This window comes from Xenopus tropicalis, chromosome 8 (assembly GCF_000004195.4).
Source record: "Xenopus tropicalis strain Nigerian chromosome 8, UCB_Xtro_10.0, whole genome shotgun sequence".
In the NCBI taxonomy this organism is placed as follows: Eukaryota; Metazoa; Chordata; class Amphibia; order Anura; family Pipidae; genus Xenopus; species Xenopus tropicalis.
The window spans coordinates 66608496-66752674 of record NC_030684.2 but is presented as its reverse complement, the minus strand read 5'-3'; the positions used below and the strand labels follow the sequence as shown (position 1 = coordinate 66752674).

The 144179-nt window shown below is 38.6% G+C and overlaps 5 protein-coding genes and 1 long non-coding RNA gene across 6 annotated transcripts; 3 read left to right on the top strand and 3 right to left on the bottom strand.

Annotated features, from left to right (window-relative positions):
• Nucleotides 1–9624: 9624 nt before the first annotated feature.
• Nucleotides 9625–15852, bottom strand: LOC101732341 (protein FAM162A). Its single transcript, XM_004916928.3, has 4 exons — nt 15554–15852; nt 12750–12855; nt 11620–11728; nt 9625–10171 (listed from the first exon to the last, which is right to left on the bottom strand). Exons 1-4 carry the CDS (start codon nt 15702–15704, stop codon nt 10076–10078), a joined length of 462 nt encoding a protein of 153 aa, XP_004916985.1. The 5' UTR covers nt 15705–15852; the 3' UTR covers nt 9625–10075.
• Nucleotides 15853–32994: 17142 nt separating this feature from the next.
• Nucleotides 32995–38169, top strand: LOC105948148. The gene is made up of 3 exons (XR_001171535.3): nt 32995–33135; nt 33210–33315; nt 37090–38169. It is a non-coding gene; the product is annotated as an uncharacterized LOC105948148 (long non-coding RNA).
• Nucleotides 38170–51902: 13733 nt separating this feature from the next.
• Nucleotides 51903–76680, top strand: slc6a14.2 (solute carrier family 6 member 14, gene 2). Its single transcript, XM_002939665.5, has 14 exons — nt 51903–52124; nt 54448–54592; nt 56558–56689; nt 56965–57126; nt 57240–57375; nt 58866–58998; nt 65987–66127; nt 66439–66667; nt 66970–67095; nt 67889–68007; nt 68627–68726; nt 71290–71399; nt 75018–75185; nt 75860–76680. The coding sequence occupies exons 1-14, from the start codon at nt 52065–52067 to the stop codon at nt 76025–76027; spliced, it is 1929 nt and encodes a 642-aa protein (XP_002939711.4). The 5' UTR covers nt 51903–52064; the 3' UTR covers nt 76028–76680.
• A 5106-nt stretch (nt 76681–81786) lies between these two features.
• Nucleotides 81787–115024, top strand: slc6a14.1 (solute carrier family 6 member 14, gene 1). Its single transcript, XM_002939666.5, has 14 exons — nt 81787–81925; nt 86912–87056; nt 94143–94274; nt 96606–96767; nt 98572–98704; nt 99841–99973; nt 100211–100351; nt 101870–102098; nt 108975–109100; nt 109706–109824; nt 110482–110581; nt 111093–111202; nt 113167–113334; nt 113684–115024. The coding sequence occupies exons 1-14, from the start codon at nt 81869–81871 to the stop codon at nt 113831–113833; spliced, it is 1905 nt and encodes a 634-aa protein (XP_002939712.3). The 5' UTR covers nt 81787–81868; the 3' UTR covers nt 113834–115024.
• A 4267-nt stretch (nt 115025–119291) lies between these two features.
• agtr2 (angiotensin II receptor type 2) lies at nt 119292–122943 on the bottom strand. Its single transcript, NM_001078984.1, has 2 exons — nt 122926–122943; nt 119292–120722 (listed from the first exon to the last, which is right to left on the bottom strand). Exon 2 carries the CDS (start codon nt 120607–120609, stop codon nt 119551–119553), a length of 1059 nt encoding a protein of 352 aa, NP_001072452.1. The 5' UTR covers nt 120610–120722; nt 122926–122943; the 3' UTR covers nt 119292–119550.
• On the bottom strand, nt 120854–131106 carry LOC101730277 (nyctalopin). The gene is made up of 2 exons (XM_004917393.2): nt 129991–131106; nt 120854–121048 (listed from the first exon to the last, which is right to left on the bottom strand). The coding sequence occupies exons 1-2, from the start codon at nt 131104–131106 to the stop codon at nt 120854–120856; spliced, it is 1311 nt and encodes a 436-aa protein (XP_004917450.2).
• Nucleotides 131107–144179: the final 13073 nt, after the last annotated feature.

Here is a 144179-nt window from a genome sequence, read left to right as displayed (position 1 = left end):
TTGTAATAACTCACTCTAGGATTGAGAGTTAGGAAAAGGATAGCTAGTGAGAAGCTGGATGCTCCGATGAGGAAAGGATTACTGGGTGCCACCTGGCAGAGTAGGGACTCCAGTGTACAGACCTAAATATAGACTTATTCCCACTTAGGTTCACCTTGGAGGGCATGTTCTCAGGGCTGGACACTTTCAAGTAAACAAGCACTGCAAGGACCTATATTCAGGAGTACCTGCTGAATAATTGTACTCTATCATAAAGAGTTATCATTCCGTTTAAGAACCACTGGTGCCCAATTGATTCAATCAATTTGAGAGTTATAGTTCCCACACACTGCCCAGCCCAACAAGCCATTTATCTTTATATTTCCAAGCCCGCCCCTGGCAGAAGATTTTGAACTGGACAGCCCCTTAAAAAAACCTGACGAAACAAAACAAAAAGGGGGACAGTAGTAGCTTTACATCTAAATGCTCTAATAGGCAATCTGCTAAAACAAGAGAGTGAGGATATTTTGATTAAGTAAAGACAACCTAGAGGCATGAATTTTCAGTGTCTAATAAGGGTTATATTCTCTCTCTGTATACATATATAGTCCTAGCTACACTTTTTTCTTCCCAGATAGACTTCACACCTATTAGAAATTCAATCATTAAAGGGATTGTTTACCTTTGAGTTTACTTTTAGTATGATTAAGAGAGTAATATTCTGAGACAATTTGCAGTTGGTCTTTATTTTTTTTTATTATTTGTAGTCTTTTAGTTATTTCATTTTAAGTTCAGGAGCTCTCCAGTTTCGAGTTTCAGCAGTTATTTGGTTGCTAGGGTTAAAGTTACCTCAGCAACCAGGGAGTGGTTTGGATGAGATATGAGGTATATGAATAGGAGAGGCCCTGAATAGAAAATAAAATTACTAAAAGTAACAATAAAACTGTAGCCTCGCAGAGCAATTGTTTTTGGCTGCTGGGGTCAGTGACCCCCATTGGAAAACTTATGTAACTCATCACAGCGGTAGGTCTGGGGCATGTGCACCTGAACCCCACATCCAACTTGGTTTGTTTGATTCTCCCCACACTGGGGACAATTCCAAAATATCTCCAGTGATTATCAGTGTTTTGTAACATTTCATGCATTTACCCATATCATAACTGTTCCATAAATATGTATTTCTGCATAGCCAGTGCTCATCATTAATGTTTTTTTTTTAATTTTGTTTCCTGCATTGTTTGTCTTGTGCGTTTGTGGTGTCCTAGTGTCTATTAACAACTTTTTCTTTCTCTCTGGGATTCTATCAGCTCGAGAGTCATTCATATAAGTTACTTTTGAGGACTGGATGAAGTGGTCCATACCTGAATACTGCTAAGATAATCATTATATTGACCTATACAGACCAGACTTGCTTCTATTTGGCTTATTTAGATTTATGGTAGAAAGATAAAAAAAACAGCAGATACAATGTTAAAATAAAAAATAGGCATTTCTTAAAGAAGCAGCAAGAGTGTATATACACATAACAAAAAATCCCTAATTGCTTACCTTAAGGGTTATAGATAATACTGGATCAGCAACACCATTAATAGGAGATAAAATGTCATTGGATGACATTACAATATCAGTTTTGCTATGGGAAACAGAACTGCTTTAGAGAATTACAGAACACCAGAGTTATGTAAGTGACGCTAAACAAATGCTCTTTGTTCCAAAAGGAAGACAGAAATCATTTTGATGAAGGGGAACACAAAGAATAGCTAAATGTTAGAGCAATGGTACCCCCTAGTGGAGATTTCGAAGAATTTTTTAAAATTGTTTTGGATATTTTTTTTATCAAAGACAAGGCAAGTTCCATAATAATTAGCAATCTAGTCGCATATTTATAGCACCTCTTCTACTATTTGTTTACCGTTCCTCTTCTTGCATGCTGTCAGTTAGGAACTTGGCGAATATTTATTTTGGCAATTCTCTTTACATCACATGTTTTATAGATTTTTGCCTCCACTTAGCTCTAATAAAGAATTCATTTACCCCCTATGTTTATTCAGTGTAATATAATAGCCCTCCTCAATGCAGTCCACTACTGTTGTAAAATAAACAGAAGAGAGACAATATGAATCAATTTAATTGCCTTAGAATGGGTCTGAAAGGTAATTGCACTACACTACACTCTCCTGCAGTGAGACATGCAGTTGGAAAGGGCAAAAAATATCTTATAACATTGTTTAAAGCTTGACATCTCTTGCTGTTGTATGTGTGTGTATTAACAGTGTACAAGAACTTGTTTGAAGGTTATACTGTAGATCCCTACTCTAACTCTCTAACAATTAGATTTGTGGATTTGTGTCAGTTTTATAGCCTGTTATAAGAACTGATCTGGTGTTTGCAGGTCTCCATGGAACAGGTTACTGTACTCTAATCAAATAGCAGTGCCAGCTAAATTGGTTTCTATGTGATCTATCATTGTGAGTAAAATAAGGTCATTAAATGGTCACCTGGAAAGCACCGAAGAGTAAGTAAAGGTATCCTAAGTAAATAAAGAAATGCTCAATCTAGAGTAGCTGCTTCTAGGAGAATGGACTATGAGCTACGGCTACAGCTGATGCAAAAAAGTGACAAAAGGTTTTACAAAAAGCCTACCATTAAAAGATGTATCTTATTCTAGTTTAAACTCATTCTAGTTATAAAACTGGTTTGTGATATGATTTTGCAGGCATTATTAGGGCTGTTCCTACCATCAGGCAAGGTGAGATTTTTGCCTTAGGGCACAGCATGAGGCAGGTTACCAAGGGGCTGCAAAAAGTCAGACTCTTCTAGAGTAATTGCTCTCTCTGCACTAGTGAGGCAACTCCCCCCTGAACCGGCTCCAATATAAAAGAGGTAAGCGTGGGGGGTGGCAGGTGTCAGAAGGCGGCAGCAGCCCCTGGAAATTATCCAATTCATTGCAGTGTTTATGCCTAAAATAATAATACATCTATTTATAAAGCCATTATACTGTGCATATGTACTGTATGTCAGTCATGCCATCATCATTTTAATTTACCGGATACATTTTTATTATCCTGGATCCTGTCACAAGACAGCAAATTTGCTATTCTCAGGATACACAGAATTTCACTCTGGTGTAGGGGAGGAATACTGTATGAGTGAATCATCAGCCGCTATCAACTATACCTGTAGTGGAAGCAACTGCAAAGTCTGATGGAAGAGTGGTTCAAAATGAAATCCTGACCCCTTAAATAAAAAATTGGAAAGTGATTAGCTGTTAGAGTGTTAAAGAACCTGAAGCAGAGAATGAGAGATGGAGTTACCGGCAAGAAGGGGATGACATCCATATTTAGGGTGCATAGAAGAGTGAGATATGTATGAGTACCCAAAATGGAGAGAGAAGAGAGAGGTGCTTCATGAGGAAATAAGACTTATAATAGGGTGCACCAGAACTGTAAACAGAAGCTGTTAGGTGAAAATAATACTCATATATAAAATATAAGGTTCTCCTAGTGTACAGATATAATTCACACTGCACACATCATATAATATACACATTTCCATTCTCACTAGGGCAGAGGCAAAGTACATTGATTATAGAGTGTAGCAATGCTCTGCAGCCCAGCTGCTGTCCCTCCCTACAAGTCAGGGAGATTATTAGGAAAAAGGGGATGATACTTTATTATAGTTGCACAGTATTTAAGCTGTTTTTTGGAACAAATAATTAACAACTGTTCAGTGTCAAGTGAGTGTTCTGGGGCTTAACGAACAAAATGAAATACTGCATACTCATCATCTTCACATTTAACTTCCAATCCTAAAATAAACTGCATAGAAAAGAGAAAGTAGAATTTGGAGACAAAGAAATAGACATTCATTAGTAAGATGACACTCCCTAATGCCTATTACTCCCACTCATGCAAGCTAATTATACTGATGGCCAATTTTTAATAGATCTCAAAGTTTCGAAAAGTACAATAGGAAACAAGTATTAAGTGGGATAGAAATAGGACAATTAAAACGACACACATTATAGAGAGAGAGAGCAAGGATCATTTTGTCTGCAAAGCAATTGTAGAACATTAAATAGAATTGTTTGGCAATGTTAAAGGGTTACTGTAAGCAAAACAATTGATTAAAGAAAGTAATCTGCTGAAGCTTTGGTCAGAAAGCTTTGGTGCAATATAATATCTGTTGCTACCATTATATCTGTCTCTTGTAGCAAAGTGAAGAACTCCAGAAAGGCAACACATTCACACATAGGTGTTTACAGCACAGGTTTTTCTTTTACAGCACTGCTTTATTTTTTTTCCCTCTCTCTTAATATTTACCTGGCTCGCACCGCCATTATATGAACCATGAGACTAATACAGCATATACGGTCAATCAGCTGTTGCAATCTCCTAAATAGACAGTCTCTCTTGTACTGTGTAGTCCTCCTATAATTGGCATGAACAGTAGGTTGAACAGTAACCAGGATTCTACACCTAAATGTGGTTCCAGTTCCAAGATGGTTCAGGTCCCATAGCCCTCACAACAATATTTTTTCTCTAAAATATATACCCTAGCCTAGGTTACTCATTTTTCTTTTTAAGCCCCAGAGCAGTGGGGCCCTTATTTTGTATATTGTATTTTTTCTTTTTATTAGTCTGATACAGACTCAACCACAAGTTAAACTTATTCTGACCTCTCTCTACAACACCAAGGTGTGCAGGCTATGGTTTGCCCACCCCATTGACTAATTGCATCTCTGGTTTGTTAATAAATTGATATTTTCTTTTTTCTGTTAGGAGCTAAATTCTGCTTGGGTTGGGGTTGAGCAGAAAAGGTGGGTATGCCACTCTCAATCTTATTATGGAATGTTTGTGGACATAATGACTTACGCTCCAGAAAACCCACCTAGTGGTTAATAAAGTCCTGGCTCTAAAAAGGCCCTGGGTATGTTGGGCTTTTCTCACTACCCTAATTAAAAAATCAACAAACTTCAAATTACTTACCCTTTAATCAGACCCTCAAGGTCATTTCATTTTTATACACTGCTACCTCAATATGAAAGAAACAATATTGGCTAATATTTATATACAACCCTACACTGATAATCGTATAACACATCTGGCAACATATATATCAAGCTATCTCCACGCACTTGTATTAGTTGCCAGAGATTTCAACACTGTCCTAGATGAGCAGTTGGATAGGCTATGCAAACAGAATATAACCTACCAAGCTAAGCCTTACATATGGTCCTTTCTAGAATAGATATGGCCTTTGCATCAGAAAAATTACTTCTCAACATCCAGTCAGCCACATACCTTGCAAGAGGTATCTCAGATCACACTCCATTACAATTAATTTGGACCACCAGCTACCCCCCACAACGACACCATAAACCCTGGTATTTTAACCCAGTCTGGTTGAACATCGTTGATAATGATCAAGGTCTTGCATTAATTATTAAAGTATTAAAATCAATCTGTCTGTACCATTCACATTAGCAAGGGGCACTAGGCAAGGCTGTACCCTTTTGCCCTTGCTTCCCCTTGCCCTTTTGCCCTGGAGCCATTTGCCCAACATATACAATCCTACGTGCCTCCCCCAGCCTGCCCCTTATAAACACAGTGCAACTGGATGCAGGTAGTGCTGTATTTATGGGGAAAGTGCAAGTCCTTGTGCTCTGTTCTCTATGGCAAAACCAGTGCCCACAGGTGCTCGTCACATAGTTGTGCAAAGTGCAACAAAAATAGCAGCCTTTTTTTTTTGTTTGCTTCCCTTCCCACCAATGGTAATGATCTCTAATAATTATGTTGTTTCTGAGGATTTAGTAAAAATCATGCTTCCTATGGCAAAACCCCTGAAAATACCTTTCTATAGACTAACATTAGAATCATTGTATTCTAAACATTTTCTTCAGAATACCTTTAATCTTAATTTATACAATGGTATTTCCCACATGGGCCAAATGTTGCAAGTGCCATTTCCATAAACAGAAAATTAACTGAAATACAATATTTAGTCTGATAATAGAAAAGAACATCTTTGATAACAGGGTAATCCAAAAGTTAGCTAATATATATTTTAGACATTTCAATTAGCCATCAATAGATTAGTCACAATTGTAAATGCTATATGTATTCTGCAGAATGCATTACCATACCCAAGTAAACAGCCATTGAAGGTCCCTCAGTTTGTTTAAGATAGCAGCTGCCATTGTAGCTTGGTCTGACTTCACTTCCAGGCAGCAGCATACAGGCACAGAACAGTTTTCAGCTCAGATTATTCAGCAGAGATGAGAGACGGAAGAGCAGAAGGGAGATGCAGAGAGCAGAGAGGGGAGAGGGAAGGAAGAGAAGGGAGGGGGAGAGAGGAGCAAACTGAGCAGACTACTGCTGTGCCCTGAAGGATTTTGCTGAGAGAAGGAAGTCACAGTCACAGAAGATCATGTATACAGAATAAAAGGAAAGAAATGGGGTGTTTCTTTTCACAGAGGACTTTTATGGTTGTATTTACATAGACCTTTCTGGTAAAGCTTACTTAGTTTTTACCTTTCCTTCTCCTTTAAGACATATAAAAAAAATACTCAAAATGCATCTTGCTCTTTGATTTTATAGAAATGGCTGTAAAAAGCATTTGGCAACAAAATGTTGAATGATACAATTTATGTACATTGGCCCCCTTCCATGAGTTCAGATAAAGGGGAACCAGGGGTGAACTGGAGCTCTCTGTTATTGGTGGTGAAAGTGATCCTTAAAATGTGAAATGGTTTGGACAACAAATAACCTCTTGAAATGCACATTTCCTTAGCCGTTACACCTTACACTTATGGGGAGATTTACCATTAATGGTTATGGTGAGCTGTTGCAGGAGCAAGGCACATGGCACTGACCGGGGTGCAGGCACACAAAGCAGATTTCTGTGTTTATATTTTTACTTGTGAGAATCTATAGTAAATCAACACCAGCAGTTTGCCAAACTTTCAACTATTTTATACTTCACATTTTTTAATTGAAATAGATTTTGCTGCGTTGAGCACTGCTCTCTATAGCTGTGGGCAAACCTATTTATTGAACATGCTGTGAGCATGAAATGTATGTTCCCTGAAACAGGTTTAAAACAGCAGTTTACCTTTTAGTTAACTTTTAATATGTTACTGAATAGCCATTTCCTAGTAACTTTTCACCTTGTCTTTATTTTATACTGCATTTCAAAGTGCCGCCAGGAAAAACCACGGGGGTCAAAACATGATAAATCACCAGTCACTGCTTCCCATAGCAATGCTATGCCAATGCACCAAACAGCAATACTGAGTCAGAAACACATGCACAGCCATGGTTGTCACTGACAGTTCTGCAGTTGTTAAAGGAGACATATTATGTTAAAGAATGTACCAGTGTATAGAAATATAGAAGGATTGTGCTTAAAAAAAGTTGTCCCACCCATCTGTTCCACTTCCTGCTGCCTGAATTCTCTGGACTGGTAGGGGAGCCGGCCTATCCTACAGTGCAGTGTACTGGGTGCCGCACTTAGTGCTGCACTTTAGGATCAGCAGCCAGGCTGACCTGATAGGGAACTGAAGCCTGCCTTTGTGTGTGTCACTGCAGGGCTTTTATTGGCTACTCCCCTCCTATTGTGTTTTTGGCAGGAACCTTTATGACACGCCCACCCCTCATTTGAAACACGGACAAAAACCTGATAGGATCTATAGGGAGCTCAAATAAAGGGGCAATTTTTACAAATAGCATTAATTTTTAGAGCAAAGTAAAACCAGCACCGTATATTATTCATAATTGCCTACAGGATTAAGGTTTTTTTTTATTTATCCAATATGTCTCCTTTAAAGTATGTGTGCCATTAAGGTCATTGACATTCTTTGACTTTGTATGTGTAGGGTTGCTACCTTTTCTTAAGCCCCTTCCTGGCCAATGACCTACAGGCGGGAGGTTGGGACCAAAAGGGGAAGGTCTATGATGCAAAAAGCCCCCCCCCCCCCCCACATCATTGTGCCCTAGGCAGGTTCCTCTTCGGCCCACCCCTGGTTTTCCCTTTTATAATCTGTATAGCACCCCACTTGTATTGTTTTTTATAGGCTAACCTATGCCTTTTTTCAACCTGGGCCCAGACTGGTAGCTTATGGGATCACATAGAACATGCTCCAGTATTTTTGGACAGGGTTTTGAATTTGACAGAAATTTATTTCTGTTGCTTTGTGCATGGGATGGATTTACTTTCTTCAAAATCCTCCCAAACCATGGGGTATGCCCAGAAGTCATAATATCTTTAGAGTTACGACACACAGAGCTACTTAGTTACACCAACTTGTCACGATTTATAAATGCCAGAAAATATCCTGCCATAGACGATACAGAGAATTGCCTCTGCTAAAACACATGTAGAGGCAGTTATCAGTAAATGACCGGCATTGTCTATTTTAGTAGCCATGACAGGTAGCTCCTACTAGTAGCTCCGTATATCTTAACCCCTAAAGGACATGTAAACCCCACACACAAAAATTTAATGAGTGACCAGCCTCTTTGAAATCTTTCAATACTTACCACACTGGTTGTCCAGAGGTTAATAGTAAGGCTGCAACATCCCCTTTATCACTTAGATTTCCTTCTCCTCCTGTAACCCACTCGGCCCCCCCCTCAGGAATTTGCTTTGGCTGTTGGCTTGTGGGCATGCTCAGTTGTTCTAAGCTCAGATTAGTAAACACGCCCTCCAGTCTAGCAGCCAGTAAAGAGATGGCACTGCTGGTTCCCATAGAAACTCAGCTTTAGATGTCTGCTTCAGTTTTTTTTCTCCTAACCTCTCCTTAGCTCAGCTCAAACTTTTATTAAGAACTTTTATTAAAAACAGTTCTGCCTGTGTGAGCCTGTATTCTTGATGAAATGTATGCTGAATAAGGGTCTGTGTGTGTATGCTGCTTGCAGATTTAAATGTATCTGATTATGTATCAGAGGAAAAATGGCCACCGGCTGAAAGCTGCTATTTGCTTTAGGAACATGTGATGGTGCTGGCAAGCGGAGGGGATATATGCATTACAAATGATGCCATTTGGGTGGGGGAGACGTGCCCAACTGATATACATTGTAGGCAAATGTAGGCTTTACATGTCCTTTAAACAAGTTCTGTTTTTTTATTAGACAATATTTAAGATGCTTAATTGGTAAAATCCAATGCCATGAGTTCTCAATATAGGTAAAATTAAAGGATGAATGAGCAATTATTTATCTCTGGTTTTCCATAGATAGTTTTAAAAAAAACTAAGATGCCATTTTCTTGGCTGTTTTATTGTCTTGATTTGCTTAGATAGTTTTGTCAAGCACAGATTAAGGATCTGTTGTAAAGAATGCTTGGGACCTTGGGTTTTATAGTTAAGGGATTGATTCATATTTGGATCACCATTTAATTTGGATTACCAAGAAACAAATATTAATAACTTAAAGTGTGGAGTTTTAGTCTGTCCCTGAAATAACCAGCCATTTTACATATGTTGACTAACATATCAGCCTAAACTATTCAGCATCCCCATTACTTGTGTCTCTTGGGAAGCTGTAGCAGGGCATAAAAATTTTCTAGCTCTTAATTTCATCAAACATGCTACAAGTACATCTAAAATCTGACCCAGACAAAGTTAAGAATTCTACCACAAATGAATCTATTCATTAAAATAAACATATTTATTATTATTATAATAACAGAAATATTAAAATTAAAAAAAAAACTAAAAACATAAAGGTGCTACATTTAAAAACAGAAAACCTTCTGTAATATCCTTTAGTTAGAATAAGAAGTTTGGCCACCAAAATATTTATTTACCTAAAAAATACAAATAAGGAAGAATGTATGAACATGTATGTACTGTATGCATTCTTTCCTGTTTCCTCGTTTATACTCTGCTGCCCATACCTGGCATCCAAAATGAAAGCCAACATGTCACCCAAACATTCTGCGACTAATGACTGTGACAGCACAAAAAATGTGAATACATGCCAGAAATGCTGAAGGCACTTCATTATATCTCCTGAGATTCTAGTGCTTTATTAAAAAATAAACAAAAATTGTGCATATTTCAAACACAAACAATATATTACAATGCAACAGCCAATCAATTCATATGAGATTTTAAAGGTTCGGCGTCTTCTCTCAATTTTCTCTTTCTCTCAATATTCTTTTGGAGAAGTGTGTTTTCTTCTTTGAGAGCCTGGAAAGACAAATACATGAATAAAAAGGAGTCTGATGCCAAAATATTGTGCATATTTGTATGGAAGCCTTTACACTCACATGCGTTTGGCTTATTCCTTGGAGCCATTTCATATTGGTTAAATAAGTTTCAGTAAATTACTTTTCCTCTAGGGCAAGACCTACTTCTAGGTGGGATTTAATAAATGGCACATATGGCATTTGCTCTGGAACAACTATTATCACATTTTACTGGAAATTTGGCAAACATTATTATTTTGACTGGATTTAGAGATTTAGGGCACATTTACTAATCCACGAACGTCCGAAAAGCGTCCGAATGCGTTTTTTTCGTAATGATCGGTATTTCGCGATTTCGTAAATTGTTGCGACTTTTTCGTAGCGTAACGACTTGCGCGAATTGTTGCAACTTTTCCGTAGCCGTCGCGCCAAGTACGAAAGTTTCGGATTCATTCAAGCTTCAGTATCGTGACTTTCCTTGGGCCAGGTTGGAGCTGCAGAGTGCCATTGAGTCCTATGGGAGGCTTCCAAAATCAAAAGTCGGAAATGTTTGCCCGCCGTTTACGAGCACTCAATACGAAAAAGTCACGACAATATACAAGCAAATCATAACGGCTACGAAAAAGTCGCGACAATTCGCGCAAGTCGTAACGCTACGAAAAATTCGCGACAATTTACAAAAAAGTCGTAACGGCGACAAAAAAATTACAAAAAATACGAAAAAGTCGCAAAATGTTTGTTTCCAATCTGAATTTTTCCCATTCGGATTCGGATTCGTGGATTAATAAATGTGCCCCTTAGAGTTGTTTTTGAAAGGGTTACACAACACAGCGACACTGTGGTGCAGCCCATACTTGTGTGGGAATAGGCACGGCATGATACCGCTCAAAGAATCCAGCTGAAGTTTCTGGATACCCATGCAGTCTTAAAGGGGAAGGAAAGGCAAAGTCACTTGGGGGTGCCAAAATGTTAGGCACCCCCAAGTGACTTTAACCGCTTACCTTGTACCCCGGGCTGGTGCCCCTGTTAGGAGAAAATAGCACCAGCCCGGGGCACCTGGAGCGCAGCGCTTCCTCCTTCCGCCTTCCACTTCCTAAACTGCCGGTGGCCGGGCATGCACAGTAGAGCGAAAAAGCCGACTTAAATGTTTAAGTTCGGCTTTTCACTCTACTGCGCATGCGCGCGCAGCGAGGCCGGAAGGAGGAAGTGCCGGCAGCTACCCCGGGCTGGTGCAGTTTTCTCCTGACAGCGGCACCAGCCCGGGGTAAAAGGTAGGCGGTTAAAGTCACTTGGGGGTGCCTAACATTTTGGCACCCCCAAGTGACTTTACCTTTCTTTTTCCTTTAATATATGGAATACTTGCATAATCCCTAGGTTGGATGTAGCACTTTCACAAATTGGGCTTTTCCTATTTAAACTATAAAATGAAAGTAAAACTAAATCACTTACCTTTTTGCCAGATATCACCATTGCAATACATCCTAGGATTGTTCCAGCAATCATTGCATAGCAGATCTTAATTCTGACTTTATTTCTGGAAGCAGACAGGGTCTCATATCTGAAAAAGGAGAGATAAAGCAAATTTTACTGTAACAACTAACAACATTGCATCATGATTTTCCCATTGAGTTAAAACTGAAAAAAGTTCAAATTCCTTTAGTGCTTTAGCATAGCACCTTATTATCATTCTCACAAGTTCAAGCAATTTATTGCCCTGTTTGTCTAGACACAAAATTGTACGCCAAATGTTTTATCTTAACACAGACCTTCCGAAAGACTAATTTGCACTGGAATCTAAGCTACATAAGTATATACAGGTAAGGTGGTGCACATAATGTAAACAAATTACTAGTAATTTGTGGAGATGGGCATTAATTTATGGAACCTTATTAGTGACACTTTCACATATTACAACTAAAAAAAAATACATTTGTTGGTTCAAGGAAAAAAATTTAAATGGTAGAGTAAATTATTTGCTATGTAAACAGTGTAATTTAGAAATAAAAAGTACACCATAAAAATCATGACAGTATCGCTTTAATGCATTTGGAGCAAGAGAGAAATTTTGTGAGCATAAAAAAAAGTCTTGTACGTAAAAATAGATGCACTCATAAAAAAACCTTGAGAAAAAATGGCCATTGACTTTAATGCATTCGGAATGAAAAAAGCAAGTTGCCCGCATATAAAACGTTGCACAAATTTATGCCTATTGGCTAATGCTTTTTGCTAATTTTTTGTTATTTCACAAATTTTTCTGCAGTTCTGCTAATTTTACTGCGAAGTGAAAAGGAACAGATTCATCATCACTAAGCTCTGTGTCTCCTAGTCACTCCGCTACTTTTCATTGCCCTAAATATTATAAGTGTCTTTACTGAAGCGCAGACTCAAGTGGGATGTGTTTTCATTGACCCCCCTCAAGGGGCTCAACCCCTCGAAACAAAAATAAAAACGTGTAAACTCTCTTTAAACATGAATTGCAATCTAAATGGCACCAAATGGGAGTGTCACTTCATCCTTTCCACCACTGCTCACCTAGCAGTTGATACATTCTCTACATAATGGGAAACGTATTTACTTACGAGATAAATTCTGGGATATCCTCCGCCTTTTTATAACGCCCAGACCAGACAAGTATCTTTTTGTCAAAGTCTGTTGGTCTTCTTTCATGTTTGAATAGATGTTTACCTTTAACAGCAACAGAGAAACAGCTAATGTCAGCCTTTTGTAGGAAACTTCATATATTTGTACGCTCAGTCACCTCTTTCATTATTATATTTTACAATGCATATTAAACAGCTCCCTGTGTTAATAGCTGGGTGATCTATCAACAGAATAAAGAATTACAATGTTTAATCCTGTCTAAATGTATGTCAGTATGATGATGGTTATTTAAAATGTAAAATTATTTTTTATTTATACAGAGACAGCCTGTTATTAGAGCTGGTAGCAGTTGGGGGCACCATTTTGGAAGCACAGTGCACTCTAGGAAAGAAGACAGTAATAGTCACATACAAGAGCATTAGAAGCACATACTGTATCTAAGATCTACCCTCAACGATTATGTTCCTTTAAAAAGAATATATAGTGATAGGGTAGTACAGATAGGGTAGTATATATGCAAGGAATATCAATATCATTTATTATTAATTAACTATTGTGGCTTTAAAGATGCAAACATTTTTTCAATCATGCTCATGATCACATTTTTTTTTTTTTTTGCTTTTCTTTTTTTTCCATAAAATGAAAAGCTCCCACCTAAAACCCACCAACCTTTTTTTTTAGAAATAAAGATATGTGATTGGTAAAAAAAAGATGCACATGGGTTATTAAGAGAAATCTCCCTGTTTTGAATTCAAATTAGGCAACCCTACTGGTTAGTTAGTTATAAACCAGCCCTCCAGTAGTGTTTTTAGACTGCATGGGGCCCCCTGCTAAAAACTTTCAGAGGGCCTAGGGGAGCAATGCAAAATTTGCCTCTCCCATTCCGCACCTGCGTGCCCCCCATGTCCAAACTCCCCACCCACCCGTCACATCCCAACTCTCCGCTTCTTCCTCATATCCTCATCCACGTCCGCTAGCTTTTAGTTGGAGAGCAGTGGCAAATGGTGGGAAGGGGGGTTTGCTAAAGCTATAGAGGTAACAGACCCCACGGTCTGGGCCCCCCTGTCCCCCCCATGACTGCAGGGTCTGCCTCTTCTATAGCTACACCACTGCAGCCCCCACATTTTCTTATTAAACTGGCGGTCTCCACTTATTGCTATTTAGCAGCTCCATTCCTGCCCATTTAAAAGGGGACCCTGTTGCTGTACATGTCTGTAGATGATGTAAATTATAAATGCAATACATGCATAGAAGGTGTAATTCATTTATGCACACATAGGGACATATTTATACAGCTGTGTAATAAAAAGATATACGTGTAGATACAACATGCATTTTCCCATAGTTTCCATGCTTTCCTATGTAAAATCCCTTGCATTTATAAAGCTGTGTAATGAATTTTGACATACATGTAACCAGCTGTAAAAAAACATATTAATAAGAGTATGAAGAAGCACAAAATGTTTAAATCTAAACAAGGAAATTACATTGAGGACAAACCTTACTTACACAAAGGGTGTGTTTTAAATAAAACAAAATGTCGCTGTTTACAAAATAAGCATTCCCTTTACAACTACAAAAGACTGTATAATGTATGAGACTTCCCCCACATCTGCACTTTCTGACACAAGGGCACGTACTGTATTTCTGAATTTAGATCTGCAACTGTTTTACGGAAAACATTCTTATAAGTTGCTAATAAGTTGTTATATTTTTCTAATTTCTCAAGTGGCAATCTATTGTTTTCATCAATGTTACAATGAAATTTGATTCTAAAGGAGCTGATTTTCATACAGTGTATCGGTTAAATAATAGAAAGACAACAATATATTTCTTCAGGCAAGTTCACCTTTGAGGTATCTTTTAGTATTATATAGTTAGCATGTTGTAAAATGCCCTATTCCTAGCAACTTTTCAACTGGTCCTCTTTTCAAATGTGGCTTACTGACCCTGGCAGCCAAATATCTATTGCTCTGAAAGGCTACATATGGTTATTGTTACTTTTATTAAGTATTATTCTATTTAGGCCCTTTACTTTCCATCTTCCCATTTCTCATTTAAACTACTGGTTTCTAATGTAAACTAGAGGACCCTAGCAACCAGGTAGCTAAATAATTGAAAAAAAAATACAAAATAAACACCAACTGCAAATAGTTTTAGAATATTACTCTCTACTTCATCTAAAAGAAAATCTTTTGGCATGATGTGAAGAGGGTGATATTCTGAGGCAATATGTAATTGGTCTTCATTTTTTATTATTTGTAGTTTTTGAATTATTTAGCTTTTTGTTCAGCAGACGAATTTGAGCAGCTACCTGGTTGCTAGTGTCCAAAGTACCCTAGCAACCAGGCAGTGGTTTGAATAAGATACTAAATAGGAGAATTCCTGAATAGAAAGATAAGTATTAAAAATATGACAATACCAATAAAATTGTAGCCACACAGAGCAACAGTTTAGGGGCTGCTGGGGTCAGTGACCCCCATTTGGAAGCCTGAAAGATTGAAAAGAAGGCAAACTATACAAAAACTATAAAAAATAAATTATGAAGACCAATTGAAAAGTTCCTGAGTTCTGCCCATTTTATACTATACGCAAATTCAAGTTAACTCGAAGGTAAACTATTCATTTAACTTAAATGTAAATTATTCTTATAATAGCATTTAAGCAAAATTATCTTTATTAGATCTAACTACTTTAAGGAAATACTTTTTTTTTTATTGCATAAAAACTGTAGCTTGACTGAACTGCATAAAAATATGTTGTATTATTTGAATGTACTCACCGGAGTTTGTCTGTGGTTTAGTTTCTTTGGTTGCTATATCCTTGACAGCCTGGCAATATGACCTTCCCTGCAGTGCTGTCCTTGTGCTGCTGCCAGCACTGAGCAGGCCTCTTGCTAGAGATTTATATCTGATTAAACTAAAGGCAGACATTGTGTGCCCAACACACCTTCTCAGTCTGTGTGTGTTCAGCGATTGCTTGCTCTTCCCTATTGTCTCCTAAAGCTCTGCTTGCTGCAAGCACTCCTACTTAAAGCTTCTGATGGCTGTGACACAGGAGAGGGCTTTGCACGTCACACAGCAGGAAACAGACACACGCTAATGGCAGGGAACAGAGAATTTACTTAGTCATGGTGACTACTGGCAGGGAAAGGAGGGGCTGAATAAGAACACAGTTACACTTGCACACACTGTACTGGCTTAGACTGCACGTACACACACTGTGCCTTCTGCTAATAAAAATGGAAGAAAGTTTGGTGATTTTAACGGAACTACCACATACTGTTTATGCCCTATACCAAAACTGGACATCTTATTTACAAACACCATGTGGTGTGCAAAGTGCAAAATTCAGACACAAATCACAATGGTTTTTCCCTCTACTGTAAGTGCCATCTTAAGTACTGTCCACTAGTGATGGGTGAAATAATTTGTCAGGCTTGGATTTCCCGCAAGTTTCTGCGTTTCACCATTGGCAAATTGTTTTGCGAAACATTCAACAAAATTCACCACACAACCAAAAATTGTTGCCCACAAAAAATTGTCACGCGCGTAAAAAAAAAAACAACGGGCACGACAATTTTTTTAACTCGCAATATTTTCGCCATTCATTATTTGCTCATTACTACTGTCCACTGCACCTTGCATGCTATGTGCCAACACAGCTGCATATTAGCCCCATTTTGCAAAAATGTGTCATACGGGCATGCCTTTTTCATACTGGGGATAGTGTTATTTATGCTAATACCAATGATGGTATTTACACATGGAGCTTGCAGTTGTAAACTATGGATAATTTACTATTGCCCCTTAGTGGCTGTGTCACTTGCCTCTGGAGAAATGGCAGTGCATAGCTTCTTGGGTCAGATTATAAAACACAAACACAAAGTGCAGACAACAGTATTGCTGGGCACCAAGCAACCATTTACTTACTTCTGCAATTGACAGGCAGTAAGCACAGAGTTCTCCTTAGCTCGCTTGTTTTATAATGTAAAATGATGTGTGAGTTAGGTGGGCATCAAAGGGGATTCCGACAGCCCACATACCTCGTTAGAGGAACTTTATAGACTGATATAATATATGTATATACCTTTATATCTATACAGAATTCCAGTAAGTGTTTGTGATGCATTAAGTTATGCAACTCTATTGCAAAGATTGAGTGAAACACTTGTGAAATGCATTCAGTCAGAAGGCAGACTTGTTTTGCACACCTTTTGCCCAGTGACTTTTTTTATGCTGCAAATTTTTCAGGGCACAATATGTTGGATTGTATTGGAATTTTTCACCGAGAAACCTGGCAAAAATTTCAGTCATTACTGGCAAAGAGTTGCACATTTGGACACAGTGTGGAAATTGAATAAGGGCAAGGTGAAAAGAGCAAAACATGGCTATCTTTTTGTAATAACAAATGACCACGATTATTTCATATCTGTATATTTCTGCAGGGACCCATATGGTTAACAGCACCTATGACGTTAAGTTCATACACTTCCTTATTTAATTGTTGCTGGGTGGGTGCCCATGTTTCTATTTTGCTATTTAGCATATCCATATCATTGGCCCATAAGGCTTCAGGTAGTTTTTATTAAGAACATTTTAAAAAGTATTACAAAATAGTATGGTTCACTTGCTAAACCAGGTTAATGTTCCATTGAGCCTGGGATCAACAAGGCCCCAGTAAAGCTGTGCTGCCTTAGAGGGACACCCCCACATGTCTGCCGTATGGGATCCGGACCACATGAGCACAGAAACCCAAGGAGGTCAGCCTTAAACTTCCCTAGCTGTTTCTGCATGGAGACAAGGATGCTGATAATAATTTATAAAACAGATTTACTCTAAAACCTCCTTATCACATATTTTCAGGAAGGTATTGGCTCCACCCAGGCTGGGGCATATATAACAAAGGGCCCCTTTGTAGTGCAAGGCTGCTTTGGACACTTACCCATCTCTTAAAGCTGCTGCCTGTTGGCACGGAGCAGAGGTTTGGTAAAATGAGCAGGGGGTGCTGATTCTGTTGTATACAGTGATCTAGGTGGGAGGCAATACCTTCCTTAGAGTTATAACCATATTACTACATATTACTATGGCTATGGAATAAACAAAAATTAATAAGTGACCACTGGTACAGCAACTTTGTCATTTAATAACAGAAATTCAGAATATCAGCGAATCCATGCTTGGCAAAAAAATTGCTCATCACTAGTTCAGAACCCTGCACTCCTTGGAGTTCTCTCAGACAAAAAATAGAATTAATATTGTGTACTGTGTATTTGGTACAGAGCAGAGCTATGGTGTATGAAAAATAAATGTGATATAAATGTCCCAGATATCTGTAACCTCCCCAGGGTAGAGCAGCCTAAAGGAAGGCAGCTTTTATGTTTGTCCAAATGTGATTTTAATGATATTAAGTAAAAGACAATCACTGGTAATAATGACTCTGTTCTTTGCTTCCCACAAGAAAATAGACATAATGAAAGGAGCCAATGTTCAGCCTGAATTGCTGGTAATCCAATAAAATTAATGAAAGCTTTCTTTAGATTAGCAGTCAAAGGATCCTAAATAGAGTGGAGGAGGAGCCGCAGTGCTGCAACATGATGTCTGCTACTGAGATAGATTATGTTACGCTACTCTGAAAACCAAACAGGTTAATTTACCGCAGATTTCAAAGTTAATGTATTTAACCCCTATATCAGCTCCATTAACGCCTTCACTAACTATAACAGGAGGCATGGGTTACATTGGACTCTCTTGTATGTATGTATATCTTTATTTATAAAGCGCTACTTATGTACGCAGCGCTGTACAGTAGAATACATTAATACAAACAGGGTGTTAATAAGATAAATACAAAGTATAATAATAAATACAGATAAATACAGCAGCAATAAGTTAAGAGTCGAGGACACAAGAGGAAGGAGGTCCCTGCCCCGTAGAGCTTACAATCTATATGGTTCTGGGGTGGGCCCTAATGTCATTTGGGGGTGGCATAGGATGTGGGGAAACAGGCAGAACTGAAGGGGAAATGATGGTTTTGATTGGTAAATGGGGAAGAGGTGGGCCTGTGAGTATAACATCTAACCAGAGAAGATAATGAGCCTGTATAAATTGTTGTAAACCCACTGTATTTTCTTGCAATGTGTTGCTGCTGAAAGCTATTCTTGTGTTTTTGAACTGTTTATGGACAGATTTGCTCACATACTGAGCACTGGGGACGGGACACACAGAAAACTTCAGCGCATCCTGTCCCCAGTGCTCCATATGCGTGCTATAAGGATGCACATATGCAAAATCCTGAGGGGGGAGAGGCGAAGAATGGGGGCGGCCTTTGGGTGCCCAAAAATAAATCCGGCATTGTTTATTTAAGAAAACTGCATCTGTTTTTTCACCCGATGTTGCCTGAAATAAAAGACATTTTTTAAGAGACTTTTACTGTCCTGACAACAGAAACTGTCACAGGGGCACAGTATAAAAAAGGAACATTTACTTTTAAATTGGATTATTTTAGTCAGCACTTTCATTATGGCATTAGAAAGTGCAGCTAAACCATGTGAGGAAATCACCTTTCATAGATTATAGGTTAGAGAGGTGTTACTAAAGCATTACACTTGAATTATTTAGTGCCAACATATTCTGCAGTGTTTCTCAAATATTAAGGGGCTCATGTATGTTGCAGTTATGGCAATTTCCCCACTGTCAGTTTCATGTAAAACCACTTTGATTAAAAGTTCTTTCAGTCATTCCTGCCTTCTGGTCCATCTTCAGAGTTCAGTTGAATGAATAGATCACACACATCACTCACACACTGAGCAGTTTCATCCATTTTTGTCAAGAGAATCGCCCTGTTCCTGTTTGTTTGGGGGAAAATACTGCATTGTGCTCGAAATTGCAGTTGAGGAAGTACATGGTGCTTTTATCAAATGGTGTGTATAATCTACATTTCTTATGATACAAGACTTTGTTCAAAATTTCTCATCTAACTGTATGTTTTTTTGCCACCAAGCAAGCACAGTAGGTAAAAGTAATGTAATTTCTTTCACCATGTCTAGGTTGATCCTTGCACTTCCAATTACTGGTGAAAGAGACAATGTGCCTGCCCTGCTTGCATAAGGAATTGTGAACAAGTGTGTATATGTATGTATGCATGTATGTATAACTTTATTTATAAAGCACCACAAGGGTACGCAGTGCTGTACAGTCTTACAGAATACAAAATTACACACAGGGAGGACAAGTGATATAATAAATAAATAAATAAATATATATATATATATATATATATATATATATATATATATATATATATACACATATATATATTTATTGTAAGTGCCATGGGGTATGAGACACAGGAGGAAGGAGGTCCCTGCCCCGTAGAGCTTACAATCTAAGTGATATATTGATTTAAGGTTGGTAATTCCAGGGTTTGCCTGGGGTTGCATCAATAGCCACAACTGGCTAGCACCAAGTTGAATTATATACTAATACTGTTATCTATGCTGCATGCACTCCCACACTGCAAATGTTGCCTGCAGCTTTCACACAAATCACAAAAAAGCGCAGGGTAATTAGCTTACTCTTTGCTGCTTTGCATGCAATTGTGTCTGCCAAAATGATGCTGGAATTCTGGACTGTGTTGTCTTAAAATAAATGATGATTTTTATTCATAAACTGCACCATAGACTGCGTTCAAAAATAAGCATAACATAAGCATAAGCACAAGTAAGAACATACAGTACTGCAAAGGTTATTTTAAAAAGATTGTTGGCGCAGTCATTCCTCAGATACATCTAAACCTGTTTCACCACTTTATTACCCAGAAGATTATGCTTCCACTAAAGCAACTGGCTTGTGGTATAAAATGACTGGAAACACTCCCTTGTGTAAAAAACAAGATTTAACACAGGTTCATGCATGTTTCTACCAGGTGCTCTGGTATCTAGATATGTAAGGGGATAGTTACCCACTCCAGATGTTAAAGGATGGTGTTACTTTGCCTGTTAAAGACAACCTAGTGCTATTCACCATTTCTAAAAGTGCTACCCTGCATCCCCCCACACCTGGTTCTGACCTGCGTTGTTCAATGACAAAGGTTTAAATAGCATGTTGTTAAGTTTTGGATTATGCAAAAGAGACTATTCTGGTTAGTAATGAGTAAGAGTGCATGTCAGACTGAATGTGGCAATAGTATATGACCTTTTTATATTGCATGGTGCCATACTACAGATGGTTGCAGGTTCCAATAAAACAATTGTTAGGATGACAATATGTTAAGGCAAGATGAAAGAGTATTTTATATTATGCCCTTTATAACATTGTAAAAGAACATATGACATAAGATATAGAAACACATATATGATAGCAATTGTCTATGGCACACAGGTGGCAAGCATACTCACACTCAGAAATGTCAAAGTTCATATATTAGATTCAAAAATGGATTATGTCAGTCTAGGGTGGAAGTAATGTAGACGTACTGTAATTAGTTCCGAGCTTGGGATAGCCCCTGTTGATTGGCTCATTTTGTATAATGAATGGAAAGAAGGAAATGAAAACAGATATTTCAGGATTGTTTAATATGCATGGACTACGGACCTTTTATCAATCTGCTATCTGAACTGCAACACAAGGTTGGATATCATAAATGTAAAAGTATCTACAGTATGTGCACAGATTCAATGTCTATTTATTTATTTATATGTTGTTTTTATATAACGCCAACACATTTTTGCAGTGTTTTACAGTTTCTATATCTCAGAGATATCTACATCATTTATATCAGTCCCTGCCCCAGTGAAGCTGACAAGACATTCACACACACACAAGGGTCAATTTAATCAAGAGCCTGTATGTTTTTGGTGCAGAGCTGAGACAGCGCATAACAGTGCCCAAGAAAAGCTTTCTTTACACACATGCCCCCCGCAACTCCCCCTTCAGTCTTCCTGTCCTTCCACAATCCCTTCCAGTCCCCCCACCCAGCATGCTTGCTGCTAGCCACATTGCCTTTGGCCAAAGTGCTTCTTTCTGATACCAGATGAGCTGTCAATATAGCTCTTGCTCCCAATTCCTGTGCTGGTATTGAATAGTGCGCTCCTGCAATGTGGAGCATGCTGCTGTGCACAGTTAATAAAAACCAAGGATGGGAGGGGTAAGCAAATAGAGAGGCATTGTTGACTGCACCTCCTATGTTCAAGGACCCTTGGTAGCAGTCTTCTCTGCCTGCCCTTTAGTTTAGGCCCTGTTTTGGGCTGTGGGTAGTGATGGGCGAAATGTTTTGCCAGGCATGGATTAGCGGCAAATTTCCACGTTTCACCATTGGCAGATTGTTTTGCGAAACGTATGAAAATATTTGCCACGGAAGAGAATTGTTACGGCGTCAAACCAATAGTTGTGCGTCAAAAGGATAGCCATGGGCATCAAAAGAATAGTTGCGGGCATCAAAAGAATAGTTGTGTGGCAATAGAATAGTCGTGGGCGTCAAGAGAATTGTTGCGGGCGACAATTTTTTTTTGACGTGCGACATTTTCACCGATTCGTGAATTTTTTGCCGTTTCGCAAATCTTTTGAAAGATTCGCAAATTTTTCGGTCAACCGAAACAGGACAGGTTCACTCATCACTAGCTGTGGGAGTAAACTTATACACAGGAGCACATACAAACTCCTTGCAGATGATGGCCAGGCCAGAATCAGTCTCAAGACTCCAAGGCGGAAGAACTACTCTTTGAGATACCATGTTGCCCACATGTGTATATTAATTGAACAGTGATCCCCAACCAGTGGCTCGGGGGCAATGTGTTGCTCGCAAACCCCTTGGATGTTGCTCTCAGTACCCCCAAACCAGGTAGTTATTTTTGAATTCCTGACTTGGTGGCAAGTTTTGGTTGAATAAAAACACGATATACTACCAAATAAAGCCTCCTGTAAGCCGATAGTGTGCATAGAGGCTACCTAATAGCCAATCTTAGCCCTTATTTGGCACCTCCATGAACTTTTATGATGCTTGTGTTGCTCTCCAAGGTTTTTTTACATTTGACTGTGGCTCTCGAGTAAGAAAGGTTGGGGACCCCTTGGTTTAGAGTATCATCTGGCCAATGTGTAAAAGACAAAAGTCTCCTGAATAAGAACACACAGGCAGGCACAAACATGTACATGCACATAGGTACCTATTGCTTCACAATATCATTACCAGAGGCAAGCTTCATTACTCATTACTTCTACAGAGTTTGGGAGGATTTTAAAGAATGTAAATCCATCCCATCCACAAAGCAACAGAAATACATTCTTTAGAAAAAAAAAGTCAATCATAACCCTTAATTGCTAATGTCCTCAAATATTGGAGTCATATAAGTCTATTTGATCTCAATAGCTACCAGTCTGGGCCCAGTTTGTGAAAGCCATAGGTTAGCCTTGTTCACCATGTTTTTACTTTTTATTCAGCATTTTTACCAGTATTCCAGAGTAACTATGGGTGTTGCTAATTACTGTACACTTTAACTTGTGCGCAGTACCTCAGTACAGAAACAAATTAGCACCTGTTTTTGTCAACTGGACACAAGATTTCACAGTGAAACTTTAAGCATTGCCATAGCACACAGCGTCGATAACAGCAGTAACACTCAAACCATTTGATACAGTACTGCACAAAAACCTAATGATAAAATTGAGGAATATTGGCCTGGAACATAATATTTGTACTTGGATAGAGAACTGACTGATGGATAGATTACAAAAAGTGGTGGTAAATGGTACAGTTTAATTGGGCCAGTGTTGTTAGTGGAGTACTGCAGGGGTCAGTCCTTGGTCCTTTGCTTTTTAACTTGTTTATTAATGACCTTGAGGTGGGCATAGAGAGTACTGTTTCTATTTTTGCAGATGATACTAAATTGTGCAAAACAAGTTCCGTGCAGGATGCTGTCACTTTGCAGAGAGATTTGATAAAATTGGAAAACTGGGCAGCAAACTGGAAAATGAGGATCAATGTTGAAAAATGCAGTTATGCACTTTGGTAGAAATAATGTAAATTACACACTAAAGTGTAATGTCCTGGGGGGATCCTTAATTGAGAAGGATCTGTGGCAGTGTCAGGCTGTGGCTACTAAAGCAAATAAAGTACTCTCTTATATATATAAAAGGGCATTGACTCAAGGGATGAGAACATATTTTTGCCTCTTTATAGGTCCCTGGTAAGGCCTCACCTTGAGTATGCAGTGAAATTTTAGGCTCCAGTCCTTAAGAAGGATATTAATGAGCTGGAGAGAGTGCAGAAATGTGTAATTAAACTGGTAATGGGGAGATTTAAACTTTAAGGTAAGACTGTTGAGGTTGGGGTTGTTTCCTCCGGAAAAATGGTGCTTGCGAGGGGACATGATAACTCTGCACGGTGAGGGCAGTGAGGTCGTGATGACAGATTCTGTTAATGCCTTTAAGAATCAGGATTGATGTCAGAACTGCAGCAGTGATGTTTGTAGAAAGAGACCCTCAAGCGCCTCACACTAGCATTGGGCACACCTGAAATGGAGACGGGGAGCCAATAAAGTGGAGAGAAACCAGAGAGACTAAATTAGGTTTGAGGAAGCTTGTAGTCAGATGGATCCAGGTCAGGACAGGCAGCAGTGGTTCAGCACAGTAAACAGGCAGAGTCAGAATCAGGCCGCAGACAAGCAGGAACGAGAAACAGGCTGGGTCAAAAATGGAGAATTCAGTTAGAAAAAAGCGTAAGGAAGTTGAGAGAACTCAAAGACAACCAAGTGCAGAAGAAATAGGAAAGCGTCCTTAAATAGTGGCAAAAATGTCATCAACAGTGGCATGTTGCATCAGAATGGACACACGTAGTGCATCAAAATAGTTGTTGATATGAAGACATGCGTGGAAGTAACATAGTGCATGTTGCTATGTGCTTGCGGGCAGGTAGGTACTGAAGCTTACAATTGATTTTGGTATAAACTGTACAGTTTATGTATGTGAGTGTATATATAGGTCGGTAAGGGCCTATGTGTGCCTTAACTAACTTAACTAAGTAACTAATTAACGTAAGGCAGGTGATATTTTAATGAAAGTTGCAGCATACAGTCTGTATATACTGTTTCTATTGGTTATAAGTTGGTTATAAGTATATGTTTTATAATCTGTTTACACAAATTTACCAATGTATTTGCTGATTCTTATATCCAGATACTGCTGTATTTATTGTATAATCCCTCCTCTGTAATGTACAAAGTTGAACAGCAGAGGGCACTAGTCATTCAAATATCCATGCTAGTGGGAGTGCTACTGATCTCACCTCATGCCTGTAGTGTAGACTCTTGTAACATCTGTACCCACATATAGTCAAAGAATGCCAGCATTTCAATGAATTGTACCAGTGTTTTCTCTGGGTATTTGCTAGGATTTGTGTAGAGAATAAGCACGACCTGCAAATCTTTGTTTTATTCTGTTACCGTTATATGGTGTCGGATCAACAGAACGCATCCGACAAGTTGGATGTAGTCGCATGAGTCAAAATATAATAGGACTGATAGAGAAATCTGATGATGGCTTTCGACGCAACATGCTTTTCAGATGTGAATGCTGCGTCTGCATCCAACAAGATAAAAATGATGGTGTAGGAAAGAGCATTTCTTAGGGCCGTGACACACAGGGAGATTAGTCACGTTGCGACAAATCTCCGTTGTTGAAGGAGACCAATCTCCCCGCAATGCCATCCCACCAGCTAGAATGTAAATTGCCGGTGGGATGGCATACGCGGCGCTGTGATTTGCCGAAGTTGCCTTGAGAGGAAAGTTCGGCGACTTTGGCAAATCGCAGCGCTGCATATGCCATCCCACCGATGATTAATCTCCCTGTGTGTCATGGCCCTTATTGAAATACACTGACATTGTCAGATGAAGATGCATGAACAAAAGAAAAGATCCAACTTTATAAAAACCATCATTACATTATAATTGTGGAGATCAGATTTTGTAGGATCCTACAATAAGGTTACCGTCCATCTCCAAGCGTCGGGAATTGACCCCATTTAGAGCTGATGCCCCATACCAATTTGTCCCTGTAGGGAGCCCTCCATCTGGCAAATGAGGCCCTATAAATCCCCAGGATTGTTGGGCTTTCAGGCAGCCAGCTTAGAAGGTAATTGCAAGAAGCACTTCAGTACACAAATTGGCCAATCGGGGAGCCACAAGTAGCACATTCAATGCGCTGTATAACCAGAAGTACTTCCCTCATTGGCCAATTTGTATACTGAAGGATTCTGTGCAGAAGGATCTCTTTTTACTCATCACTTCTTCCCACTCTCTCTCCCTTAACCCAATCTCCCTTGCGCCCCCTCCTGCACAGAGCTGGTTTTAGCTACAGATGGAGGGCAGGAATGCATCTGACAGCAGCAATTAACAGTCACCAAGCAGGCCAACAGAAGCATGCGCTTCTCCTCATATATTTAATTGAGCTGACATGAGAGGCTGATGTGATGTTTTACAGGCATCATAGTGATAACCAGGTCAGGCCCTGACTGGTTTTCCCACCACAGTCTCTCTTTATGGCCTTCAAATTTGTCCACCCTGCATTTTAGATCTCAACACCAATTTTCCCTGACTTCAGGACCCATGTGCCCTGGACTCCAAACCCAAGGACTAATGATAAGTGAATCTGTCCTGCTTCGCTTCGCCGTAAAATTAACTGGCCCCCTGCATTGCTCACACCTTAGATTCAGGCTGTAAACCCCTGTATTGTTTAAACATGTAATCCCCTGTACTGTTCACACCTTTTAATCCCTGTATTGTTAACCCCCTGCATTGTTCACACCTCAGGCTCAGACTGGAAGCCCCCCACATTGTTCTCCTGTTCACACCTCAGACAGTCTGTAGGAGCAGTGCCAGCATTGTGTCTGTATGTACTCCCTATCCTATGCTGCCTGTGTGTATGGCACACACAGGCAGCATAGGACAGGCAGAGTATGGCACACACAGGCAGCATAGGGCAGGCAGAGTATGGCACACACAGGCAGCATAGGGCAGGCAGAGTATGGCACACACAGGCAGCATAGGGCAGGCAGAGTATGGCACACACATGCAGCATAGGGCAGGCAGAGTATGGCACACAGGCAGTATAGGAGAGGCAGATTATGACACACACAGGCAGCATAGGCAGGCCCTGATTTGTGGAGAGGCCACAAAGGCCCAGGCCTAGGGTGGCAGAAGTTTAGCGGCGGCATGCCGCCCTGCCGCAACTACATTTTAAAATTTTGCTCCCATATGGAGCAATGGGGACCTCTCCCCATTTAAATGTATGCGCATGCGCACTCGCTGCCACGCAGGGGGTGTGTGGTTCATGCATGCGCACAGGGGGAGGGGGGAGCGACCAACGGTGGTGGCCTCAGGGAGCCTGGATCACAAATCGGGCACTGAGCATAGGGCAGGGAGAGCATGGCACACACAGGCAGCATAGGGCAGGGAGAGCATGGCACACACTAGCAGCATAGGACAGGGAGAGTATGGCACGTACTGGCAGCATAGGGCAGGCAGAGTATAGCACACACAGGCAGCATAGGGTAGGAACAGTATGGCACACACTGACAGCATAGGACAGGCAGAGTATGGCACACACAGGCAGCATAGGGCAAGCAGAGTATAAAAAAACACAGGCAGCATAGGGCAGGCAGAGTACTGCCTGTGTGTGCCATACTCTGCCTGCCCTATGCTGCCAGTGGGAGGTGAAACTGGGAGGGATTTGTTCTGGGAGTTTGTTAGCATTTGGAAATATTCATTATATGGTACCTAAGGTGTGTAATTTTATGCTGGGGTTTGCTGTGCTATCAACAGGGGAAGAGAAGGCATATGGATTTAATGGTAATATGACATAATATAATTCTTAAATACGAATGAAGAGTGAAATCCCTGCAGTGAGAACCAACCACTTGGGTTTTTGCTGTGCTACCACCATTAGTTTTGGTATGGGCTTCCATTATTGGCCCTCTACCACGTAGGCCAGAAAAATTCCGTCCCTCAGTACAACAGAAGTTGGACAGTACTGCATTACAGTAATACCTATTCACACTACGTAAAGACAACCTAGAGCCTTTACTGATGACAATCCCGCTACTTAACAAATGGAAAAAACTCTGCTTGTCTTAGACAGACAGAATCCAGGTGGAAAAAATGTTTCCCTAAATACTTCTTCAGTGCATCCTAATAGCTATACCTAAGGTTTTCTTGATGAAACTGAAAACAATACTGTCAAGCTTCATATGGCTCAATAAAAACCCTAGAATCCCACATTTCCCTCTCCTTACCTGTGCAGAGTATGGCACACACAGGCAGCATAGTGCAGGCAGAGTATAAAAAAAGCACAGGCAGCATAGGGCAGGCAGAGTACTGCCTGTGTGCGCCATACTCTGCCCGCCCTATGCTGCCAGTGGGAGGTGAAACTGGGAGGGATTTGTTCTGGGAGTTTGTTAGAATTTGGAAATATTCATTATATGGTACCTAATGTGTGTAATTATATGCTGGGGGTTGCTGTGCTATCAACAGGGGAAGAGAAGGCATATGGATTTAATGGTATGTCTTAATATGACATAATATAATTCTTAAATACGAATGAAGAGTGATATCCCTGCAGTGAGCACCAACCATTTGGGTTTTTGCTGTGCTACCACCATTAGTGTTGGTATGGTCTTAAAAGCTCTTGTGATAATACAGGTGTGGTTTTAAAAAGGGGCATGGTCAAAAGGGGCTTCCATTATCAGCCTTCCAACACATAGGCCAGAAAAATTCCGTCCCTCAGTACAACAGAAGTTGGACAGTACTGCATTACAGTAATACCTATTCACACTACGTAAAGACAACCTAGAGCCTTTACTGATGACAATCCTGATACTTAACAAATGGAAAAATCTCTGCTTGTCTTAGACAGACAGAATCCAGGTGGAAAAAATGTTTCCCTAAATACTTCTTCAGTGCATCCTAATAGCTATACCTAAGGTTTTCTTGATGAAACTGAAAACAATACTGTCAAGCTTCATATGGCTCAATAAAAACCCTAGAATCCCACATTTCCCTCTCCTTACCTGACATTCCACTGATAAAAGCCATATGGGCATGTAAGACAAACTTACAAGCAAATATCATATCCCACCCAATCATCTCCACCACTCTAAGGGGCCCGTTTACTAACAGTTTATTATAATTTTCGCCAATTCATTTTTTTTTGCATTTCTTCTTCACATGCTCCAGGCTGCAAAAGCACTAATCCCCTAAAATGGATACATGCATCACTACCAACCAGCCAAAAGTGGATACTTCACAAGTAATGTTTTAGAAAGGTATACATTGCCAGCATTTATTTCACTAATCCCTACCTTTGCCTAGTCATTTTTCTAGTCTCTCCCTCATATTTTTAGAAATTATTAGCTTTTCTCTGAAACAATAAAAAGTGCATTGTATTTAAACATAAAGATATTATTAAATCCTTATTGGAAGCAAAACATTCCTACTGGGTTTATTTAATGTTTTAAGTATTCTGGATAGCAGGTCCTATAGCTGTATACTAGGCAAATTTAAGCAGGCCAAAATATTTGCGCTTAGAAAGAAAAAAACCCAATAGTTCTCTTTACATATCATTGGATTTAAGAGCTTACACTGTTTAACTCTTATGTCATTACTTTTGCTTATACTTCTCATTACTTTTGTTTTTGAGTTTTCCACAGGTCATCATCACCACCTATAGGTAGCCATATGCAGGCTAATAAAAGCTGCCAACCCAGTCCTGTGTGGTGCCAGATATCAGGCAGGCCCATGTATTGTGTCATCTGCCAGGCCACAATCAGGCCAAATCTCTATAACAGTGATGATTTAGGCCTTCAAAGTTGTGCAAAGGGGGTCTTTATATTGAATTTTGTTAGGAGTGTCAGCTCTGGGCAGCTGTTGATAAAAAAGCTTAGAGGCTTTTTATCGCAAATCATCAAGCAGAAAATGGGGTTCGTCTGTCATACAAGCTGATGCTACAGGGTTGGTTATTATATTCTGATTGCGGTTTCTGAGCTGCCATGTAATAAGAATATTAATTAATTACTTATCAGCATTATATAATGACTTCCATATTGTATATATCTAGTGATGAGTGAATCTGTTCCGTTTCGCTTCGCCCAAAAATTCGCGAATCTTTCAAAAGATCCGCGAAAAGGCGAAAAATTAGCGAAACGGCGAAAATGTTGTGCGAAAAAAAAAATTGTCATCCGCGGCTATTATTTTGTCGCCCGCTGCAATTGTTTCGTCGCCCGCGGCTATTATTTCGTCGTGCGGCTATTGTTTCGTCGCCCGCGGCTATTGTTTCGTCATCCGCGGCTATTATTTTGTCGCGCGGCCATTGTTTCGACGCCCGCGGCTATTATTCGGTGCGGGCCTATTGTTTTGCCGCCCGCGGCTATTATTTTGTTGCGCGGCTATTGTTTCGTCGCCCGCAGCTATTATTTCGTCGCGCGGCTATTCTTTTGACGCCCGCGATGTCTTTTTTGACACCGGCGACAATTTTTGGACGTGCGGCGAATTTTTCCGCGGCAAATTTTTTCATCCGTTTCGCGAAACAATCCGCCAATGGCAAAACACGGAAATTCGCCGCGAATCCATGCCTGGCGAAACATTTCGCCCATCACTATATATATCCTGTATATTGTAAGTTTATCTCTAAACTCAAGTAGATTTACAGGCTGCACTGCTAAAGGGCTGGTCTAGAATCTCAAGTATTTCTTTGTTAAGTTTTAATATGGGCCTTTAACAAGGAGCTATCTTCACAAAATACAGTGTTCAGTCTATGCAGTTATGCAATAAAGCAATTGAATATGTTTCTTTTTAATTTAAACTGAATTAATAAAAAATGGGCGAAGGCAGAAATTCAGTGTTAACAGGAACAACTGGGACTTGATTTGTGTCTTTTATTTTCACCGCAAAACATAGTCAGGTGGAGGCTTTCAAAGAGTATCATAAATATAATAAGAGCAAGTAAATTGTCTTTGAAGGCTTGTTTAATGAGCTTATTTTCCTTTTGACCTTTTGTGCAAGGCATATAAAATATTTAAGCAATTATATTAAGCAAGTAAGCAAAACCATATAATGATATAATAATTTTTAATATAAAATGGTACAAAGATTCCCAGAATTAAAGAACAAAATAGTCTCCCCAGCATAAACTGGTGAAATTGGTACTGCAATACTTTCTCTCAACTCACTGAAGGGGGCCAATGTGCATAAATTATTTCATTCTACAAGTGATTAAACATTCTCTTGTCAAATGCTGTTTGGGGCATTCTCAGCAGACACAAGCATTTCTGTAAATTCAATGAGCAGCCCTTATAATAGATTACAGCTTTTGCCAGACACACTACTTATAACTTTTTGGCACATTTTAATTTTGGTTGTTATTAGAATATAAATATCTTAATTGATGGCTAATGGAAATGTTTAGCTGTTTTTTGGATTACTCTGTTATCATGATTTTCCTCATGCAACAACATGCTCTATGTACCATTGCCAAAGCAATAAATTCCTTTTCTTGAACTATGGGTTGTCAATATTTTCTTAATTCTCTAAAACAATACTGTTATTAAAGGTAATTTACCATTGGTGGGAAGGGAAGCAAACTGCAAAAAAGATTGCCATGTTTGTTGTACTTTGTGAAACTATGTGACAAGCACCTGTGGGCACTGGTTTTGCTTTAGAGAAGTTAGGGATGTTACAACCAAACATTTCCTCACACCTGCTTATAAAATGAACTGATATAATAACTAAATATGTGATCAAGGTCCCATCTGTTCAGTATTTGGAAGCACTGTATTACTGTAGGCATCAATTAATTAATCCCTGGGCACAAGTGCAATATGTGTGCCCTTTATAGCCCATCTAGGAAGCACTTGCACCCAGGGGTGTAAAGAGCAGCACCAGAAGGATTCAGTGTAGTTGTTAAGGACAGGGCCTGATGCATACTGTGTCTCCCCCATCTGTACCTTGTGCATCATTTAGAGCTGGGATTCCTACATGCCTCCCCCACCCGCCTAAACTAAAAACTGACCGCCGCTCATTGTGCTGCTATTTGCACAATGACTCGGGTAGTGGGAAAAGTGCAAAAAAAAAATTACAGCCATTCCAGAACTGTTAGTGTTGACTAAAGTGACATTTATTAACTTGTCACTATTTTATGTTTGGTTGTTGGTTTAAACAGGGTATAGTACTTTACAAATGGTCAGTTTTTAGTTAACACTATTTAGGCTTGGTATTATTCCAGTACTGGCAGTTATTTATGCAGTGCTTTTTATGTTAAGAGTTTTTGTTGGTTGTCATTCTTTTGTGTCTTGGTTACAGCTCATTTTGGATGTTTTTTAATGTATTGATATATTAACTAGGGTTGGTTTGTTACTATAACTATTTTACTTTAATTATCATAATTTACTATGGATGGGTTTAGTCATTATTACAGTTTTGTGCATGGATGCTTAGGTCATTGCTATAAAATACACATAGTTTTTGGATATTGCAATATTATTTGGAAGACTATAAGTAGGGGCTTATTAACTGTCACTCTCTAAGGATGGTTTGTTATAATACTTTCTAAAGACTTTATACTTCGAATATTTTGAAATAGTTTACGTATACTTCTACTTAACTAGGGGTTAGTCCTAACATTTGCTCACATGCAGAAACAATGAAAAAAAATGATTTCAGGTCATGCCCCATGTTGGCTCTACAGCAGTGGTGGTTAGTAATGAGCCAATCTGTCCCATTTTGCCATAAAATTCACGGAATGACATTTGCAGAGAAATTATTTCGCCCATCACTATAAATGAGTATATCTTATCAAACAGAAACTGCACCTAAACCAGAACAAGGGGCCCAGCAGTTACAGAAAGACAGGTTCCTTAGTCATACAATAATGTAGGTTTCAAATGTTAACAAAAGAGGGTAGAGAAGGAGATCTCCATTCAGTTTAGGAGTAATTGACCCTAGCAACTGGACAGCATTTTTAGTTGCAGACTGGAAATTGGCAGCATAGGAAGGCTAATAATTCAAAAACCATACAATGTGAATAATGATGTTAGAATGGGTTCATCTATAACACACTAGTATGCAGATGAACAAACCATTTCAACTGTATTTGTGTTATTTTATTATTAAGTGCTTTTGTGTTCTGCTTTGGTTTAATGACAACGTTCATAATTTCTTCTATTTACTCCTGGCAGGAACCAGTGGCAACTAATTAAACTTTAGAGCAAGGGCACATGGGGTCAGTCTGCGTATAAGTGCAGACTTACAAGTCACCCCTACACTTCTAGATGTGCCTGCACCCAGAAGCATTGAATCTCCAGTAAGACGTGTCATTAATGAAGGTGAGCCATGGTTCCCAGATTTTCCAGTAGTTTGAGCAGTCATTATGCATCATATGTGTTATTTCCTCTAGTAGTTTTCTAATTTCCTCTACCAGGTGAATTCATTCAGAATATGTTGGAGCCTGAGTAGACTTCCAGTGTCATGGGATGAGAGTTTTGGCTGCAAATAAGAGTTGAAGGGTAAGTATATCAGATAATATACTATTTTTCCCTGGGATAAGTGATACTTCAGATTCTTTAATTGGAATTTCTGTGATATTTGAAATGTCTTGTAAAATCTTAGACCAATAGATTTTTATCTGAGGACAAGAGTACTAAATATGGAAATGTGTACCTGTTTCAGAACCACATCTCCAGCAGGTGTCTGAACTATTGGGATATAATCTCAACTTCCCTGGTGTGTAGTGCCATCTAGTGGGCAGTTTGTAATTCATTTCTCTTACCGCTGCTTTTTCCTATTCTATACTGCAAGATTTCTTAAGTGTTTCAGTATTATTTATTAAATGTTTTGTATAGAGTTGATATAGTTTTCTCTATAGGGTCAGGAGAATTTAGTAATCTTTCACGAATTGTTAATGGTCTTGGTCTATAGACTCTATTCCAATTTTGAGTTGAAATCGATTGTATATAATGATGTACTTGGTGGTAATTCCAAGCATCCCTGTGGTGTTGTCCCAATTTCCTTTGTACTTTTGCTAAAGGTATAACTTTATTATTTACCACAGTACTGTCCAACTTCTGTGGTGCCGAGGGCTGGAATTTCTCTAGTATACATAATAGAGGGCCGCTAATAGAAGCCAGTTTTGACCACTCCCCTTTTTAAACCACACCCACTTCAAACCACGCCCATGTTATCACAAGCGCATTTAAGACGATGCCACATTAATTGTGGTAGCGCAGCATAAACCCAAACTCACTGTGGGGATATCAACTTTCATTCATATGTGAAAGAATTATATTATGTCATATTAAGACATACCACTAAATTTATACGCCTCCTTCTCCCCTGTTTATAGCACAGCAACCCCCAGCTCATACTTACACACCTTAGGGACCATTTAATGGCTATAGCCAACTGCTGACAAACTCCCAGAACAAACCCCTGCCAGGTTCACCTTCCACAGACAGCTCAGGGCAGGCAGAGTATGGCACGTACAGGCAGCATAGGGCAGGCAGAGTATGGCACACACAGGCAACATAGGGCAGGCAGAGTATGGCCTATGTGTGTGCCATACGCTGCCTGCCCTATGCTGCCTGTGTGTGTCGTACTCTGCCTGCCCTATGCTGCCTGTGTGTGCCATACTCTGCCTGCCCTATGGTGCCTGTGTGTGCCATACTCTGCCTGCCCTATGCTGCCTGTGTGTGCCATACTCAACCTGCCCTATGCTGCTAACTGTGCTGTGGGCATGTCTGCAAAATTCACACACAAAGATGCATGTATACATAGTTTTACTTTAGGATGCTTTGAATGATGACAATGAAATGATGTAAAACTGGCCACCTACTGTAAATATTTAGTCCCAACATAATCTAACCCAATCGCACACTAGTTAAATTATGCCTCTGTCCCGCCTCTTTACACCAAGTTAGCAACACTTAGCAAGTTACTAGTTAGGTATCACTACTATACAGGATTTTAGATTGCACTAGAGACTTTTAATTATGATGTTGTTATAAAATAATTTTTAAACAGATATAGCTTTATTTATTTTTTTTTTTAAAATACTGTAACTACATTGTAGCAATAGCAATATGCCACCTCTAAGTTGTTTGACTTTTATAGTTTTCAGCTAACAGTCAATAGCCAATTAATTATTATTAGTATCTATAAATAAGTCAACATTTACAAAATATGATACTTTGAAAGGCTTGAAAACTTTGCACTCCCTGATACGGGTTTAACACAAATGCACAATATAAATTCTAATAACAGTGTTTGTAATAGTTAAATATAAATGACCAATTTTAACATCAGGCTTAAATAGTTTACTTTGCACTCAAACATTAACTGAAACATACAAATCATGTAAATGGGCCCCATTAAGATTGTTTACCCACATCCCTCCTCCTTTTTTCACATTTGACATCTGTGACCCTTGGTTCTTTGTAGCTGAAGGGTATGTTGGTTGCATTTACACATGATGATATAAGGAATTACAAGGAATATACTGCAGTAAAGAAGCCTATGTTATTGGTGAAAGGGGGAGAGTGTTGGATGTAGAAGAAGATTATAAAATAAGCCTGTTTTTCTCTTTTTGGCTGCAGTCTTCAGTTGTTTGAGAATTAATGGTTGAACAGGGCAACATGGATGATTAAATCACACAACCTTTTTCTAATAAGCAGTAAGAGTATATTTATGCAGCTTTTGGCCTTGTCAGAAGGTGAACTTGCTTTAATCCTATCAAGGGTCAGTGTGGTAGTACAAACTTGTGTACATCTGTCCAATGCTTAATGCTGGGATATTCCCTACAGCACTGCTCTGGATTTACTCATATTGCAGAAATGCATGTAGCAGCTAAAACAAGGAGTCTTAAAATAATTGAATAACTTTAAGCAGCTAAATGCAGCAAGTAAGTCCACTGTCTGGTAAGACATTTGTCACCCTGTTGGTAATATATCTATATTCAAGGTAATGTGTGAGATGGCTCCCTTGTTAAGTAACAGTAGACCAGAGCCTCTACTTACACAGTTATCCTTACTGAGATATAATAGTACAAAAAGAATCCACAGCAAATGCAGTTTAAGACGAATGAACATGAACACACATATAGAACACTTTCTTACTGGGTAAACTCCACAGTTGCAACATAAGTTAGTAAAGTTTTCTGTGGAACAGCTAGGGTTAATACAATTGCCATTGGCTCCTGTTTTAGTCCACAGTTCCCTCACGCCAGAGAGATCCACCTTCACAGCTAGGTTTACACCCGGCTAATATTTGACTGGCCCACCAGGTAAATCACTAGCTCGGGCCATGGCCAGAATGACAAATTTACCGGCTATGTAATTGCAATTATAATTGCCTGTTTTGACCAGGAAACAAATAGCTTAAAAGGTTTCACCTAAGGAAACTCAGAGACAGGCTTTCTTTTTAAATAATGAGAAATAGGCTTTTGAAAGTTTATCAACAGAATCTTAGAATTTAAGCTGCCAAAAAAAATGTTTTGGCGAAACTCAACCTAAGCAGTTTGCTCATCTCTTTTCCTTATCAGTGCCTTTGTTAGAAGAGATTCAAACTAAGGAATGTAAAATGCAACACATTCTTTCAGTGTTGAAATGTTACATTGTCTTTTGTTAACAGTTCTGTTCTAACATCACATTCTTTTGAACTAGATAAATGTTGGGAAATTTTTATAAGAAGCAATACGTATGTGTTCCTTTGAAATTCAGCTGAAAATTAAATATTGATTTGTATTACCAAGTTGGTCAACATATGAGAGATACAAAGAGTGGAAGGAGAAAGAGAAGTGGGGAGATAAGGGAAGGAAAAGCAAGGAAACTGGTAAAGAGATGAGGCAGAAGTGAATAACTGAGGAAGGACAGTATAAAGTGAGTGAATTAGGTTTAGGATTCAAAATGTGGTGGGGAAGCTGTTGTACCTACAAGTTACAGTATATACATATATAAGTGCAGCAGTGCTTCCATATTTGTTTAGGGCCTGTTGATATGTATGGTTTTCAAATAGGTGGGAAATATTAAAAATACTTTTGGTGAGTTGCCTGGGCCCCCACAAATATGGCCCTCTATACACATTAAATCACAAAGAAACGTTCTTTGTAGTAATGGAACAAGTATTGATCTGGTGGGAGTCATTGCTTTCAATTATTGTGCTACTTAGATTATAAAAGAGAATTAAACTATTCTTAGTTAACCAGCTGCATCCTAGGGTAAACACATCGGGTATTTGAATCTATTTCTTTTCAATCATTTTTATTTTCTTTATCAACATTTTTACAGAGTGAACATCATGGCGCAAATGACATATTATGGAATACAGGCGTTCATTTAGAGAAGTGAAAAAAGAGGGAGAGAGTAAAGGAAAGACTTGATTTCATACTGAGTGACTGATGGAGTCGAGGTTGAGAGAAAATATGAACAGACATCACCAAAGTTTTTTAATGAACGGACACATTTATTAAATTTATTACCTGTGTTAATTCATCTGTATGTGTTTCTCTACTTTGAGCAAACCCCCATTTGTTCTATGCATTTGTTTTAAGTTGTATGCTCAGCAGTAGCAGCACTCAACGTGTGGGCAGACAAGACTGGGACAATTACTTTTGATTTTTAATCATTCCCGTGCAAATGAAATAGTTATGTTTGGTCATTACATACATTTAACTCTTTAACAAGTGCATCTGTACCACTCATAATGAATTAAGATGTTTCCATATTCCACATGAATACCGACTCCCAAGTATACTACCACATCCATTTTAAGGCTTTTTCCTTTTATTTCTTTACAAAAAACAGCGATGCTATAATATTGCCTGAATGTGGGAACTATTGCCATTGAGAGCATCATATAAAGAAAGGCAATACAATACAATTTAACATTACATTGTAGTATAATGTAGTGATATTTTAAGACAAAAAGCCATGTCTTATTTTTTATATTGTGTTTTTAAATGTTTGTTTCTCGGTTATGCTTCAGTTCAGACTAAAATTGTAAATGCTATCTAAATGGTGGAATCCCTGACTCTGGGGACCACAGATTAATCTTAAAGTTAGAATTTTATTGTTAATAAGTATTTCTATTTTCTATTGTTATATCCTCATCTCTACTGCTATCATATCAAATGTTAACTTCACTAGAATTGTAAAAGTAGAGAATTTCATATGAAAAATCTTCTTTAACATGCCAGCTGTATTTTTCTTATAAAAATTAGCATGTAAGATAAATATATTTTTGTCCTATACAATGTGGTGCACTGGGGAGTAATAAACATCAATACTATGTATTTGTTATAAAGGTGACCAAGCAGGAACATTACAAAAATAACATGTCTTATTATTAAATGAATCATACCTCCCTTTAAACTATAAACTAAGCCTTTTCATAAATAAGATCCTCAGGTTTGGCAGTCATGCTATACTTGTATACATGGAGATTAGAATTACAGTTTACCAACATTTAAATAATACACTCATCATTTACTGTAAGCAAAATAATTTCAGAGAGAACAAGTGTTCTTGCTGTAAAAGAGCAAATATTGCAAAAGTTTTTTTAGGGGGGAGGAGGGTGAAGTGAAATTGCTAGCTGACACATGTTGGCAACAAACTCCTGAAATACAGGTTATCTAGCCTTGTAATGAAGCTGAATACAATACTTTGAATGCAGATGCCTGTGAATATATAGAGCTATCACTATTCACTAAGCTGTTGGAAGTTGCTTATAGTTTGTGCTGTTTTTTTCATTAGGTGGGTTTTATATTAATCTGGTTGATGGAATAGAATCTGGCTTTAGATCTGTTTCATTTTGAGAAACATTGGTAGCTTAAAGTATTTTCTGTAAGATATGCATCACAACTGATATTCAGTCTGATTTCAGCTCCGATCTCTGCATTTCATCATACCTGGTCAGCTTAATACCTGGTCAGCAGGTCTCTGCTGTTGCAAAAGGTGGTTGCATTTCTTGGAATTTCTTGATTTTAGTAATTAAGATCCCTGGGACTTTTTCTTGTTTATTTTTTTGTTCTTTAGTAGTTTAATGCTGAGTCATCAACTATTGTAATAGGAGGACAAACAGAAAGTACGGATACAAACCCAAACATTCCTGTTTTATCCGTTGGCACATATTATTGCTAAACCTGGAAATGAAGCCTTTAACTCTTTTTAATTAGTTTTCCTTGTGTTCCAGTAAATGAAGACAAACATTTTTTTCAACAAAAGATGCCATCATTCCAGTATTTTCTTTTTGTAGAAACATGCATTCACACTAGTATAAAGTGCAGACACATTGCAATATAAATGCAACCAAATTCCCTTGGGGCTAAATGCATCACTGGAACCAAGCAATAAAGCTGGACTATACTTCTCTCTCTCTTTAAGGAGTTTCAAACATGTTTTGATGCATTAACTGAAGGATTTGTGTTGGTTCTGTTTTTAAAAAGGTTTTTTACCACAAGTTTAGCATTTTACAGGCACCTTGGTAAGACAGGGAAGTGTATGCCAGATTACTTGAAAATTCAGGGACATGTACTAGAAGGGCTGCACAAATAACTGTTATATCCTCTAATATACACATAAAATACCAGCATATTCTAAAGCTAATGCAATACGTTGTGTATTTTCGGCAAGCCTGAAAATGCTTGCAGAGAATACCATAAAATCCTCCTACCTGTGCCTGTACCCGAAAGCATTGAATAAGCTCAGATGCAGCAAAATGTAGTCGATATCTGCCAAAAAGTGCAAGACTTGCATTTTCATGGGGATATTGGCTACATGTGCCTGCATCTGAGCATATTCAATGCTTTCGGGTACAGGCACAGGTAGGAGGATTTTGTGTTGTGCCACACGATGCTAATTCTCAGCCTGAAGGAAACTGCTGGCCGACAATCAGCCCCACGCTGGCACCAGCTTTCTACCTTGTCTGCACTTGGGAGCACTGTCTCCACCTGGCTGCGGGAAATGCAAAGTCTTGTGTTTTTTTGCTAATATTCATTGCGTCTGCCTGCACCCAGACAGAGACAATGTTTCCTGGTGCAGGAAAGGTAACAGGCTGGTGCCAGTGTAGGGTCTGATTCAGATGGAGCAGATTCTCGGCCTGCGGATAAAAATCTGAAAGTTGTGCCTGCACCTGGAAGCATTGCTTTGGCCCATATGCAGGCACACATGCGAACAGAAGGCCCAATTTAGGTAACATGGGACAGTTGCTGGGGAGTAACATTTATGGGGTTAAATTTTAACAGAGCTGTTTTTTAAATAGTTAATAGTTGTAAATTAGGCAACAGCTGGACAGTGACTTGGTAAGTTGTTATAGTAAGTGAACATAGGTCACATGTATGTAGTGGTTTAGGTATAAATTGCAAGCTCACTGGGCTGTGGCTCACCTTGTCTTGGGACCGGTCTTAAGACAATCTGAGTAGCAGTAGCACCTGAAGGGCAGTGCACCTAGCAGTGTGCTTCACAGTTTGTACTTTTGAAGAATCCTTGCTCATCCAAGTGTTAGCTGTCATGCTGTGGCTACACTGTTATCTTATTTTGCAGTGATGGGGTGAATGGAACCTCAAGTTCTAGAAGTTATAGGAGATTATGTGCAAGGGATTAGAGAACTACAGTAACTAAAATGCTCCCAAACTTCCCAGTAACAAACAAGGATACAATTGTATTTTGCACTATTATTGGCAGTGATTTCTGTTAACAAAGTAAATAGCTCTTGGTCACGATTCCAGACATCACACAGAAACTGGAGCAGTACCCGGAGCTTGATCTGTTGATTGCTTCTTTTTTCTGACCCTCTATTATTCATCTTCCATTGGATGGCAAAATTTCTGTCTGTGCTTAGACTAATTAACCCTAGTAACCAGCTAATGGAGGGAATTCACAAAGGTGGCTTTGAGACAAATTTGGATTAAAATGTAAAAAAAAAAACCCCACAAAAATATATGTAACATACTGTGAGTGATACTTAATGTGAAACACAGGGTAACATTTCTGTAATAAACAAAACCCTTTAAGATTTATTATTTTGTAGATAAAAAGAATGAACTTAGAAGGGAGTGGCAGCAAAAAAAGATTCTACTGAACCATTCACTAATACCTTTGAACCATGTTGATGGGTCTAACCAACAAAATGAAAACTGTTCAGTGTGGTTTGTGAAACAACTCCCTGTCATTTGCTTAACTTTTGCTAAGTGTTTGTCAACTGTCCCTTCTACACTGGAGTGTATGTGTCCCCAATGCAGTTACAACGTGCTGTCTTGACTACAATTCATAACTCCTTGACCAGTTGTGAGCTAATCTAACACAAGCAGTGCTTATAGCATAGCTAAATATCTTAAATGTATTATTCATCATATTCATCAGTGATGTTGTCAAGCAATAGTAATACATCTGACATAAGGCTGAAAGCTTTATTAATACAACATCTATTGAACCATGGGATACCAAACAGAGCTTTAGTGCTATCTTTGCTGGAATCCCATCTAACTAAGAGGTTTGCAGGGACATGAGAAAGTTTTTGATCTGTTGCCCTGATACATATACCTTAAACCTGTAGGCTCTTTTTCCACAAACACAAGAGAAGAAAAAGGTAATTGTTATGTCTCTGAGTATTGAAGCCTATGAAAATAGGCATGGCAGCAGAACAATTGGTTTTTCATTTTTTTTTTTTTGAGAAAAGGATGAAAGATTAACACAGATGCCATATGAACACACCTAATTTACCTAATTCATCAGGGGTGGCACTTTTTTAACTGGTGCCTGCTGCACCAAGAGGAATTAGAGAGGTTCCAATATGTAAGGCATGCTACAGGCAGTGGAAGAAAAGTGCTTGCATATCCAACAATTAGAAAAACTAAGAGAGGTGTCTGCCATAATATAAATAGGGGCCGATTCACTAAAGGCCGAGAAAACGAGTTCTATTTATAGCATGCGTTAAAAATATTATCACTATTTTGAGAATTAACGATCGATTCACTAAAAGGCCACTTGTCTGAATTAAGAAGCGATGTTATTGTCGTTATTTATCTGGCGATGAAGCATTTTTAAGCAATATTTTAAACCATGCAATATATTTATGCTTTATTTCGTAGCAGTCGATATTAGCGCACGCTTTTTACTCATGGAACCGCTACTTTCTGAAAATTACCGTTCTGAAAATTACCATATCCCTGAAAAGTGGAGGATGCATCACTCTAGGGCGATCACATACTGAAAAAAATCCAACTGCAAACTCCATCTTGTCACCACAGAGAATCACCAGCTGCAATTTTGTTTAGTAACACCTACTCCTGGGAGGCGTTAAGTTTCACAGTAATTATCGCCACATTTTATGCTTTTAACGCTTCAAATATGTTTGTAAGTATTATTTCTATTCAATAATTACCTCAATGTGATTGAAATAACGCGTTGCGATAATCAGGATTTTTGCACATGCGATACAGCTAGTAACGCAGGTGAAATTACTTTGATGAATTGGTATTTATTATAGAGCATTTTTTAACGCATAAAACTGTGCGTTAAGCGTTAACGACCTTAAGTGAATCAGCCCCATAATATCAACCCATCTTTTGGGTTGGCTAATTTAGCATATACATCTGTCCACAACTTTAGCTTGAGAAATGGTGCCATTACATGTGAGTGATGTTAATGGTGCAGTTTGACTTGGTTCCTAACAGGAATTCGAGTTGATCAAGATGATGCGAGTTCATAGTCTTCAATCTAATTTAGGGCCTATAAGCATAGCCCAATTAGACATGATGATCCTTGTGGTCTTTACCCAACGGGGACCTACTGCCTTAGCCCTGGAACCAAAGGTGCCTGGGACTTAAGTAGTCCAGGGAAAGCAGTCTTCTTCCAGTTGGATGCATGGATCTAGTTTGGCATCCCTTTCCTTTTCACTGCAGTTTCGATTTTAAGAAGCACTTTGAGTGCTGTCAGTTTAAATTTACCACCTTGGGGGGTTCTCCCTCCAGTAGCAACACTTTGGCTACAGATACCTTACTTCTCGGGATAGGGAGCAGGGAATGCACAGGGTACCTAAGCCCACTGTCTTTGTCACTAGTGATTTGAATTGCCAGCAGCCATAGGTTAGTTTCCTGTAGTTTCCTTTGTAACTCCCATTTTATGTTTTCTAGATGTTCCATCCCATTTTGATCTCTTCTCTACTACCGGTAGTATACTGATTTTAATCTCTCCTTTTGTGGTAATCTTTTCTTTTTTGTGCATTCTGTGCCATTCATTTCTTCCTTTCGTCTCAGCAATTATCCTCTTGCTCCCCTTGCCCCTTTCTATTTCTCTTTGTTGTCCATCATTCATTCCAATCCATATTCTACCCATTTTAATGCAATGTCTGTTTTCTTCTTTAACATTTCTAGCCATCCACCATTTCCTATGTACTTTTTTTTCCTTTATAGCTTATTGTATCTAGTAGAATGGAGAGCTCCTCTCACACAATGCTGTGTGTGCTTTTGGACAGGAAGTGCAGAGGTTCAAATTTCAATGCTCTGCAAACTAACCAATCGCACCGAAGGATCAGCAGTTTGTGAAAGGAACTCCCCATTCTACTAGATAAGATACAGTTAACCAGTTTTAAATGTAAATAGCATTCCCTGGACTGCTTTTTTTATTGACTGGATCAGCAGTGAGAATGAGATTAGAATCAGTCAGCTCCTGTCCATGGGTCCTAATTTTTTGGGGGCCATGGCACCCTTGGCCCTCCCCCTGGTTCTGACACTTATGATGGAGCAGCCCACTTTAATGATAGGTAAAAAAAGACCATCGGGCATTTGCCTGAATGGCAAATTGCCATTCCGGGCCCACAATGACCAAACTCCTACTGTTAAATGATGAACAGGAATAAACTACAGTTTACAAATTACAGATAAATATGGGGCACCAACACTTGAACATAAAATAAGTACATGAGGGTGTGCATGATCAAAAACATAAATGCAATTAAGGAAGAAAGTAAATCAAAACACTGCACCACCCACAGCTCGTTTGTATCGATTTGTAAGGACCAAATTATAAGTGCACTCATTTTAACCTAGCTGGGTAGGCAGGTGTTGAAGCGACGTAGGTGTTAATGGTGTGGGAGAGGGGAAGAGGGTATGGTTTGGTAACGGGTGCGTGGTGGTCCTGAATGATGTTAGTGAGTGGTATGGTGTGTCATACAAACCAGCACAGATAGACTTAACCCCACACTTACCTTTCTTCCCATCTGCTCTCCTTAAGCCAGACACAGAGTGCTATTGTGGGCACCTCAGTGTGTCACCGAGCCGTACCCCTTTTTTATATATTTTAATGGTTAATTAAAGGTTAAGTTTTAATTTGGTCCTAGTCTAGAAATCAATACAGCTGTGTGTGGTGCAGTGTTTTGATTTTCTTTCTTTCTTCCTTATTGCATTTAAACTACAGAGTATCGTATTTCTTAATTGTAATAAAGCTTACCAAGCTCCATCTTGGTTATATTTTCAGAACAGCATCTATATAACATTTTTTCTTTGTATTACTTTTCTCTTATCTTCATTTAATGGGTTTAACATTCCTAACTTGCAGGACCTTCTAACTGTTAAACACAGAAACTTTATCTTAACCTTTATTTTTTCAATTCTCAACCCAATCTTCATTTTCTGATCCACATCATGTACAAATGCCATCTTTAGCATCACTAAGGGGCTCATTTACTAACTATTGATTTTTAATTTTAAACTTGATTCAAATACTTCGCAGAGAAAAAACACTGCGACTTTTCCGAGGTTTACTATGTGTCTAAATGGCTAAAAATCCGAATTCGGCAATTCGGCAGATTAAACTTGCCGAGTTCATGTAGTCAATGGCAAAGGTCCCTTCCCTTTCCTGTCCAAAATCACTACCTTTTTGAATTGTCACAGTAAAAATTTGATAAAGTCGTGACCTTTATTGGAGCGACTTTTCCCTGTCTGGGAAATTCAGTTACTGGTGACCACTTAAGGTAAAACATAATAAAAGTTTGACACTAGCTGCGTGGATACTTATACAAAGCTTACACGAAACTGCTCTTAGAATGTTACATTGTAGTTCTAAACTTAAGGACATGGTTAAATTGACCATGAAAGGCTTAAAATAGCACTAACCACTTAAGGTGATACTGACACTAAATAATTACTCTACAAATATAAGTGTACATTAAAAGTTACCTATAGGTCTTGTACAAATATGGTTGCCCCCACATAGAGCATCATTGGGGATCAGATAGGTAATGTAAAAGCATTGGGCAAATACTTTCATGGCAAAATTATAAAGCTCATGCAGAGAGATGTAAAAAAATATTTATTTTTGGTGTCGGTATCTCTTTAAAAGGGGCACAATTCTGCAGGTGAGCTCTGCCTGGACAGATGTTTTCATTACACCACTATATGGCAAATAATGTTTATTTTTTGTCAAAAGGTTAGTAAAGCCATTTTGCTAGTTTAACTCCATCCTAGCTGACATTATTAGCAAAATAAAAATAATAAAAGTTTTTATTACTAATTCATTATAGTGATATTCTGGAATAACAATTTCATGCCAAAGTTTACAAAAACATTGTACTAACAAAATAGTGAACTTGATGTTCTTTTAACTCCAGTTTACTCCACTTTTGTAAATTCTCCCCACAGTTAAAAATCCAGACATGAGAGCCGCATAGCAAAAATGGAGATAATTCAAAAACTGCAAAAAAGTAGAACTAGAGTGATACTCCCTGGCAATTCAGTTTTTTACTTAATACAAATCATGCCTTTAAGGTACAGGTATAGGACCCATTATCCAGAATGCTCGGGACCAAGGGTATTGTGGATAAGGGGTCTTTCCGTAATTTGGATCTCAACACCTTAAGTCTACTAAAAAATCAATAAAACATTAATTAAACCCAATAGGATTGTTTTGCATCCAATAAGGATTATTTATATCTTAGTTGGGATCAATTACAAGGTACCGTTTTATTTCTACATAGAAAAAGGAAATCAGTTTTAAAATTCTGAATTATTTGATTATAATGGAGTCTATGGGAGACAGGCTTTCCGTAATTCGGAGCATTCTGGATAACGGGTTTCCGGATAAGGGGTCCGATACCTGTATATGTAACCTCCATGGGTATATCATGGGGTATATCATCTACCAACCTGGAAGCGGCTGAAGACCCACCTCTCCACAGCACCTTTGCCATATAGATACTTGGTCTAAGGCTAATGAATCCTGGCATTTCCTTTGCCAATGCAACTGAAATTTGGGCCAAAAATGCTCAAGTGGCAGGCATCGGGCAGTATCAGAAGCAAAATGCCATTGTGACATTCATTTAGGGTAAATGTTAAGATTAGTACCTACATGAAAAAGCTGGGGAGCACTAGCATATAAAATGCATTGTGAAATTTTGTTTTCAAACTTTAACTTAAAATTGAACTTTTTTTAATTTACCACATTTTGTTTCATGTGCTTATAGTGGCTTAGTTGGGTATAATCTTATTTAACTGTATTATGCTACTTCCTGGGGTGTTTTTACAGCACAAACAATGTTTTAGACTTCTGGGTAGCGGGATTGACTGACTAATGTTTCTCGCACTTCCTGTTATTCTACCACTCTCTGTTTTGGATTAAAAGGTTTATGTGGTGAAATTCAATATGAATCTGTCAGAAACTAACATTATGAAAAATCTTACATTTGGAAGTCACAAAATAAATATTAAATATATTCTTAAATTAAAAAACGTGAAACATTAAAAACGTTAATTTAATATTCATTGGAGTTTAGTGCATTTTTTATAACTACAGTTCCCATTACAATTTATTTTTGGTAATACTGAAATGTACATATGTGCAATCGATCACTTTTACAAACTGGAGGGATATTTTATAGAGACAAAAAAAGTCAGAACTTTAAAACCAAAGACAACCTCTTATAATTAAAACAGCTTGCAGCTAGATTGGGTTCTTGTTACAATAGGTTAGCACCAAGCACTTCAGAATCCTTTGTCACTTTTAGCTTATATATAGTCACAGATGGAGATACATCCGGAATGCAAGGATGAAGTACAAATAATTATGGCAGTCTTCTATATGTTTCCTTCTCAGCTGAAACCCTCCTTACCACTGACCATCTTATATGTTCTTTTCTAAACCCATTACACTCAGATGTTGAAATGTTAATCTTAAATACTTAATACAAAGTATTTGTTTTTTCTTAAACTGTACATTAAGAACAAAGATGTTGGCTGCTGGCATTAATGCAGAAGGTATACTGACACTGCCTGTGCCCCCTAGAATTCTTATGACATTACATGCACTTAAAAGCAAGATCCTCCACCTTTGTGTTGTATACTGCTACTGTTTCCTCCACTTTAATGTTTTCAAAAACCTACGGGTAATGAGCCATATGTGATTACTTGTTAATTGCTTTATCACTAAAGGTGTTATATCCTAAAGACAGTTATTACATGTCTGTATATAAAATCCTTTGTTCTTTGTCTTCTATCTCTGACTCACTAATGTAATTCTTTAAGGGTTCAACGATTCCCTTTTTACAAATATAAACAAATCCCTTCATCCAAGCCTTATCAAATGTTTAGTTTTTGTGTAGTCAAGGTTTATTGCGTGGGGAAGAGCAGGAAGAAACTCAAACAAACTAGTTTCCCAAAATATGCACTAAAGTGAATGATTAGCTGTAAATCAGTTAAAGGCAATGATCTCTTCCCTTTCACTCAGGAATTTAATGCAAGGTGCAGGAGCAAAGTAGCCTGTACACAAACAATGCATTAGGAGAATTTGCCTTCTGCAGTATATGCAGTCTTAAAACTTTTAATCATTGGAAAACTCTACCTGGATGTCTGTACTTATTTTAACATTATAAGCTTTAACGTAAGATTTCCCAGTGAAAAAAGAAAACATAGATCAAGTTATCAATGATAATTCACTCATTTAATATTATATTTTATTTAAACTTAGCTGTCCCCCAAGATGACATATTTTGCATTATTATTGCATTAGTCTTCTGTCATAGATCACCACCCTAATATTTGCACTTACTGAATGTCCCAAGGCTACTAATACGGTGTAGTGTCAGGCCCCTTTGCACACTTAGCAAAAAGTGATCCCTGTAGTGGAGGGTAATGGTTATCATTCAGTTCACCTATTGCAAATTATATTCATTTTTTCTTGGCAAAAACCAAAGCATTTTTTTTGCAAATTTTCTATGATGTCTTAATTTCCTGTTCTACAACAGGTCCCATACCTGTACAAACAAATTGATCTGTAGATGACACAAGGGATCTTATAGATTGGATCCATACAATTTGGTCACTCGAGCAAATACTTTACCTTTACTCATTTTCTCAATTTATGTAAGTGTGTTGCCAGTGATTATTGTTTTTGTAAGTCTGGCCACAGTGGGCCACTTGGTTGCACTGGCTAAGGGAAATGCTAAGAAGTGTAGCCGATGATAACCAGATACACAGACCCAGTTGGGTGTTATGATAGCCCCGATTATGTTTTATCTATTGGAAGTGACTAATGATCAGGCTTTATTTGAATGCAAAATAACCTGCATCCATTCCTGTTCTTTTCTTGTGACCTTGGACCTGCCATTACTGCTTAGGCAATAGCAATAATAAACCCTAATGTAAGACAATATGCAATATTAAGTAAGCAAAGTCACACTCTGCACAAGAAATACTCAACCACAGGATATATCACAGAAATCTCTTAATTATAATTTTACCATTTAGTCCCCCAATCCTACAGGGCATGGTCATCATCACCTCTAACATCCATCTGTTTAAACCAGTCTGCTGTGGGTAGAGCAATCATTTGTGGTTAATAAGGACTTGGGGCTAATACTGTTATGCAGCCAGTTAATGTGCTATCTGGATGTTCAGTCAATTGGGACATGGTCCATATACTCAGTCTGTTAGCTATTGCTATTGATGTTTTGTAGCATTGATCCTGAATAGCTAACCCTATAATAAAAAAAACACAAAGAATATAGTGGTCTGTGCATACTTCTGCACTCTGCAATATGAACTATGAGTTTAGGTTGGTTAGCCTAAGACAAACAAAAGCCTAAATCATATTTAGTATACAGTAGAGGGTAGGACACCAATCACCACCAGCACCAAACACCCAAGGCCTCACAATCTTTCACATCACACACTAGTGTAACATGCAACTTCACTCATATGCAATATATTCAGGAGATAGTACCATCACTTTTTTTATAAAAAAAAAATGTACATGTAATGGTAATGTAAAGGTAGACAAAGCCCTCCAACAATACAAGCCTCCTTCTTTATAGTAGTACATAGTCATTATATCCAAAAGGATTCTAAAAAAATTCCCATGACGGTTTTTGACTCAAAAGGTAAGCTTGAATAGGTAATACACAAAAATGCTCTGCACTTCTGCATGTTTCTCATTTAAGTAAATGTGAGCCACAGGAGCCAAAGACAAGTTAAAGTAACCCAGTGGAAAAAAATAATTTTGACTGCACCAATATAAGTATTCCTAAATTGCAGAAGAAACAGTCCAGTTGTGATTTATATCCTAATCATTGTTCTGGGAAATCTGCTCCACTTTGTTGTAAATCTGCTGGATATTGTCACTTGTCATATATAATAATTTCTTTGTGCACTAGTCACACAAATTACATACTTGTGCACTGCTGTGTGTCTGTATGCCTGATGAAGGGGTACGCCCCCGAAACATTGCATTTTGAATAAACACGTAGGGGCTAAGCCTTGTGCTGGCTGAAATATTTTGACCATACTTGGAGGGGAGCCCAGCCAACAAGCACCACAAGAAGCAGAAATGGTAAATTTTTACACTTTTTGTATCTCCATCTTTATTAAACAATCAGACCCTCGTAAAGACACAGCCTGCACATGCATGAAATTTAAACTAATGCCACATGGGTCTGATTCTCATCCTGCAGATTAATGCAGGACAAGCATCATCCCCTAAACTGGCATCAGTTTTTCCCTGTGCCCATGCCCGGAGTCATTGCTTAGGCCTGGGTACGGGCACACAAAGCAGATTTCAGCGCAAAAGCACAGAAGTATGCATTTTGTGTCTGCATCTGGGCTGACTCGGTGGCTCTGGGTGCAGGCACAGGGAAAGAGTGATGACAGCTTACGGGCTGAGTCTTGGCCTGTGTTTGTCTCCAGGCTGAGAACCAGCCTCATGTGGCATTAGCCAAGTGTCAGATTAATTATAGATGGAACAGGGAATTCAAATTAATACCCAGAAGTTTAATTTATTTTGCTGTTAATTAACTTTTTCAGGAAAGATTTTAAGGATAGGACAAATTTATCAAAGATATTTGTATCAATTTTCAAGAATGTGTTTGACTTCTCTCATAAATTCAACAGCATACTGCTCTATAGGGAAAGGTATATCATTTTCACTTCGTTTATTGGCCCCAAGGTATATGATAAGATCCAGAAACAGTACTTTCAACATTTAATTGTATGAATACTCTTAGGGTAATATTCATGCATTTCGGGCTGACAGTGCCCGTGAGTACAGACACACTAACACGCTATGGCCTGCGGAATGTCTGATTTAGTTGTAGGCCGAGAATCAGCCCTTTGTGGCACTACCTAATAAATTAGGAAATTACATTCTAAAATGAAAAATAATGTAGGATAAGTTGAGGAGATTCATTCTGTAGTTGACACTGAGATTAGTGAATCACTCTTATTTGAAGATTAAGTGCGTTCAGGCTGGTTGTTTATCAGTATTTTGTTAATGAATCATTGCCTGGTAGGTCTAACAGTAAATAATGTAGAAACCGACCTGTCTCTGCTACCTGCTGCTGATTAGCAATGTGTTACACATGAGCCTGCAGCTTAAAATGGCAACTTGGGAACTGAGTAATCATACAAATCAGCATAACCTGCAAGAACAACAACAAATAATCATGATTTTTTTCCAGTATTTTTTAAAAACTTCTCATTAGCAAAAACTAAAAGAAAACTGAATTAGTGGTAGCAAGTGCCAAGTATAAAGAACTAATTATGCATTGTTATATACAGTATCACATATTAGAATATATAATGTACTGTTAGACACATTTTTTATGGGTATTTAAAATTTTACTGCACTGGAAGCAAATGTAAATAATGTGGCAAATAGTTTGGAAATAAGAATTGTGTGCTGGTTTCAAAATTTTACACCAAACTATAACATTTTTTTCTAATTTCCCAAGCCTTTACAGGTATTTGTAGAACATTGTGGTCATGGAATGTAAGTTAAAGTAACTAATAGACTAAAGCAATATAAGGGATTGTGCAATTGGCAGGAATTTTTTAATACTATTTGCCTTTGTTTTCTGTTTTTCTTTTTTATCTGACTATAAAATGCCTTCCCATCAGAGATAATGTAAATCGCCAGAGGGAAAACATATGAGTCACTTCGGCTTTCCAAAGTCACCCAAAGTTTCATTGCAAGATTTCTGTTCTCCCACTGGCAATAATGTGTTTTCCCACGTTGTCCGAGTTAGAGGAGGAGTTAGAAGTGACTAACCTACTTGTCTGTCTGTCATTTAATGGTCAGGTGGGTCACCCATGTGGCAACCAAATAGCAGACTAAATGCCAGACCAGTGCTTTAAAAGATACAGTACATTTTAATACAAACAAAATGCTTTGCCTTAAATACCACCAAATACATCATCCTGTAGGTTTATTTTCATTAGCTTTAGTTTAATGTCTCTTTCATTTGTTAAATGTAATAATTAGGATTAGGAATTAGTTAATTGATTTAATTATTTTATTTATAATTCAAAACCAACAATCAAGTTATATTAATACATTTAACCCACTCACATAAAGATGACTATTGTAATACTTGTTTTGAAAATAATTACTGAAACATGGCAAATCTCTATATATTTGTATTTTGGAATCGTTTTGGAGGATGATACAGACCGTCTGGCATGTGCGCCAACCCCAGAGCAAGCCAAACATTAATCTGTTTAAGCACCTTAACAAACTGTATTGTTCCAGCACACCTTATTTGCCTACTGATGTTGCAAGATGATTTGTCCATCCCACCTGAGAAAGCCATCAAATACTGAATGCTCCCTAATTAAAGGAGGCGGTGGTTTGGCTCTATAAAGGAGCTCTTGTCTGTGAAGCATTCCCTTGTTTTGTCAAGTGAAGAGAGAAGGCTGCTTTGGGAGGAGGATAATACATCGGTGGCACCTGAATACCTGAACAGCAGCAAAGAGCACTCCCCCTCCTTCCATTTGCTTTGCAGGATGGGGATTTCATTACCTGGCTTTCTTAAGTGCTGTGGAAGAACAGACAGCAAGGATTTGGTAAGTACCTTAAAAATACAGAGTTGGGACAAGTGTAAATTCCAGCACTGGTAACTGGGAAATGAGCCAGCAGGCAAGTTTTCATTGTGCTAGACTTGTTTAAATGGATTGTACAAGTTAAAAACACGTCTATTAAATAATACCTCAGAAAATGCCCGAGGAACGTACCATGAAGCAAATCTGGGAATTTGATTCTAGATGAGATTTTTTACTTTTTTTCCAAAGTTTGCATATTTACAAAAGAAAAAAGTACAAAAAAGTGCCAAGTGTAAAAATATGTGGATTAGCTAGTGGTTTAGTACCTGTTTAACAATTCACATCTGGTAAGCAAGAGACCTAGCTTGTAGCATGGAGAACAGCCCCCTCCCCCAGCCTTTTCATCTGGAACTTCACAAAGCTCCAGTCTTTTCATCATGCTCCTCAGTTCCTAACTTGATTTTATTCATTGGGCATGGCTATAAAAGTGACCAGTGTATGTTGATTTCCCACAAAAAACACATGTATAAGTTTTTACATTTCCTCTGTTTCAAAATGGAGACAGACAGCACATATCTTTGAACCACAGAGCATTGTGCAAACTCTCAAAAATATTTCCTCTTAAATATATCCTCTGATTTCTACCAAGCAGTTTCTTTTTCAATGAGAATGACATCTTACTTTTTTATTTCAGTTATGCAGTCATCCCAATGCTCACAGGTCATTGTGATCAAAATGTCTGAAACTGTTTTCTGGTGCTATAGGCACATGGCATTCTGTCTACCTTTTTCCATTCAACAGGGAAATAAATACACCAGTCTGAAGGTTCTGCTTATATGAGTAATACATTTTTGTACTGAAAATGAGTTCTGTCTAGTGGTGGAATTTTATAAAAGCTATAGTATGGATATATTTTTTCAAACTATGAACAAGAGGAAGGGGCTCATACTCATACTAAGCACTCTTTATACTGCAGAGCCTCAGTGCAGAGGAGAGGTGTATGAATCCTTAGCCTTACTCTCTCCAGTTTATACACCCGGCTTATATAGTTCCTTAATTGTTATGCATAGAATCAAATGCAGCACAGATAAAAAAGGAGGGATGCCTTTCAAAATATTTTTTTCATTGGGATTTTGTCTTTAATCAACACACTCCCACTTGCTTACTCTGATTCTACACAGGCAATGAGGAAGTTAATGTACAGAGAATGCAATTATTACTTGCTCTGCTGCCCTCTTAATTAAAAATAAGACCTCATTTCTGAGGGTCCATAAGATGATCATTTTAAATGAAAAATATACTCCCCTTTTGGACATGGGCTCACTCAGGTGCATTACACTAAACTACCATAGTGGGATGTTCAAAGATTATGTGGAAAGCAGATGGACTATATGTTCCAAAAGCCATTACCTCATAAAAGAATAATGTAAGGGATGGGTGGAACTGATCCCAGTAGGCACAGAGAATGGCTATCATGGTCCTTTCTATCTGTGGAGCCAGGAATGTCTGTCTGTCTGAGAGATGCACCTTGTTTTACATAAGCCCAAATGAATGAACATATGTTAAAAAATGACTATATTTTTCCTTAAATGCTGGTAGATGTAGATCAGTATGAGGGAAAACATGTGAGCATCTTTGGTTTATAATCTTTGGTTTATAATCTTACCGCATATGTTCCAAAGCAGGGAAGCTTGATTTGCAATATATTTTTTGTGAATGATACACATATATAGGTATACAGATATACTGTGTAAATGATTACTTATATAATGTCACTTACTGTTGTACCCTAAGGGGCATATTTATTATGATGTGTAAAAAATGGCGAGAAATTTTGCCACACATCACCAGGCTCTGTAAAAAAACGGCGTAAACTCATGCCGGAACTCATGTAAAATAACAGCATAAAATCTGGCGTTCGGACGGCGTTCTTCTCTGTTTATTTTACAGTTTTTTACGCCGTTTTTTCAGCGATTTTGTTTTACACAGCAATAAATATGCCCCTAGATGCATACATTTTTTCATGAATGATCGTTAATAGCACTTCCTGTTTGAGCAGAACAGTCAGTTCAGAGTTATTAAATGTGTTTTATAATAGCATTGCTGAGGCTTCTTTGCATTGCTTTTGCCTGGGGGCTGGTATTTGAATGTCCACTAGAGGTCTGCAACATCACCATGTAACTATGGAAAAAATAACCAAATGTTATGCAAGTTTCACACTAATAGGCAGTAGCTTCTTTTTTATAAAAGACCCACAATATTTATCCATAGAAAAATAATACATTTTTTATGTTAACCTGTAGTTTCTGAATAATCTAATCACATTAATGTGCTTCTTAATGTCAAGGGTACACATGTGGAAAGTACAGATGAGAACAAAGAACGAGGGAACTGGTCCAGCAAGTCTGAGTATCTGCTGTCCATGGTGGGATATGCTGTAGGGTTAGGAAATGTGTGGAGATTTCCATACCTCACCTTCCAACATGGAGGAGGTAATGTATTTTTTTTAAACTAATATAACACTGTATTTAATGGCATTTGATGTCTTGTAGACCAATAATTCATATACAATTCAGTGTTCTGTGACCTGTATACTCACCATTGTCACCAGTTTGGAAGCAAAACAATACAGGCTTCGAAGAATAAACTAACTGAGGCAGACAAGCCATAAGATTCACTACAATAATGCTACTTTATTAAGTCTGGAAGTCCTTCAAGTGTGCCACTAATCTCCTCCAAATGCCTCAGGGCCCTAATAGAAGGGTTTAATTACACTGGGGACAGTCCTGTTTCACTTCAGCAACAAATTTGAGAAACTGCTAAATAATTAGAAAACTGCAAAAAAACTGTGAAATGCAGCTACCACACAACTTTTTTGATGTGTGCTATTTTGTTTTTGATGCCTGTAACTCATTTGACCCGACCACAACTTTTTTTTACTTGACTGTGACCTTTTAATGAAAAAAAAAATGCCAATGGTAAAATCCATGTTTTCGCAGCAAATCCATGCTTGGTGAAACAAGTCACTCATCACTAGCGCACACCATTAATCCCAAACATCTGCTTTATGGCTTGCAATCCCTAATAATTGTACTACCATCTTCATCATAAAGTAGCTAATGTGTGACTCATGTGACTAATGTGTGACTGTGTGCCCACTTCCGTGCCCTCCTTGTTTCGTTGGGTAAGGGAGCATGCCATACTGTACATGTTTCATGTTCCCTTCATCACTGAATAGAGGTGGTGGGTCCTGGGGCAGGCAGCAACTTCTGTAATTTGTGATATTAAACATTCCTAATGGCAGCTCTTTGGAAAGAAAGTCAGGCTGTAAGTGCAACCTCTTAATGCACGATTCACTAAAAGGATACTCGCGTTAATTAAGACGCGATGCTGTTCGCGTTAAGTCGCAAAGACTATTTCCGTGTGGTATTTGACGCAACGTGCACTAATTAACGCACGTGCGCTACTTATCACACGCGCGCACGCCATATTAGCCATACACAGGCCATATTAGCCACAACATTATGTTTCTGAAAATGACCATTTCCCTGCAAACTGGAGGCTACATCACTCTAGGGCCAACACATACTTGAATAAATCACACTGCAAAGTCCTTATTGTGTTGCCTAAAGCTCATGAACTGTACTTTTCTATAATTACCGCCTGCCCCAAGTAGGTGTTAATTTTCGCATAGACTAATGCAATATTTAGAGCGTCTAAGCTTATCGCACTTTAGTGAATCAACCCTTGTGTGTTTTCCACATACAGGTTAACATATAAATTAGCGCAAGACGTTGGCAGATAAAGTGAACAAGGAGGACATGTTTTTAATTTTTCCAAATTATGGGAAGGACATCTCCCACAAAGTCCACAGAGTTAACTTATTTGTGTCAATCCATTTTGGTGCTAAAACAACACTGTTGTGTTTATTTAATGTTTAAATGTTTTAAACATTCAGATAGTATGGTGATCCAAACTACAAATCTCTTATCTTAAAAACCCCAGGCCCCATGGGTAATAGCTACTATATATTGTAGCTACTATACTTGTACTAAGAATTAGATTTAATGTACTAAACAAACTGAAAATTTTGTGTTTTTTTAACGAAGTACTTCTTAGTTAAGATATCCTGAAAGCATCTGGGGATATCTGAGCTCAGCAATTTGTGCCCGCATTCCCTATCTGAATGACAAGGAATGCACTCTATATTGTAGGTTAATGCTTGCAACAATCTGTAGGATAAAGATAATAGAAAAATCATTGGAGCACTAAGGGATAGCTTCTTTAGACTGAAAAGTAATTTTTTTTTATCACATATTAAGGACCATTCACTTTGTGCATTTCATGGCATCAAGCCACTTCCTGTGGCACAGTTTGTTACGATGGTCAATAACATCCTTGAAGAGCAATCTATAAGTTTGACTTTGGAAAAATATTTACATGCATTTTTTTTATAGGTGCTTTTCTCATCCCATACGCTATCATGCTAGCTCTTGCTGGTCTGCCTCTGTTTTTCCTGGAATGTTCTCTTGGGCAGTTTTCAAGCTTAGGTCCAGTAGCGATGTGGAAAGTCCTCCCAATTTTTGAAGGTAAGCCAACATTAACTTTTCAAATTAGAGGATTCCCTTAGTTTGAATATAAATAATGCTGTGGACTGTGCAGTTTATTATTGCAATTGGTTTATTGAATAAAACATATATATGTATATATAATCATATATCATTACAGAATGTTAGTTTTACCAACAATACATGTAATTACACTAATTGCAATGAAATCTGGATAATATAATTTTGTTAAGCTGCAGTATATTAATAACCATACATATACAGTTAAGAATTTAATACTTTTCTGTTTTTCCTAGGTGTGGGAATCACAATGGTCCTCATTTCCACTTTGGTGACTATCTATTATAATGTCATCATTGCCTACAGTCTGTATTATTTATTTGCCTCCTTTACAAGTATATTGCCGTGGTCTGAATGCTTTGAATGGGCAGATGAAAAATGCAGCAAGACACCAAAAGGTAATGTATACTTTGCCATCATATAGCAGTTATTATAGTAATTACACAATGGAAGAATTTTTAAGAAAAACTGTTTTGGGTTGCATATAATTGTAATCCTTTTCTCTCCAAAGGACTCTGCAATGTAACCATAGGAGAGGAGGACATTGGAATGGTAAATCTAACATGGGTGAAAGCAAACAATTATACTTGTATAGCAAATTCAACATTATATCTAGAGACTGAACTTCCAAGCAAGCAATACTGGGAGTAAGTATGCTGATTTTTTTTTTATTATTATATACGCCTATCCCATACAAGGTCAAAATAGTGCACTAAAAATTCTTGCATGCACAAATGCATGACTTCTCTCCATTAACATCAAGGACCTTATATATATGGGGTATGAATAGTGAATAATGATAATTTTCTGATTTGACAGCATTTTATTAAAGGGAAAATATACCGTATATACTCGAGTATAAGCTGAGTCACCCTCGGCTTATACTCGAGTATATGGATTTGAAGATGTCATTCATTGTACATGCACCAAATTCCCCCCCGTGGATATAGTTTTGTGCGCTCCCACTTGCACACTCGCACCCCCCCCCCCCCTCGACGTACGTGTGCTCCGGTGCCCACGTGCGCGCACGGTTTCATTGAAAACGAAGCGCATACATCGCTACTATTATGGGAGCGGACACAATTCATGCAATTGGCTCCATTCAGGGACGGCTACATTCATGTGCTGGGAGCACACACAACACAGCTTCATAAGATATAAGATGTGAGTGCACACTGCACTAATGCAATTGAAGGCTTTTGCATGGCTGCATAAGGCCCCTGTGAACCTGCACAAACTGTAAGTCTACCCTGATGCGCTCTCACAAATAGAAGCTTTGCTGTCAGTTGTGGTGGGAGACATGCTGCATTGCGATGGGAGGGCACACAGCAGGATGGCAAGTACTTGATACTTAGTATGGAAGCTTCCTTAGCCTTCCCAAACTTGCCTGACAGTTAAAAAAAAAAACTTTAAGCAGTAGCTTCTGCATTTCCCACCCTAGGCTTATACTTGAGTCAATAAGTTTTTCCAGGTAAAATTAGGTACCTCGGCTTATATTTGGATCAGCTTATACTCGAGTATATACTGTACCCTATTTGTAGTCCGTGTTTATGTTTAATTACTTCTGTCTAAACCTATTTAGAAATATCTTGTTGTGTGCACAGATAAAATTTGCACTGTGTGTATATTTATGTATGGAGCTGGTTTATTATTGTTTTACACTAGAACTCACAAATTCAAATCAGAATGCCCAAAACATTAATGTTCAATATTTTTAAGCACAAAAAATTTGTGAATGTAAAACTTCGGCATCGAAAAGCTTGCTGGATTATGTAGAAGTTAATGGGAGATGTCCTAATAAATGTAAGCAATTTTTTAATATGAGTTTTTACAATTTTTCTAATTGTTTTGAAACAAAAAATGATGAGTAAAATACAAATTTGCTAAATTAAAAGTTTTCGGTTTTTTTATTCAATTTAAAAATAAAATGTAAAATTCACAAATATGAATTTACATAAACTGGCCACCTTGATTAAAAAGCATACCTAGTGGTAAGAGACATTTTATTCTCTAGCCATTATCCATGAGGGAAGAAATTTATACTACTGATAAACATTTGTTTCTTTTAGTCAAGAAAGAAGTGGAATAATGATATATATGTTTGACAAGTCATTAATGCTTTAATTTATTTTTGTAGTAAAGTGGCTCTGAGGCGTTCAGGTGGACTTCACGAGACTGGCAATGTTGTATGGTACCTGGCACTCTGCCTTCTACTAGCATGGATAATAATTGGAGCTGCATTGTTTAAAGGAATAAAGTCATCAGGCAAGGTTAGTCTTGGAACATTGTACTGAAAGAGACACAGGTTTCAACTTGTAAGTTATATCCATTTGCATAGGTGTATACCTGTGTTGCAAGACTGTAAACAAAACATATGAATGGGTACAATCAGTATGTGCTTTTAATTTGCTTTGGCTTTCGTTTATCAATTTTTACCTTGTTTGCGATGCATATAATTCATAAGGGTTCCCTTTAGTTATGTTGTAAAGAAAATTAAGTTATAATTAAGTCTGTTTTTCCTTGCCTGGCCCTATTTTCTAACTAACCCCAGAGAAGCATCCAGTAAAGAACACCAGCGCTAGAGACCTTACAATTATGAAATGGAATTATATTTGGCTTTCACATCAAAAGCTGTTCATTAAGAAACATTATTATAGGAGTGAAATTTTAAAGGAACATATAAAATACAGTGATCAGCATTTGCCAACAAGAATTTTTTTTTAACATATACTTATTTAGACATCCAAATTATATTGTAAGCTCTATAAAACAGATTCTGGCTGTGTTGCACACTGTGGAATGTCTTTAGTAAGACTATATCAGAATAAAATTATGTTTCTTCTTTTATACAACATAAGTTTCTGCAATCTCTTGAAAGTAATATGTATTTGTGCAACACATTATTATACTAAATATACCAGTTCAACCTGTGTTTTTAAATACACTTATTCAGCATAATCCTTCAAGAGCTCCCTTTAGTTACACTTTTCTGCCAAGAACAGCCATACAGAACATCTTGGGTGTATCCCGATACTTTAAAATACAGTGCTAAAAATATTTTTATTAAAGGGTAAAATACATTAAATCAACACTTTTGCAAACCTCACAAATAACAAAATGTGTACAATTAGAGGTGGGGCATGTATGCCTTTTTGGCAGTTCACTAGCAGTAGTTAATATAGGTGTTGCAAACCTAAAATCTCATCTGGTACAGCAACAGGTTGAACTTCTTTGTTGCATGTACAATATCATATTATAGCAGATAGAGCAGCCATCTGTCTGTATTTGTGCTGCTATACAGCTTCTCTAACAAGCTACAAATGTATTGTACAGTAAATCCATCACACTACTATAGGTATGGGATCATGATATCCAAAAAGCTGTGAACTATGGGAAGCCGATCTCCCAATAATTCTATTCTTACTAATATGTATATGATCAAATTAAGGAATATTGGCCTAGAACATAATATTTGTAATTGGATAGAGAACTGGCTGAAGGATAGAGTACAAAGAGTGGTTGTAAATGGAACATTTTCTAATTGGACCAGTGTGGTTAGTGGAGTACCGCACGGGTCAGTCCTTGGTCCTTTGCTTTTTTTTTTTTGAAAGGTATGTTTTATTGCTTTTTATACAAACAAAAACATAAAATAACACATTTAACATTACAGTAAATAGAATATGCTAGTCTTTCTTTTCAGGTCTGTCTTTAAGGTTTGTTACAAACATCGAGGGGGAAAGTGTAACAATATAAAGTTTAAGGGTGGATCTGGCGGCAGTTACATAGTATTGGGTACATCAACCTACTGAGCTAAGTGCTCAGGATGTGGTAGAGAGAAGTGGGGAAACGCCGGGGATTTCACCATGTGAATGGGAGTAGAGTCCTTCAGTTTCCCTCCAGATCACACCAAGGACCCCAAACTTTATCGAATTTATCGGACACGCCCCTGTTCTCATATGTAAGTTTGTAAAGAGGGACAACAGCATTCACTAGATTCTTCCAGGCTGTAACAGTGGGGAGGGTAGTGCCCATCCAGTGCATTGCAACTGTTTTTTTGGCATAGAACAGCAATATTCTGTAGCGTAGCCGGGAGCTATTTTGGGCAATTATAGTGTCTAGGACTCCTAGCAAGCAGGTTTCAGGAGCGGTCACAGTGGGGAAGGCTAAGTTGTTTGATAGATATTTGGTCACTGCTGACCAGAATTTAGCAATATGGGGGCATGACCAGATCATGTGAAAAAAGTTGGCAGAGCTTGCTGCACATCTCCGGCAGTGATTTGTTGGGGTACGGCCCATCTGGTGCAATCTTAGTGGTGTAATATACAGGTGATGGAAGGTTTTATACTGTATAAGTCTGTCTCTGGTAGATATAAGACAGTTGTACATTGCGTCTGTTGCCTCTTCCCAATCGTCTTGGGTGAGTGCTGGTATTTGGGAAGTCCACCACATTTGTGCAGAGTGGAAGGGTTTTGGACCTGTTGAAAGTAGATTTTGATATAGATTTGAGGTGAGCTTTACTGGGTTACTAGATTGTAAAGTAGCCTCCGCTGGTAAAGAAATGAGTTGGGGGGTGAGAGTGGCAAATTGGTCCCTGAACACTGATCGCAACTGTAAATATTTGTAAAAGGGGAGAGTAGGTTGCTGTGCTTTCTCTCGGATCTGCAGGTATGTTGGGAAGGTTGAGTGTTCCATAAGATCTCCCAGGTATTTAATATTATGGCGAGGCCAATAAATGAAATTTTGTAATGTCCTAAATTGTGGTAGATATTTGTTGCCCCATAGTGGAAGTCTAGATGTAAGTAAGGGTGGCGGGTGTTTGAGTAGTATAAGTGCTGTGGTCCAGGCTTTATGTGCAGTAGTTAGAGTTGTTGGCAGTGGGGCTGTATCTTTAAGATGCCGGTAAGGAAAGTTGCATAATCCTTCCAGGGAGCCGAGTATTGTTGCCTGGAGCTGTAGATTTGGATTGTAGGGGTCATGAATGAAGCACCAGTGTAGGTAATGTATTTGTGAGGCTAAGAAGTAATGAAAAAAGTGGGGGAAGGCTAGGCCTCCCTCCGTTAGTGGAGCGCATAGTTTTGTCCAGGCCATTCTGGGGGGTCGATTGTTCCAAATAAATGGTAGGATAATCTGGTTAAGTTTCTTAAAGAAAGTTTTAGGGATAAAAATTGGGGCATTATGTAGTATGTATAAAAATTTGGGGAGGTATATCATTTTTATTATATTTATGCGGCCCCAGAGTGAAAGTGGTAACTTGGACCATTGAATCAGTCGGGTTTTGAGATCTGACAGCAAGGGGTCTAGGTTAAGTAGTATGTATTTGGTAGGATCTGCGGTTATCCAGACTCCTAAATATTTAAATTGATTGGCCCATTTTAAAGGTATATTGGGTATTATTGGTTGTGGTTGGAGAGGATCTATAGGGCAGAGGATTGATTTATCCCAGTTGATTCGCAGACCGGAGTAGTGTCCAAATTTGTCCACCTGTTGCAGCAGAGAGGTCAGCGAATCACTTGAATCTGCCAGGTATATTAGTAGATCATCTGCATATAGCGATAATTTTTCTTGGATATTACCATATGTAAGGCCTCTAATATCTGGGGAGTTCCTGATCAGTATGGCTAAAGGCTCTATGGCTAGGGCAAATAATATTGGTGAGAGCGGACAGCCTTGGCGAGTCCCTCTCTCCAGGGAAAATGCGGGAGATGTAATCCCATTTACTCTGACTCTTGCTGTGGGATGCTGGTATAATAGTTTGATCCACTTTAAAAATGTTTGGCCAAAGCCGAAGCCGGACAAGACCTCCCATAAGTATCCCCATTCAATTGAGTCAAAGGCTTTGGCTGAATCTAGGGAGGCAACAACTCTGGTATCGGTCTCTAAGTGAGGGATTTGCAGATTGGTGAAGAGTCTTCTTAAGTTAATGTCAGTGGATCTCCCGGGCATGAAGCCTGACTGATCCGGGTGTACAAGGTCAGGGACCACCCGTTGGAGCCTTGTCGCTAGAATTTTGGCCAAAATTTTGGCATCAGTGTTAATTAGAGAGATGGGGCGGTATGAGGAGCAGAGGGATGGATCTTTGTCCGGCTTCGGGATGACCACTATTAGTGCCTCAGCAAAGGATACAGGTAGTGCTTGGTTGTCATAGGCATATTGTAACGTTTCTAGCAGCTTAGTGGGGATGTGTTCAGCTAGTGCCTTATACCAATTAGATGGTAGTCCATCCGGACCTGGTGTCTTATTAGAGGGGAGGGTGGCAATGGCATCGGCAACTTCTTGTTTTGTGATTGGGGCATCTAAATATGCCTTTTCTGTTGGGGCTATTTTTGGGATGGGTATGCTTGCTAGGTACTGTGTTAGCTGTGTCTTAGAGTAGGTAGTTGTGGTTTTGTATAAATTTTTGTAGTAGGAAGCAAACTGTTGTGCAATGTTCTTAGGTTCTGTGGTGAGTGTGCCGTCATCTTGGCAAATATGGGGTATCGCTGTAGAGTTGTTTTGGGGTTTGGAGAGGTAGGCTAGTAGCTTGCTATTCTTGTCCCCTTGCTCAAATATGCGCTGATTTTGGTATAGTACTGCTTTCCTTGTTAATGAGATAGTAGCCCGGCTAAGGGAGTTCCTTGCAGATAGGAGCTGTTCATATGTGTTTTCTGTAGGGTTCTGGGTGTGTGTAGTTTCTGCTGTTATAAAGGTTTTTTCCGCCTCATTTAACTGTTCTTTTTTCTCATTTCTCGCTTGGGATATTACAGCTGTTAATTCACCCCTCATGACTGCCTTAGAGGCGTCCCAAAGCATTAATGGTGAAGCAGAATTATTGTTTAACTCCCAGAATTCTGTATATGCTTTTTGATTTTGACTTGCAACTATTTCATTTTTAAGCCATAGAGGACTTAATCTCCATAACCTGTCTACCGGGGATGGGTTCCAGCGGAGAGAGAGGCTAAGTGGGGAGTGATCTGACAAGGCTTGGGGTAGATATTGTATTGTGTCGACCATGGGCAATAAATCTGCTGAGGCGAATGCCAGATCAATTCTAGATAGGGACTTGTGGGTAAGTGAGTGGCAGGAGTAGATTCTTGCTGTGGGGTTTTTCCATCTCCAAACCTCCGTAAGGTGAAGAGCGTCTGCCCATCCTGCAAGTCTAGTAGGTATATTGGGTTCTGTTTTGGATCTATCTAGGGAGGGATTCATGCAATTATTAAAGTCTCCCATGATGAGAAATGGACTTATGGGGAATTCCGCAAGTTTAGAGACAATTTGATCTAAGACGGACATTGCAAACGGCGGTGGCAAATATATATTAATGATTGTTATGGGTCTGCGAGCTAGGAGACCATGGAGAATCATGAATCTACCATAGTAATCTGTATGTAGCTTAATTAGTTCAAATGGCACCCCTTTGCGTATTAGCACTGAGACTCCTCTGGAATAGGAGGAGTAGGTAGAGTGATAGTGCCATCCCACCCAGGGTTTTTTAAGTGCTAGAATTTTTTGCCCCGTAAGGTGGGTCTCCTGGAGTAGGAGAATAGAGGGAGGGTATCTCTTTAGGTAGGTAAACATAAGGCTCCTTTTAAACTTTGTGTTAAGCCCTCTTATATTCCAAGAGGTGGTCCTTTGCTTTTTAACTTGTTTATTAATGACCTGGAGGTGGGCATAGACAGTACTGTTTCTATTTTTGCTGATGACACAAAATTGTGCAAAACTATAAGTTCCATGCAGGATGCTGCCGCTTTGCAGAGCGATTTGACAAAATTAGATAACTGGGCAGCAAACTGGAAAATGAGGTTCAATGTTGATAAGTGCAAAGTTATGCACTTTGGTAGAAATAATATAAACGCAAACTATCTACTGAATGGTAGTGTGTTGGGGGTATCCTTAATGGAGAAGGATCTAGGGGTTTTTGTTGATAACAAGTTGTCTAATGCCAGGCAGTGTCATTCTGTGGCTACTAAAGCAAATAAAGTGCTGTCTTGTATAAAAAAGGGCATTGACTCAAGGGATGAGAACATAATTTTGCCCCTTTATAGGTCCCTGGTAAGGCCTCACCTTGAGTATGCAGTGCAGTTTTGGGCTCCAGTCCTTAAGAGGGATATTAATGAGCTGGAGAGAGTGCAGAGACGTGCAACTAAACTGGTTAAGGGGATGGAAGATTTATACTATGAGGTTAGACTGTCGAGGTTGGGGTTGTTTTCTCTGGAAAAGAGGCGCTTGCGAGGGGACATGATTACTCTGTACAAGTACATTAGAGGGGATTATAGGCAGTTGGGGGATGTTCTTTTTTCCCATAAAAACAATCAACGCACCAGAGGTCACCCCTTTAGATTAGAGGAACGGAGCTTCCATTTGAAGCAGCGTAGGTGGTTTTTCACGGTGAGGGCAGTGAGGTTGTGGAATGCCCTTCCTAGTGATGTGGTAATGGCAGATTCTGTTAATGCCTTTAAGAGGGGCCTGGATGAGTTCTTGATCAATCAGAATATCCAAGGCTATTGTGATACTAATATCTACAGTTAGTACTAGTGGTTGTATTTATAGTTTATGTATGTGAGTGTATAGATTGGTAGGTGTGGGTTAGGTGTGCTGGGTTTACTTGGATGGGTTGAACTTGATGGACACTGGTCTTTTTTCAACCCTATGTAACTATGTATGGTGATCCAAATTATATAAAGATCCCTCGACTAGAAAATCACAGATCCCAATCTTTCTGAATAATAGACCCTATACCTGTACATGAACAAATATGTTTTATATTGGTTCACTAGATACCTTTCTTCTAAAATTGCTAATGGATGGTAGGACAATGGGGGTTATGTAACAAAAGGCACTAAGTTTTCCCAGTAACCCCTAGCAACCAATCAGCAGATAGCATTTACTAATAACCTGTAATGGCTAACTGCTCCTGGGCAAACTTACTGCCTTTTATTACATATAGTAGAAAAAATCCAGTAGCACACCAAAAAGTTACAAAGTGAAATGAGGTGTTTATTTAGCCCATATTCATGTATTAAGGGCAACGTTTCGGGCTCTACCTTGGCCCTTTCTACTGTATTACTGACCGCTCTGCAGGAGAGTGATCTTCTGGAAAAGCACCCAACACTTTCACAAGTGCATTACACCGAAAGGGTTAAGCTCTCCCCCGTTGTTTTATTACATATAGGTGAAACTAGAAAAGTACTTCTCTGTACATTCAAAGGAAAATCATTGTGTATATGTGTGTACATAAAAAGTATGCATAACTTGGCACCAACAAATGTTTGTGTATTTCAGGTGGTATACTTTACTGCAATATTTCCATATGCCGTTCTGCTTATACTCTTAATTCGAGGGGCAACACTGGAAGGAGCATATGACGGCATCAGTTTTTACATTGGGACACAATCAGATATTTCAAAACTATCCAATGCGGATGTAAGTTTCCTTTTTTGAGATAAAATTAATAAATATTTTTCAGTTAGTAAAAAACAATTCAGTTTTATTAATATCACAACATATGCATGCAAACTTGAATTATGCCATTTCATTTAATACATTTTGGCAAGATAGTTGATATATTTAATGTTAATTGTACCTTTTTTTCAACAAACTTTTAACATTTTATTGATTATTTTTACTGAAGAATAGATAAAGTTTGGACCTATCAGCAAAGCTGATATTGGCACTGTAACTCTATGTTTTTCTCATTTTTTCTTTTCATGTGCCATTTTTCTTTGGTGTTCTAGGTGTGGAAAGATGCTGCCACTCAGATATTTTTTTCCCTGTCAACTGCATGGGGAGGACTTGTGGCACTGTCATCATACAACAAATTCCACAACAACTGCTATGCTGATGCCATTATGGTGTGCATTACAAACTGCTTAACCAGTGTGTTTGCTGGATTTGCCATATTTTCTATCCTTGGACATATGGCTTTTAAAGCTGAAAAAGAAGTAAAGGATGTGGTAGATTCAGGTAGGTTCATCTAATATTTACTACCTGTCTTAGCTACAAGGCTCCTTATAATTTCAGCTTCCAGAAATCTTTATAAATTTGAATCAGTTACTGACTGTCCTTTTTTTGTTATTAAGTGCCAGCGTGTGTATATTTACTTCTGTAATGCTAGTCTTAGAGGATTCCATAGATGAATTAAACTTGTAGATTCCTAAGAAATTAACTAACTCATCCATCAATTTGTCACAGGAAATTATTATGAGCTTCTGAAAAATTGCTGATATTTTATAACTTACGCTGCATACTTTGCTATTAAATCATAGGATTTGCATTGGCATTTATTGCATATCCTGAAGCATTATCTCAGCTGCCGGTTGCACCTCTGTGGTCAATCTTATTCTTCTTCATGCTACTGACATTAGGGCTGGATTCTCAGTTTGCATCTGTTGGTAAGTACAGGCTTATACGGTGTATTATTTAAATGAAATAAAAGAGATAATTATATTTAGTTAACATGGGGAGTAAAAGGCATTTGGTTTCAACTGCTTTAATCCCCATTCTGCCTAGATCTCAGGCAGGGTCTATCCTTAGATAGAATATAGGGTACTTCTGCCTGCCTAAAACCTAGGGATATTTTTGCAGTACATGCAGCAGATCCAGACCATTATATGGTACTTAATACCTATATAGGATTAGAAGAGATAAAGGGATTTCTTTGCTATCAGGAACCTATTTTTTATTCTGGAATCCTAGAGATTTAGTGGACTTATCCGAAAAATCATGTGGGCAATTATTATCGTACTCACAATACTTATTTGAAGTTACACTGATTGACATAAAAGCCAGCACCGTATTTGTTCCAAGATTACCCTTTTAAACTTTACAAATAACAAAATATATCAAATAACAAATGTCAGCATAGCTCTATAGGGAACAATGATCATATGTACACTTATTCGTATAGGAATAGCAGAGCTTATAAAGGTTCTACCTATAGATGGAAATAACACATAACTTTAAACAGAAATCCAAATGATTATACATAATTTCTACAGTTACTATATTTTCTATTCTTTCCTATTTTAGTCTACCATGTTTCCATCTTTACAGTCAATACTATCTGTCCATGCTGTCTTCCAGCAATACAAACAACAAGATTCAGTTTGATTTGTTAAAAACATATATATGTACACAAAAATCCATATTATGCTGTTTATCTAAACTAAGTTTCTCACTTCACAGAAACAATAACAACCACCATCCATGATGCCTATCCCAAAGTAATGAAGAAAATGAGAGGAATTATAACCGTTGGAGCCTGTATAATGTTCTTCCTTCTTGGTATTCTCTGTGTCACCCAGGTACTACATATGTTCCTTTGAAAAAAACATATATTACATTTATCTATAGAAGCTAATTGACCCGAGGGTACAACAACTTTATGTCTTTATAAAAAGTAGTTCCCATGTTCATTCCTTACTAGCTTTCAATTGGCATGGAATCAGTGTTCCACCAGTCTGCATACATACTGTAATTGCCAAAATATTCAGCATCAGGTTAGTAAGGGAGTTCACTAGCTACTGTATATGTCTGCAATGCATTGTCTCTTACAATATAACTGCAACACACATACTCAGCATATACACAATGTTTACAGTAGATTCCCAACTAATGTATTATGTCTGGATAACAAATCCATAAACATTGTGCCATGCCATGCAAAACAGCTCTCAGGTCCCTGCAAAATGTCTGACAATTGATTTTAAGTCAATGAAACATATCTAGTGAAAAATGTGAAATTCTATGTAAAAAACACAGAACAATGTTTTAAAAGAGATGTTAAATAAGATCTATTTATTTCAGTGCAAGCTTTATTTAAGACTAGTCAAATTAATAAATCATGTATCTTTGCAATAAATATATATTTAAATCATTTTCCGTTTGTATTTAGACTGTATCTAATTTAATATTCTTTAATAGTCAGGAATTTACTGGGTTGATCTGATTGATTATTTCTGCGCTGGATGGGGAATCCTTATTGCTGCAATTCTGGAACTCGTAGGAATCTGTTGGATTTATGGTGAGTCTCTGAACAAAATTCTATAGCCACATGTTACAGAAGTATACTTATAGGTCTACTTAAATGGTACACATTATAGTCTGAGCTAAGGTATCAAGGTATATTGTGCTGACCAAAATGAGGCAGCAGTGTGTAGCTGCTGGGCATCAATAACCTTAGAAATTAACATTTCAAATTACAGGTTAAAGATAGAAGGAACAAAAAAGTAGATTATCAAAAACTATTACAATTTAAAGTAAGGACAAATTGCAGGATTGAATAGATTACCTATATACTACACACAATACATTCACTTTCAGGTGTCCATTGGTAAGGACAGACACCTATTAGTATTAGTACATCTAGACAAGCTGAGGTTCTGTACATATTGGCGTTTAGTACAAGGGTTGATTTATGCAACCTAAACTTTTGAGGCTATATGTTTTTGAAGATTTTCATTCATCTAGGTCACAAGATACAGTATCTAGTAGAAATAAGTATAAGGGGCTTCTTGTGAAAATGTTTCCCACTCATCTAAGCAGTTTCTTCTAAAGAAGCTGCTGGATGGGTGGTGAATTGTTTTCAAGATAAGACAGAAACCCCAGTTGGATTACACTTTTTTCTACAGGGCTTGGAATACTTGGGACTTGGGGTTTTCCAGATAAGGGATATTTCTGTAATTTGGTTCGCCATACCTTACCCTCCAATAAAAAAGCATTTAAACATTAAATAAACCCATCAGGATTGTTTTGCCATCAATAAGGATTCATTATATTATCTGGGAACAAGTACAGAGTACTGTTTTATTATTACAGAGAAATAAGTTTCTCTTTATAGTTTCTCTTTTTTAAAACAGCTTTTAATTTCTGCAAACACAGCCATCTCGACTGAATGTACAATATGATGTCCAGCTAATATGGCATCAATGCTCGTTGAACCAAAATAAATGCCAAGTGAAGCAGAAACCCCAATACAACTTGAGTCATATGTATTATAAAACTTGCTGGGGTTCATTTACTTTAGCCCCTGGTGAGCAGGTTCACTAAAGGGGGCAAAATTGACAAGCAGTAAGGACAAGGATGCCTGGCAGCTGCCAGTGCTGTACTCCCTAACATGCATATTTGAATGACAACTACATGTTACCCTCAGCCAACCCCTCATGATTTTAGCACTGCTAAAACAGGCAGCAATGAATTCATCACCAGGTGGACTTTTGCACCCTTCCCTGTGCTTTATAGAATGTCCTCAGGTCTTTGTGCTCCAGAATCAATTTGTCCTTACTTTTAATCTGTAATAGTTTTTATAATTTACTTTTTTGTTCTTTCCACCTTTAACCTGTAATTTGAAATGTTAATTGCTAAGGTTATTGATGCCCAGTGGCTACAAACTTTAGACACACTGCTGCCTCATTTTGGTCAGCATGAAATACCTTGGAGGTCTTTGCTCTCTATTCTGGAGCACAAAGACCTGAGGACATTCTATAAAGCACAGGGAAGGGTGCAAAAGTACAAACAAAATTGCAGTTTACACCTGTTCTTGGCACTTTGCAAATTGGTTTTATAGTAGTAGTCAATAATTATTGACAAAAAAACACACCCTGCATTATTGAGATATAGGGTTGGAACTAAGGATAGACAGACATGTGTCTAGGGTGCAATGGTGGGGGGCACCAGGAAAGTACCTCTTGTGTCTGCCTACCTTGAGTTAATAGCTCCTGTAGGATCTTCACACCCCTCACTTGCCTGCACAGCACTGTACTCATCTCCCTGAGGAAACATTGTGCACCAAATTGCACAGGGATTTAGAGTGATTTGCCTTCGGAGCACCAGTGACTTTGCCTGGTACTGTGAGATACAGTAGCCAGCCATGTCAGATATTTGTCCATGTTAAAGCTCCAGCTATTACAGTGCCCCATGTGAGTATTCATTTGATAGATTTGGTTGATTATATGGTCACTATATGGTTTCAAATAATTGTGGATTTGCTGCCACACCAGACACCAGTGCTACATTGTTATTCAATATATATAGTCATTTAGACTAACTATTCAAAGAATGCCACACTCATTCTGTAAGGTTATAATATGAGCATTTTCTTTCCTGATTTGGGACCAAATTGGGCTGATATAATTGTTTCCATTGCAAGATACCTATTGAGTCTTGTGGGAACTCATCAGCCTAAGGACTCCATTAATGACCTAATGCTGGAAACTGGATTTTATTCCCCCACCCTAATCAGATATTAAGAGGGCCTGTGCAGGACTGTTAGCTGCCACCTCTTGTTCATTATTTTATTATATTAATTCTAAATTATTTATATTTTTATCTTTGATCAGTGTATTTTTGCTAGTATGCATATTTATTTGTACAGAGAGTTAGCATGAAATGAGAGCAGAATAATAGGAAAATCTGCAGTTATGATTTCTTAATACATAAAACCCCTCAGTACCCACCTGTTTAATTCAGATACAGTCACATGTAAAAGGTTGAAATTGTTGAGAAATATTACTGGAAATTGAGGACATGGAAAACATTCTTTATGACTACTGTTGCATTTCAAAGATTTTCTCATTTTGCTTCCACAGGTGGCAATCGCTTTATTGAAGATATTGAGATGATGATTGGAAAGAAGCACTGGATCTTCTGGCTGTGGTGGAGACTCTGCTGGTTTTTCTTAACTCCCCTACTATTAACAGTGAGTTAGGGTGGCTCAGCATGAACACCGGAAATCAAACTATAAGAGTTATAGGTGTGGGCAAGCTTAGGACTATTTGTTTCAGTACAAAGTACTAATCACCATGTAATTAGAAAAAAAGACAAAACTTCACTGGCTCCCATAAACACAAATTAAAAACATGCTACTCCTGCATCCAAATTACGTTTTAGGAGAATAAAAAGATATTGTGACTGCAACCCTGTCAGACAGACAATTCCATATTAATTTTAGATACAAATGAGAAATAAATGGCCAAATGAATATGTAGCTTAAAAACAGTCCTCTGTAAATTTGCATTCACATTCAGAGTCTTTTATGTTGATAGTGAAATAGTGTGCAGGACATACTGTGCTGCTGTTTGCACGGCTGCACAGTATGTCCTGTTTGCACATTTCTACTATGTGGTTGAAAGCATGCCAACTTAACTGTGTAACCTTTAAGTTGATGTAAAGGCAAAAATTAATAATTGCTAAATGCATTCTCTATGCCAGTGCTGTCCAACTTCTGTGGTACCGAGGGCTGGAATTTTTCTGGTCTACATGATGGGGGGCCCATAACGGAAGCCAGTTTTGACCACTCCCCTTTTTTAAAACTGCACCCTCTTCAAACCACATCCATGTTATCACAAGAGCTTTTGAGACCATACCCACATTAATGCTGCCTGTGCGTGCCATACTCTGTCTGCTCTATGCTGCCTGTGTGTGCCATACTCTGCCTGCCCTATGCTGCCTGTGTGTGCCATACTCTGCCTGCCCTATGCTGCCTGTGTGTGCCATACTCTGTCTGCCCTATGCTGCCTGTGTGTGCCATACTCTGTCTGCCCTATGCTGCCTGTATGTGCCATACTCTGTCTGCCCTATGCTACCTGTGTGTGCCATACTCTGTCTGCCCTATGTTGCCTGTTTGTGCCATACTCTGCTTGCCCTATGCTTCCTGTGTGTGCCATACACACAAGCAGCATAGGGCAGGCAGTACGTAGAATGCAGAGATTAAAAAGTGTCAACAGTACAGGGGATTACATCTTTTTTTTTGTAATAGTCAACTTTTATTGATTTTCTTATAAACAAGGGAGATGATAGAAAGAAGAAAGTGAGAAGGAGGGTGGAAGGGGGGAGTAGGGAATGGAGAGCGTATTATGGTGCTTTAGACAGCTGCTGCTGGAGACTCCAACCATGGGTTCCAAATCTTCTTAAACTTTAGTGGGCATCCTCTGGCTAGATATGTTAACCTGTAGAGTTCCAGTTGTGAGTTGATCAACTTTATCCATTTATTTAAAGTAGGAGGTAGGGGGCCCATCCAGTGTAGGGCCACAGTTTTTTTTGCATAGAATAACAGAGCCCTCATAATTGATCTGGAGGCTGTGTTTGGTATTAGGGAGTCCACCAGGCCTGTAATTGGGTTTAGAACTTGAGGTTAGGAGAGTTCATCAGCTAGGAAGAGCATGATTTGTTGCCATAATCTCTGGATGTCTGGGCAGTTCCAAACTAAGTAAATGAAATCAGCATCAGGTTTATTGCAGCGAAGGCATCGGGAGTGTTCCAAGCGACCCATCTGGTGTCATTTCTTAGGTGTTAAATAGGTTTGGTGTATAATTTAGAATTAAATTTGCTTGTCTCTTGTACTTATTAATGGGGAGTTGAGATTATCTTCCACCTCTTTCCAGTCATTTGGGTCTAGGTGGAGACAGCTTGTTTCCCATTTGAGTTTGACTCTGGGGTCATATTTGTGAGTTGTGATTGCTGCTTATGTTTTGGAGAGGTTGTTAAGCTTGTTTGGGGCAGAGATTAGGTTTTCTACTGTCGTGTACTGTATGGGATGGATATCATTCTGAAACTGTATATGGAAGAGATGACGTATTTGCATGTAACTGAGCACCAACAGGTCTGAGTGTAATAAGTGATGAAGTTGTTTGACCCCTGATCTTGCCCATGCAGCGCCGTTTTCAAAAGTTGCAGAAATGTGTCAGGTGATATTGAGTTTTTCATGTTGGAGATTTTGTACATCATGTCCCAGGTTTTTTTGGTGGTGTTTAAAAGAGGAATTGGGGGGGGGGGGGTAGGCATTTACTTGGTCTATATAGAGCATGATGTAAGGATTCAATGGAGGGGATTACATCTTTAAACAATTCAGGATTTTACAACCTGAATCTGCAGGGGGCCACTTAATCTCAGTACCATTTAGGGCTCTGGCTCACACTGTGCGCGGGCGACTAATCTCCCCGAGTTGCCATCACCTGCCATCCCACCGGCGCGATTTCGGGAAATTGCCGAAAAAGCCTTGTGAGGCAACTTTGGCGATTTCCCGAAATCGCGCCGCCGCGTGTGCCTTCCCACCGGTGACTTACATTTTCGCCGGTGGGATGGCAGGTGATGGCAACTCGGGGCGATTAGTCGCCCGCGAACAGGGAGTTTTGTCGCGGGCGACTAATCTCCCCGTGTGCCAGAGCCCTTAAAGTTTACACAAAGGTAAGCAGTCACAGCAGCCAGACAGGTGGGGGGCCACACAGAGGGGGGTCGTGGGCTGGATGCCGCCAGTTGGACAGCACTACTCTATGCAACGTGGAACAATTTTGCAATATTTACTAATCTACCTTCTGCAAGACTGAAGTGCTCGAATTTTATTCGTGGAGGAAAAAAAATTTGGTCTGTGCATATAAGTACTTAATCAGCAGGCAGTCCCTTCCCTGCTGTTTCCAATTGCCAATAAGAATAGTGCAGGTGTACCTCTTACTACATGCACCAATAGGCAAGCGCTCTGCACAAATTGACATACCAATCAGACATGCCTGCATGAATTTTAAGATGGCCATACACGCACCACTATAACTGTACGAAGCGTAGTTTGGTACAATTTTCGGACCACACGTGGGCTCCAAATTTTAATCCCAATAATTTTCGTACCGTGGTGATAGGTCGTTTAGTCAATCGCAGAGCTTACAAATTTACGATTGGCTAACGATAAAATCTGAGCATGTATTGTGTATCAGGAAGTCAATTTCTTGTGATTAGTTCAAACTATTTCATTTTCAGAACATCCTCTGGTTTGTTATTTTTAGGGCTTTATCCTACAATGTCAGTCTGAATGTTAGTTTTAGATTGTTGCATTTAAACACAGTCTGGCCGGAGGTCTTTAGTGGGAATGCACACAGAGCTCAAACAGGGGATATGCCCAACAAACAAAATGCGAGTGCTTCAATCTTGCAAACGATAAGAGAAGTTTTAATTAGTATATATTGCAAAATTGCTCCACATGGCATAGTGAATGTGTTTAGCAAGTATTCATTTTTGCCTTTACATCCCATTAATTACCATGGGCATTGTAAAGCATTATATTATGTTCAGTTAAAATAAAATAAAAAATAAACACTATAAAGTGTAGATTGGCACAAACCACCCCTTTACAATTTTATCTACATTGCTTAGAAATTCAAAACCCATTATTTGATATATTGATACTTTGTTCATATAATTAATTTTGATTAATTAAACAAATAAACAGGACATAACGTACCTTGATTCTAAGAATCTAGTTTGCACATCTCTTGGTGGAGTTTCATTACGTTTCAAGAAAAATAAAAAAAAACTGTTTTCTTTCCAGGTTATCTTCATCTGGTCGCTGGTGACCTTTGACACCCCCAAGCATGGTAATGTTGCTTACCCCTCCTGGGGTGTTGCCTTGGGTTGGTGCATGATCATTTTCTGCATCATCTGGATTCCTATACTTGCTGTTGTAAAAATCATAAAGGCTAAGGGAACCCTATGGGAGGTAAGGATATGGTGTGAGTGTGTGCTTACAGATGATCACAGCTATATCTAGATAGCAATTATTTAGACTGGAGTTAAATCTGAATAAATGTTAAATGTTATGTATAAACCTAACTTTTGTAAAAATGCATTTCCTTTTTAGAATCTTTAAAAAAGCTTTACCAAATGTAACATATGCAAACGATAAAAGCTAATTTGATCTGCAGCTCCTTATGAACATTTTTATACAATAATAGGAAAAATTCAAAAACAACTATGGACCATGTGTGCTATGGTTCTGCAAGGCAGATATTTGTCATGGATCAGTGGGGTTCATTAAGCATTTCTTAGCAAGGTAGTAGGCACCTTGCACCAGTTTTTATAGCTATAGAGCATAGCAATGCCCTGGATGCAAGTGCTAAATACATGGGCACTACAGACCACTACTTTTATTTTCCATACAATCTTGTCTTGAATAATGGCATCTATTTCCTATGACTTGCTTCATTAAAAGAAAAGCAATGCACCTACGAGGATACTCATACACTTTGTAATGAAATTTCAGATACTTAGTTACAGTTTGGTATGTATAAGGTATGCATAGACTTGTCAATTTTAATTTAATGCTTTTAATTAATTTAATGATTTTTCTGATTTTAAAATAAATAAATGTGACAATAAATTTTATTTTTTTAGCGCTTCTTGAAGATTTGTGCTCCAACTCCAGAGTGGGGCCCTGCATTAGAACAGCATCGACTGGGAAGGTATAAAATAACAGATAATCTTCACAAGACCAGGAATGCTTTAGAGATTGCAACCATTGAGGGAGGCTTGTCGGGTTATGACAACAAAGCATTCTCCTAATATTGACAACTATATGTGTATGAAGACTTTAAGAAGACTGAAATCGAATTTGGCTACCATAGGATTTTTTATAGTGTCTGAAATTACAGACAGAAAAAAACATCAAGAAGACATATAGAATGTCTCCATGGAATTCACTCCTTCCGCTGATTTGTCAGAAAGGACCTTTGTGGAGCACAAAAAATAAATTGATGTTCCATATACTCACAATAGTTGTGATGTTCAGCGAGTATTAGATTAAATGGATCCACGTTAAAGTGGACTAGAATTTTAAATTGTGCTCTTTACTTTGCCACCGCTCATATTGGTTCTTGTATAATATGTACTATACTTTAATGGAACCTTTTTAGAAAATAAATCCTAACATATTGTACTGTATGATGTGAAGGATAGTTGAAAGCTTTTAATACTTCACACACGTAATGAGTTTTACCTGGAAATTCTTTTAGGGTGTTTTTTTGTCAGAAAATGCTTTTCCTGGAACAATTTCTCTTTATTATTTGTATTTACCTTAATATACGTACTTTTATTTACAGTGTCATTGATGTTTTACAGTTGCACTTCACATTGTTTTAGATGTTTTTTAATACTAGGAACATTGAATACCATATTTGCAGGCAACAAGAAAATAACAATAAAACAATAAAATAAAATGAAGGCTAGTACACTCTTGGATATATACATAAAGAAATACCACCTTATTAAATAGCATGTCCTAACTTGTTAACTTTCTTTAATTACTTTTAACATACTATAATCAATTGTGTAATACCCCCTCTGTTTTGATATGCACATTGCATATCCAGCTACTTCAACTCAGAACTGATGTTCATAGCCCCAACACTGCTTCTCATCATACAGTATTCACCTACCCTCTAAACTGTAAAGCTACTGGCTCCCCCTTGAGACCTCAGAATGTGAACCTGATAGTTGTTTGCAATTCTAAAAGAACACTTGTATTTAGTCATATTGAGATAGCTGCTGTTTTGGGTGCCATAACACAATGTTCTACCGTTGCTTAATGTTTTATTTAATCTCATCTTGGTACTTGAAGTATTTGGGACTTGGCACTTGGGCAAGGTTGAATTTATGAAAGACATATATTTGCATTTTATTTTAATTGCTATTTCCAGAGATTTTTTTCTTGCAGTATGGTACAGGTACAGGATCAATTATCCAGAAATCGCTATCCAGAAAGTTCCACATTAATAGGAAGGCCATCTCCCATAGACATTTATATTTTAATCAAATAATTCTTATTTTGAACAAATGATTCCCTTTTTCTCTTTAATAATAATACAGTGTCCTTGTACTTAATCCAAACTTAGATATTATTAATCCTTATTGGAGGCAAAACAATTATATTGGGTTTATTTAATGATTACATGATTTTTAGTAGTTTTAAGGTATGGAGATCCCTTAGGTCCTGAGCATTAAGGATAACAGGTCCTGTACCTGTAGTAACAGGTGAAATATTTTAGATACTTTTGGGACAAGTGAGTTTTTTTAAATTACGCATTGTGATTTATAGAGCCCTGATAGAAACAGTTTACAGATGTTCCATTCAATTTCTTTTAAATGGACAGTAAAGTGTAGGGATAAAAGTGCATTGAACATTGCTTCTCTGCTACTGTATTAGTTTTTATGGATTTTATCAGAAGCATCTTTATTGCTTGCTGGTTCTAAGGTATTTGGCATGGTCAACAACTGGACAGCACCTCTAATATTTGAGAATACATCAGCCATGTCAAGAAATTTATCAGCTCTGTCTGTGATGAACACATGAAGAAATGCAAGTAAAGCCAACAGAGACAAAATGTTCCATTAAAATAAAAAGATATACCGTGGGCGCTGCTGCCATAAGGCCAGTTAAGGAACTCACTTCATTCGGCTGCAGCTCGCAGGTCACCATGGGCAGCAAAAAGCCACTCCTGGTAACTTCAAGAGCTGAAATTCTGATTTTTAAGAATTTCGGTTTTGCTAGTGCAGAGAGTGCAATTGCACTCTCAGCGCTAGTGATGCAGCCCTCCCTTGGCCCTCTGTGATACTCAGAATGGTAAGCGCCTGGTGCAAGGGGGGGGGGGGACTGTGTATGGGCAGTCACAGAGTGTCCATCCATTGGCCAAACAGGTTGATCAGTTGGATTTCTTTAAAGGTTGGCCAATGTAGACCACTTTGAGTATGTAATAAATTCCTAGCAATCTGCTATTAACGTAACAAGTAAAGATGGTAAATGCATATCATTCATTTAGTGCTTAGTGTTATAAATGTAATTTTTAAATGCTGGGGTAAAATAAACTAGAATAAATCTTGGGTCACTACAATAAAAGTAATTTTTACAACTGTATATGAAGCACATGGAACATGCCATATTTTGACGCTGCTAGTTGGCCAGGAAACTTACAGGCCAGGAATTGTTCCCACTGACTACAGTGAGAAGTACCAGTAGAAGTGTGCAGTAAACCATAGTGTGCAGTTATTTTTAATGTCATTACAAGTATAATGAGCCATTTAGCTGAAATTCTGGTATTTGGCATTTTATTGACAATAGTTCTTTCAGGAAAAGTTGTGTAGATCAACACAGTCTACATGCTATAGTTTGTAATGTAATGCATATGTAAATAAAAAGACTTTTTAAATCATTCTTACAGTTTTCAGGTGTTTTTTTTACAATTTATACATATACATAACATGTTCTGGTACATCAAGGACTGTCCTATAGCATCATTACTTTAATTCTTATAATTTCTAGGCATTTATTTCAAAAACTAAAGGATGAGTGATGCATTCTTATAAATCACTGCTGCATTTGAAAACACAAATGGGAGTCTACAAAAGGAAGCATTCCAAAACAATGAAAGGCCATGAACTGTTCCCTTTGTTTTGCAAGTATTTTGAGAAAAAACTAAAGGGATGATACATATTGAGAATAATAGAGGTTATGTTCACTGATATTTTCTTTTATTCATTTCCTTTTATATATCATCACACATTTCTGCAGTAGTTTACAGAGATTATACATCATTCACTGCCCCAAAGGAGCTTACAATCTAACATCCCTCTGACATTCATTATGGTCAGTTTTTAGTCAGAAGCCAATTGCCTGCCTGTATGCTTTTAATGTGCGGGAGGAAACCCACGCAGGCACAGGGGAACATAAATGCCTTGCTAGTGCCCTTGCTAGGATTGAATTAAGGACCCCAGTGCCTCAAGGAGTGTTACCCACTGGGCCATGGTGCTGTCTGCTGTTGCAGAAAAGCCAGCAATTTGTTGATATTAATTAGTCATTACCTATGATAAAGGGGTTGGGATAGCAGTGAGCTTTCTTTCCAAGAGGTAGAAACCAGTTAATGGGGAAGAAACGGAGCAGCGTGAAGAGGGATGGGCTAAATTGTCCTAATATTGGCCAAGAAGGGTTGTCCGAGCTGACCGACGCTGCAGAGCACAGCCAGACCTGGGAAGAAAATACTATATGGATGGGTAAGCCTTGTGTGAATAAAACATAGTCACACTGCATGTAGCTGTCTCTTCCTTTGAGAAAGTTATTGGTATGTCTGCTATTTGAGTGAAATTCCCCACACTATTCAACTTACTGTTCACAAGTGTCCATCAAGGATTTTATGGTTTTTTTCTTCATGTTTATGCAAGTTAAATCACTTTAGGGGCCATTTACAAAAGCCTAGGGAAGAAATGCAAGAGCAGTAAGGGCTGCTCACTCAGGAAGCACTTCCTTCCAAAGTCGGGAGGTGCTCTACAGCTTCCGCAGGTGCAGACCACCCATGTTAATGGGTGTTTTCATAAATTTTATAGCATCATTTAAATAATACATTAAAAATTGTCTACAAAAACTGTCATCAGTCATTGACTCCTAGGGGCTGATTTACTTACCCACGAACGGGTCGAATGGAGTCCGATTGCGTAAAAAGTTGCGCATTTTTCGTAGCGTTAAAACTTACGCGAAAAGTTGCGCATTTTTCGCGTAAGTTTTAACGCTACGAAAAATGCGCAACTTTTTACGCAACTTTCGTAATGGATACGAAAAACTCGCGTTTTTACGCAAAAATCGTATTGGTAACGAAAAATTCGTAAAGAATCCGAAAAAATCGCAAAACATACGAAAAAGTCGCAAAATGTTCGTTTTCAAGTCGGAACTTTTCCAATTCGGGTCGGATTCGTGGGTTAGTAAATCAGCCCCCTAGTATAAACAGGTTTACTATATATATATATATATATATATATATATATATATATATATATATATATATATATATATATATATATATATATATATATATATATATATAAATATATATATAGTATATGCAGCCCACATTCATACAAACATTTCTGGCTTGAATCAGACAATACTGCCAATTAGCAAACACAAATAAATACATGCAAACAAGAAAACAACATTCTCACACTGGCCTGGCCATTTATAAACTGAAGAAAATGTGGACTAAATATGAGTTCACTTCCACAGACTAACACCAAAACCTTTAGCAAAAAATTTGTTTTCTAGAAATTACGAAATCACTTTCTAATTGCCGCCTAGAAAAACATATGGCTGATTTATCAAAGTCTGAATTTTGGATGTTTTTAAGTACGATTGTCACAAATTTGTATTATTAACGTTAATTTTTTATGTGCATTAATTGTGCAAAAATTTGTATCGTGGTCGTACGAAAATATTGTGGTATGATCCGAAAGTTACGAAATTTTCATATCCGAACAATCATAAATGGCGTGAAAACCTTTCTGACTTTGAACCTTCAGTGCAAGATTTTGGAAGCCTCCCATAGGACTCAATGGCACTGTGCAGCTCCAACCTGGCCCAAGGAAAGTCACGATACTGAAGCTTGAATGAATAACAAAACTTTCATAATCATTGCGACAAATACGATTTTGTCGCACAAATTGATGCAAAGCACAAAAAAGTTGCGTAAGTTAACGAAAATATCGTAGAAAATACACAAAGTTCTATAAATTAGTAAAAACTACTTTGATAAATGTGCCCCGTAATGTCATTTTTTACAGGAAATGTAGCCCACCTTCAGTTTGGTATTTTACTTCTTTCTACAAAAGTGTACATATACTATATTTAAAGATCACTTTAAAAAACAAAAAAAAACCAAAAAACATTTATTCATTAATTTGTATTCTGCTCATGTACCTGTATTTTATTACATTTTCCTATGAGTTTGCATGCTGATGCAGCCCACACTCATACAAACATTTCTGGCTTGAATCAGACAATATTACCAATTAGCCAACACAATTAAATACATGCAAACAAGAAGGCAACATTTTCACACTGGCCTGGCCAAATCTGACATTTATAAACTGAAGAAAATGTGGACTGCATATGAGTTTACTTACACAGACTAAACTCAACACCTTTTTGCAAAAAAACTATTTATTTGCTAGATATTACAAAATCACTTTCTAATGCATTGCCGCCTAGAAATACATAATGTCATTTTTTTACAGGAAAGATTGTAGCCCACCTTCAGTTTGGTACTTTACTTCTTTCTACAAAAGTGGTTGTAGAAGGTTACTATACATTTATAAACCATGCAACATTTTCCCTTTATCTAATTCAAATCTTTAATCTTCTCTGCAAAAAAGAGTAAGAGAAGATCATGCAGTGCACTGCCTGCTACAGTCGTTTTATATTAACTACCAGCATTCAGGCTCTGGGAGGAGCCAGATACTCAAATGCTTTATATACACACCTTGGTACTACAATAATAACTGAAAGCAAAACAGTACAACTCAACAGTGTTATAGTGGGACACTGAAAAGAAGACTAATACCAGAATTTTTATTGCAACTTGGAATATGGGATTAAATCACATTTTAACATGCTGTCAAAATAGTTCTAAGGATGTGAAGCAAGTAAGTTTTATTCTTTTTAATGCACCACTTTTAGTATGTTTTTCTGGCAAATAAGCATTTTGAATTGTTATTAATATTTAAAATATTGTCTTCAACAATTGCAGTGTGTAATTAAATAAATTGCAGATGGAGTTGCATTTATAGATTATGAGATTTTGATCCAGCAAGAGTTCTGCCGTGCAGCATAATCATGTAGTAGTTTTCACTGTTAGCATTAATACATTAAAAATGGTCTGTTACTGTGCACAGTTTTTGCAATTAACTAGAATAACTACAAAGCACGTTGCACAAAAAACTTAGCTAATTAAAAAGGCCCTCTCTGTGGCAAGTTATATATATCAGTGCCAGTATAGTTTGCTCAACATTTCAAGCAAAATGAATAAAACAAACAAAAGGAATACAAACATAAATGTTCCATTTAACTGGACATGGCAACCTGTAGCGCCATCAGATTAGTGGACTTTCGTTGCAGGATGTGCTGGCCAGCTTGATGATTATAACAACTAAACACAAAAAATGGATCATTTTCAATAATTTGTTAAGTTGCATTTTATTAAGTTTTACACTCACACACTTGAGTACACACACACATTTATGTTGGTCTTTCATTACTGTCAAACATTGTTTCAATCTGCAGTTGGTCAAGTAACCATTTAAAGAAATATGTATGGAATTCGCTACTGATACCTACCAATATAATAGCCCATGAACCTCTAATTGCACAAGGACCTCTGTAGTGTCCTCATCTTACCTTGAAAGTGTAGTCATCAACCATTTTCCCAGTTATGTTGCTATACAGTGATCTGGACTTTGGTTTAGTTTGGACCGTAGCTTGGAGGCTCAGTTGTAAATGAGTGGATTCACGTAAAGCTTTGTAAACCCAATCTCAGACCCATATATATCTTTTCTATGTAGAAGCATTAAAAATATGTTCTCGTCTAGTATTTCAAAAAATTTAATACCCAGTGAACACTCCTGTTCATCCCTCTAAAAAAAGCTACAATCTTTAACACATGCATGCTTTAATTAAATGTATCCCAAAGTGCAATCCAACTAAGAGTTTACATGTTCTACACACCTATTATAGTGGGTCAACAGACAAACTCCTATTTTGGGATTTGAGAGGATCTAAGAAAAAGATAGGGTCTGGTCAAATATAAACCCCAGGCAGCATGCAGAATCAACAGTGTTAATTGGCATGCCATCTGTGGTAAAAGGATGGGAAAGGTCAGGTTGGAGTGGAATGACTTTAGGACCAAGGGTATATGGAGTTTTTTCTGCTGAGAGAAGTGGATCCGTGTCATTCTGCAGATCCATTTGTCTGCACTGTAAAATCATCAGGGGGCAACCATGAGCAGCAAAAAGCCACCTCTGATAACTTTAAGAGCCGAATATTCGTTTTTTTAAATAAAAATGTGTCTCTGCTAGTGCTGAGAGTGGAGGTCGAGCCTGAAAATGCCTGCTTTCACGTTTTTTGCCCGGATCTCCACTTTGTGTACACGTGCTCAAGGGAAAGCTAGGGGGCAACTAGAGATCTGCGCCTGAATGTCAGTGGTTAGTGAAGGGGTGTCTATAATATCTGATGTCATCTGTATATGTGATATTTAGTCAAATAAGATGGCTCATTTACAATGTACCATGCAGTGTGCATGGTGCAAAAAAAAAGTCTGCAATCAACTATGGCTCCCTTCCCTTATAAAGCACAGACTGCATTAGTCAGCAGTCGCAGATTTTTGATATGGTGCTCAGTGCAAAGAACAGAAATAAACATGTGTGCAAATGCCCTCTAAGTGAGCACTAAAAAGGCAAACTCGTATGCCCCTTAGGGATCTTGCACTTGTGTGTTCCAAGAGTTTAGATGCTAGTTCTAAGAGAGACACAAGGCGATAGATAGACAGGATGGGTCCAGTGTAGCCTTTTTAAGAATGGGCTTGGCACAGACCTGCGTGAATAAAAATGGGAAAGTACCAGAAGCTAGAGAGGAAGTGAATATATGAGTAAGAAATGGGGTAATGGCAGGATCATCTTTAGTAAGGGATTGCATTGTCTGTGACTGTGGAGCATTCAGTTAAAACTGCACACCTAAATATGTGTGTACGGCAGACATTACACATCATTGACAGCAGTCTCTCTGCACTCTTATCACTTCCCTCTAAATAAACTATAACACCTTTAGGTAAATTGGAACTGACCAAGCTGGTGATATAAATGGGGCTACCAGTCACAGTATCCTGTGGTACATACCTATGCATGTCTGTATATAGATAATTTTTCTTTGATTTCTATCAAGGAAACCCTTCAACGGTAAGTGAACTGTTCTCATGCCCATAATATGTATTAGGGTCTCTATAAAAATCTCAAATAACAACCTACAGCTTTAGCCTTGCCTTTTAATATAGTTACGTCTCTTACCTTCTCTAATAGCATTGCTTAATATGATATAATGCAAGAGTTTCTATATACAGATCATACCTCCTCTCCAACAGTCTTTAATAGCAGAGTTATTATAGTCATTGTGTTGTTATAGCTATGTCTTTTATACATGAATACTGTTTCATCTCTATCAGAGCCTTATTTGGCTGAATAGGTAGTGTCAGTATCAGTACCTGCCTTTTACATGCTTCAATGCAATGTTTAAAGCCAATAGTTTTTAAAAATGCAGTGATTGCAACTAATTAAAATATGGTCTATTAGGATCAGCAAAGGAATGTGGAAATGCATTCCTGCATCTCATTTAAAGGTGAGGCAAATGACCTTGATTCTTTGAGTCTTTCTAGTTAGGAAGAACAGATTTTTTATTTTTATTCTGGTGAATGCACTTACACTTTAACGTGTGAAAATTTAATAGCTAACTATTTGTACTGAGTAAATAACATCTGAATAAACGCCATCTGTTGTTAAGGACCCCATAATAGGCTACTGTATCAGTTTATCTGCTTCACTTTTTAAAATTTCCCTTAGCTTTCTCATTATTATAATTATTTTGCAATGGTACTTGTGAATTTTATGTTTTTGGTGTAAACACTTGGCCATGTATTATCACTAGATTTAAGGGAATACGTACTAGTCGGTTTCTTTATGTGGGCAGAATTTGGTCAGTACAGACCTAGATCAGATCTTTTAGCATTTGCCCAAATAACCAGATCTGGCCGAAGCCAGGCACTCTAGTCAATGTTTGTATAACTACACCAATGTGTTTAAATGTTTAAATATGGTAAGTGGATTTACCATATTAACAATTGGCAAATAAAAGGGTAGAGGTTGGTCACTTTACTCAAACTGGTTGATTTTACCTGCCTGTGTTTTCCAAATTTTGCAATGCTCTGAGGTAAATGAAGTAAACTGATCCAGTTGGCCTGTTAACAAATCTTATACACTGAGGTTATTACATTCATTGGGACATATAGAAGTTATAGGTCTAAAGCAAATGAACTTTTCACAAAGTCATTTTCACAATGCACAGTTTCCACTCAGTATGTATATACTTAATATTCATTAGTTTTACTGGTAATGATTTAGGGGTGTGTTTGCTAAGATTGGAGATTAATATCACCAATTAGCAATTACTTTGTAGATTTGAACAGTCACCTACAAGTTAAAAATCAAAAGAAAAAATCTGATTGGTTTGCTAAGGGCAACATCACCGACATATTTATCTCCAATCTTAGTAAATACACCCCAGTGCTTAAGGAGATACTTCCTTGGTAGTAGGTAAGGCTCTCTGGAAGGAGTCAGGATGTTCAGGGCAGCTTGTAGTAACCAAGGTGAAGATAACATAAGGAGCATGGTGCAAACTGTCCTGAATAGGGGTGGTACATTGAAGTGATCTGGTGCTATACTGATGATGGGGGATGGCAGGGTCACCCTGGAGTTCCAAGCTACTGGTTCATGGCCTATTGGTGACTGCTTTTTATCATCTTCATCTGTCTATGCATTGATTTAATCATCTACATTTTATCTCCCATATTTAAGTGATAATAGAATTTTGTCACCAACTTGGGGCTTGTGATTTAAATCATTTTTTTTATCACATGCAAAGACTAGATGGATTCAGCTTGATTCATGACAATAGGTTGTCCAGACACTTTATTAAAGGGTCAACAAATGTGTATTTCTTTATTTTTTTTGTTTGTTTTATTAAAGGGTAAATAGCACTCACCTATTTTAACATACCGTAACTTGTTATTCATTTGTGTTTAACAAAAAAGATTTTAATTGCTGTTATAAAAAAAAACGTGCAGGACTTGCCATAAATATTGTTGGTTTTGCTTGCTATACAGACTGCATCTTATAGTGATAAATATACCAGCTATTAGTAAAATACATTTACTCAGAATATCATGAAATTCATGATGTGATGATACCTTCCCTAGATTGACGATGATGAGATATAGTTACATAGGGTTGAAAAAAAAGACCAGTGTCCATCAAGTTCAACCCATCCAAGTAAACCCAGCACACCTAACCCACACCTACCAATCTATACACTCACATACATACACTATAAATACAACCACTAATACTAACTGTAGATATTAGTATCACAATAGCCTTGGATATTCTGATTGTTCAAGAACTCATCCAGGCCCCTCTTAAAGGCATTAACAGAATCTGCCATTACCACATCACTAGGAAGGGCATTCCACAACCTCAATGCCCTCACCGTGAAAAACCACCTACACTGCTTCAAATGGAAGCTCCGTTCCTCTAATCTAAAGGAGTGGCCTCTGGTGCGTTGATTGTTTTTATGGGAAAAAAGAACATCCCCCAACTGCCTATAATCCCCTCTAATGTACTTGTACAGAGTAATCATGTCCCCTCGCAAGCGCCTCTTTTCCAGAGAAAACAACCCCAACCTCGACAGTCTCACCTCATAGTTTAAATCTTCCATATATGATCAAAGATGTGTATTAGAAGAAATAACCATTACATAGGTATTGTCCTTAATATGATTTATATTACTTTTGCATGTATTTTTTATTTTAGGAATCCCATTCTGGCAGTGGTGATGAAAACAAGGAGAGAGGAAATTGGTCCAAAAAATCAGACTACCTTCTTTCAATGATCGGCTATGCTGTGGGTCTGGGCAATGTCTGGAGATTTCCCTATCTTGCATACAAGAATGGAGGAGGTATGACTGTATTTGTGTATAAATCTATCAAAAAAGGAATGTCACACATTATGCCTTATACTCCTTCTCCTTTAACATTGCAAGCTCTGTGGGGCAGGGCCCTTTTTACACCCACTTTTTACAGCTATTTATTGTTCAGTATGCAAAATATATTGTTGCTTTATATTATTACATTTTAATAAAAATAATAAACAACGGAATCCAGCACAACATAAACAAAAAAGTGTGCAGCATAATGGCAACCTAGGCTCTTTAGTTTTTATTTGCACTTAACGCACTAAAACAATGACATTTTCTTAAATTAAAGACATATATGATATATTGGCTAGTGAATGTATTACCTGGGAAACGGTTTAGTTTTTTTTTGTTGGTGAGATCACTGGTGATGCACAGAATGTATAGATCTGCACTAGAGCCTGCCCAGGAAGCACCCACAGCAGCTCGGGCAATCATGAACCAGGGGGATAGCTAACCAAGACCAAATATATTTAAAACTTGTAGAAAAGACCACAAAGGTCTGGGTGTAGGTGGGGCAGATTGCTGAGGTTATGAAAGATTCCTACTGTAAAGAATGTACATTTTTTTAGCCATAAACAAGGTATGACAAAGGGAGGCTTGTCCCGTTGTCCCTTTTATTTTTTTTCTGCTTTCGGTGGCTGAATAAATAGGTTAAATACTTTAAGCAAACTGTGTTGCAACTCTTGTATCTAGCAATTGTTTACCATAAACAAGGCATTTTTTTATTTGCTCTGTTCTCCTTATCCCAATAACCTGGAAGTAAAAAGTTACTTTTAAGACTCCCCCCCCTGACTTTGTAAAGGTCTGTGTATGGTGAGCTTTAGTTCAGCTTATCAGACTATTTTCTTTGCGAAAGAATGGCAAATAATGTTGTCTTCCAGTAGTACAATTACTCACCCAAAAGACAATCTCTGTATCATCATCCATCAATTGAAAAATATTTGTTTTAAAGCAAAGGGGTTTTTTTAATCACTGGTCAATGAATGGCAGACTGAGCTCTATATGTTTATTCATTGCCTAGTTAATCATTGACAATGATTCTATTTTCCTTTCAAACTTTCACAGTACCATATTGAACAGTACTTAGAGCACCATACAAAGCACAGAGAAGGATCACTGATTTCTATGGCTATATGAAACGCAGGCTTAGCTAACCAACTGTAATAATCTGCATGGCATCTTCTGCACCAAAACAGACCTATTAAGCAGATACACCTTAAATTCTTACAGTGGATCGAGCAAATAAACGCTACAACTGAATGGCCTGACATCAAGTGAGAAGAATTAATCAGTCAGTTGCTAAGCAATGGAAAACCTTTCCCAGATCCGCTTATTACAGTTGTGCAACAGATTTACACAGTTTTGTTTGCCTTCCTTCTTAGGAAGGATATTAATTTCTTCCTGTAAATCTGCAAATTTATTAACAGCTTCCATTACTGCAATGTTTTAAAACATTTTCTAGAAGTCTAACCTCAAAAAGGATTCTACAGAGTACTTTGGCAATTTACATGAATTTTCTGTTTAGCACTTGAGGTTATGTAGTAAAAGGCACAAAGTTTGCCCAGGAGCAATAACCCATAGCATCCAATCAGCAAGTAGATTTTACTGGTCATCTGTTTTAAAGCAACCATCTTATTGGTTGCTATGAGTTACTGCTACTGGGCAAACTTAGTGCCTTTTATTACATATAGGGGTAAGAATGCTAATACAAGGCTTTTGGCTCAATAGTTCCCTTTCAGAGTGAGTCAGAGGGTTAACAACCCCTAACTATGTGTTGCCTGTATGGTCAGTTAACACAAGGGTCACTGACACTGTGGCTTAGGAAGGGAGCTGTAGAGCTGCTAAGTTCCTACTGCCATAAGTTAAGTATTGCATGCACAATTGCTGTTCCTGATGGCACTGTTCCCACACAAAGAAAGGAATGTCAGGAAGGCCTGTTCTTCCAAAGGCTACATGTTGCAATCAGTCTCTTAAAACAAACATTGATTGCATTTGTTTTAATTCAGATTTTTTTCTCCATTCTTTAACTTTAACTGTCACTTAACTGCTCCTCTGTGGCAAAGGTCAGTAATTAGCCATTAATGTATAAAAATGTATTATCAGACTCTAATATCAAACGCAGATACATGCACTAGAATTTTACTACGAAAATGTTTACTTCCACCGTGCCTACCAAAACAGTACTGAATAGACTGAAACTATAGGGTTAATTTACTAATGCAAGACAAAATAACAGGTGCAAACATTTTTTAGTACAGTGAACAAAAAACTCTGTAGGGCTTATTTACGTCCCCAGACGCAGTGAGGAAAGTGCAATTTTGAGCTCAATTTCCATGTTTTTTCCCCACAATGTAGTGTTTTTTTTCCAGAATGTAAGCATCACTGTGGCCACTTGCAGGCATTTAGCCTGGTGCTGTTGCACTGTGTCTGGTACAATTACATCTAAGTCAGGAAACTTGTGCAACTGCGCACAAAAATCATATGCAGTTTTGTGGATGTCCATGTTTCTTGTGTTCGGTGTGTGAGTGACATCTGCCTTTGATTCTTAGGTGCAAGTGCTATGTGCATATTAATGCAGGGCACAAAAGGAATCCTGGAGCTACTGCCTTGTCAGGAGGTTGCAGATGCCCCAGAGTTCCCCTGTATCTATAGGCACAGCTGAGCGGTGCTGAGTGCAACTATACAAAAGTGAAAAGTGTGCATTTTGATACATATACCTTTAATGCAGACAAAAGCACAAGTTGTCCAATACCTCTAATTCCTTCTCCAACAATGTATTCTGTGCACAATTGTGTGCTCATTTTTTAAAAACTGTGTGCGCAGGTCAGAATTAATACAAAATTCTTTGTACGCACCGCAATTTTTGTTTGTGCTGGCCTCAAAATTTGTGTGCGTGTGCACAAACACACAGGTTAGAGGGAACATTGCTCACTATACTTTCAGGCGTAGATGCGCTTTTCTGTCTTGCAGCACTATATTGTTTGCATTGATTTGGAAAGTTTCCTTTTCTCTACTGTGCTTTTGGATGCTCCTGACGTTCTTATGAACAATACATGACAAGGTCCTGCTATGCTTTTTCCTTCTTTGCAATCAGAAGCATGATGACAGGTGTAGCCTGCATGTATGTATTTGTATGTGTGTATATGTTTATTTACGCAGCCCTACTGTAGCTGCCTACTGTATGCAGCACTTACAACAGAATAGTAAACTAATAAAACAAATGATTTGGTACAATAATAAATACAAACAAATACAAAGAACAGTTACATTAAAGAAACAAAAGGAAGGATACCCTGTCCCATAGAGCTTACAATCTAAGTATATAACTCTACACAGTCATTGCCTCTTTTCATTGTTAAAGTCAAATTAAATAGGAGACAGGGACAATGGAGAACTAGCTGCTAAGTGTGTTATTGCCACAACATATTTCCAGGACAATGTTCTTTGTCAAGTGTGATGCCAGCATTGTGCTTAAAACATGTTGTGGCAATAAACACTAGCAGCTAGTTCTGCATTGTTCCTGTCTTGTCTTTAACTTGGCTTTAACTATGTAATGCACCTTGAGTTGGGGTGCTTGGAGACAACAGGGCAAGTATCCCTCACATGTGTGGTCACATAGCAAGTTTGCCCCTTCTCATTATCCTTGCTGTCTCTGCATCTGTTGGATTGACTTTACTTACATTGCTTGGTGCCTTCTACTACCAACTACTGAAAGGGTCAATGTCAATAATACAGTGTTTTATAAGCAAAAAAACTCCCGGAATGGGTTCAGATCTGACAGGTATTTTAACCAAGCAAATCCTTGACATTAGAATCAAACTTCCAAAATATTTCCAGCAACCCTCACTTGTCATTGGTGAAAGATTAGCAGCTCCATTTGCCTGCATGAATTATTTTTCTCCAGCCTGCTGCTATACCCCCAGTATAAAATGTTATTTTTTATGCCCTTATTTAGGTATTTAATTTAGTATTGATGATCCTTTCAGCTTACTTGTACAAAATGCAAGCTGGAACGCCTCTTGATTGTGACATTGATTTTACAGTGCTCCTCTTTAAATACTTAAATCCAAAATCATTATCCAGTGTCAGAACCATTAAAAGTATCAAGTTAAAATGATATTATCATCAAATAATAAGGATTTGTTGTGTCCTGAAACCAACTTTCATGGTTTAGTGAATGAAAGGAGTGCCGGTACAACTGTATGTGAATTGTTGTAAAGATGTGAAGACAGCCAGTGGTCTGAATCCCTTCCAACTGAACACTGGTGTCAAGTCAGAAAGAAATAAATGTCAGCATAACTTTCAAACAAAATATATGATTTAAAAAGGATCACTTCACTAACGGAAATATAATTATAATTGCAGTATTACCCATATATACTTGAGTATAAGCCAATCCGAATATAAGCCGAGGTACCTAATTTTACCTAAGAAAACTGGAAAAACGTATTGACTCGAGTATAAGCCTAGGGGAAATGCAGCAGCTACTGCTAAGTTTCATCAAAATAAATACCAACAAAATTACATTAAATGACGCATCAGTGGGGTATATGTTTTTAAATATTTATTTCAAATAAATACTGTAAACTAGCTCTGTAAGTGGAGGGTCAACAAAAACAATTATTTTATCAACAATAATACCTTAAGAGTACTCAGCAACCAAGCTAAAACACAAAGAGTTAAAATCCTCAAAACTATATATAGTTTATATAGAATATAAAGTGAAATGTCTAGTGCAGAATGGGACAGGTGAGGATGGTAGATGAAGATAAATTTGGGAGCAGGCCAGGGCACTGGAGGGTCTGGTTGCAGGTGGCCTAATTTGCACACAAAGGACAGAGGGTGCTAGTCTGGAGGGACTCATGGCGCCTGACTCGAGTATAAGCCGAGGGTGACTTTTTGAGCACATTTTGGGTGCTGAAAAACTAGGCTTATACTCGAGTATATACAGTATATGAAATTTTAAAACAAAGAAAACTACTGCTTTTCACCTTATAGGAATACTGTCATGGGGAAACATTTCATTTTTCCACAACGCATCAGTTAATAGAGCTTCTCTATCAGAATCCTGCATTGAAATCTGTTTTTAAAAACACATATGGATTTTTTATGTTTAATTTTGAAATTTCACAAGTTTACCTGTGCTCTCATAAACGTCAGTCACACTTTACTGTTGAGCTGCAAGTTGGAGTGATATCACCCCCTTCCCTGCCCCCCCCCCTAACAGCCAATCAGCAGAACAATGGGAAGGTAGCAAGATAGCAGCTCCCAGTAGATATCAGAATAGCACCCAATAGTAAGAAATCCAAGTTCGGCTTGGGACTCCTCCAGTTACATGGGAGTAGGAGAAACAATAGGTTACCTGAAAGCAGTTCTAATGTATAGCACTGGCTCTTTCGGAAAGTTCAGACTCAGGCACAATGCACTGATGCACTGAGATGGCTGCCTACACACCTATATTACAACTAAAAAATAAATTTGTTGGTTCAAGAACAAAATTTGAAATGGTAGAGTGACTTATTTGCTATGTAAACAGTGTAATTTTGAAACAAAAAGTACACCATAAAAATCATGACAGTATCCATTTAAGCGGCAATAGTACACGTATGGGGTCAGTTATCTGGAAACCTGTTATCCAGAAAGCTCCAACTTAAAGGAAAGCCATTTCCCATAGACTACATTTTAATCAAATAATTACATTTTTCTCTGTAATAATAAAATGGGACCTTGTACTTGATCCCAACTAAGATATAATGAATTCTACTTGGAGGCAAAACAATCCTACTAGGTTTATTTAATGTTTAAATGATTTTTAGTAGACTTAAGATATGGAGATCCAGATTAAGGAAAGAAACCTTATTTCGGAAGCCACAGACACAATGCAACAAACCTTCTGGGTAGTATAACTGTAGTAAGATAAAAAACGCTGATCTGAAAAAAGCGACTATACCCTTTTAAAAATTACTAACAAGAAGCATTGCAAATTGTTTTCAAGTGCAATTTAACTGCTGTGTGTGTGTGTGTGTGTGTGTATATCCCTTTTAAACCATTTAGACACATTGCCCTTTTTATATATATATAGCTTATGTACTTAGCTGAGCTGCATTCAGCTGGGGTGCGTGATAGAGACAGGACTGAATGATAAAAAGTTAAACTGCTTATCTCCCCCACCCCCCAAATATATGTGTTGGACTAACACCTCATTTGTTCTAGTCATGTGATTCTAGTTGATGCTAACCCAAAAAAGAGTTAGTGGTTTCATTGTTTATGTATAATAAACTTTCCCCCTGACTTAGCAAAGCATAATTTCATCTACATCAACTTTTTGTTCACTGTGCACAAAGTGAAGCAAAGAAAATGCAAGTAAAGCACAAGATATGTTCTTGTTAGTCTTAGAGAATGATTTATCTTGACTTGCTTGTTTGTGTAACCCATGCCTAAGATATGTGCATAACTAATGAACGCTACTGTTTTTTGAGTGGTACTCATGTATAAAATTACTAGTAAATTAGCTTCTAAATGCAAAAAAAAGTGATGACTAGCTCTTAAAAAGAGCGGTGATGGGGAAAAAAATATTTTTCTTTACTTTAAACTTTTAATGATAAAATGCCATGTTACTGTGTATATTATGCAAAGATGCAAAGCGTGAGTCTAGCTACCCATAGCAACCTGACTAGTAACTTAGTGATGAGCAAATTTTTTTATCAGGCATTGATTTGCAGCAAAATCTCTGCATTTCGCCATTGGCGCGCGTCAAAAAAAAGTTGCAGTTGTGTCAAAAAAGTTGCAGTCACATCAAAAAAAGACACGGACAACAAAACAAAGACGCAGATGACAAAAAAGTCACAGATTTTTCACAGTTTCGCAAATTTTCTTGCTGTTTTGTGAATTTTTCAACAAAGCGCAACGGGAAAGATTTGCTCATTACTACTAGTAACTGCTATCTGCTGATTGTTGCTTTGGGTTAATTAACCAGTAGTAAACGTTATACTTTTTATTACATTGCCCTATTAGTGTTAAATTTAGCAAACACTGAAATTATAATTAATGGTAATCTGCTCTCTGTAGGTGCCTTCCTTATCCCTTACACAATTATGCTTGCCCTGGCTGGACTCCCTTTGTTCTTCCTGGAATGTTCCATGGGTCAGTTTTCTAGTTCGGGCCCAGTATTGGTTTGGCGAGCTGTACCAATTCTACAAGGTAACAAACATCAATTGTATTGTATTTTTAATGAGATCTCTATCTAAACTTTTCACAATGTTTGTTTAAGAACAACATGCACTGTAAAAATGTTTACACAAATAAAACTATGTGAGGCACAGGCAGCTAAGTTATTTATAATGCCTAATCGAGTTTTAGGGGCATTGCAACTCTGGCAGAATACTCTTTTTTTTATCTTGTGCCATTTAAAAGTTAGTGTTCACTCTGCTACACTAGGTTATTTGGCTTAGCAGCTCCCTCAAGGATGCTGAGCTGATGGTCCTCTGTGTCTCTTGGGAGAAATGGCACTGAAGCTGGCCTTCCACTATAAGAGTTACTAGTGGGGGGAGGTCGCCAAAGGAGTGGATTTTTCCCCCGATATGCCTTCTTACGTTGGGCCATATCAGGCTTATCTGTTAATTTGGCCCTAAGGCCAAACAAACGTATTACAACAATGAGCCAAAGTGTCTCTTGGTCCAAAAGGTAAATCAAACCTGCCTGATCAATAACTGCTTCTTTGTCTGCAAGGTGTCTGTTGGGTAAGCCCATCAAAGGGCCTCATCCATGAGCAGATAAGCTGGCAAATAGGTCTGAAGGGCCTAAATCAGCAAATTAAATCTGTCTGTGTATGGCCACCTTTAGAAAGGAACCAAATTCCTCACTATTGGGACCAAAGAAAAGATATTTTTCGGGCCACCACCTTAAAAGTCCTAAGATTTAGTTGAATGTCCCAGTTCAGCAATGAATAAGCTATTGGCTTTTAAATAGCTCTAAATAAACAACTGTTTAATGTTTGAATGCAATAGTGTGGGTATGCACAATTTATAATCTTGCACCCCAAAAAAGGTGGGTGTGAAGAGTATTAGGGTATATTTGTATGCATGTAGGGGCCATTAAGGTTGAGTAGCCTGATTTAATATATAAGGCTAGGGCTGGAACAGTTCAGTCTCTTTGGTGATGGCAACTAAGGCAGAGAGCTTGGAGTCAGGGTCCTGTAAAGAAAAGTAGGTAGGGTGAGACTAGTCTTATGTGGAGATTGATTTATCCTTATATATTTGATTATTTATATAAGAATAAACTTTTCTCCTATTTTTCTAAACCACAAACTAAATTTCACTGAGTGGTCTCTGGTGGCCAATTTGCCACAAATCATAATAACAGATATTGCTGTGAATATCATTTAATTTTCAATTATACAATCTTTGGTATATCAATACTTAATATTCTGGTCTACTAGATGACTTCATATTAGGGTTGCAGTCATTAGACACATGCAGTGATGTATTGACATAAAATATCAATAGCTTTCCAAATTAGTAATCTTATAATGATTCCTTTATGACTCATACATTGAGCATGGCTGGACTGTTGTTTTTAACAGGAAGGCTCAGATATAACACCAAGTATTTCATTACAAGTTAAGTAAATCTCTTTCTAAAAAAATAAAAACCCTGGCATAAGGAAGTTGGCAAGACAAATGTTCACTGCAAATTTACACTATGTAACAACAGAAATAACAGTTCACTGAGATGTTTCATGTCCTGGTTGGGAAATTCTATTTTGTGGAAGGTAATGAGCAAAATCCGACTGAAAAAAATTAATTGACAAAATTGACACATCACAACATGCTCTTTAATATATGTTTTAAGTAAGCAGACCTATAAAATAAACCTTGTTGCCCTGGTCAGTATATTAAAAAGCAGAATAAAGGGAGGGAAAACAGTTTACTGCCATTTGAAAACAACCAAATCAATAACTGGCTGAACGCCACCTATGGCCAAAGGCTGATCTGCCAATGAAGACTGGTGACAGAGCATCAAAAAAGTGCAACAGTATATGCCTGTTATTTATCTCATGACTAGTAGTTAGGCAGGTTATATATAGGCATTATGGTTGAACTTGATGGACGTATGTCTTTTTTCAACCCAACTTACTATGTTACTTACTATGTGACTCTCAAACTTTCCCTACAATATAGGCATGAAGCATGGTTTGTCTGCTTATTTGTATGCACTATAGGAACACTTGTGGTTGACATTCCTTTTATACCAACATGAGGGGCACATTTTGGGCATTTAAAATGCTTTATGGTAAAATGAGATACAGATCCCTTAAAAGAATAATGATTGTTAGTGTATATTGAGTTTGTGCTTTATACTTCATTTCATCATACACCTATTAATGGTAAATACCCTTTATAATAGATGTATTCCCTAAATGAAATAGTGCCATCCAGCATTTTAAACCAAGCCAAGACAAAATCTTCTTAAAGATATATATTAATTGATTCATGTGCTCTGAAATATTAAACTGGCTTTATATGTTTTTCAGGTGTGGGTATCACAATGGTTCTAGTCACAACATTTGTTTCCATTTACTACAACATAATCATTGCTTACAGTTTATATTATATGTTTGCCTCATTCCAAACTATACTTCCTTGGTCTGACTGCTTTGCATGGGCAGATGAAAAGTGTAGTAAAGTCACTAGAGGTGAGTTGTTAATATTAATGCAATCTTTCATTTATACCATCATCATGATCCTATGTGTCCTACTGTATGTTCAACAGGGGGACAAAGTTAACACAAACTGACAATTCCATGCAGTGATGATGAATGTCATGAGTTCCTGTGTTACACAAGCCATACAGACTGAGCTACAGTTGTCCTCACAAAAATGACTAAATAAAAGAATTCTATTGTTAAAACATTAATAAAAGTGTCATAAATAATTCCTATAAAGTCAAATATGATAAGCTTTTAACAATATCTGAACAGAATGGGCTGATATGCTCAGTAATATTTTCAGCTGCACACACATTTCATTGAAACAATGCAGTTGTAACCCAAGGAGGCAAATGTCAAAAGAAGGGCTGTCTGCTTCTGAAGCAGCAACATACAATATCTAAGGGAGTGAGCAGAAATGCCCCAATAGCTCACCTCTATCCTGGCTAATAGGAGCCATTGCTCGAATCCAACCACCCAGCTCCCCTGCTCCCCTACTGCAAGAGAAATTTGTCCCCTCTGTAAAATGTATGCTGTCAGCAAGAAAGATTTTTTTAAGAATATTTTTCCATGTGTTTTTCTACTTTTGGCCTGTATTTTGTTTCTTTGATTCATCTTTTTGCCTAAGCATATAAGCCAGAAACCAAAACTTTTCCTCAAACCATCACTCCTTACTTCTAAGATTCTGACAGCCTTCTGTATGCTTTGTGTCTATATGCCCTTTCCTTGTATTCAGCATTCCTCAAGCTAAACTCTCTCTGGTTCTCAATTAAATGGAAGTGCCGACTGAAGAACTAAAAGCAAATACTAACAGGTTTCACTAATGCAATGTAAAAGGAAATCATTATAATCATGAGTATTTGCCTAACATTTTCTCTTAGCCTAATAATATACTTTACAGCTATTAAATACAATTTTGATTCAGTTATGAACCTTTACTAAAATGCTTGTTTTGCTTTGAATTCGTAAATACAATATTTGGTTTATGGTCAGTTTCAAATGTCAAGTTCTCAAAATGCGTCATTGTGAATAAGAACCTTTAAGCAATCTCACTGAATCCAGTGTTGCAATAGGAGGAATTATACAATGGATATTAGCATTGAGACTCTCAGCCTACTATCACATCATTTGGAATCATTTCTACAACTCGGTTTCATAACCTCTGGCTCTCAAATGTTGTTGGCCTACAACTTCCAGCATGGTTTTGTGTAAAAAACAGTGTAGTGATTTTCAGCAATCACATACCTTTGTGTAAAAATCTGGCATCTAAGAAAGCAGCTGCTTCAAAATGCTATGTAAAATTACACCATTCATCCATTTTGGGTTTTTTCTAGTGTTTAACAAAGTGACTTCTGTCAGACAATACTTGCCAGTATGACAATAGGCTTGGTGTTAAAGATATGGCAAAGAGTTAGCATATATTAGCATACAAATTTCTTGGACAATTTTACTAACAGCAAAAACCCAAATGGTTGATACCCCCCTTCATTCATATGTGAAAGAATTATATTATATATATATATATATATATATATATACTCCCACGCATACATATGTTTATTGTATCCTCATCCAGACCTCAGATATACTGTTAGTAGAAATTAGCCAGTAATTGAATGCTCAAAAGCAATACAACCTTCTCATCATAATGATAGCTGTCCTTTAAAATAAAACTTGATTTTTATAGCATATTTATTTTCTGTTTTTTGTTTATGTGCAAACAATTCTTTTTCAAAATACATGTTACCAGTCATTGTTAACATAACCCATATTTGCTGTATTTTATACCTAGGTTTTTGTAATGTTAGTCTTTCTAATAACACTGTGGCCTATAATTTAACATGGGTCAAAGAGAGAAATCTTACCTGCATTGAGAACAGTATAGTGATGGAAGATGTGGATCTACCAAGCAAACAGTACTGGGAGTAAGTTAATGGTGAAGTAACTGTTTTGCGTTTTTTAAGACCTTATTAAAATATGAAGGTTTTTTTTTTCACAAATTAAGTAAGACATTTTATTGAATTTTATTGACATATATATATATATATATACAAAATGCTTGGAAGCTGCACACCATTAGTAGTGATAATACCTGGGTGCCTGTGCTTAATATTTAAAACAGGCATGGAATGACAGCACACACAGGATTTTCACACGCAGTAGAGTTTTGCAAAAAAATAATATAGAGGTTTATTTCGACCAACGTTTCAGTTCCACACAGGAACTTTCGTCAGGGTATTAGCATGTGAAAATCCTGTGTGTGCTGTCATTCCATGCCTGTTATATATATATATTTATATATTACGATGTACGCTATATCATTATATACAAGTGCATATAGAGGGAATACAGGGGTATGGGAGATAGCTCTCAGTACAAGTGAGGGAATACAGGGGTATGGGAGATAGCTCTCAGTACAAGTGAGGGAATACAGGGTTATGGGTGATAGCTCTTAGTACTAGTTGATCCAGGGACTGGTCCGATTGCCATCTTGGAGTCAGGAAGGAATTTTTTTTTTTTTTTAGAGAGGCTTCAGATGGGGTTTTTTTGCCTTCCTCTGGATCAACTAGTAGTTAGGCAGGTTATATATAGGCATTATGGTTGAACTTGATGGACATATGTCTTTTTTCAACCCAACTTACTATGTTACTATGTTACTATATGCTTGTGTCTGTGTGTATAGTCTGCACTGAACAAGCTAATTCAGAGGGACTGAAGTCAATGGCATATGGAGCAGTGAATTTTAACTGGAGACGATACACCTAAATCCATCAGTGCCACTTTCTATTAAATGAAATTGAAATTGTGGTTTTAATAACCACTTGTACTAGTAGTATAAGCCATTAGGGCTGTGGTACACAAGGCATTTAAATGCCCCATTACCACTCCTAATAATGAAATTATGTCAATTCAAGAGCCATGACAGGGCATTTAGAACTAAAATGACATGCTCATTCTATAGGGCCACTGCTTTAGACCATCTTACAGTCACAGCTGAGTTATTGTCTGTTACACCTTCAAATGTAAATGCATTAAAGGGTTCACATTCTCTTTTGTTTAGAAAAGTAACACTTCGACTTTCTGGCGGGCTTGATGAGACTGGAGAAATTGTTTGGTACCTGGCTCTCTGTCTTCTGCTAGCTTGGATAATTGTTGGTGCTGCTCTCTTTAAAGGAATAAAATCTTCAGGAAAGGTACACTGCCAATGTATTTATAAGGTGTAGTGAAAACAAAATTGTTTGCAGTATCCTGTTTATCTGTCAAAATATAAAATCAGGAGGAAGGGTTCCTGTTAGGCATCACTATGACATGCTCAGGTTTGTACAGACCCTAGTTGACAAGGGTCTAAAGAAGTTCTCAGGAAAATAATTTATTTTGTATGTCACCAACTCACCCAGACCCACACTAAAAGTGCATTCACTTTATTTCAGGTTGTTTACTTTACAGCAATATTTCCATATATTGTCCTTATTATTCTGTTGGTTCGAGGTGCTACATTAGAAGGAGCATTCAATGGAATTGACTATTACATTGGAACAAAATCAAATATTACCAAATTAATGGAGGCAGAGGTATGTGTTACACTCTACACCAGTGCTGTCCAACTTCTGTGGTGCCGAGGGCCGGAATTTTTCCGGCCTACATGGTAGAGGGCCGATAATGGAAGCCAGTTTTCACCACTCCCCTTTTTTAAACCACACCTACTTGAAACCACACCCATGTTATCACATGACCATACCCATATTAATTGTGGTAGTACAGCAAAAACCTGCCATACTCTCACTTCCCTACCCTGCCTGTGTGTTCCATACTCTGCTTGCCCTACCTTGCCTGTGTGTGCCATACTCTACCTACCCTATGCTGCCTGTGTGTGCCATACTCTGCCTGCCCTATGCTGCCTGTGTGTGCCATACTCTGCCTGCCCTATGCTGCCTGTGTGTGCCATACTCTGCCTGCCCTATGCTGCCTGTGTGTGCCATACTCTGTTTGCCCTATGCTGGCTGTGTTCTGGCACTGTTCCTACAGTCTACACAATAACTATTTATTAAAAAACGTTTTAATTGCAGTACCACCCCAGTATATGTTCTTTTTGTAGTGTGCAGGGTTTATTTGTGGGTTTCTACTGCTCCTACAGTCTGGGGTGTGAACAGGTGAACAATGTGAGTGATTACAGTCTGAATCTGAGGTGTGAACAATGCAGTGGTTGAACAATGTAGGGATTAAACGGTGTGAACAACACAGGGGATTACATTTTTAAACAATACAAGGAGATTACAGCCTGAATCTGAGGTGAGAACCATGCAGGGGGCCAGGTAATCACAGTACTGATACCATTTAAATCTTACACAAAGGTAAGCCATCAAAGCAGTCAGATGTGTGGGGGGCCACACAGAGGACAGCACTGCTCTACACCATATAGTTATTAGAAATAGATAAATAGATGTCATGTTGTATGTTATGATATAATCAGCTGTATGAATTCTATACCTTAGAGCTTTCAATCTTCAGATTAAAGGAGAAGGAAACCCTTAATAACTGTGGGATGAAAAATGCTCTGGCCCAGGCTACAGTCCCTGTAGTTGTCCCTGCTGCTCTGAGTTGTGCAACTTTCTCCATTATGCTCTATTGCACACATGCAATGCCCAAGGCTGCATCAAGGGTTGTAGGGACCATAAGCAAGATGGGAGCATGTTGCTCGCTACCAAATTACCCCAGCCTGTGCATTTTTCAATGAAGAGAACTGGCCCAGGGTCTGAAGCTATTTATTATAACTACAACTGGCACACCTTCAATGATTATATTAATTATATATATAGCCTTTCCTTTTAAAGAGACACAAAGTAACTTTGAACACTTGTTGCTTATATATATCTGGAAGAGATGGGAGTGGGTTTTCTGTATTCCAGGCAAATGCATTAAAATTCCAAGGCTGTAAGACACTTTAATTATCACTGACTAAAGGGATATATGTTTAGTACAAACAATAACATATAAAAATTAGACAGATGATCAACTTTAGTACTTTTGTAATTAACTGCACCATTTATCTTTTTATTTTAACTGTTAATGACTACTTCCTTTCATTTTAGGTTTGGAAAGATGCTGCCACCCAGATCTTTTTTTCACTCTCTACAGCCTGGGGTGGATTGATTGCTCTCTCATCGTACAATAAATTTCACAATAACTGTTACTCAGATGCCATTGTGGTTTGTGTTACCAACTGCCTGACTAGTGTATTTGCTGGGTTTGCTATCTTTTCTATCCTGGGCCATATGGCATTTGTTACAGATAAACCAGTACCAGAAGTAGTAGATTCAGGTAAGTTGTAGGCATCATGCCCTTACCAGTCAGTAAATGCTGCTAATCGAGACTGGAGCACTGTAAGAAATACATTGTCCTTAGTAGTGTGCCAGACTCCAGTATTAAGTAATAGAAAGTGATTTCTAATATCCTCATATTTTGCTACAGTTTCTGTGGGACTCGTTTATCAACAATGGGCACATTTGCACCTTTGCAGTAACCCCTACCAACAAATCAAATGTTTTCTTTTGTTATTATGCCTACAGTTGGTATTTTTACCAACTGCTAAAAACTACCGTATATACTCGAGTATAAGCCGATCCGAATATAAGCCGAGGTACCTAATTTTACCTAAGAAAACTGGAAAAACTTATTGACTTGAGTATAAGCCTAGGGTGGGAAATGCAACCGCTACTGCTAAGTTTCAATAATCAAACAAATAACAGATAAATAAATAGATAACTTAAGGGAAAGAAAAATGCTACAGCAGCAGACAAAAGAAAGTTTGGGAAGGCTAAGGAAGCTGCCATACTAATTATCAAGTACTTGGACCCCAGTGTCCCAGAGTCCCACCACAGTACTACAATAGTAGTTACAAGGGCAAAATAATTCATTTATTATCCTATCCATAAAATTGTCAGTTATTCAGCTTGTTTCCTTCTTACTTCCTGCAATGGGTTGTATGGGGGTGCTATGTTTTACCAAAAAAAACTACATACATCCCACTGAAATAAAATATGCATCCTTCATTTCAGGAACTGGGCAACACCTATATAAGATATACCAAAAATATAGTAAATATTAGCTGTAGGGATGTGGTGGTTTGCCCATGACCACATACTATGGAACCTACATAAGGGATAGTGTTTCTCTGCAGTCAGTGTATCCCAGTAATGTCAGATGATCCCTGGCCATATTTTACTTGGAACATCTTAATGAGAAGTCAGAAGAAGGGAATACATGATCGAGCACTAGCTGCAGGCTGGTTTCTAGGTTCATACCTCCCTCCCTCCACTTGTGTGCATACTTGCCCTTGCGCCTCTGCCCCCCCCATGCCTGGACACACCTCCCCCCTGAGACCTCCCTCCCTCACTCCACTTGTGAGCATACCTGCCTCTGCCGCTGACTCTGACAGACTTTGACTCTGAACTCGCGCACATCCCCTTGATGCCGGACATAAGTGCGTGCCTGCCGCAGACTCTTGCAGATGATTACTCTTGCACGCTAAACGAGCGTCTGACACAAGTGAGTGAGGGCGCATTTGCACGCCGGTATGCACGGCCACGCGCACCTCCCCTCGATGCCGGACACAAGTGAGTGAGTGCGTCCCTGCCGCAGACCCTTACAAACTCTTACTGTGGCGTGCTGAATGAGCCCCGGACACAATTGAGTGAGTGCGCGCGCCCGGATATGCACGGCCACACGTCCATCCACGGGGAGATGCGCGCAGCGAGCCAGAGTCATCCCGAGTGCGCGCAATGGCAGGTATGCAGACACATATACTCGAGTATAAGCCGAGGGTTACTTTTTTAGCACATTTTCAGTGCTGAAAAACTCGGCTTATACTCGAGTATATACGGTAGTTACCTAGTAGCTATGTGCATAACACAATTTCACTGCATTTTAATTTCATGTTACTTAAACTGTTTTAAATATGAAATGCAATTTCTTCTTCGTCCCTTCCATGTCAGTACACATGGGCAGTATTGCCCCCACAGCTAGGAGGTAGGACCTATATACCAAAGCCAATCAAAATTAACCCTTACCTATAAGACCATGTGACTTTCTCCTCACCACTGTTATTTTTTGTCCTACTGAACAGGAGGTAGGATCTCCCTCCTCACCATTTTGTGATTTCACAGTTTGTTTTTTCTTTTGTTTTTGTCTATTTATTTATTTTATTTTTTACCTCTGTGTATACATAGAGGGATGATTCCCAGGTAATGGAGAAGATTTTACCTGATGCCCCAATAAGTAAAGTAAGCAAACTTTCACCTATTGGGAAGAAATGCAGGTGTGGGCATACCCATAGTCCTAGCCTTGTGCTAAAATAGCCCCCCTGCTCTATTCCCATGTATGCACAGTATGCAAACAGCTGCTTAGTGTACAGGCGTGGGTATTTCCACATTCCTGCCTGTGATCAATTGAGTCTCCTTTATCCTATGGTGTTTTGAGCCTTTGAAGACTGATATCGGACTATCGGGGCCATGGGTATGAATATGGGCTAGTGATAACTAAGCCTGAATCTGGTGAGTATGAACCTTCAGTCTCCACTGTGTGTATGAAATGCTCAGTGCACTGAGAAGCCTGCATACTAATGAGCTAATTATGTCCCTCAGCTGAATGCTGTCTGGGTTCTTGTGGGAGTTGCCATGCTGCTGACTACTCACTGCTATCTGGTAAGGTGTAAGTGCTTCTCTAGGGCACTTTGCTATTGATATCTTTAGTGTTTTTACTGTAAGCCTGAGTCCTCTGTGCAGACACAGCAGGTATGGGTGCAAGTATGGGTGCAAGTATGGGTGCAAGTATGGGTGCAAGTATGGGTGCAAGTATGGGTGCAAGTATGGGTGCAAGTATGGGTGCAAGTATGGGTGCAAGTATGGGTGCAAGTATGGGTGCAGGTATGGGTGATCATTTACACCAGGTGCTTCCAAGACTGTTCTAGGAGTTGCACTGCTGTAGCAGTGTGGTATCTCCTTTTCTTACAGGGAGTCTGCACCTTATAACCAAGCTTTCTCCACGATTCTGACTGAAGTTTACATTTTGCCTACAAGCCATTTTATCCTGTAAGGTGTTTGTGTGCTTCTAGGCCTCCTTGCTATTGCTGTTTCATATTGTTAGCCTTTCTTTGTGAGTCGTGTATACCATGCAGACTCTGCAGGTGTTGGAGCTCATTATTACACTGGGTACATCCAGACTGACTGGGAGTTGCACTGCTGTAGCAGTATAGTGTCTCCTTTTCTCACAGGGAGTCTGCACCTTATAACCAGTCTTCCTCCAGGGTTCTGACTGGAGTTTGCCTTTTACCTACAAGCCAGTGTTATCTTGTTATGTGCTTGTATGCTTCTTAGGCTCCTTGTTATTGCTATTTCATATATGTAGAATTCATTGTCAAATCTACTGTGCAGACACAGCAGGTATAGCAGCTCTTATTTCATCAGGGGCTTCCTGGTTTAACTGGGGTTTCTGCTGTGGCAGTGTTGTACCTTTTTCCTGCTTATTTTTATTTCCGCAGGCCCTGGTTTGGTCTTTGGCTTAAAAGGCAGTTTTTTCCTACCAGGTATGAACAGAGTTGTAGTTCAACAACTCCTTTTTCTTTCTGGCGTGTTTACAGGTATATTTCTGTCTGCTAGCATGATAGGAGCCAACATTAGTAAATGTTTGATTGCTATGGGACTGTCATTTTGCATGACTGCTGGCTTGTGCTATGGCCTTTGCTTAAGTGCCTGTTTGTCCTTGTCCTGGTTATGGCCTTTGGTCAGCGTGGCCGCTGGTCTTGGTCCCTGTTAGCCAGTTTTTTGCTATGTCTCTTGGCTTGCATGACTGATGTTCCTTGTTTTGGGCTTTGCCTTGTGTGCCTGTTGACCCTGACCGTGATTATGGTTCTTGGTTTGCTTGGCCGTTGGTTCTGTCTATGGCCTTTGCCTTACTTGGCTGCAGTTCCTTATTATGGCCTCTGGCTCATCTGTCTACTGCCTCTGACCCCTGGCATCAGACTTTCTGCTATAACCTTGGCTTGCTTGGCTGCTGGTCCTTGTCATGGACTTTGCCTTGTGTGTCTGTTGGCCCTGATTATGGTCTTTGGCTTGCTTGGCTGTTGGTTCTGTCTATGGCCTTTGCCTCTCTTGGCTGCAGTTCCTGCTTATGGCCTCTAGCTCATCTGTCTACTACCTCTGACCCCTGGCATCAGACTTTCTGCTATAGCCTTGGCTTGCTTGGCTGCTGGTCCTTGTCGTGGACTGTGCCTTGTGTGCCTGTTGGCCCTGATTATGGTCTTTGGCTTGCTTGGCTGTTGGTTTTGTTTATGGCTTTTGCCTCCCTTGGCTGTGGTTCCTGGTTATGGCCTTTGGCTTGCTTTGCTACTGCCTCTCACCCCTGGCAGCAGAATTTTTGCTATAGGCTTGCCTGCTGGTCCTTGTTTTGGACTCTGGCTTGCTTGTCTGCTGGTCCTTGTTGGCTTGAGCGGCCACTGGTCCTTGGTTTGGCTGTTTTCTTTGCTTGGTCGCTGGCCCTGGTTCTGGCCTTGACTCACTTGGCTGCTTTTTCCGTTCTGGCTTTTAGCTCACTTGGCTGCTGGTTCTGTCTTCTGGTTTGCTTGGCCATTTTTCCCAGTTCTGTCCTTTGGCTTGCTCAGCAGTGGGATCTGATTTTGGCCTTTGGCTTGCTTGCCCATTGGTTCCAGTTTTGACCTTTGGCTCGCTTGGCCATTAGTTTTGGTCTTTGACTTGCTTGTCCATTGGTTTTGGCCTTTGGCTCTGGTTTAAGCCTTTTGGCTCAGGTTTTGACCTTTTGCTGGATTGGCCTTTTGGCTCTGGTTTTTGGCCTTTAGATTGCTTGGCCATTGGCTCCAGTTTTGTCTTTTTGGCTCGCTTGCCCATTGGTTTTGGCCTTTGGCTCGCTTGCCCATTGGTTCTGGTTCTGGCCTTTGGCTTGCTTGGCCGTTGGCTCTGGTTCTGGCCTTTGGCTTGCTTGGCGATTGACTCCAGTTTTGGCCTTTGGTCCTGGTTTGTGGCTCATTTGACCCCGGTTTTAGCCTTGGTTTGCGTGGCAACTAGCACCGTTTTCTATGCTTTGGCTCTCAGGGAGACTGGCCCTGGTTATGAACTTAGGCTCATAGGATGCTGGCAGTTGTACATGAGGATGCCAGTTTTGTTGTGGTCCTTGGCGCAGGTGGCTGCTGGCCTTGGCTTAGTCCTTGGCGTATATGGATGCCAGTCATGCTGTGGTCCTTGGTGCAGGCATGTGGTTGTCTGCCTTTGATATGGTCTTCGGTTCATGTCATGGTGAACCTTGGTGCTTGTGGCTGTCTACCTTAGCTGCTTTCTTGGCATGTGTGGGTGCTTGTTTTTCACCTTGTATTCCACTCCTTACTAGCGCTGGCTAGTTTAACTGCAAAGAAACCTGTGCCCATAGTATCTGAACAGTGCATCAGTGGTTGCAGGTTTTAAGTTCTCTTGAGAGTCATGTATTGCAGGCACAGCACTAGCTTATTGCTATTGCTTGTGTGCTAGCTGTCTTTCACTCTGGTGTCTTGCATGCAGGGATGGCAGCTGGCATGTTCACCGGTCCTTTGCTGGCAGGGTGTTTGGTTTGTCCACCGGTTGTTTAGCATGCATAGTATATGGCTCTTCTCTGACTTTCATGCAGGGTGGTTAGCTGGTGCATTGAGTATGGGCTGGCTGTGCACCAGTCGTTCCATGCATGATTTCCAGTTGATTCCAGTCATGTTATACTGGTTAGCTGATCTTCCATCTGCAGGTCGTGTACAGTTCCTAAACCTGGCCCTAACATTGCTGGTTAGGTAGCCTCTCAAAGTTGGTAGCTACAGTGAGTGGTAGGAAGTTGGGTTTCAGCCTGTCATGCTCAGGCTGGAGTCCCTAGCTTGTTTGTGCCATAGGGGGGCTTGATGGCTACTGTGCCCTTTCACTGTTGGTCAGTTTTGCTTGTACCTTGCTTCAGATCTGTGCTTGGATTATCTTTTGCTGATCTCTAGTGGTTGTTGAGTTTGATGGCTGTCAACACCAATTTAAGCTGATACCGGTGTGCTTCAGAGCTGGATGCTTGTGGATCGCAATTATTTTTCTAGGGCCCCAGGTTAGTGCTAAGGATCAGGGGCATAGAGGCAGCTCTAGTGGATAATGCTTCAGAGTTGTGGTTAACTGGTCTGTTGTTGCTGGGCTGGTAACACCAGTGAGCTGCCCAGTGCCAGAGTTAGGATTGTGACCGTTTTCTTCTTGTTGGCAGAGGATCCTCCCCAGCCGGGCTTGGATGTTTGTGGCAACCATAGTGTGGAAATCTCTCTGGTCCCTGAGAGGATTCTTGTAGCCGGGAATGGTCAGTTTTTTCTTGTGATACTTGATTTTGTTTTTAGCATCTGTTGATATTATTATTCCCACCCCTTATTTTTTAGGGGCATGGCTTGGTAGATCCCATGCGTACTGACATGGAAGGGACGAAGAAGAAAATGAGAATTTCACTTACCTCTTATCGTAAATTCCATTTCTTCTAGTCCCGACATGTCAGTACGGGGTTTCCCATCCCAATTTTTTGGTTCTTGTATTGCTTGGCAAATGTATAACAGTGGTGAGGAGGAAGTCACATGGTCTTATAGGTAAGGGTTCATTTTGATTGGCTTTGGTATATAGGTCCTACCTCTTAGCTGTGGGGGCAATACTGCCCATGCGTACTGACATGTCGGGACTAGAAGAAATGGAATTTATGATAAGAGGTAAGTGAAATTCTCATTTTTAGCTTTCAAGGCGCTGTTCATCTTTAAATTACCTTTAAGCATGATGTTGAGAGTGATATTAAGAGGCAATTTGCAATTGGTTTTTAATTTTTATTTCTGTCTTTTTAATCATTTAGCTTTTTGTTTAGCAGCTCTTTATTTTTAAATTTCAGCAGCTATCTGGTTGCTAGGTACATTTTACCCTAGTAACCAGGTAGAGGTGTGAATGAGAGACTGGAATATGAATAGGAGAGGCCTGAATAGAAATAAAACTTAAGCTTCACAGAGACTGCTGGGGTCAGTGACCCCCATTTGAAAACTGACAAGAGTCCTAAAAATAAAGCAAATAATTAAAAAGAAACTATGCTAAACCTTTCATATTTGTTACTGAGGAAATAACACTTTTTATTTAAAGTATCGCTTTAATAATTGTATCTACCTTTTAGGTTTTGGTTTGGCTTTTATTGCATATCCAGAAGCTTTAGCAAAGCTTCCCATTTCCCCTCTTTGGTCCTTCCTGTTTTTCTTTATGCTGCTGACCTTGGGCTTGGATTCACAGTTTGCTATGATAGGTGAGTGTTACATTATTGATGGAATGTCCTTGTACAGATCTTTGTCTATTCATATTTATTCAATAATGGTATAATGTTTCACATGACACTGACATTTCTGAATATTGGCAGCACTGTATCCCTTGCACAATATTACTGTTTGCTTTATTTTAAAAAACTGTTTTCGTCTCTGCTCTCTAGCGTGCCAGGCTTAGTGGAGGTGACTTCCTTCTGTAGTCTGTATTGTCTGTGGATGGTTCTTAGTGCTTGCAGGCAGGAGACTTTTCTGCGTAATGTGTAACATGTAATATGCCCTAAGTCTATTTCTCTTGAATACATTTTGCCAGTGGATATAATATATATACACAAAGAAATAGATTAAAGAAACTGTTTACTATATATTCTTATAAAACGGAGATGTATTATATTTTCTCATAATGGCATCAGGAATCATCTTGGGGGAAGGATCAATATGTTGGCATGTAAAAGTTTCATAAATTGGGATAGCAATGTGGACATAGCATACCACACTTCAGGTCACATATATATTAGTGTTTAAAACCAGGTGACTAGGCATAAAGTTTCTGCATGCTCATGTTTATCTGGAGTATATTTTCTTCAAACAGAAACAATTATAACATCGATCCAAGATGCATTTCCACAAATGATGAAAAGGATGCGGATTCCCGTTACTATTGGCTGCTGCGTGATATTGTTTCTTCTGGGCCTTCTCTGCGTGACACAGGTGATTAAACAAAGCCATTGGTTCAGGGCTAAAAGACATAACTATTTACAAATGATAAAATAGTACATTAGATCAAGGTGACATTTTTCCTGTAGTATTCTTCTGCTAATACTTAGGAATTTAAATTTACTAGGATATGTGCTGTGCTAGTCTCTACCACTATATCACTGTGTATAGAATACAGGCCCTGGTATTTCAAGTACACAGAGACCCAAACAGCTCCCCTACAGGCACACTAAATAGTTACTTTCAATGGCATTTTACAGCAGCCTCCCTGGCATTTGCCAGAATCCACAGATTATCAATCTGGGCCTGAGTGGAAGCTTTTGGCCATTTAACAGAGTGAGCTGTAGCTACAAATTACCCAGTGTAGAAATTATTTGGATTTAGTGGGTCAAGGTCTCCCCCTGTTTCTCTTCCAGCTGATTTCAGTTTCACTTAGATGTTGTGAAATTCAAAATCCTATACAATATTTATCTCAATCAAATAGGCCCTTTAGAGATTACAACATCTGCTGCTTGCTCCATGCCACAAGCAAAGACATTAATTTACCCTTTGCATATGTTTATATTAGTAAAGTTAAAAACATGAAGAATGTGCCAGCCTATAAGCATTATACTTAAAATACTGTCTTTAACACACAATTTCTTATTTAAGTCAGGGATATACTGGGTTAACCTAATTGATTACTTCTGTGGTGGATGGGCAATCCTTTTTTCTGCTGTTCTGGAACTGGTGGGAATCAACTGGATTTATGGTGAGTAATTCAAATGCACAATAAAAAAAATCCTAAATGCTTTATTGCAGTTCTCCATATCTTACCTTATTTTGGCCAATAATAGAGATGAAGGTTCTCTTTTAAGGTGCCACAAGATGGCGACATGACACTTACTTTTAATACCTATGCTGCCTTTTATGCAACTGATTATAATTTAAAAACTGATAGCAGGTTCAAATCTGTGCAAGCGAGTCAAAACAAACTTGTAGAAAAGTAACTAGGTCTGTTGGGCTTGTGTTCCCATACATTTCAAGGCAAGGTGCAAAGAACCAGAGTTCTTCAATACAGAATATACTGCAAAGAAGCTTGGATATTTTAAATGTCTGTTTAGAATTACGTTATTGATCAGATGCCAAGATTTGCAATTTGTTTTGTCATTGAATTGTAAGTACTATACAACGAAATGAGCACATTCAAACTGATGTGATGATGATTAAACAAACCATATTTAAAGTAAATATTACCTTGGTTATTGTGGTTTCATGTTTAGGCGGCAATCGATTCATTAAGGATATAGAGATGATGATTGGAGAGAAACACTGGACTTTCTGGATTTGGTGGAGAGCGTGTTGGTTTGTCGTTTCTCCTCTGTTATTAACAGTGCGTATCCCTTGCTTCAATATTTTTTTTTTAAGTTAGCAAATAATATTGTTGATTATCAAATGTCCAACAGATACTAAGGGGCCAACTTCAGTGTTCTAAAATCAGTGTTTGTGATATCTTTTGCTGCAATTCAGGTAAAACAAAATCACAGATTTTTTTTCTTTAATTTTTATTTGCAGTAGCCAGGTTTTTTGTTTGTTTTCTTTAAAAGGAAAATTGTAAGAAATAAAAAAAAAAAAAAAAAAAAAAAAAATGTACACAGGTATGGGATCCCTTATCCGGAAACTCGTTCTCCAGAAAGTTCCGAATTACGGAAAGCCCATCTCCATAGACTCCATAATAAGCAAATAATTCTTATTTTTAAAAATGATTACCCTTTTCTCTGTAATTATAAAACTGTACCTTGTACTTGATTTCCAACTAAGATATAATAAATCCTTATTGGAGGCAAAACCAGCCTATTGAGTTTATTCAATATTTAAATGATTTTTAGCAGACTTAAGTTATGAATATCCAAATTGTGGAAAGATCCCTTATCCGGAAAAACCCCCCGTATGACAGGTCCCATACCTTTACCTCCTAAGGGCTCTGGCACACGGGGGAGATTAGTCGCCCGCGATAAATCTCCTTGTTCGCGGGCGACTAATCTCCCCGAGTTGGCTACCCCTGCCATCCCACCGGCGAACATGTAAGTCGCCGGCGGGATGGCAGACGCGGCGGGGCAATTTCAGGGAATCGCCGAAAAAGACTCGCGAGTCTTTTTCGGCGATTTGCGCGAAATCGCACCGCCGCGTCTGCCATCCCGCCGGCGACTTACATGTTCGCCGGTGGGATGGCAGGGGTAGCCAACTCGGGGAGATTAGTCGCCCGCGAACAAGGAGATTTATCGCGGGCGACTAATCTCCCCCGTGTGCCAGAGCCCTAAGACCTGAGATGCAGGTTTTGAAAACCGGCCAAAGAAACAGAGATCACACAGCAATTTAAAGCAAAATGCAGTTATGAATATTATTACATCAGCCCCCCCAAAAATAAAGGACTTTTGGTTTAATTTGAATTTGTTTACTTTGAGAAAAAACAGAAGTGTGAACATTTATATTCCAATAAATATATGCTTAAGAAGTTAATCTGTGTGAAGGTGCTCTCCTCTTACTTTGTAATATACCAAAGGGCCAGGCGGTGAACCATTGGGGATTGATGCATTGTTTGTGAGCAGTAAGGCTGAGCTTTTGAACACCCATACTTGGAGAAGTGTGAACATATGGCCAATAATTTTTTTTAATAGTCCAGATCAGAACTAGATTAAGTAGTATTGGTGCCCTCCTCATGCATTTAACCTGAAAGACACCACCCACCAAGGGCATTTGCTCTGCCCCCATCACTTAATCCCTCAACATCTCTCTGACTATCTCCCCCCCCCCCCCCCCCATCCGGATCTATTCTCGCCCTGTTAAACCTGCCCCATGTGTGCAAGAGGCAATCATAGAATGGGTATGATTTCAGGTGGACATGGGGTGTGTTTGAGTATAATATTTTGTGACTGGACTAATTGGAGGCACAGTCTGGTGTGATCTATTTACTGTAGTGAGCTAAGAACCTGGGCCATCTGGGGGCCTGGGCCCCAATTGTTAGCACACTGGTGCTGTCTGAGAAGTTGCAATGTAAACAAGGAAGGAAGCAAATGACTGCTGAATCTTATTTTAAAACACTGGGGGTCATTTCGTGCAGTGCATATTTTTTTCGCAAATGGTTGTTTGCACATGTTTTCCCCTAAAGAGACTATGTATTCCTTGGTCAGGCTGAGGAAGGGCACATCCATATAAAGCATATAAAGCCTAATATGCTCTGATAAAAATTATAGTTGCTAGATTCACTTGTTAACTAAACTTGAAACACTCAAATATATATTAGTATGTTTTGCTGTATTTTGTTTCCGTAGTTACATCCTCCTATGTATTTTATAGGCTATACTCTTGTGGTCTCTTATAACGTTTCATTCTCCTACCTATGGTTCTGTTGTCTATCCGACATGGGGAACAGCAATCGGCTGGTGTATGATCTGTTTTTGTCTCATCTGGATACCAATTGTAGCTGTATTAAAGATTATCCGTGCAAAAGGAAATGTTTTACAGGTAAGTCACTAAACACACAGATTGAGTAAAGTTACAATGTTAACAAACTTAAAGCATATATGAATAAAACATTTGCAGTGTGTGCTAGAATCAAGCTCCGATAAATCTGCCCAAGTCATTAGCTTTGAGGGGTTCACTCATCTAGAACAAAACCACATACATTATCAAGCAGAAATACATCAGTATGTTTATTTTTAAATTTGTATATATCACAATGTTTCTTTATTTTTTAAATGCCTATTTGTTACAAATCTTGAGGCTTTATTGCCCTCTTTATTGGCACATATTTTATCATAGATATTCAAAACCTGTTATTAAATCTTTGTCACTTGTATCTCTGTATTCCAAGACCTGCAAAGCAGCCCAGAACTGGGGGCCCGCCTTAAGCCAGCATCGAGGAGAACGATACAAGCACATGCTAGATAGCAAACAAGCCCATGCAGAAGAATTGCCAACAGTCAGCAAACTGACAGGATATGATAATTACACCTATTTCTAATGGGACTGCTGAAGATTAAAGAGATGCCTTTAAATTTAAAAACTGAACTAGTAACAAAATGAGGCAGAACTTCCATATATATGGAAAACACTAATAATCAGATATGGGATTTGTTGTCCAGAATATTGGGGCCTGGAGTTTTGCAGATGCAAGGTTTTTCCATAATTTCAATCTCTATACTTTAAGGGGGCCATTTACTAACGGTCAGATTTTTATTTCTTTTCTGATTTGGATTTTTTAGTGCTAAAAGTTGCTGAGAAAAATCATGATTTTTTGGATATTTACTATTTGACAAAATTGCTAAAAATCCGAATCTGACAATTGGCTGAGATCATTTATCAGTCAATGGCAGATGTCCTTTCCCTTCCCTTCCCTGGAGGATCCTTGTTTGCTTCAAAACTTTCGAGGGTTTCATCTTTTTAATTATTTGTGTGACAATCTGAAAAAGTAGAGGTTTTGGTGCGATAATTCAGAAAAAGTTGCAGTTTTGTGACTTTTCAGTGACTTTTTCCTGCATGTACTTTTTCAGTTTAGACTTTTAAGTAAATGTCAGACATTCGTGGAAATTAGTTTATTAGAATTTTTAAAAAGAAAAAAATGAGAAAAGGTAAGAATTTTATTAAATCTGCCCTTTAAGCTACTAAATATAATTTCAACATTAAATAAACCCAATAGGATTGTTTTGCCACCAATATGGATTCATGCAGCTTAGTTACCATCAAGTACAAGGTACTGTTGTATTACTCCAGAGAAAAAGGAACTTATTTTTAAAAAAATAAAATGATTTAAAATGGACTATGTGAAAAGACTTTCATGTAATTTAAAAGTTTCCGGATAAAAGGTCCCATACTTGTCTTGCAAAAGGCTTACAATTATTATGTGACAAAAATTAAAGGCCTTGTAACCCATAACAACCATTTAGATGTTTGCTTTCAACCAGATGACAAGTTAATGCTAGCTTTTGATTGATTGTTATAGGGTTATTTTACAGTGCATTATTATGCACACACTGCTCCTCCCTTAATACTGTAGCAGCTTTACCGAACAGGGACCTTACATCAAAAAAGGAATAATTACTTACATTCAGGGTAAATAATGAAAATTTAAACAGCTATAAACTTAACAAGTACTAAGCAATGTGTAAGTATTTAGAATACTTGCACAATAACTGTACATGGGGTGGGACAAAACACTTTTCACCCATTTAGAGTGAATAGGAATCACTAGAATTGCCCCTGGTTCTTAGGGCTCCTTCTTTAGAGTGATTTACATATCTCCCCTTTTACCATTACCCTAAAACTGGCCATACACGTGGCGATCTGAGGATGTTTCGTGCGACCGATGGTCGCACGAAACATCGTCAGATCCGCCACACACCGTTCAGGGCTGAATCGGCAGGTAAGGAGGTAGAAACAATAGGATTTCTACCTCCTTCTGCCGATTCAGCGCTGAAGGGAGATTTTGGTCAGGCGCCTTCTATGGCGCCCGATCAAAATTTTCAAACTGGTCCAATCGGCGAGTCGGCCGATATCAGCAGCTTCCTGCGATATCGGTCGACTCGCCGACATACCATACACGCACCGAATATCGTACGAAACGAGGTTTCGTACGATATTATCAGTGCGTGTAGGCCACCTTTAAGTTCTCCATGGAATGTGCTGTCTTCTATAGAACTCACTGTTGCGCAGTTCAATAAACGCTTTCATTTATTTACCTTCCCGTTTATGCTGCAATTCTTTCCCTAAAAATACCGGCGTATATAGAAAGAACATGACTCTACCCCAGGAGTTCACATTAAAATATTTCTGAAACTGAAATGCTTGTGATAGACATAAAAAAACACCTAGCATAATCAAGAATGAGTCAGACTAAGCATATTCTTCCCTTTTTTGGACCAATAATTTTAAACACTGACATAGAAACTTTATACCATGTCTCGTCTCTGACTCCACATTTACCACTATCCAACATTCCATCTTCACTGATTTCACAAAACTCCCCTACAACATAATCCCTGCAAAATATATAATGGGTTTTAGCAGTAAAGCATGGTCTTATGGTTCCTTTTGGAAGGAGTCACAATAATGTTTTTGTTGTACATCTCCCTAGAGAAAAGGGCCAACAAAGAGAATAAAGATGAGAAGATGCAATTGCCAACTTCAAATGCATGGGTCTCAGTGTTTAAGGGCTGCTTTACCTCTGGAACAGTAATGCAAGAACTATGGTTATGCTTAGGCTGCTCTGTAGTGTGTTGCTTCCCTTTTAACATTAAACATGCAAAGTCTGAATATAGTTCTAAAAACAGACATCTGGCACAATTCTATCCTACTATTCACTGACATGGAATGTCCCTATTTGTTCCAAGTCAAAGTGATCATCTTCTTACTAAGAAAATCCTACTAACTGCATGAACTGGTTTTAGCAAGTTTTCCTACTTTATATTGCCAGAATATGCACTCCAACTGTTACGTTTAATTGTTTATCCCTTTCAGTACTTAAAAAAAAAAAAAAACAGTGAAAAAAGTTACAAAGATTTATGCTTTCTAGCGTCTGCTCTTGTCCTGGGCCTTTTGGGTAATCATGCCAAAGTGTTCACTCCACCTCTCCACCTTTGCTCTATAGGAAGGGGGGGGACAAAGAATTGACAGATGTCTGGTTGTGAAAGCCAGTGATCTGCTTTTGCACATGAAAGCTTCAATCCCTTCCATAGAATGTAAATTATATGATCTATGGCACTTAAAGGGTTAATGTAAAGGTTGCCATGACACACAGAGAGGAGTAGACATGTAGCACACTGTGCAAAAAAATGTTTTATAAGCTACACATACTTTAGTACCAACCCCATTTAAACCACATCCATCCAAAGTCATAGCCACATAATCTTTTCCTCTTAGACTAATGCCACACGTAACGTATGGAGCGTATTTCACCAATTCGAGAATACGCCTTTGTGGTATTAGCCTTATCTTAAAAATGACATTTGCTTTGTGCATATTGCCACAAAGGGGCTGAATTGCTTTGTTTCTTTTGCATTCCTTATGCAACATCTTCATATTGTACCTATGCAGAAAATGTTACAAAATCTACTTGTGATAGAAATGGTACATCTCTCCTACTTCCTGCAGAACACATTACACGTGGACTTTTTATGACAAAGTCAGCGGGGGGGGACATATCCCTGGGTTTTATTTTGGCTTGGTTTGTATTCTCTCCTCTCTGTGGCAAATAGACTAGAAAGTGGCTTATAAGGGCTTCTGCTTAAAAATTTCCATTGTCAGGACTAACAGTGCTTTCATAGGTATTACATTAATAAATCAAACTTTTATGTATACTGGCAATGTATACATGTAGCCCTATTCTGTTACTGAAGGAAATCCTGATGGATTTTCCCTTTCTGGTGCCTTGGGAGTCCTGTTTCTCCAGTACACTATAATTTGGCGTGCCTCCACCCAGAGTCAGGACAGACTGGGCTGTAATACCCCACCCTGAGGACTTCTCTGATACACAATCCCACACAGAGGAAAGGTTGATTTTTCAGAACATTGAAGCTTTATAATACTTGCCTCCATACAGCCTGTCAGTAAGAACAAACTTCACCTAAATAATGCAGATTGTTTGGTCTCTGAGCTGCTTGGGGGTCCCCACCTGAGGAGAACTCCCTTTTCTTTGAACCCTAAACAGAGTGTTCTTTTATGCCACTGGGGTTTATTACTAACTTTCCACACATAGTAATCTGTGGGATTTCACAGCCCTTTCTCCTACTCTGCTGCTTCTTTCTCCCAGTACTTCCTCTGCAGGCTTCCTCTTCCTTCCTTCCTAGTAGCTCACAGCTCTGTGGTGGCTTCTCCCCCTGCCTGCACAGACATAACACAGAGGGGAGAGACAGGTATGTACAGCCTCGCTCCATACAAATTACATATTTTGGACAACTTTAATAAGCTCTCTGTGTATTAGTAAATTACTCCACAACAGGGCTGGAACTAGGGGTAGGCAGTAGAGGCAGCTGCCTAGGGCGCAACGATTGGGGGAGCACCAGGCAGGAGCCTCTCCTCCCTACCCCTAGTACTCGATCAGTTTTGCGTCACGACGCTGTGCAGCGTACACCGCGTCGCGCCCCCGCACTCAAACTGCGCATGCGCGTCAAAACTAGGGACGGGGGGTGCAATGTAGGTGCAGGGGCGAGGTAGCCGACCAGGTTGCCTAGGGCGCCCGGTCGGCTAGGCCCGCCCCTGCTCTACAAATCTCTTCATTCAGAAGTCAGGGAATGACAGGAGGCGTAGGCTGGGAAACAAGCTCTCATCTGTGCCTCCTGATACTGCACTCTGCTCCTTGTATGTAATGTTTTTCTCTTACACTGATGCATGGAAACAATGTAAATGAATTATTTGGGCCAAGCAAGAGGCTTTGGCAAGCAGGCACAATGGCATTATTCAGAGCAATTCCAACTGTCTGTCAAAGCCATCTTAAGTAGTAGAAGTGTGCAGCATAGGGGTGCATTGAGGTCCGGTGTTACCCTAGGCATGGTGCGAGACTGCCAGCACCAGATTATGCATTCATCTAGCAGTGTGCTGCACCAGGGGCGGCATGTTTTGCAGTGCAGAACACTGCTAGATGAATGCAAAATCTGGTGCTGGCAATCTCGGGTACTCCACATTGGCAATACAGTTTATAACACTGCAAGGGAAGACACCCCCTAAAGCTTGGGCTATCCATCTTTTTGCAATAATCGAAGTAGGGCTTTTACATATAAATTGCCTGTGCTTCTCATAGTTTTTAAGACTGAATGGGAGAAAACTGGGCTCATTTCAACTGCAATTGCATTTCTTCTGTTGTATTAAACACAAATGCCCTTAACAGCACATTTATTTATTTTTTAAGAAAAAACATATTTAGTTTGAATGCCAAAATTAGATAGCAAATTCTGGCTCATTCTGAAAGCTCAGACTCAATGCACTGAGATAGTATAATATTACTACAGGTATGGGACCTATTATCCAGAATGCTCAGGACCTTGGGTTTTCTAGGGATCTTTCTGTAATTGGAATCTCCATAACTTAAGTCTGCTAAAAATAATTTAAAAGTTAAATAAACACAATTGGATTGTTTTTGCCCCCAATAAAGATTACTTATATCTTAGTTGGGATCAAGTACAAGGTACTGTTTTATTATTACATAGAAAAAGGGAATCATTTTTAAAAAATAGAATTATTTGCTTATAATGGAGTCTATGGGAGATGGCCTTTCCATTATTCAGAACTTTCTGGATAATGGGGTTCCGGATAATGGGTCCCATACCTGTACAAAAAAAATAGATTTGTTGGTTCAAGAATAAATTTTTAAATGGTAGAGTGAATTATTTGCTATGTAAATAGTGTAATTTAGAAATAAAAAGGAAAACAACATAAAAATCATGACATAATCTAAACTACCTAATGTGTCACCAAATCACATAGCAGAGTTAAATGAAAATCTAATTTTTAATTCTTTCATCCATGAAGGAATAAGAAGCAAATATATAGGATATAAACAATAATGTAAATGAATTTAACCAGTTCAGTCATTAAAGATACTACATTCTAGCTGACAATAGTGCCAGATGCTTGCTTTGAGGAATACTTTGAGGAATAGTAGTTCTCAGAAAAATCATTTCCAACAGACCCGGCAGGCATCTTGTCACTGTAAAATTAGGATTTACAAAATCCTGGAGGGACAAACAGTCATACAACCACATTATTGCTTTGTCCGCTTGGCTCTTGCTCTTTGCAGTCACTTCCCTTTCTAGAAGAGTTCAGTTGGCTGTTAATGTTCACTGATATCCTGGATAGAAATAAATGTCTGAAATGTTCCCTAAATTGGTTTCCAACAAAGCAGTACAATAGGGGATTAATACAACTGTTGGAAAAGCCCATACAGATGCAAAATGGCATGGCTTTTTCAATAAATGTCACAATTTTGCAATGACTTATTATGTCCATTCTGACGAGAGCATCCAAGAAGGTGAGCGCATGAAAGGGAAACCAGCAGATAAGAAAGGCCATTACAATTGCTGTAACAATTTTCTGGACTCTGTCTCGGTTTTGTATATTGATCACTGGACCTTTTGACCTTTTCAGATGTATGCCAATCATCAGGTAGCAAGTGGCAATCACAGAAACTGGCACACAAAAGCCAAGAAAGATCTTCATTAATGACATCCCCACACACCAGCTTGAATATTTTTCCTTTGGAAAATCCATTGCACACACATGGGCTCCGAGTCTATTAATATAGAATGCATTGCGAAAATAAAATGTGGGGACAGAGGACAATATAGCCAAGATCCAGACACTTATAGAGACAAGACAAGCCTGATACTTGGTTCTCCTCTGTGAACTAAAAGGGTAAACAACTGCTACGTATCTGTCCACACTCATACAGCTAATAAAGAAGATGCTTGCAAATAAATTAAGACATAAAAGGGAGCTTGAAATTTTACACATCACTTTCCCAAAAAGCCAGTTGTAGCCCAAAGCATAATATGTTGCCCAAAATGGTAGAGTTGCCAAAAATACTAGATCAGCCACGGCTAAGTTTACTATATAAATTTTGGCAACAGATTTAAGGTCTCCTTGGAGACACAAAACGATAATCACCAAGCAGTTACCAATAATCCCAAAAGTGAAAATGATGGAGTACAGTACTGGCATTAGCTCTGGCTGGTGGTCTGTAAGTGTCATATTCAGGCATGACATTTTGTCTGAAGGGTTGCTAGAAATGTTCAGATAAGTAGATGTCATGTCTTGCAGTGGTTTCTAGTAATAGTAAGCACTGAATAGTTCTTCTGGATCATAATCCCCGGCAAAAGGTCATCAGCTCAAAGTTCTTCAGATCTTAGCAGCAAGTTCAGTTACTAGAGTGTAAAAAACAATAACAATTGTTCTTGTTATATATGTGCTTGAAAGTTCAAACAGGAAAAAAAGAAAAGAAGCAAAGCATATCTGGAAAGAAAATAGTTGATATACTGCTCATAACACTTCTGGCTTAGATGCACAAAGCAATCACTATTTCTGTTGAAGTCTTGCTGTCCTCATTGAGTAGCATGACGCTGCTGCTCCATCCAATCCATCCAATGGGGCACATTAACATGTGATACAAGGACACACTGCTGTGGTGCTTCCTAAAATGGTAATTTATATGTCTGTGGCACTGATCAAACTTTTCATTCTGGAACTGATCCTGATTATAATGAGGCAAAGCTTCACGGAAATGCTGAATTTAATATACAGATAGATAGATGGATAAGATTTTAATAAATATGCAGCACAGTGGTGCAGAGTTCAGCATTGCTTCCTAGTAATAACTGAGGCTACCCATGGCTGGCATTTTTGGAGTGTTTGGATGGGGCACCATAAGATGGATGGGCCACCCAGTCTGGCTAAAACCTTCTATATAAACACACACATTACAGTGACATTTATAATAATAATCCACTGTTTTGTTGTCAGATTGTTGATGGGTAACTAGGTCACTATTTTGCACAGGGTGCTATTTATTGACTATATAAGACTGGCCCAACCTTGATCAACTCCTCAACTTCATAAGGTTTGCACGATTTCCACTTCCACTTCTAGATCAAGGAACTCAGGGATCTTTCTTACTGGTAAGCCACAGTCTAATGTAAAAAGACTTGGAGGGCAACATAAGCATCAAATAAGGGCTAAGATTGACTATTAGGTAGCCTCTATGCACACTATCAGCTTACAGGAGGATTTATTTGGTAGTAACTCGTGTTTTTATTCAACCAAAACTTGCCACCAAGTCAGGAATTCAAAAATAACTACCTGGTTTGGGGGCACTGAGAGCAATATCCAAGGGGTTGGTGAGTAATATGTTGCTCACAAGCCACTGGTTGGGGATCACTAATTTAGATTGCATTTTCCCCTTCTTTTATTCTTTAACAATCTATTGGCATTCGGGTTTAATATAATGTCTCCACAGGTTGCCTTTTTATTACTTTCTATACATATTCTATATACTACCTGTACAGAAAAGTGTACGTTTAAAGTGATGGTTTACCTTTAAGTTAACTTTAAATATGTCATAGAATGGCTAGTTTTTAGCAACTTTTCAGTTGGCCTTCATTTTATTTATCATTTTTTAATTATTTTCTTTATTTAGACCTCCCCCTATTCATATTCCAGTTTGTTATTCAAACCACTGCCTGAATATCAAGCTAAATAATTCAAAAAACACAAATAATGAAAAATAATGAAGACCAATTGAAAATTGTTTCAGAATAGCACTTTATTCAACATACTTAATTTAAAGGTAAACACTTCCTTTAAAAATAGAAATGTATCCTTAAGAGGCAGAACACATTCTCCTCCTCTTTAATTTTTCCTTTTGTTTGATATTTTGTTATTATTTAAAAAAATCAACAAACTATGACAAACAACAAACCAATACAGGCTTTAATGTCACAAGAATATGTTCCTAATCTATGTTGTGTTGTAATTCTGTTATATGTATGTATACATGAATACATAACAACATTAAAATACATAGTAAAGAAGAAAACATATAGAAAAGGAAAACTATTATGTCAGATCCAGTAGACTGGCTAAATAGTAGTCATAGTATACTAGTTCTTTGGGTTAAGTAGCTAAAGTCCCCAGAAATATATACTTAAATATTTTCCTTCATTTCATTTGGGCTGTACGCTGTCACACTGTATTTAATTATAATTTATCAAGAGAGAAATAATGCAATGCAGAAAAAGGTAAGAAAATCTTAAAAAGGAATCCTAATGAGTACTTCAACTAATCTATTCTACACTGCAAACTTCCTGTAATAAAAAAAACTTCCTTCCTTACTCAGTCAAATAAAAGCATAAAGACAGTGATTCAGTGTCCTGTCCATCATAAAACATTCAGTAGGGTTCCTGCCTTGTACTTCAGAAGCACACAGCACTTGGACTAAGGCAAAAGTATAGAAGAAAATAAAGAAATTGCAAAGAATTAAGATGGTGCAATATTTAAGCAAGTTAATCATCCTAAGAACGTAACTTTGAAATTATATTGGAAAATGTGTAGTGTCCCCTATGGCTTACTTACCATAATGGTGCATGTCCGGGACAGAATCAGCGGGTTCTTTTCGAAATAATAGTCTCAAAGCTCTGGCTTCTCTCTTAAATTATCTTTGTATTCCTAAGGGAGATATTAGCTTGCATCACCACATGACTGGAACAGAAAATCTTGGCACCGCTTCCTGGCAAATAAAACTTCAGCTTGTGCTTACCCTTCGTTTCATGAGTATAACGCTGACACTAATTCAATAAGGAAATAGAATTACAGATCCCCAAATCTTGCTTTTTGGTATCTGAACGATTATTACTGTATCATTATTTCTTAGCAATAAAGGTATAGGGTTTATTATATATTTAATATAGATTCATGCAGCTTAGTTAAGGTGGCCATACACTTTCAGATTTTAGTCATCCACACATGGTCCGAAAAGTGTACAAAACTGGGGTTTGTACTATTTTATCAGTATGTGTATGGCCAGCTTAAGGATCAAGTACAAGGAAATCGTTTTTGTGAGAATGAGAATTATTTGCACAAAGTGGACTCAGTAATTTGAAGCTTTCTGGATAATGTGTTTCTGCATAGGGGATCACATTCCTATATATATTTCAGCTATAAATGGTGAATTAGCTAAGGCCCATCATAGCTTCATAAAAGGGTAATTTATAAAACAACTTTCTTCACACAACAAAGTTCGAAGTGTGAAATTAGAATTCACCACAGTAAAATTCTGCAGCTCTCTGTTTATTCCTATGGGATTCTTATAGGTGTATTTATCAATGGGTGAAAGTCAAAGTTCATTGAATATGACTGTGGAATATGCAGTGGAATTTTACTGTGGTTCTAATTCTAAATTCTAATTTCACACTTTAATAAATCTGCCCCTTAGTGCTCTTAGTACAGAGAGGAAATAGTTGCACCTCACACTGTATGTAGTGCTGCCTATATTTGCACAGGTAAGGGACTGCCCCGGTCTCCCGGCGCATCTTACACTGTCTATTGATGCTGTTCCCTTTCTCTTGCTCGCTCTCTCTCTCTATGTCTCTTTCTACAGCTCAGTATTTTAGGAGCTAGACATGCTGTACCATGATTGAACTTAAATATGTAATCACTGGATGCCTAGATGTTGGTCTTGATTTAAAGCCACTGCACAGAAATTGTTAATTCAAATTCATGTTATGATGATCATTTATTACCCATCAAGGGTATATCACTATCACAAGCCTAAAGCAAGAAAACCTTGTAAATGACAAAAAGATATGTGTGCCTTATAAAATGTAATTGTTGGACAGATGCCTGGATGAGTTTTGTCTGCCATATGTAAATGTACCAGATGAGGTTAGGAGAAGATATGGCAGTTCCTAGGACATATTAGGTTTCTGTAAGCCAGGAAGTCCTGATTTTAAATAAAACATGAATATTAAGCACTGTGTGATGAGATGTGTGACAGCGGAGAATGGAGGAATATAACATTGTAGTGCGCCCTTTATACAAGTCTTGTTCAGGCATTTATTGTTTTAATGTGCTATTCAACCTGAGTTTTTTTTTACAGGGACAGACCATTTGGATACTTGTTCAGTTTATATGGTAAATTCACTGAATCTGCATTCTTTGGAAAGAATTAGTGCTATTGGAAATGTCTATTTTGTAGAGACGATTTCCTTTTATATTGGGATATTTCATATTTAGATGTGCTACTTCCTTTGCCAATGTGACAGTAACATTGTCTCCTTAAGTATATAAGTAGTAATACATCTTAGGGAATATACAGTAAAATCCCCATTTTACCTTTTTCAGGGGACCAGGAAAAAAATGTTGAAAATCAGGAAAAATTTAAAATCAGGGTTATGTTAAAGCAATTTATTCTTCAAATACTCATATTTCAAAAGTCAGTCACAAGGGTCAGTTTTACTTTGAAATTCAAGATGACTGTTAATGACAAGGGTTAAGCAGTGCAGCATTAATGTTACACTATGGGGGGAGCATGTGCAAGACTTCTCTGACAGTCAGATGCACAAGCTAAAGCAATAAGGGATTTGTGCATGACTGTATTAGGTGCAGAATAATTGGAACTGACTATTTACGGACAGAACCATTGCAAAGTAAGCATCTGGTTAGTATATTGAACCTCTAAATTTCATTAATAATAGCATTCACACAGGACAAACAGACATTTTTGGAAACGTCACGAGAAAATGTAAAATCTGTGAAAACATTATGTAAAATCAGGGAAAAGCATCCATTGAAATTTATTATAAATTGGTGGATCCACAAAAAAAATGCAGGATACTTAAAATTAGGATACTTAAAATTGAGGTTTTACTGTGGTTACATCACAGTTTAGTTGATTCCCTAATGATACTGGGGCTTGTAGTTTGTACTAACTGGAAAGATCTGAGCCTGGAATCCCTCCAAAAACATAGTGACTGTGGGGAAATAGCCGCAACCCTTAGCAATCTGCATTGTGTCTTCTAACAGATTCTATAGGGGGGGTGCCTGTCAAAATGCTTGTGTGCTATCAAGTCATATCAAGTATAGGCTGACACACTCCAGAGCACCAGAGAGATAATACATTGCATAATGCTAATATATTAGTAACTAACCAATTGTTGTCCAAACTGCAGTATCTTCTGAAGGGACCCATAGGGTTAAATGGCCCCTATGGCTTTAAATCCCTACAGGTTTAGTTCCATTAGTTGCTTGGCCAATGTGTCTAAGTTAGTTCATTTACATATGTATGCTATCAGCTAGCAAGTATGGTGACCACTTCCTACCTCACTTTGGTATAGTGCTGGAAAAGGAGTGGTACTTCCTCTTTGCTTTCACCTAAAGAACAGGTTAGATCCCTGCTGTGAGCCTGGGCCCAGTAAAAATTTGGGGAACAAGGCTCCCGTGAATGAGGCATTAAATTAGGTTAAGCTAGAAAGAGCAGTTCTGAGCTCCAACATAGGAGAGGCAGTTTGTAGGTATCTCTCCCAGGCCCTATTGCCTGTAGTGTAGGGATCCCAATGGATAGGGAATCAAGATAGAGGAATTCCCCAAAGTGTTCCAGGCTGCAATATGTTGTTGCAAAGGTGAAGTTAAATTCCTGCCATTTGTGGACACCGTGAGAGGGGGGAGATGTGATGTTAAAGTGCCATCTGTACGTGAATTTATAGTATTATATATATAGTAGTATAGTAAGTACACTGTGCCTATTTATAGATATTAATTATGTTGGTTAATGCTGGCCTGGATAATTTAAAGCTTTTTTTTTTTTTGCCTCTATAGATTGGTCGAATTTTCTACAAATAATTGCATATATTAAATTGGAGTGCAGAATATCACACAAATGAGAACAGCTGCACTACTCATAGGAACTGATCTTTGTGATCGTGGGAACGTTATTTCTGCCAAGTAGGTCAGATGTCAGTTCTCTGACTGTGAAGGAGTTAAAATATGATAAAAATCAACAAGAAGAGAAATAATACAGCTGTTAAGAAGCCTTACTCTGTTTTAGCCTAATCTTAGGGCACATGGCAGTGTAGCTAATATTTTAGTTGGTCACAGTCCAATATTTTATTTAGCAGTTTTGGATTTAATGGATGTTTCATGCACATTCTTCCAAAAGCTTCTGCCAAAACTTGTACAAGGGGACTGGCTTCTAAAAATATATTCTTGGAAGAAATCGTATTTAAAGCCAAACTTTCTATCCATCCCGCAAGAACAAGTCAGATTTACGATGAAGTTAGACTGATCAATTTTAGTGTTTTGATCATTGGAGTAATTGATCATTACAATCATTGCCCCCCCCCTCGCCTGCAAAAAAATCTTCAGAGGGGTCCGGCATGTAGTGCAACACTTGCCTACCAACATCCACTCCCCACCGCCCTACTAGTGCAACACTTGCCTACCAAAATCCACTCCCCACCGCCCTACTAGTGTCCTGAGGTCCCCATTCACTCACAGAGCAGAGCAGTCGGAGAGGAGGGAGTTCTACACAGCTATAGAAGAAGCAGACCCCATGCCACAGGTTTTGATTTGGTTAACTGTGCTAGGTCTCCTAAAAATCAATTTTAAATACTTTTTTAATTTATAGTTCTCATTGTGGAATCCCTGGCACCGCACCTATGTTTTTACACTTACTAGACATTCTGTCATTTACTCCTGCATATTGTAAGCAATATTGAGAATCGTTTCTAATCATTATCACTCCCAGTGTCGAACTGGCCTACCAGGATACCAGCCTGTCAGCTTTCTTTAAACTCCACCTGTTTTTAAAGTCCTCTTTTTGGGGCTGCTCCAGCTAACTACAGAAAATTAGACAGTAATAAAACCTTTCTATTATATTAACAACTACCTGCAACAGAAGATCAGAAATGAAAGGCACCAGAGATAATGCATCAACTTAAAATAAGGCCACAATATACCTTCACTTACGAAGGACAGCACCTGTCTGGATAAATTAATATTTTCCCTGGTTGGTAGAGGTATCAGAAGGCAGAGTAGGCCTATTGAAGTACAGGAAGTAGCATAAAGGATGTACAGTTATTTATTTATGTACAGTGGTGGCTCTGGACTTTCATGGCCCTTTCCAAGTATTTGACACAAATCCATTACTGTGTATAGCAATAGTTTCCTGTCTTGAATAACATACTTAAAGGAGAACTAAAGTCTAACTATACTTATGCACCAGCCCAAGGCAACCATAGCAGGGAAGATCTGTGCCCCCCAGTAGCTCCCCAGCTTCTTTTCTGCTGATTCACTGCATGTGCTCTGTGCTGCTGTCACTTACTGAGCTTAGAGACCCACTCACAATATACTGTATATATAGAATATAAATGTCACAATATGGGGATGATTTAGTAATTAATACAGATAATTTTTACATGGCAGCTCAGAAGCCAGTGCAATTAGCATTAGAATTGAATAATCAGACCTGTAGCTTCAGTTTATATGATAGGTCAGCTTCATTTTCTGCTTGATAATTTGCAATGACCACTAAGCTTAGCTTCCCAACAACTGCCTAGAGCAGCACTGAGCATGTAAGTGTCACTGTCACTTCTAACAGAATCCAGTATTGTGACCTCCTGTGATGAGTTTGGATCATTGCTGCTATTGAGATACTTAGGGCCACATTTACTAATCCACGAACGCTCCGAGAGTATTTTCCGCGACTTTTTCAAACCTTGCGCAACATTTTCGTACCTTGCGTGACTTTGAGACAAAATTTGTGCGATACATTCGTATTGTTGCAACGAGCATGAAAGTTTCAGATTCATTCAAGCTTCATTATCGTGACTTTCCTTGGGCCAGGTTGGAGCTGCACAGTGCCATTGATTCCTATGGGAGGCTTCCAAACTCATGCACAGAAGGATGAAAGTCGGAAAAGTTCTCCCGCTGTTTACAATCATTCGGTACGAAAATTTCGGATTGCCAATACGATATTATTGTGACTAATACGATTTTTTCTTTAGCATTTTCGTGATATTTGCGATCTTCAGAAATTATCGTATCCAATCCGAATTTTTCCCATTCAGGATTCGAACTTGTGATTTCATGAATGTGCCCCTAAGACTTTAGTCTAGTGCAGTAAGTACAGTATATAAAATATGGCATTTTAAACCATATTCATTTTTAAGGTTTAGTTCTCCTTTAAACTGTTCCTATTGCATTATAGCTTTCATGAGATAATATAAAGCAAAATATGCACCTAGCTCGATGTATTGTTGGTCTCTGCAGTGTAAAGTGCCCAAAACAAATTACATATTAACAAAAGGAGATTAAAACTTTATAATTATGAGAATGGCATTGGATGTGTTTAAAAGGCATATAGGAGTATGTCACAAGTTAAATAATGATCCAGCCTTGAAATCTGAAGTATTTTATTCTGCTGTAAGCTAAAATAATAGAGAAACAGAAAACTGTTTGGATCAAGGTAACACTAAGGGGGTCATTTATCAAAAATAGAGTTGTTTTTTCCCTCGATTAGAAAAACAACTTGGCCAAAAAATGCAAACGTGAAAATATGTGTTATTTCTGAATAGTTGGGATTTATTACAGAAAAAATGCTGGCAAGGTTCTAAAAGTCAATGGGAATTGTCTCTTAACAACATTATTTCCCCAGTTTACAACATTTGATTTTTTTCAGCCCCATTGAAAATTAATGGAACAATGTGATTCTCATTGGCATGCAAGTTTTTTCCATAAAAAACACTACCATCTTTAATATAGTAGTGCTTGTGGAAAAATGTGCGTATTGTGTTTTTTTGGTAGATATTATTATTATTATGAGAGGAGGGTCTGCATAGGAACATAAGTAATAAAAAGTAACAATAGCATTGTAGCCTCACAGAGCTATAGTTTTTAGCTGTGGCGCCCATTTTAAAAACTGAAAGGGGCAGAAGAGAAAGATAAATCATTAAAAAAACTATAAAAAAAAGAAATAATAAAACCTATTGCAAAGTTACTAAGAATGGAGCATTATATAACATACTAAAAGTGTAATTAACAAAGTTAAACCACCCCTTTAAAAGCCTTTTGTATTGTTGGACACATAGGGGCAGATTAATCAAAATGTGAGTTCAGAGCTGAATACATAAAAACTCTCTCACATTCTATTCATTCTTACGGGATTTTAAGAAGTGTATTTATCAATGGGTGAAAGTTAGAACTCACTTTTTGATAAATACACTTCTACAAACACCATAGGAATGAATAGAACGTTGGTGAGTTTTTATGTATTCAGCTCTGAACTCACATTTTGATAAATATGCCCCTAACTGTGCTGATTGTAAATAAATTAGGCCCTTTCTTGTTTCCCAGAAACAATATAGAGATTGTCACATGTATTTAAAAATGGACTCTTCCATGCAAGACATTTTCTTAAGTAATATTTGTATACAGAGGTACAATGCATTAAGACTTTCTGTTCTAATAACAGTCTATGAAAAATCTTATAAGAGAGAAGTTGTTAATATGTCCATAACAGATTTCAGGATTTCAACTATTTTTTTTAACACTTATAATTTAATCAGACAAGAAATTATCAAGCAATAAAAGTAACAGAAAATAGTGTACATTTAAGGGAGTAGGTAAGTGTGGGGCAGAACTCACTGAGCTTTCTACACAGTCACCCTCTGTAAATCCCTCCTGCAGGCACATAATGCCATTCTGCATATAGACATGGGAGGCACTCTGGTGAGCTAGCCCATACATGCAGTGCATGCCCTGTATCATGCCATCATAGGATACCAACCATCTGGCAATCCAGGACATGCTACAGTCACAGCTCCAAGGGTTAAAGGAAAGGAAAACATATCTGAGTTTAGGCATACTGGAAAACAAATGACTGGGCATTGAGGTCAAGTTATTTTTACTAAGATGAAGTAGCTGCACGTGCTTTAAAGAGCCAAAAGCATTGCGTGTGATCCATGTTATCTGGTTGTTGTTTAGATGTAGTTTTTTCAGGTTAGTTAGCCGGCTGAAGGAACAGTTGACACTGCCGATCTTGTTGGCTTCCAGGTGCATAATCTTGAGCTGGATTAATCCACTGAAAAGCTGATTAGGGAAATGAGATATAGAGTTATGCCCTAAATTTAGTACATTTAATTTGTTCAGTTGGTTAAAGGCATCAATTTGAATCACCCAAATCCGGTTCCTTCTCAGATTTAGATCTCTCAGTGCATGTTGGTATTTAAAAGAATTTATTCCAATTGCCTCTATGTGATTTTTTTCCAGAGATAGCCTTGTGATGTTCTGAAGCTTCCTGAAGGCTTGTGGAATGTATCGCATTTTATTAAAGCCCATGTCAAGGTTTTCCAAGGATAACACGTGTGAAAATACAAGAGGATGGATTTCAAAGATATTGCAGTGAGACAGATCCAGGGAGAGAAGGTGGGAGAGACCACGGAAAGTGTGAGCATGAAGGTAGGTAAGCCTGGGGTTTTTGCTGAGGTTTAACTCTCTCAGATTATAGAGTGCAATAAAAGCTCCAGGGTAAAGGAAAGTCAGGCTGTTCTGGCTTAAGCAAAGGATCTCAAGAAAAGGGACCCTTCTAAAAGCATCAAAGGTAAGTATCTGAAGCAGATTGCCAGCCAAGTCCAGAGATACCGCACTTGCAGGTAGGTCTGGAGGAAGGTTTGTGAGGCCAGCCTCATCACACTGAATATCATCTTCAGAGGAACAGTGACACATTCCAGGGCACGTAGTATTTGTGAGTTCTTCTCCCATAACTTCAACTAAAATGCATCCAGATAGAATGACAGAAAACATGGCTCTGCTGGAGTAGTAAGGCAGACAGAATCTAGGATAAGCCAATCAGAGCTTACCTATTAATAATACTTAAGCTTCTTAAATCTCCTGGTGTATTTCACACAAAATTAAAACATTTCAATAGGTAAATTCACATTCTTAGTCTTGGGGGATCTCTACATGTAAAGCCCTCATTGCATTCGAATGAATACAGTTTTGAGTATGTTTGGCAATGAGCATGATTACCAATATTTGGCATGAAAAGTTGTTCTAGTTTGGTATGAAAGTTGTTCATAATACAAATGTAATGTACTAAACACAACAGCAGATTTTGCTAAATACCATACTTACTGAAGTGACCAAACAACTGTTAAAAAAAAAAAAATCTTAAACTTGCTCACATCTAGGAGCCCCCTAACAACCAATTACATGTGTATTTTCAAACAGTTGACCAGTAAATTCTACTTGCTAATTGGTTGCTACAGTATGTATTACTAGTCAAATAGCAAACTTCAGACTGTTAAATAAATGTAAGTTAGGAATCTGCTCTCACTTTTCAGTACTAATCCCCTACCATTCTCATCAGGAAACAATTAAAAAGGGGGACAAGAGCAATAAAAATGCCTTTCTTAGTAAGAACATGCATTATTATATACTCTTCTTATATTTCTGTCCAAATTTGATTTGCTCAGTCCTTCAAATATAAATGGGTGGCCTTTTGCATTTTTTCTATGGGAAAAGATCCCCCACTATCTGTCTATAATCCCCTCTATTGTACTTGTACAGAGTAATCATGTCCCCTCGCAAGTGCCTTTTTACCAGAGAAAAAAAAACCCAACCTTCACAGTCTAACCTCATACCCTTCTGCCATTCAGTTAACCTGTTCTTAAGGACTGGAGCCCAAAACTGCACTGCATACTCAAGGTGAGGCCTTACTAAAAACCTATAAAGAGGCAAAATTATATTTTCATCCTTTGAGTTAATGTCCTTTCTTATGCAAGACAGCACTTTATTTGCTTTAGTAGCCACAGAATGGCACTGCCTGGAATAAGACTACTTGCTATTTACAAAAATTCCCAAATCTTTTTCAATAAAGGAAGTGACCAAAACACTATCATTTTGTTTATTTATTTATTTATGCCCAGTTTTCTGAATCAAATTACTCTTCAAAACGGCAACACCCTGCATGCATGGAACTTATAAGGGGTAATTCTTGGCGCCCCACCCCCATTACAGTCAGCACTGGATGCAAAGGCTGTGTTACAAGAATCACTTCAAGAATAAGGCCTATAGTCAGCAAAATGCAATGACACCAGCCTCAAAGTCTTTAATAAACAATTTAATTAGCAAAGGACCAAGAACAGACCCCTTTAGTGCTCCACTAGCAACACTGGTCCAATTAGAATGTTCCATTTATCACCAATCTATCCATCAGCCAGTTCTTAAATCTTAAAACAAAGTCACATTTTTTTTTTACCAGCAATAAGTATCGTTGAAGTAGATTTTTTACCTAAATGTTCAGGTATGGGAACTAAACATTTAAGTATCCCTCACCTGCTTTGGTATTCCTTTACAGCTGAACAATGTGAACTGACTAACTGAAAGCAAAACCTTTCAAATGACTGATTGATAGACAGGATAGGGTTAAATAGTACAAATGTAATGAGCACCCAATGTATCAGTCGTTAATTAATCTATTTTTAAGCCAATGACAGTAAAGCTAAATCTCATTGACAGTGTATTATTATTAATGACCTAGTGCCTTTTATTAATTTTCAGTAACCTTATTACCTGCTGGGTGCTATTATAATATCCTCTAAAGAGAGACAATCTGTGTTACGTGATTTATCTATGTACTTTCCATAAAAAGCTCATGCTTTTAGAATATTATGAAACTCAAGCCTCTTACGAAACAGAGTCATTAAATCAATAAAGAGTTCTGCACATTCCCACAGTCACACAACTTCTGGGTACATCCCATTGCTTGTGTGCAGGGCAGTTAACATCCCCTACGCCAGTGCAATTAAGGAACATTTTGTCCAGTAAACAATACAAGAGCGGGAATGTGCAAAGCCAAGGCTGGATTGCTCAGTGGGGATCAGCAGATGCAAGTTGGTAAAAGCCAAGTGCAGATTCACTACATAACTGAAATATGGATGTTTTAGTAGCCTTAAAGTGATCCTGTCACGAAAAAAACCTACTTTTTATAATATTAATGTACACTAAAAATTACCTATGGTCATGTTGATCATTTTTGCCAATAGGGCTGCTTTTGCAAGTGTTACAGGTATGGTACCTGTTATACAGAATGCTCCAGAATCTCCAAGGTGCTTTGTGACTATTTTGTGTTTGCACTCAACTCTCCAAATATATGGCTTGGTTCTTCTTATTCTCAAACCAATCAATCTATTACATGTTGGACCATTGTTGGTAGGATTTGCTTTTTCAGCCACAAGAGCATTGGTAAGGTTGGGCACTGACATTGGGGATCAGGCCTGGCTTGCAGCCGGAGTTCCATTGTTTAGTTGGTTTGAGGTCAGGGCACTGTTCAGGCCAGACAAGTTCTTCCTCTCCTGTCTCAGCAAATCCATGTTGTACAGAGCTCTTTTTGAGCAGAATAATGCCACCGTGTACAAATAGGAAAGAGCCTAAATGTTTCCAGAAGGTAGGAAGCAATGAATTGTTATAAATTGCATTGTATGCTGTAGCCTTAAGGTTTGCTTTCAATGGAATCAGAAGCTTTAAACATGGAAACAGCTCAAGGACATTATTCTATCTCCATCAAATTTAACATGTAATGATATTCTGGCATCTTCCAAATGGAGACTTTTCCTTTAAAGTGCCAAATGGTGAATTACCACTTCACTCAGGAAGATTTGTGCTGTGCGTGGTAATATTAGATTTAGTTCTGATCACTCATAAAAATTCAAAGCTCGCTATAAATTGTTCTTGTGGTGACATTGCTTCCAGAGACAATTTGGAAGTCACAGTCTACAGAGATACTACAGGGCTTATTTACATCCACAGACACAGTGAGCAATGTGCAATTTTGAACACAGAACACAATGCAATTTTCTTTTCCAGGATGCAAGTATTATTGCAGCTGCAAGCAGACATTGCACCTGATACTGTGGCATTGTGCCTGATGCAATTGTGTACGATTTGCCGAAATATTTCAAATTGCACAAGCGCTTGGTTGCAAATAAGGCATAGTAGCGCTGGGTATTTTAGAAGTCTGCTTGGCATAATTTGAGTACACAGTTTGTATATAAACTAGAAAGGGAAGCTTGAGAACAAACTTCATGTTGGGTTGAAAAACATGAAGTCACTGAATGGGCTCTGCCCACTTTCTCTAACCTTGAACCACAGTTATATAGTAAAAACCATTGTGCCAAGTTTGAGGACCCTGGTTTTAATAGTGTCTGCATGGCAGCAACCTAAATTTCCCCACTGAAAGTCAACGACATCTGATTGGCGGTTGGTGGCTCCACCCCCTTTTTCTAACCTGGAACTGCAGTTACCCAGTGACTAACTCTGCAAAGTTTAGGGACCCTAGGATTAATAGTTAAAGAACAGCAGCAATTAAAATTTAAACCAATAAAAGTCAATAGGTGAATTGTGATTGGTGGTTCCGTCCACTTTTTCTAACCTTGAGTCGAAGTCACCCAGTGACAAACAGTGGGCACCCTGGCATAAATAGTTTGAGAATGACAGCATTTTAAATTTAAACCAATAAAATTCAATGGATTGGCTGTTAGTGGCCCAACCTACTTTTCCTATTTTTGAACTGCACTCCCCCAGTGACCAACTTTGCAAATTTTGGGGACTCAGGCATTCATTGTGAGGCTGACAGCATTTTACACTTCACCATTGAAAGTAAATAGGTGAAATGTTATTGGCTGTTGGTGGCCCTGCCCACTTTTTTCTAACTTTGAATGGCAAATACCCAGTGACTAACTCTGTAAACTTTAACAACCCTGGAATTAATATTTAAATAATGGCATCAGTTTAAATATAAACCAATTAAATCTAATGGGTGGAAATGGATTGGCTGTTGGTGGCTCCTCCCACTTGTTTGGGAACCCTGACATAAACAGTGTGAGCAAAGCAACATTTTAAATATAAACCAAAAAAAAAAATCAATAGGTGAAGTCTGATTGGCTGTTGGTGGCTCCACCCACTTTTTAAAACCTAAAAATGCAGTCCCCTAGTGACCCTGGTGTTAATACTGTGAGAATGGCAGCAGGTTGAATTTCCCTTTGAAAATAAATAGGTAAAATCTGATTGACTGTTGTTGGCTCCACCCTTTTTTTCTAACTCTGAACTGCAGTTACCAGGTGACTAGCTCTGCAAAGGTTGGAGACCTTAGTATAAATATTTAAAGAATGGCAGCAGTTTAAATTTAAACATATGAAGTCTATAGGTGAAATCTAATTGGTTGTTGTTGGCCCCACCCACTTTTCTAAACTTGGAACATAGTCACCTAGTGACAAACTGTGCAAAGTTTGGGGACCCTGACATTAAACATGTGAGAATGGCAGCAGTTAAAATTTTCCCACTGAAAACAATGAAAGAAATGTGATTGGCTTTTGGCAGCCCCACCCACTTTTTCTAACCTTGAGTACAAAGTCACGCAGTGACTGCCTGTGCAAAGTTTGCGAACTCTGGCATCAAACCAATAAAATTCAATAGGTGAAATCTGATTGGCTGTTGGTGGCCCCGCCCACTTTTTCCAAAACTAAATCTGTGGTCCTCTAGTGACCAACTGTGAAAAGTTTGCGGACCCTGGTGTTAATACTGTGAAAATGGCAGCAGGTTGAATTTCCCCATTTAGAGTCAATAGGTAAAATTACTTTACATTACATTAACATTTATTTATAAAGCGCCAACAAATTCGGCAGCGCTGTACAATAAGTGGGTTACATACATTGGACATACAGAGTAACATATAAAGCAATCAGTAACCGATACAAGAGGTGAAGAGGGCCCTGCCCAAAAGAGCTTACAATCTACAAGGAGAAAGGGTTGAGACACAAGGTGTGGGAATGGGCATGACCAGAGTTGTGAGAGGTGTGGCACAGGGTATTGCTAAGCTAGATTAGGGTAAGCTTCTCTGAATAAATGTGTTTTTAGAGATCTCTTGAAGGCAGAGAGATTGGGAGAAAGTCTGACAGTTTGTGGGAGTGAATTCCAGAGAAGGGGGGCAGCCCTTGCAAAGTCTTGAATGCGAGCATGTGAGAAGGGAATGAGAGAGGAGTTGAGGAGCAGGTCAGTAGAGGAGCGTAGAAAGCAGGTTGGATGGTATCTAGAGATGAGTTCAGAGATGTAGGGTGGGGCAGAGTTATGGACTGCTTTAAATGTGAGGGTCATTAGTTTGAATTTTATCCTGGATGGTAGGGGAAGCCAGTGCAGGGATTGGCAGAGTGGCATGGCAGAGGAGGAGCGGTTGGAGAGGTGTATGAGCCTGGCAGAAGTATTCATTATGGACTGGAGAGGAGACAGTCTTTGGAGGGGAAGGCCAATTAATAGGGAGTTACAGTAGTCCAGGCGAGATATTATAAGAGAGTGAATAAGAATTTTGGCAGCATCTTGGGTGATAAATGATCGGATTTTGGAGATATTTCTTAGGTGAAAGTGACATGATTTGATAAGTGATTGGATATGAGGGGTGAAGGACAGGGCAGAATCAAGGATAACCCCAAGGCACCGGGCCTGGGAAGATGGGGTGATGGTAGAATTGTTAACCGTTATAGATACCTCGGGAACAATGTGGGCGTTGGATGGGGGAAAGAGAACCAGTTCAGTTTTAGAGAGGTTTAATTTAAGGTAACGTTGGGACATCCAAGTGGAGATAGCGGACAGGAAGGAAGAGACGCGAGTTAGAAGCTCTGGGTTGAGATCAGGAGAGGAAAGATAGATCTGAGTATCGTCAGCATAGAGGTGGTACTGAAAGCCAAAAGAACTGATTAGTTTGCCAAGTGAGGAGGTATAGAGAGAAAATAGTAAGGGGCCCAGGACAGAGCCTTGAGGAACCCCAACAGAAAGAGGCAAGGGAGAAGATGATTCCCCATTGTAAGAGACACTGAAGGATCGATCTGAGAGATAAGATGAAAACCAGGATAAGGCAGTATCACGAAGGCCAAGAGAGCGGAGAGTCTGAAGGAGAAGAGGGTGATCCACAGTGTCAAAAGCAGCAGAGAGATCGAGAAGTATTAGTAGGAGGTCATTTGTTACTCGGGTTAGAGCAGTTTCGGTGGAGTGTTGTTGTCTAAAACCAGATTGTAGGGGATCCAGGAGGTTATTGTCAGAGAGGAATAGCGTCAGTCGGTTGTATACTGGGCGCTCAAGCAGTTTGGAGATGAATGGTAGCAGAGAGATAGGTCGGAGGTTAGTAGGATTGGAAGGATCAAGGGAGGGTTTTTTCAGAATAGGGGTTACCAGTGCATGTTTCATTTGGGAGGGAAAGATTCCAGTAGAGAGCGAGAGATTGAATAGATGAGTTAAGGATTTGATAAGACAGGGGTTGGCATTGCGTAGAGGTTTGGTAGGAATGGGATAAAGGGGGCAGGTAGTAAGGTGTGAGGAAGACAGCAGTTTTGAGACTTCCTCTTCAGTCACTGGGGAGAAGGAGCCAAGAAGAGACTGGGGAGCATGTAGGGAGGGAAGGGGAATGGTTATGGGGATTTAGTTGTGCAATGTCACTTTGGATGGTGTCAATTTTATTTTTAAAGTGCTCAGCAATAGCTTGAGCAGTGACTGAAGCACACGGAGGGGGTGGAGGAGGGGACAGCAGAGAGTTAAAGGTAGAGAAGAGTCGTGCAGGTTTTTTAGAGAGGGAGTTAATAAGTGCAGTGAAGTAGGTTTGTTTAGCTTGGCAGAGGGTGGTGTTGTAGGAGAGCAGAGCAGATTTGTAGCTGCAGAAATCTGACTCTGACCTTGATTTGCGCCAGCGGCGCTCAAGTGTACGTGACCGTTTTTGGAGGGATTTGGTATGAGCAGTGTGCCAGGGTTGGAGTGGCTGATTGGCTGTTGGTAGCTCCGCCCACTTACAAAAATACAAAAAACCTTAAATGCGTAGTCACCCAGTGTCTGACTATGCAAAGTTTGGGAACCCTGGCAACAAACCAATAAAAATCAATAGGTGAAATCTGATTGGTTGCTGATGGCTCCGCCCACTTTTCAAAACTAAAATTGCAGTCCCCTAGTGACCAACTGTGAAAAGTTTGGGGACCCTGGGGTTAATTCTGTGAGAATGGCAGCAGATTGAATTTCCCCATTGAAAGTCAATAGGTAAACTCTGATTGGCTGTTGGTGGCTCCGCCCACTTTTTCTTACCTTAAACCACAGTTACCTGGTGCCTAACTCTGCAAAGTTTGGGGACTCCGGTGTTATTATTGTGAGAATGGCAGCAGGTTGGATTTCTGCCAAGTCAATAGGTAAAATCTGATTGGCTGTTCACATCTTCGCCCACTTTTGGGCATCCAACAATCATCATATTTTCATTCAGGCTGAGCCCATGATTATGTGATTCAAGTTTGGCGAGTGTAGCCTCAAAGCTGGAAGTTTGGCAGCAGTTTCAATTTCCCCATAAAAGTCAATGGGTACAATATGATTGGCTGCTGTTGGCCCCTCCCATTTTGTGGGGTTTTTAAAAAAAAAAAAACCTGAATGCGTAGTCACCCAGTGACTGACTGTGCAAAGTTTGGAAAATCTGGCATCAAACCAATAAAAATCAATAGGTGAAATTTGACTGGCTGTTGGTGGCTCCGCCCACTTTTCAAAACTTAAACTGCAGTCCCCTAGTGACCAAGTGTAAAAAGTTTGGGGACCCCGACGTTATTACTGTGAGAATTTCCGAGTGTAGCCTCAAAGCTGTAAGATTGGCAGCAGTTTCAATTTCCCCATTAAAGTCAATGATTAAAATTTGATTGGCTGTTGTTGGCCCCTCCCACTTTGGGGTCATCCAACAAATGTTGCTGCTTCATTCGGGCTGACCCCATGATTATGTTATTCAAGTTTGGGGGGTGTAGCTTCAAAGCTGTAAGCAGCAGCAGTTTGAAACTCTTCCCTGTCAAAGTCAATGGGAAAATTGGGGGGTTCAGAGCAGCGCCACAAAAAGACGGGGGGCAGGATCGCTTAGAAAAGCACAAGCAACCTGCTCCGCTATAGGGCGAAGATGTGTGGGGAGTTTGGGTATTGTACCCCTAAAACTGTAGGAGGAGTAGCGTTTAGAAAATGGGGGGCGCTAAGAAGAATAAGCCAAAGTCGAAGAACAGTATGTTGGGGTTTTCAACCCAACATAATAAATGAGCTTAGCTAATTCTTATGTATACAAAGTAGATGTATTCCTTTTCCTTTTAATTGCACCACACGAGAATAATGTAACCTATACAGGTATGGGATCCCTTTTCCGGAAACCCGTTATCCTGAAAGTTCCAAAATACGGAAAGCCCATCTCCCATAGACTCCATTATGAGCAAATTATTCCAATTTTTAAAAATGATTTCCTTTTTCTCTGTAATAATAAAACAGTACCTTGTACTTGATCCCAACTAAGATATAATTAATCCTTATTGGAGCCAAAACAAGCCTATTGGGTTTATTCAATGTTTAAATGATTTTTAGCAGACTTAAGTTATGGAGATCCAAAGTATGGAAAGATCTCTTATCTGGAAAACCTCAGGTCCCGAGCATTCTGGATAACAGGTCCCATACCTGTACTAGTAAAACGACCAGCGGTCAGTTTATTGCAGCACCAAAACCAAAGGAAATTCGCAGCATGCACTTGTACAGTGTATCAGTGGTATTGTAACAGTTTATAGCATTACTTACCATTTTGTGCTCAGCTGGGAGTAGAGAAAGGGGTTTTCCTTAGCTGGATCTGTACACCACAAATAAGGTACTATAGTATAAGCAGCTTTAGGGCAGCTTTTTTATAATTTTGTTGGATAAGATATAACAGTGCTGTCCAACTTCTGTTGTACTGAGAGACAGAATTGTTCTGGGCCAATAACGGTAGCAAGTTCTGACCACTCCCCTTTCTTTTTTAAACCAGCATTTAAGACCATACCCACATTAATAGTGGTAGTTCAGCAAAAACCCAATATCACCCTTTCATTGATATGTGAAAGAATTAAAGTATGTCATATTAAGAAACACCCTGAAATTCACATACCTCATCCTCTCCTGTGGATAGCACAGCAACCCCCAGCATAAAATTACACACCTTAGGGACCATTTAATGGCTATTTCCAAATGCTAACAAACTCCCAGAACAACCCCTGCCAGATTCACCTCCCATAGGCAGCATAGGGTTGGCAGAGTATGGCACACAGGCAGCATAATCCAGGCAGAGTATAGCACACACAGGCAGCATAATGCAGGCAGAGTATGGCACACAGGCAGCATAGGGCTGCCTGTGTGTGCCAGACTATGCCTGACCTATGCTGCCTGTGTGTGCCATACTGTGCCTGCCCTACCCTGCCTGTGTGCGTGCCATACCTTGACTGCCCTATGCTGCCTCTGTGTGCCATACACACAGGCAGCATAGGGCAAGGCAGTACATATAGTGACACAATGCTGGCACTGCTCCTACAGTCTGAGCCTGAGGTGTGAACAATGAAGGGATTAAAAGGTGTGAACATTACAGGGCATTACATGTTTAAACAATATTGGGGAATTACAGCCTGAATCTAAGGTGTGAACAGCAGCCAGACAGGTGGGGGGGCCCACAGGCTGCCAGTTGTAATATTTCTGTGCAACTAAAATTCGGGCCCTTCGAGTGCCAAAATAGATCAGTTTCAGTGACTTCAGTTAATCCCAGGTTTTTATGCTACTTGTGACCTTGCAAACACATCGTGCCCATACCGAAGCATCCAAAAATCATACTAATGGCTTCCCAAACCCCTGGCTTAGGCTGTAAAACCTGCATGCAATTAATTGGTTTGAGGCCTCCACTGGCAATCTTTACAGAAAATTAACCTACAAGAAACCCTATTTCTGAGCAATCATTTAAATGTACCAAAGACAAGCCATTGTGGTCTTCTTCTGCCACCAAGTGGATGATTGTTTGTAGCGGGTACAAAGCAGCCCTACATTCTTTCATGCTTGTGTTTTAAACAGAGGAGAATTTCATTTAGAGGAAGATGACTATGGAATTCACCAGGTCCAAAGAATTGCAGTACACTAAGTTCCAAAGAAAAGGAAACATCAAATTGGGCCCATGAGGCATCCTCTTCAAACACAAATGATTATGGGGTCAGGAAGAAAGGCATACAGTGCCCAGGTTTGGAAATCTATAACAACCAATGAGCAGGTAGTATTTACTGGTCACCTGTTTCAAAAAGTAAACCTCTCGTTGGTTGCTATGGGTTACTGCTCCTGGGCAAACTTTTTATTACATATGGGGGGTAAATGTGTTTACCTATTGTACAATTAAGATTTCCTACAATTAATACTTTATAATAAAAATAAGTGACTGAGGATATCTGTGACTGCATAAAATACACAAGGCTGATCTCCTTGTGCTTCTTATACAGGTAACAGAACTCCCAATGTGACTTCTAATATCCTCATATGCTACACCAGTGTTAGTAATTTATAGTGAATGTATAAAGCACAGTAGTCCTTCTGATATGTGAATTCTGTGTAAATTCTGATATGCTAGAACTTGTTCATTATAAAGAGCAAATCAGAATAATTTATTTTGGCCTATTAAATGTTCATGCTATTTTAATGTAATTTTATCCTAGATGGATATTTCATATCTTGCTGGTCATTGTATTCAAAATATCACATAGAAAACCAAAAACAAATCAGCATATTTGCAATAAAGTGACTATATTTTTATGCCTGACTAAATCATCAATGTATGCCATAATAACACCAATCAAGACCTGGAATATTAAACTGAAGTCAATGAGGAAAGGCAGCAAAGAATTTGCTGTAGGATATGTGGTATAAAATACTGTATTTAAAGGGGGCCCCCATCACCCATACATCAAAAGTTGTATAATAAAAATCAAATTAAACATGAAACCCAAATTCCTTTTTTTTATTAACACATCCATACTCATTATGAAGGCATTTAAAAAAAAAAAAAAACATAGCTGTCAATCATATATTGCCTTAGGCATAGACGCGGGGCAGACAATAACTAACATTCCATTCAGCACTTCCTAGATGTCACTGAAATTCTCACTTCCTTTCCCTCCTCCTCCCTCTACGTAGTCTATGAAACTGTCCAAGGGGACTCCCTTGCACCTATACCACCGAAACGGAGATCTAAAAAGGAAATAGAGGTTTTGTTAAACTCCCAAGCGAATTTAAGATTAAAAGAATTGTCATTTAATTGGTTAACAAAATCTGAAAACTCACATCGGGAGCCAGCCCAAACAAAAAGTAATGTTGTGTAACCCCTACAAAGATGTGGGGCACCAGCAATTCCCAACCCCAATGCATGTCATCCGGGTCATCTATTTAAAGGGATTCCCCTTGGACAGTTTCATGGACTGTGTAGAAATTGTAGTACGGATGAACAATTCATTGAGCAATCCTGCACTCTTGGGGATCGTTTTTTGGATCGGGGTTACCCAATGAAATACCTTGTGGCTGCCTTTCTATGCGAATGGATAGATTGGTTTTGTTGAGTGATGAAGCCCTGAATGTCAACAAAGATAACAGTGTGGGAAGTATGGACAATAACAGGAATGGTAATAAGTCCCACTTTTGTTACAACCAAGACATTGTGGCTTGCAACAAAGGGTACTTACCAGTGTGGTGCACGAAGGTGCAATTACTTTGACCCTTATATTAAGCGCTTCACCAGTTTACTAGTACTACAACGGGGAGATCCTTTGATATGCATGCATATGCCAATTGCAACATTCGAGCTGTAGTTTACATTTTAACTTGTTCACCCTGTAATATTCAATATGAAGGTTGTACAACTCCTTCTTTAAAATGTAGAATGCGTGAACATATTGGAGAAATTGTTTCTAATAATAACAATAGCATATAGAAGCACTTTACACAATGTTGCAATGGCAATGTATCTCGTTTGCATTTCCAGGTAATAGACAAAGTATTGCCTGATGGGTGGGGCAGTTATACGTCCACTAGACTATTGCGATCGGAATGTTAAATGTATTTTCACATTAGATACATGTCATCCTAAAGGGTTAAATTGCATTTTCGACATAAGCTGCTCTATTTCCTCTGGCTGATTTGATATCGATGTTGTTGATTCATCTGCTTGTTATTTATTCGTTTCAGCTATTCATTTCTGGATTGTTTGAATGTTGTTAACTAAATGTTTGTTATTCCTTTATTTGTATTTAAAAAAACCTTTCCTATCTTTTATTGTGATGTCATTGATTGCACTGCTATATAAAGCTGCACACTAGTATTTCACTTATGCCTATGATTAAGTGCACTTGCGTATGAATCGCATCAGGCATATTGTTTTTAAAATGAATGAATAAAATCGGGTTTTAACTGACATCAGTTGATGGTTCCGGTGTACGATCGAAGCAGTTTCTTTTCGTTTCATGATGTAAAACTTGCCTTACCGTGTCCACAAAATGGTGCCTGTCTGCTTGCTGTGATTGTGTAATTCCAAGACTGAATGAAACACGACTTACATTCTTTATATAGCGTTAAGTGAAGTTTATTTGGCTCAACTAACATGATAGGAATACATTTGGAATTATTTCTTAGGGTGACAGGTCCCCCCTTTAAATGTCACCAGGACTGGAACTGGAAATTGGGGGCACTAGGCATGTACCTCTTCTTTCACCTACCCCTAGTCCGTTCCCTTGCCTTCCCCTGCTCTTCATTTCCCTTCTGCCTCAGTACTCACAGCACATGCATTTGTTTGTGCAGGCAACATGGCCGGCCTGGTTGCCTAGGGTGTCTGTACCAGTGGCAAGCCAAGAAGGACAGTTTTTAACTTGGCTCATTTTCAAACTTACACCTCTTTTATGCCAGAATTTTACACTCTGCTGTACCCTTGCATAACCATAATCCAAGGTTATATAGAAACTTTGGTACAT

Bases quoted from the DNA above. Each gene is read 5' to 3' on its own strand.
- LOC101732341 (XM_004916928.3), bottom strand. From the start codon at position 15,704: ATGTCTGCCTTTAGTTTAATCAGATATAAATCTCTAGCAAGAGGCCTG. The intron at 12,856-15,553 runs GTGAGTACATTC...TTGCTGTTAAAG, and splicing joins TAAACCACAGACAAACTCCG to GTAAACATCTATTCAAACAT. The intron at 11,729-12,749 runs GTAAGTAAATAC...CTCCTTTTTCAG, and splicing joins GATATCCCAGAATTTATCTC to ATATGAGACCCTGTCTGCTT.
- slc6a14.2 (XM_002939665.5), top strand. From the start codon at position 52,065: ATGGGGATTTCATTACCTGGCTTTCTTAAGTGCTGTGGAAGAACAGAC. The intron at 52,125-54,447 runs GTAAGTACCTTA...CTTAATGTCAAG, and splicing joins GAACAGACAGCAAGGATTTG to GGTACACATGTGGAAAGTAC. The intron at 68,727-71,289 runs GTGAGTCTCTGA...TTGCTTCCACAG, and splicing joins AGGAATCTGTTGGATTTATG to GTGGCAATCGCTTTATTGAA.
- slc6a14.1 (XM_002939666.5), top strand. From the start codon at position 81,869: ATGGGATTAAATCACATTTTAACATGCTGTCAAAATAGTTCTAAGGAT. The intron at 87,057-94,142 runs GTATGACTGTAT...TGCTCTCTGTAG, and splicing joins TGCATACAAGAATGGAGGAG to GTGCCTTCCTTATCCCTTAC. The intron at 100,352-101,869 runs GTATGTGTTACA...CTTTCATTTTAG, and splicing joins CCAAATTAATGGAGGCAGAG to GTTTGGAAAGATGCTGCCAC.
- agtr2 (NM_001078984.1), bottom strand. From the start codon at position 120,609: ATGACATCTACTTATCTGAACATTTCTAGCAACCCTTCAGACAAAATG.
- LOC101730277 (XM_004917393.2), bottom strand. From the start codon at position 131,106: ATGGGAGAAGAACTCACAAATACTACGTGCCCTGGAATGTGTCACTGT. The intron at 121,049-129,990 runs GTGAGTTCTGCC...CATTATAATCAG, and splicing joins GTGACTGTGTAGAAAGCTCA to GATCAGTTCCAGAATGAAAA.